Consider the following 121,896-nt stretch of genomic DNA (forward strand, 5'->3'; position numbering starts at 1 on the left):
TTTCTAAAGTATTCAGGGGAAACTTCCAGACTTTGACTGTCTAAACAAATTTATCAGGAAAAGATACCTATAGATCTCTTGCAGAAATTCAATTTAAAACAGTGACAGCAGTTAGTAAAATCTAGGAAAATTCACAAATGAAAAGAACTAATTTCATTCACAAATGAAAAGAAAGTTGTAGTTGCTTTCATTGTTATACTGTTCCTCTCCTGTTCTCTTCCAAATTGTTGTTTTACAACCAGCTAACAAACAGACAAAGCTGTACTCAAAAAGAAAATATGGGAAAGCAATAAAGATTTCAGTTCTTCATTTACTGACTGTCTTCCCTACTAACTATGACTCACCCTAAGATTATCAGAATACATAATAAATTCAAAATAACAAACTACTCTGGAATTATTAAATACTGTAGCCAACACAAATCATTGATTTTCAACACATTACAAAATTGTTTTTGTTGCTATTATTATTTTAGCAGTAGGTGAGAAAAACATTCAGATGAAATGATACATGTGCAAGAAAAATATTGTAACCTAACTTGAAATCAAATGCAACAAGTGAATGACAGAACCTATAGAAGAACTTATTGGAGAAAAAGAAGATAAATTAAAAAAATACAGCTAGTGACTTACATTAACTGTGTGACTTAGGTCATGTGAAAAATTTCTTTTTTGACAACAAATGAAATCATCTCCCTTGCTCAGTTCAACTATCATTGTTTGGCTCATAGCACACAAAAACACAGTACAAAATTAAAAATACTTACATAGTCATTTCTAAGTGGTTAGTTAAAAACAGACTTTAAAACTCTGCATAAACTTCCCTATCATGTGCTTTATGTATCTCATAGTTTCAAACATATCCATCCCAATTCTATTGGGAAAACATCCTGTTGTACCACTATTGTATGAAGGTTTATAGAACTGTGCTATAATGTCACAGGCTGTTGAACTACCCTCCCTTTGAAATCATTAGCATATGCTTAGTAAAGACGACACCACTTTTGGCACCATATTTCCATTAAGTGTAGGGCAGATTCAAGACCAAGTGGGTGATTGATGCCCTGTAACTGATAAAGGGTGACTGGCAGTAGTGACAGTGGGAGGAAATCCTTCCCTGAATTTTTTTCCCCAGACCTGAATGGATTTTAAGCTCTGTAGCACAGTTTCAGCTGACTTTTTTTTGTGGTAGTAGTATTTAGTGCTTATATTGCTTTTTTATTCTTTTTTTTTAATCAACAGATCTCAAAACATTTTACTTTTCTTTAGACACAGTATTTTACTTCAAACAAGACACTGAACATGTACACTCCCATGACTAACAGTGAAAATAAAGGCATACAGAGTGCAAGTGGATGGCTAATGAGTCAAGGAGCTGGAAAATTAACCCAATATCCTAGATTACAAGCCAGACCCCAACCATGGATAGTACTTTCCTATGTTAGCATTTTTCAATTCCATTTTCTTTTATGAAATCTACCTTTCCACAAAAGTAATTTGGAAGTTACAAGTAGTTAAAGTGACCTTTTTGCAAGTATTTGAGTATTGAAAGAGAGCATCAAATGTAGTAGGATGATATCTCAAGAGAGAGGTGTCAGGAAAAGAGCACAGCAATGTGGCTTTAATAAAAAGACAGGTAAAGGCAAAGGAAAACTTTTGGGGCTTGGAAGGCAATATTATTGGAAGCAGCGGATTAGTCACCTGTCATGTTTGCGAGGAGTTATTTATAGCTCTTTGTTTTCCACATGGTTTGCTATGGGACTTTGACAGAAAACATATGGTTTTCTATGTTTGGCAAGATGAGGAAGATGATAGACTGGGATTAAGAGCCAGACAAGGCTTCAGAGTTCCTATTTTGCCAAAGCAGTTAGCAGTTTTCCAGCTGTTTCTCTTCAAAAAACTTCCATTGAGTATCTTTACTAGTTTGTAACAGAATAAAATAAAAGGTTTTAATTTTGGATATATTATTCATAGACACTGAATGGCCATGAAATTTATCCAGTTACACATTGAACATTTACTTCGGATTTTTTCCTCAGAATTAATATGAGATTGGTCAGATTATCAGCAGGAAATCAGGATGACTCAAGTTCAGACTTGTCACAAATTCTCTAAAATTTGGACTTGTGTTTATCAACCGTTTAGTAGTCTCCATTCTTAAGGGACTGAGAGGATAAGCAGATGGTCTGCAAAGCAAAACTATAATATTTGAGGCTTGATGGGAGATGCGCATTTTGGCCAAGAGGCATGTACAGTCTTGCCTGCTATTTATTTCCTCTAATATTTAAGACACACATCCATCACTCAACAAATTGGCTGCAAAATAGTCATCGTATGCCTGTCCTAGGATGGAGTTTGTCATGTCATTAAACCTGCTGTAGAACAACAAAGGAACAGTCATTATTTGGATAATACAGAGCAAAGTGGTAGTTTGACATGTCTTTCAAATACAGATAATAGGCCTATTTCTGTTGCAGGATGGACTCAAGTTTAAATTAGAAAAGGTGAGGCAGAGACTGATACCTGAAAAGGCTTTTTCCCTGAGAGGTTTTTTAAGAGGCACAAAATCTTAAAGTCACCCACATCTGTCATGAAGGAGCTGCTTTTTCAGTCTGCTAAAAGGGGGGCTGGCCCTGCGAACAGGCGAGGAGATGGTCTCAATGCACTAATGGTTCTTTCCATCCAAATTTCCTGTGTGTGTCACAGCTGCTGGTCTGTGCAGCTGTCTCCTGGGGGTTTTTTTTTGCCTACCCCATCTCACGTTTATAAACTGCTTATCATTTTATGTTGCAGATCAGGGAGAGGAAGAGTAAGAAATACTATTCTGATTTCTGCAACATATTGATGCACAAAACCCCTCAACAAACCAAATATCTGTCCTGTTTGTTAGTAATTCAATAGTGAATACCAACACATTCTTACTCAGACAGGCTTTTACTCTTGGGCTTTAGATTTTCATTTGTTTTCATTTTGTTCTCCAGGCCCATATGCTCAGGGATTTATCCCCTGCCAAAGGCTTTAGAAGGCCTCACTCCTTGTGAACTCCAGTAAGCACCACTCTTCCCCCTGTAGAGATAATTTACAGGAAATGCATAAAAGATTACAAGCAGTTTCCCTACTTATTCATGGGGTTCAACAAATTTCAAATCAGATGTGGGGTGATGTGTCCTTTTAGTGATGGAACCTTACAGGAGCTGCCACCAGCATCCGGGTACAATGAATATATCCCCCTGGGGCATGGTGGGGACACTGGTTTTAGTCATGGGTGTCTTCCGGCAGACTGCAGCAAGTGCTATGACCCTCTGATTCCTTCAGCTTTCTCTCATTTCATTCAAGAGTTGTTAGTCAAATCCACTTCTCATCACCTAGAGTGAAGACAACAGCTTGAGACAAAAAGAAATGAATGATGAAAAGCCCATCCCGGCCACTCCAAAGCTCACACACCATGGCAGGTAGTGGATTGGCACTGGTTTGTAAGAGCATTGCTCCATAATTTTTAGTCCTCATACTGCCCACCCGTCTTGTGTTCATGTCATTCTCGTTTTCCCTTTCCATTCTTTGGGCAGATAGACCTCAGTTGCTGAGTGTTGCTTCAGTGTAAAATAACACGTGGTGCTTGTGGTGTGGGAAGGAAGCTGGCTGTGAGAGATAAAGGTTGAGGTTAAGAGCAGACTGACTGTTATGCTCCTGGGTCTTTGCTGCTCTTTGTATAACCTTGGTGTGGCTGAGTGATACAAATCAGCACTACCTTTTCTGATAAAATCCATCTACCAGAGGCAAGCAGCAGCCATACCTCCACATCTTTTTGTAGTTTATTACAGCCCTGGCATTCCAAAGGGTCCAGATGGGTCAAAGGTTAGTTTTCCATTATATTACTGAAAGAGAGCGACCAAGTTTGGTTGGGGCACAGAGACTTAGGAAAGAAACTGAAGAAAAAAATATATCAGAGGAGCTGCAAGAAACAAAAGCCTTTGGGGAAATTCCAAGATTGCCAAAGAAAAGAAGTCACTGAGAATGTTTGTGCAAAACCACCATCTTCTCCTTCCTTCTCACAAGAACTAGTGCAGACTCACTTTGAAAGAGAAAGAAAGAATCAAGAGAGCAAGAAGCATTTCACCCAGCTGTCCCACTCTGCAAAGCCCCACTGCTTTACTTCACCCAAACCAGCAGGCAGGCAGAAATGCAAAATCATGCCATTTGTGACCTACAGAAACGAAGCTCAATGTTTGCATGGGTGGGGGCGAGATACAGTCAAGCTTATCACCAACTGGAAAAAATGCAGAGCAGAAATGTTCTGGTTGCTTTATCTTACCCCCCCCATGCCCCCCCCCTCTTCATGCAACAAGCCTTAATTATTTTTCTTCCCAGGAAATGCAAATCCTAAATGAAGCCCAGCTTCATTGTACATAATCATAGAGACTGATGGTTTTGAAGGCTAGAGATTGAAACTAATAGTTCTGGACCAAAATCAATCTTTAACTCTTTAGTGGAAAACAATAATTAAAAATAAGACAGGAAGCATTGAAAAATGAGAGTTGATCTGAGCTGATCTCAAAGCGGTCCTTAACCCATCTTAAGAAAAATCTTCTACTTGATCTTCTGAAGTTTTATGCAGTAAGGAAAGTTCTTACATTCCTGAGAGCTATAGAATAAGCAAGTGTGGATTTACCAGGCAGGTCTATGGCAGCTGCAGTCTCTCCCTTTGCAATGTCCAGAGCAGAATGTTGGCCTTGGACAACCTTGTCCAACCATTCTGTCATCTGATTCAGACTCAAGCTGTCTGCTCAAAGGGAAAAAGTACTGTGAGCATCTGCATAACTGAAACCTGGGACAAGCATAATGTTAAATAAGGCTAAAACTGCTAAAAAATTTCACAAAGGAGGAAAACAAAAATCTGCTCTTTCTCTGAGGTCAGCTCTATCCCGAACATAGCTTTAGTTCTGTCACATAATCCTGACATAAGGAAGTTACTCCCTCTAAGAAAATTTGGTGGAACCAGAACGGAATTGGCATGTAGAAACCCTCTGTCATTCAAAATACACAATTTGCATATTTTAGATACTGATTTTATTAAAGCAAAGCTAAAGCATTTGCTTTAAGCAATAAATAAAGCTAATGATTTTTTTTTTTCCCTTAAGCTCTGATTACATCAAGAAAAGCCGAAAGTATTTTTCTGCACTGGTTTAGCTTCAAAAGTACTACTGATCCTATAAAATACTTTATAGATCATATGTAGCTCTGAAGAGGCTTAGATTATTTATTGGTAAAATATCTAGTAGTCTAAATGTTCCAACAATTGCAGTTGAAATCAAGAGAGATCAGGACCTTTGAAAATCAAGTCCTAAGTGTGTAAGATGAGAACAAACTGTTTCCCTTTCACACTGTAGAAACTGTAAACAGAGTCAGAGTTTGAATTTAAAAAAATTATGCTTCAATTAATGTAATAAAAATATGTTTTGACCTAAGGTTTAATTGAGAAATTCATGGACTAAGATGTATGTTAGCCTGAAAGTGATGAAACTGTGTTTAGAGCTTTCAGTCTTGCTTTCATTTTTCTCTTTTTCCATTGCTCCAATTCTTTTTTGGTCTCTCGGTTTTGTCAATTAATACGAACAAACAAACAAACTACAAAATAACCAAATAAACCTGAATCATATTTCACAAAATGTTCTAGCTTAGCAAAATTAGGTTATCAGGGGTTAAAAGAAGTTGCTGACTGCTGAAAATACAGTATAGATACAGAACAACCAAAGTGATCACCTTGCCAGTGAATTTAAGAGAACAAGTGAAGGGACAGAGTAAAGCATACAGAATAATTTTCAAATTAAAAAAAAATTAAACCAGATGGTTTTGAAGTAAGAAATGTGTGTTATAGAATGGCTACTGGAGAAATGATACTTCCTTTTGCTGTCAGTGAAGGCCTATAAATCTACGCATTTATGGTCCTTACCTGAGGCCTTCTATAATCTTGCTAACAAAAGCTGAAAGGAAAACTAGAGGAGCCAGCTCAAAGACTGTCCAGGCAGAGTCATAGGCAGGAGGGTTACCAGCAGCTTGGCATTTTGAAAAAATTCTCTCTGAAAAAATAGTAAGGAATAATTTATTAAAATGTAATCAAATGTAACTAACTTAGCCTCCTGCAGGACAGATTGTGTTCTTCAAAACGCTGATCATGACCACATTTTAAAGACTGCTTTCCATTTTCCACTTTCCAATCTGCACTCACATGATACAGTTTAATATAGGTTATACCTCTGTTCACAGAGGGAGTTTTTGCTAGCTTTAAGGGCAATTTTGTACCTACTTGGCTTGCGAAGGGCTGTGTTAAATCCAAACAATCAATGCTTTCTCCAATGAGAGGCATGGAAAAAGTCTTTCTGACTACAAGAATCTCTCAGCTTCCTAAGCACTTAAAAGTCACTAGTCCTGAACACTTTCTGGGTTCGTTTGCATAAAATGCACCCCTTTCCTTCTATTTCTTGCCTCACACATTAGATTATTTTCATACTGCATATTAGACCACTAATAAGGTACAAATTCCAGAGAGCATGATCTAGTCTAATAAGTACACAAAGTTTAAGAGGACTGAAAACCCCTGCTTTCCCTGATCATCTTGATAATGTGTGATTTTTCCTCTCAGAACTTGAATTTTTATCTCCAGAAGTTAATAATACTCTACTTTGGATAGGTTGTAAGGAAAAAATCAGTCTCAATAAATGTTAAGCTAGAAACACATTGAGACGAATCATCAGACCTCTGGAAAACATCTGGAAGCAAACTGAGTTGTAGTCAAAGTTGAATAAAGTAAATGAGGAAGAATTGGTGGAATAGTTTGTTTCTGAATGTTTGGTTTCCAGGACAGATTTTCACAGTAACAGGCACAATAAGGATCTCTTCCTTGCTCAGGACAGGCCATTTTTCACATTTACATGGCCAGGAGATGGATTCCCAGAAGTCAAACCTTCAGTACATGCACAATATTCCCAAAGGGATAGAATTCAATGCAGATCTCAAATTTGAGGGAGCTCATGATTTTTTTCGTGTGGGTGCAGAGTGGTAAGACATATCTTGGAGTTTAAGGATATGCTGATTTTTTCACACACAAAAAAATTCATTAAGACCTCCATGGAAAATCTGTGACAAGTGTGTAAAATGGGATGTTTTACTAGAAACAAACAGGATCAGCCATATATTTTACCTAGTCTGCCACTAAGAGAAAAGGATAACAGTAGTTTTTGGGAGAAGACACATGAACAGCACAGCAGTATGCTGCCCAGTAAACTTCACGATTTTATTAATATTTTTTAGAACTTTGAAAATACCCAACAGACAGAATAACCAGCAGGAAGAGAGAGATGTTAGATCAAAATTAAAATAAATGGATGTGTTAATATTGGTACTAGTCATGTTGCTAATCTCTGTGCACATTAGAAATGAAAATGTATTTCATGGCAGGTAAAAAGACACAGTTATGAGCTTTAGAAAAATTCCAAAATGTGTGCTGTTAAGAGAGTTAATGTAATGAGGGGAGTTACAAGACAAACTGAAGTTGCCTGCTGAATGACTGTGCAAAACAGAAACAATCTGTATAGAATGAGTTACTTCAAAAGGAAGTATTATGAAGTTTTCATCTCAGATTAAGCATTTTCAAAAGTAAGCTGTGCTGAAAGTTTATAACTCCATTCTAAAGCGATTTGGAGAACAGAAATCTGAACAGAAGGCTCCCCATAGTAACAGTAGCAGGTAAAATATTCAATTTCTTTTTGGTAGAACTGCATTTCCATTCACCATAGAGGAAGGGAAATTGAACTGTGACAGAGAAAGAAGACACTTAGGAGCTAGTGCTGAGACAAAGAGGTAAAGCATTTATCCACTCTGCTGAATAAGGTATTTGTCTGTAATCTACTTCCAGGCAAGATCACTTAAAGATTCTACATACACTTTTGCTGCTTTGGTAAAACCAAGCCAACTTCCTAGGGATATTTGTCTAATGTTCTGGTGACATTGTCTTCAAATCTACATTTACTCTCTGTGTAGGACTTTCAGCACTCTTACAATATAGCTCTTAATATTCTCCATCTTCCAGTAATGCTGAAGACCAGATTTCAGGAATCTGACTGCTTTTCTCATTTTCATTGGAGTTGTGGAAATAATTGACTTTTATTGACTGAATCAAAAAAGTAAAAGGAAAAAAAAAGGAAAGCTAGGGAATTCATTTTCACTCTAAATAATTTTTACGATTTTCTTACAAAAATGGAAATCCCCCAAGATTTAATTATGAGTTGAATGAAACATTTGTTTCAAACCAAAATTACATACTTTTTCTTTTCAAATTTTGTTAAATTTTGAAACAAGAAAAAATTCCAGCTTCCAAAAGCTTCAACTGTTGACAAAACAACTCGGAGAATTTAACAGAAATTTACAAATAGTTTGGTTTCCAGGACCTGTTTCTCAAATCTGCATTTATTGGACAAATAAAACATCTAGCAGAAAAATAATGCCTAGATCTAGCCTCAATTGCTAACATCACCTTCCATTCCTGATCCTCTCCTGCCTTTCTATTATTGCATTTCTTTTGCAGCAGCTTCTCTAATTCACAAATCCTGCTTTTTTAATTTAAAAGCCCCTACTAAAATTTTACTTGCCCATCATCCAGCATATAAACTTGCATTTTTTCCCCTTTGATTTTGCAGAACAAATTTTCAAGATTAATTTAGTACCCAAACACAACAAAAAAAACTTCTTAAATTTAAATTCTTTTTGCATGTTGTGTCTCTCTTGCCTCTTTTGCTTGTTGTGTAACATCCTGTTCTTCTCTCTCAGCCATTCCTAGTTCTATTCCATGTCCCACAGCACTCCCAAGGAATGCATTTCCTACTTAGTGCAGTTCATCGTGCTTCTCCTTTTATATGCAGAAGGCACCTCTGTTCTCTGAAGTGTTATGATACAGTCCTTTCTCTGCAACCATGAGAGTGAGAAGTATTTTTTCTTGTTTGATATGAAAAACATCCAAATCATAAGATATACATATAAATCTCCACCCTAAAACACCCGTTTCTTCCATGTTGCCAAGGAAATGAGTACATAGTTAATCATGATGAACAAAACACAGTCCTCTCCACCTTCTCTATTTCTATTTTTCAGTCTGTCAGCCCTCCAGACAAGAAGCTTCTTACTGCATTTCTGGACAGATTTTGGGAATGAAACAAAATAGTTAAGAAAAACTCTTCACATTCTGGTTAAGAACATCCTACTATAGGGGATTTAAGCTGCAATGACTGAGAAACACAGGACACGGTGACTGAGTTAGGCTATAGGCCTGAGAAACTGAAGCCAGGAATTGCACAGGCACCGAAAGGTCAGCAGATTTCTCATCTCTTTCTTTGTGTACCCTGCAGTGTTCTGTTAACATTTTGCAATAGGTTCAGCAGCTAAGTTTTTGGGGTGGGTGTAAGAGCGCACCACTTCCTGTGGTGGCCGTTGTGCTTCCTGTTTTCTCAAGGCTGATGGAGACGAGCTGGCGGGGCTGCTGATTTTGAAACAGGGGCAGCTGCATGATTATCTTGTGAGAGCTCAGAATGAATCACCATCCCATCCTTACAGAAAAATCCCAAATATTTCCAGAGTTGGAACTCTGGTGGCATTGGGCTACCTGCTCATGCATTAAGAGGGTGGGGAATGCCCAGAATGCCAAACAGTCAAAAATCAAGAGCCAGACCACAACAGATCATGAGATTAGTTCAAAAATCATACAACTTTTGGAAAATTCTTTTTTCTGCTCACTTAATATCCATTATTTGAGATACATCCCATTCTCTGCAATAAGAGCAAGAAATATTTTCTATTTTAATATTAAAAACACAAAGTATCACAAGACTTTGAATAAAACCACAAGTCAGTACCAGTAGATGGACAGGAAACACAGAACTACCTTTACACAGATTTTTGACCAATAAACATTCAAACCATTGGAGGGTTCAAGGATACGCTAAATTCAGTTTGTTTGTAAAAGGGAACCTTTTGGTAAAAGACAGGAAAGGAAGGGAAAATAAATTGACAACAAAAAAATCCTCTGATGTAGGATAAAAGATGCAGAATAAATCTATCCTGTTACAACTTTATCTGGTTATGATTATTAAAACTTTTGTATCAATATAAGACATTTTCCATAACTATTTACAAATAACTACAATATAAACAGGATTACAGAAGATGCTTCCCTGAGCAGGACACTCTCAAAACTGAAGTGAATATTTGAAGCACCCACTTGCAAGAACAAACCCCCCCCCCCCCAAAAAAAAAAAAAGCCGTTAAATTCATACTGTACTTTGAGCTCCAGACTCATATCAGCCCCTAGATTGTACAGAAATTTGAGGCTAACACCTGTTAGCTAACATATGCTAATAAAAATGCTTGTGAAATCTTGCATAAACAAGGCAGTGTGCATTTGCCATGCACAAAGCTCACTGAATTCAATACTAGGCATTCCTCTATGCTCTAAGTTATCCATCACAGCATTAGACTTCTTGGCAAACTAACTTGATTTTTTTTTAACCTGTTTCACTTCAGACCCAAGCTCCCCAGCCTGCTCCAGATAGTTTCATGATTAAAGCCTTAATTCATTGCTGTTATCTTCAGTGCCATGCCCAGAAGCAGCCCAGGTCTACATTTTGGAAACGAGACCTACACACAATGAAAAGGAGACAGTGAGAAAATAAGACCCTAGAAAATCTCTCTTAAGGTTGAAAGGAGCAGTGGTAAAAGGGAGAACTGGTGGGACCCTCCTGGGGAGATATGTGTGGTCACTCCTGACATTTGGAGACAGCCCAGAGAGGAACAGAGACTACTATTTAAATCAAATAGCTCTGTTACTCCTTGATCTTATTGTAAGTCTCATTCCTCAAAGTGATCGTATGTGCAACCCAACTGACTGTCAAATGTTTACATTGTGCTGGATGCATTTAACACACATATTAGAAAATGCTTTTATATTCCATTACCTGTATGCTAACACCTCTGCTTTTAGCCACCTCTTTGAACCACACGCTACATTGTCTAAAATAGTCACAAATATTTGCACATCATTTTCCACTTCCTAGACCTTCATACTCTCCTACTCTTGCCTGGTCCCCCATAATCTTAGACTGTGTTTTACATAAATATTCAATATGGATGAATGTCCCTTTGCTTTCTGAATTCTTGTCATGGGCCTGCCCTGAGTTTTCACGGAGAAGTGAATATGAAAGAGCTTGAGTTCCTCTCCCCACACTGCATTTGTTTCACTTTCTCCTCTTTCCACTCACTGATTTAATCTGAAGCTCTCTGAGCTCAAGTGTAGTGTTCCTGAGTTCCCAGTTCATAGGGTGAAGACATTGGCACTGCTGGAGGATGCAAGAAATGATGACACGCTGTTAGATATCTTCCTGATCTGGCTCAGTGGCTCTACTTTCAAGTAGTCCATTTCTTTACTCATTCTTTTCTGAAAATCTCATCAAGCCTGCTTAGCGGTATCTACACAGGGTTTTGCCTATAAAACACTACAATAAGAAAGGGCATATCCCAATTTCTGTACCATACCACTGAGCAAAACTCTTCTGAGAATCAGTCTATGGTGCATTATAAGATAACTTATTTATTTTTGCTTCCTGGCTTTAAAAGCAGAATGACTGCAGTCCCCAATCACGTGCGTCTTTGATGGTCTGGCATGCAGCTCAGTTTGCAGCAATAGGGAGCTAGCATGGTTCTTGCAGGGTAATTCCTTATAACCTCAACTGAGGCGTTCACAAACTGGAGAAGCAGTGTAGAGAGGTGCAGACCGGTCTTGGAACTTGAGAGGAAATGCAATGGTAAAAGGCATGGAGGGTGGTAAAATGGATGTGAATGGTGGTAAAAAAAAGACAAAACCTAGGGATATGTCATCTATGGATTTATCAGTGTCCATCGTTTTGGATGACATGACGAATGATACTAACTTTCCCAAAATGTTCAACCATGTTTTCTGGAACTGAGGATCAAATCACATCACTTTGCAGTTACTGATGTACAGCAGCAGCTCCAAAACTTCTGTGTGAGGAAGCAGGCCTTCACAGACCTGCGTGATAAACCTGCCCAGTCCTTTGGAACCACATACCATGAGTGACAGAGCCCATACTGACCAGAAAGGCAGGCTACTATCTGGAAACTGGCTACCCAAGACTGCTACAAGTCCGTGGCTAACCATCAAGTCAACTGTCAGACTGCTGGGTGGGGGCAAGGGGGTTGCAGTCTTGTTATGAAAGTTGTTTATCCACTGATTATCAGCAGCAAGAACATACATGAAATAACAGCAGGCTTTTACAGAAAGAGCCTCTAAAGTGCATTATGGTAACAGATAATGCATTGTGTCCATGGTTTGTCCTCCAGCAGAAGCCCGTGATTAAGTTAACTAAAAACAATCCTACTACTCTCTTCTTCAAGGCTTAATAAACACAGACGGATCAACACCAATGTGAACAGCACTAGCAAAGTGCAGGATGTGGGAGTTCTAGGGAAATCATGTATATGCAATGTTGGGCAATCTGGAACCTTATTCTTTCCCATAGAGATAATCAGCAGCAGCGTCCACTCCAGGCACTGCTACTCTGCAGTCTTGTCCTTTCACATAACATTGGTGTTTTCACTTCAGATGGTCAGGTGGTACAGGCATGAATACAAGCTTGAGCTTGTAGCTATCAGTTAGATAAATCTTAAGTCTGTTAAAGAGGAAAAGTTGCGGTGACAGAATTTCCCAGAATTTAACAAATTCATATCACTGCCTAAAAGAATATATTTGTGGGAAGTTGGAGGGCTGGGCTGGATGACAATTCAAAAAGAAGTAGTTAGGAATTCAGGGCCCAGTTCTCAGTTTCCGGTCACCGATATTCTCTGCTCAGGACCAAGACCATGTGTGACCAAAACCTAGAAGCTTTTTAGTTTTGATAAAATGGTATGCAATATGGAAGAACAAGAGCTTCTATTCTTACATAAGAGGCTCGTAAAAAGATAGTACTACTTTCAAAAAGAAAAATCCTTTTCTTCATCTTGTTTTCACTCTTGCTCTTCAGGTTCCTTTCCTAATCAAACTGGGAGAACAAGTATTATGCTCTCAACACTTGTAATAAGAAAATAGTAAAAAAACCAAAAGCCTTCCTAGCCTGGGTGAAACCTCTTTGACTCCCTTCTTTATAGAAGCTTCTATATATGAGCATAAGCATATGCTGGAGACAGATCCAACCAAAGCCACTACAAAACATTAAAGGAGTAGCAAAGCTCAGCAACAAACGGTTCCAAGGTATGTTTTCTGATTGTTTTATGAACAATTTTATACGTAATTTGAAGAAACTGGACCCAGGGGAAAAATTACTAAAGAAATACTTTGTGGAAATTCCTTGCATTTCCAGTCCAGTCAAATACAATAAACATTCTCCCCTGAAGTATATAGACAAAATCTAGAGATAAGTCATCTATGGACTTACCAATATCCAGAGAAGGAGACTCTCTGTTGTGAGGAAGAAAGAAAATTCCTCACCTGTGCAAGGTTGATGAACATAGATCATACTTGTGGTGCACGTGTACGTGTGAGAGGCCTTAATTTTTTTGTCCAATAATTGGTACTGAACAGGCTGTGTGCCCTTTATCCTTATACAGCCGGAAGAAAAATAAAGAAAAGGAGTACTTTGTCCTAATAACCATATGTTACACAACAAATCCAACACCTCATTGGTAAAAGGCATATAACAAATGTGAAGGAAGAAAGTGGCTTGAGGATCCATGTGCACAAAAATAGAAGAACCAGAAACCGCAGAAGTACATAATCACTTTAAAACCGCTCAGATGTTTTCTTCATATTGATTCCAAGTGGATTCCCTAATGACAAATTAGCAATTTCTGACTGCTACAAAGATGACCACGGGAGTCCTCACTACAGTTTCTAGAAGAGGTCTCCCCCAAATTTGACATCTAATCTGTCAATCAGGTCACAGAGTAACGTAATGCAAATGCAATACATCTAAGACAGGCTGAGAAAACAGTTTTAGCCTCAGTGGAGTGTGCTAAAATGCTAAAATAAGAGGAATGTCCTTCTGGCTGGCAGGATTTGTGAGGAAGTTGCCCTAAGATTGAGATAAATTATCTGAGGGAGATTTTTTTTGGTGTGCTATGAACTGTCACAAAGCATGTCTACCCTGAATAATACATTATTGTGCAGAGATCTTCAAACTGATGCCTGGGGGACGTATGTGACATACAGTGGCATGGCCAGATTCATGGGTGAGCTGAAGTTTCTTCTTAGTGCCTTACTATGTCAGTATACCAGTTTGACTGGAGGATCTTTAAGATACTACTGCACTCTGGAGTGTGGATAATCCTAGTGTGGCCCTCTAAACTATTTAGCGTTATTCTGAGAATAGAAGGCCCTCAATGTCTAAGGTATGTGTTTAGCATCATAACACATAGGAATAAAGCTCAGGAAAAAATCCCTGAGAGATTGTAAACTCACTGACATTTAAATTAGCAGCTATTTTAGTTACTCCTGTATGAGGCTTTATTGTCACAAGATCACCCTGTAAGGAGGATCTGCCAAGAGAGCTTATTTTTGGACAACTTGCCTTTTCTGAAGTGATAGCAACACTAAATAGTTTTTGATGAAAAGGTGGTAAATAAACACACTATCACAGATTTGACAAAATTTGACTCATCATGTCTTTGGGTTTCAAAAATGGCGATGGCTCTGTATAGGAAAGTAAACGTGAGTTAGATTTAAGAAAAATATAATGCCTTTTAAACTTACAAGGACTACAGGCTAATATATCTAGTTTCAAAAGTTAAGACTTGATTGTTTCAGGGATGTAACAAATAAAGATTTTGAAAATTAATCTGGGATGGACTAAGACTTTACTTGAAAAAAAAATGCTGAAAATGGTTTACATTTAATTTTGTTGAAACAGCATGGTAATGCCTTCCTGATTTGGGTTATTTTTTATATTTCAGGCAAGCATCTTTCATCAGTGATGTTCCCAACACCAAGCCACATGTAGTCCTTTGGGGTCAAGGTGAAAAATTTGTCCTTGTTTCTTTGAAAGCATATCTACACCATTTGGTGATGACTGACCATGAAGGTGTTAAGGATCTGTTCACTATTCTTGTCTCAGGAGTCATAGTTTTATGAGTAACTACAATAGCTGCATCCAGTTTTGATTGTTCTAAGAATGGATTGGATCAGGAGAATAAACAGAAAAATATTTAGGAAACTTTCTTTCCATGATAGCAGAAAGGCAGCTGGGAGTGATCCCAGGCTTGTGCACATTGCAAAATAGCTAAGTGTATTTGTTGAATGGAAAAGGACAAGTGTATTTTGTTAGATGGAAAGGACACAGTGTCTCTGTCCAAGCCTACACATACTGGCCATGAAGAAAAGTTTGGTCTCTTCTGACCTCATACAAAATGGGAATGGAAAGAAATGGGGAATGTTCTCTGAAGGAGATTCTGAAGAATACATATCCATTAGGCCATCCTTTCATCGTCAAGAGGTAACTTGTGAAAGGAAGTAATTTTAGTGTTGTCTCTCTTGAAGGTTTGCTGTCAATGTTTCAGCAAGAAAAAAAAAAAGAGCACTGCAGATCCCATTACCAACTCATAGCTGTTTGCTAAATATAAAGGGCTCTGGCACCAGAGCTGAAAACACCTTGGTATATACTGATATCTCAGGCACTACAAGCAAATGTGCTAATACATTTGGTGCCAAAAAGTCGATGATAAAGGGAAACAAATCATTATTACAAAGTTTGGGTGCTTAAACAACCCTTTGCAACTATGCTCAGCATTCTAGCTGCCGGGAAGTCATGGGATTCACGTGTTCTGTTACTGCCTTTTGCCTCCCACTTACAGAGGAGAGTTGGCTAGTGTTGTGACCCATACTGCAACAAAATAGGTTGATTGCAGGTTAAACATGTCCTCAGTTTATGCTCAAAGGTCATGCCCAGTTCTTCTTGGGCATGCCAATGGCAGCCCTTTTCTTAGGACTAGCACAGCTCCTGAAACAGATTATGACATCTTTATGTGGTTTTCATTTTGGTTCGTTGTGTTCAGATTCAGAGCAGTGAACATGCAAAGAGTCTCTGCCAGGTCCTTCTTTCCAAGAGTGAACTATACAGTGTAACGCAAAATGCAGTTAACCTGCAGAGCCTCTAAGGTCTTTCCCTCTGCAATGTTTTCTTCTTCCCAAAGTCTTCTGACTAGCTCTACAAAAAGTTAATCCCATCTCAACTAAAATACACAGAATCAAAGCTGTGATCCCAGAATGACACAAAATAAAGGAGACGCTAATCAAACGAGTTTTAATCATCAGCCTTTCTCATCTTATTCCTCTGCTTTCTGGGTTTATCTTTCAAGTTACTCTCCCTTTGATGCAGTGTATCTTCCATCACCTGGCTTAGCACTTGTAATAAGATATAACCTCACAGGAGGCTTGCCTTCTGGCTAGAGAACCTCTGATCAGCTAGACTTCCTTCCCAAAGGAAAGGAGTCAGTCTGTGCCCCAGTCCCCAACTGAGCTCTTCAAGAGCACCTTCCCATAGTCCTAACACCCAGTACAAGATGATGCAGTCAATAGTGCCTTAGATGATTTCCTGCTACTGATGGCTTGAGGATGAGAAGCAGTCTTTCACTTTTCATAGGACAAGAATAATAATCAAGTGAAATCCAGAGCCTGAAGTGGATGGGAACATCAGGAAACTATCTGTCTCAGGAGAACAGCTCAGCATATCGTGTAAAGGACTAAAATGGCAAAAGCTGTTCTAGTAAACTTCTACTTACTGGCATGCTATTGAGCAATAGTTTTGGTAACATGGTGTATATTCATACTTACATACATACATACATACACAGATTCTCACATGTATGCACAAAAACATAAAGAAGTCCCTTAGAATTGGGACGTGATTTGCAGGTGGTGTTCAGAAAAACATAAATATTGCAGGGCGCTCAGTTTGTGAGGTTACCACTGTTCTTCACAGCACCCTCAACAGCAACTTAAAGCCAAATCTATTTAAAAAGAGCAAAGGCAGAGAAGTGAAGTTGCCTTTGGTTGTGCTTTTTTTCTCTTTCCCGTTGTAGCTTCCTCTTTCTCTTCACCAGCTCAGCACTGCTGGCAGCTTTTTATAAACCACGATTCCTACTGCTGTCAGCTTGTTTGGAAACTACATGGTGAACTCAGTCCAGCAGCTACTGCTGTGGGTTTGTGTTTAATTGCAGACCGGATTTGCTTTAAATTCTGTACCCACCACCATAATTTTCAGTCCAAAACACTCAAAGAGCTCTGCATATTCAAAAATATTCTGTACAAAGTAGAATTCGGCACTAAATGTATGCAGTTTTGTAGTATAAGCTAAAAGTGGAAATGCATTCCTATAAATAAGTAGTAAAGAACTTCTGCACAATGCATACGGGAGTGATGCCCTCTGGAAGGTTAAACCATGGCAGGGCGGTCAGTAATCCTGGGTTAGTCTAGGTTGACAGTAATCTGCACTGAGCATGCAAAGTGATATCACGACCAGAACAGCTGTGAAGCAAAAAGCAATATTGAGAAGATCTTCATTTGTGGAGGAATCTTCTACAATACCTCAGACATCTTTAACACCAGAGACAGGGTGGATGGGTGAGTAGAGTGCTATCCAGAAAAATTATGATTATATGAATGATTAGAAATAAAACAATGAAAAAGCTTCACCTAGCCGTAGCATCAAGAAGAGATTACTAGGAAAGCAGGCAGAAGCAACAATGGCAACAAGTAGGTGCTGGACTGAGGAAATGCTGTGAGTTGGGATAGTAAGATAAACAGCACCAGCACTCCTGAAGTCTTTGTCCTCTGCCTGCTGCTCCAAAGGCAAACTTTGCCGTTGGTTTGGTGGAGAACTAGTTTGGGACAGATACATTATATTTCTTCTCACCATGGTAGAAATCCTACAGCCAGTTAGGGACTAGGGGATGATGGCAAGATCTTGGCTGGAGGCAAAGAGTACTCAGAAGAAAAGCGATACAAAGAAAATAAAATCAGAGGTTCCTCTAGGTCACAGAGTTGAAAAACATTTTTACTTGCAGATCTCTAAAATGCATCCATGTAGGTGCAAACATACATGCAAGTTACATGGTCAGTTTAAGCCCACTGATAACACAGTTACTTTTCCTTATTTTTCTCAGATCCCTCAGAAATACTCCATGGACTTGCAGAGGCCTACAAACCATGAGCTGAAAAGTCACTAAATAATGACTGGAAAATATAGGTCTAAACATAGTATTTGTAGTATTTTAGTTAAACTAAATTTCATTTCTGTATTGCTGAATTAAATGAAAACAACAACATTGGTAATAGCATGCTGCAACTGTAAACTACGTTAAATTTAGTCACTGTTTAAAATACACAATCCAGTATTTGAATTAAGTTTTAAATAAACAGCTAAGGCTTTGTATGTAGGTGAGGTCTGTGAATGAAGAGACCAAAAACTTGAACAAGCCCAGGGGCATAGGAGTGGGAATAGGTGACTGCAGAAGAGTTGAAGCAGAGCACATTTTATCAGCAGATTTACCTATATTTGCCCATGCTGTACGTAACTGCATGTAGTGTTTTAATAGAACTGTAACTATCTCAGCCCGTTGTGTTATCAGTCACAATGGGTCACAATGCTTACTAACAAGACCCCCTTCAACAGACAAAGCCATTGGGAAACTTTCCTCTTCTCAGCCAGCAGGAATCCTGCAATCTGGGGACAGAGTCAGCTGAGTTATAAATACTCAGCCATGGCTCTGTTTTGGTGTCTACTCCTCTGTCTCCTACCATCTCCTACTTAGAAAAGAACCATTTCCCTTTTCTTAATGACCACTGAAATCATTTAGGGAATTTCCAGCACACGGTGTACAGATTCTGATTCACTTTAACCCCAGAAAATGTTTAACTCCTTCTGGGAATTTTTGTGAATTGATCCTGTCCTACAAACTAAGATACCCCAAGTTCCTCTTTCCCTTTTTCCCTTTCAGGCATATACAAGCACTTAGCATCCAAAGCATTCTGCTCCTCTGCACCCCTCTGTCACTGCAGTGAAATCTTCTCAGTCATGAGACTTTAGGCACTCCACAATGTTAATTGGGTCAGATTTGTGGAAGTCTTCTAAAATGGGAAGATAACTTTTTTTTCTCATTTTCTGAGATACATATATACCTCTTAGCTTATTCTTCTCTAACAGTCTTTAAAATGTTTCACTGCTACCACTAACATGGTCAAAACAAAACCTCTCTGTTTTCCTTCCCTTCTACGCTATGCCAATCTACACAAGCAGGCTTTATCAAGGATGTGCAGCTTCCTCTTGTAGGACACCTGTAAGATCAATTTTTTTCACTTTCCTTTAATTGCCTAAACTCTCACCCACAAATGGCCTGAACTATGGCAGTCTCCTTCTCTCTGGCCTTCATGGCTCAGACTCTATTTTCCCTTTCTCTCCTTTCTCCAGTGTAAGGGCGGATCAAAATACTGTTCAAATGCTCTCTTTTATATTTCTCCACTATACTCCTCTCAATTACCATATCAAAAACAAATTTTGAAGTCCTTTTAAGACCCTTCACACAACTGATCCTCCCTAGTCTCTGTTTGTTTAATGTATAATATAATACAATAATGTAATCGTTTAGTGTTTGATGTAATACTTCTGGCACAACAAGAAGAGTTAAATACAGTTCAGTACAGTCAAATACTGGACTGTAGGTACAGAGAATTTCTTGTATTAAAAAAAAGATTGCAAAATTAGAAGACCAATAACCACAGTCGTGAGAACAACAGGGGGGAGGAAATAAGGTATCAATCCATATACTGTTAGCAGAACAAGTTTACAAAAAATATAGTACCAAAATACAGAGCAAAACAACTGCAACCAAACAAAAACTTATCAACTCCTTCAATGGGCCTGCAGTCTTTACATGGCTGATGTAGCATTTGTCAAAGCAGTAAGCAAACTGTGCTTCTAAAAAACTGAACAGCTTAAGATGGAGCTACTTATCTCTAGACTCTTAATTTCTTCTACAGAAGATTAGTGAAAGATGTCAGCTTTTTACCAATCCCTGGCACCTGAAGAAAACCACAGGCAAGAAAGCAAACATGAAGACTAAAGAATCTAACTGCATATGAATTATATAGTAAAGATGGTCTAAGGTTACAAAAGAATGAAACATAATAAATTCAAACACAATTTTTCTTATCAGTAACTGCTTCTGTTAGAAAAAAGTTTCTATAGATAATATACTACAGTGTGTCATAAACAAGTCGTACACACCTGTCCTAGTCATACACATAAAGCTGTGACATGAGGCTCGCATGCATGCTTCACCTCTTATACAGCCAAGTGTCTACTGTGAGGATGTATAAAGAGCACTGGCTTCTAATACTTCAGTTTCTCTGTTTTTGCAAAATTCCAGACACAAAATCCTTGTGAAAGTGGTGGCAGAGAACAGGAAGCACAGCTGTAAACCCACCAGCTACCTAAAGACACATTTATTTGTGAATAGTGTTTTTCTCTTTAGAATTCTGAGAAATTACAAAGAGATACAATTCTAATAAGATGCAATTCTAGAAAGTATTATTTACATTAGGACAGCAAGACTTCTTCCTAGATACAGCTGCACTCTCAAGAGAACTGTTGCCTAAATATCCAAATCAAGCTCCATACAGCAGAGGTATTTCTGACACAGCTTGGCGGAGGTCACTATGGACCCAGGGAAAGAATCATCTCTAATGGTGGGGGTAGATCAGCAATTTAGTTCAGAACATAAGTGCACTTCCAAAATTAATCTCCTGAACCTCTCCACTTACGGAACTTTAATTTGCACCACGTAGCAGTATTAGAGTGCATAAAATGTATTCTTCTCAGATGAAACTGAAGATGTGGCTCAGGACTCCAGCTGCAACTGGGAATTCATTCCATGGCATCAGACTACAGCCAGTCTGAAGTGATACTCCCTGAAGGAAATACAGGTTGGTTGTTGAGCCTTCAGCAACAATTTTTTTCTCTACAGATATGCTCTTATTGAGCCATATCTCAGACACACCTCATCCCTATAGTTTAATTTTGACTATTAAAGTATCTAATTTTGGGGGGGAAACCTGAATTGGACTGTAGGTTCAAGGCACAACTCTACGAAGGGATGTTAGACAATACTGCTTTAATCTTACTGGTGCTACTGACTGTACGTAGTATGTAGACTGGATGTAGTCTTCAAGAGTAGATGGTACTAGAGCTCTCTTGTTAATCTTCCATGTTAATTGCTTGAAATGGTACAAAAGTTTTGAGAGATTGTATGACTATAAATAAGCAGGAATATGTAAACTGAAAATCTGTTGCCTGCAGAATGCAGAAGATACTAAAAACTGATATAAAAATCTTAGTTATTTGAGCATGCCTTAAAGCCAAAACAAGTTTTCAAAATACAGTAAATAATAAAATGTAGCTGAGATGTAAACAGATATTGAAGCCATATAAATTGCCAAAGGGAGATTTTCTTGTTTGCTGAGTTCTGCTTTATGGACAGTTTAAAAGTTACTAATAAAATGAGAAATGAAGTGCTTTTCATTTCTGTACGTTGTTGAATATCATAATGGTTCTTAAAAAATCCATGAGGCTGTCTGGATTAGTACTGACTCAAATTACTCCTCTTCCTCCCAGTGAAAATGGTAATCTTCATTCTGATATGAATTTAGTCTGGTCTGTGCTTGAAAATCTTTGCCAATCTTTGAAGTTAGTTAAGAGTGTGATATTTTAATGACATTTGTATGACATTTCCCACTGGCAAAAGTCCTTGTAGAGATGCCATTACATAGAACTCAGGAACTCATGAAAGCTGGACTGTCAAAAGCACCTTTTTGCCACTAGGAACTGAATCAACTCTAGGAGGGGATGCCCATATAGTGAGGAAAAGTCCTTATTCAAATGTAGCCATGATAATAAACCTGTGGTATCACAAGGGAACATCAGTGAGTGATAACCTATGACAGTGAAAAGGAGAGCACGTATTTCAGTGGAGTCTACACTGAGACTGTTAAGGATCCTAAGGTGAAGCTCCACATGAGAAAAAGTGGTAACAAGTTCTTCTCAGCCAGTAACTTGCAGCAGTCATTTTCTGGCTCCTGCTCTCTCTTTATGGGAAAATGCAACAAAGATATTTCAACTCATACCTTCAACTCAGTAGCAGTATATGTAACAAAGAGTTAAATGCAGAGGATTGTGCTCTAGAGCTCCAGACCCCACAGGTTCCACAGTCAGAGAGACCCATAAGTTCTCTTAAGAGAAGAGGGCAAACTCCCCCGGCATGTTGTCTGAATGGATATTCAATGTTAAAGGATGGTCTACAAGACCCACAAGCCATATTACCTCTAGATAAAACAAGTTCAGTGGAAAACATAGCTCTGGGAAAAATATGGAACATATAAGGGAATCCCTTGCTTAGACGTCTGGTCTTACTGTTACAAGAAAAATCAGTAGCAGCATCTATGTAAACACCTGTTTCTGATTAAAAGACTTCAGAATGAGTGATGTTGTATGTGGTTTTAGCAGGGAGAAAAATTACCTTCCAAGCACCAAACAAGGTTTGAGGTAATGGGACCGCTCTGTGATGTGGCTGCGAGTTGAAACCCTTTTGCTTTGGTAGCTTGTGGTTAGAAATATCTTGAAGAATAAATGGGTAGAGGTAGGGGAAGAACTGTTTCAAAAAACTGCACACAGAAAGGTAATTCTTAGAGGGAAAATCTCTCAGATTAATATGAATGTTAAATGTTTTTAGAAACAATCTTTCAGAAACTTAATCTTTCAGCTCAGCAGGTTTTTTCTCTAGTTCTCCAAATTACAGAATTACAGAAATACAGAATGGTTAGGGTTGGAAGGGGACTCTGGAGATCATCTAGTCCAACCCTCTGCCACAGCAGGTTCACCTACAGCACGTTGCAAAGGGTCACGTCCAGGCGGGTTTTGAATATCTCTAGAGAAGGAGACTCCACAGCTTCCCTGGGCAGTCTGTTCGAATCATGGAGAAGGATCCCTGCCCTACTTCAAAAGCCTTTTTGAAGGTCAGATTACACTCTGTGAGTAGCAGCTCACATCATATGCCTCTGGAAGTTGGTTCTCTACTATACAATTGTTTGGTAATGTCATCTGTTTTCTGCATGTAAGTCATCTAATAAGGTACAGCAAGGATCTGGGCCAAAAGTATTGTCTCTAGTAGGCCTTCCTTTAGGAGTGAGAAGATTCTGTGATTACAAACATAGGACAAAACACCAGTTATGTGCAACAGTGAGAAAGTAATTTATGTTGAATTTTATCAAGATTGTTACTAGTGATGTCCCTATACAAATATGATAGAGTAAACAAGCATTTTATTTCGCTTTTAGCATTTCCATTTATGGAGATACTGTCCTTCCTAGGAAGCTTATTCAACTTCTGGACTTTCTGCTTGTCCTCATGCCTTATGGCATATTATTTGGTTCTAATTCATCATACAGAGAATTAATTTCATTATATTGATAACCTTGGTGTGCTTATGACTACTCATATGTTAAACATGGTTGATAACGTTGCTAATCTAGCATTCCCTGAGTGCAGTAAGGCTGGTGCAAAATATCTATCCTTATTAGGTAATTTCCTGTGCTAAGAAACAGTGCAGAAATATCCTCCACTGTATGAAATATAGTTGCATTCCACTTTAATAGAAGCCTCTCTGTGTAAAACACTACATTTTCAAACCTTCCAGTAGCTGCTTAAGCTATCTTTCAGTGTACGATGAATCAGATAGCATATCTTCTTTGTTCTGAACAGCCTTTTTAATAGACACACAATTTCCACAATTACATTTATCACCTATTATCCAGTTACTCACTTTAAGATTTGTGTATGCTATTGCTCACTCTCTTCTCCTCTGTTTGCACTGAATTTTATCATCGGGACAGCACTTTGCTTTTCTCCTTTTCCCCCACGTGGTTCTGATCACTTCCAGGTTGGTATCCAAAGCGAGACTTGAGAACCATCTCAGAGACAGAAGTGGACTGTTTAGCAGCTTGCTTGTTTCTAGGTTAAAGTGAAGATCTCATGGTACAAATAAAATAAGAATGAAATGCTTCTGTATCAACTGATGCTGGTGAAAATCAGTTTGGGGCTTCAAGAGTTAATCTCCCATCATGTTCTTGATCTTATCCCATTGCTAATATGGTTTGCTTGTTGAGTTCCTTAGGGTGGGGAATGAGAGGAACTTGTGAGTGGCCTCTGGTTTTACCAGTGTATGAGGGAGGAAGTCTGTAGGGGCTGAAATTCCCCCTCACACATAGACCCAGGTGAGTGGTGAACAGGCTGCTTTCAAAAGCAGAACCTGTGGCACATGGGCATAGATTGAAGGGAAACAACCCAGACAAAGAAACTTCACTTTTCCAAGAGGTTAGTAACTAACTGCAAAGCAAGAAGGCATTCTGCAGAATGAGCACGTTCTCCCCTTGTAGCAAGGCCCCACCCTCTACATCCTGCCCCGTGGCCCACTCACCCCTGGCCCTGACAGAACCTCAGTACGAAGGGCGTTTGTTCACTACAGCAAAATGCAAGTAAAACAGCGGGATAAAGAGAGAGGAGAACACCATGTGAGAAGAGCTAAAGCAAAATTTCTACAATAAATTTCAGCACCTGGCCAGGTGCAAGTCTACAAATCTCCTTCTCTACTCACTGTTAAAGGCACTCAGGATCTGAGAGAAGTCAAGTCATTGGAAGGGACATGTAATACTTTCTCCTTTTCTCCACTCACTTTCTCCTTGCAGGAGCTAGAAAAGAAAAGAAATCACAAGAAACAAATAAGAGGATTAAGTATCTTTCACTGAATCATTTTGCTCTGTTGCAAAGTTTATGAAGAAAGTCTCATGGGCTTAACTTCAGTGCTTTGTAGAAACATAAGACTGTGTATTTGAAACTGCATACTCTTTTTTTTCCTTTCTGCTAAGTATTGCCACCTAATTCCAACACAGGAGTATTGTTACACCAAGTCTATGCCATTGCACTGTCCTCACAGAAGTTGTCATGACTGTGTCTCTATGATATACCATTAAACCACAGAGCAGCACCATCGTTACTGTTCATCTACAGTGGGAAGCACATAGTCTTCCACAGAGCACTGCACCCATATGCTTGTTTATTGGTGGCAGGCCCAGGCTCTGGGTTGCTGATTATACAGTAAGCACCTGCCCATGGCAGATCTGGCTCAGGGCAGACTTCCTGTTACAGCGCCGCAGCTCCCTGAAATGAGATTTATGCAAACTGGCTAAAAGCTGTGATGTCACAGCGCACTGATAGACCCAAGGGCTATCTCCCTTCTACAGACATTTGATAAAATCAGGAACTTCACATACAACTCGGGAAGAAGTTCACCTCAGAACCTATTAGGGCAAACTATGAAAACTTGTTAGGGTCCTTCTCCTAACCTGAGATCCATCACTGCAAAGGGACTTCACAGAGTCCAAGGATCTCACTTTTTTTCTTTTTTTTTCCTTCTTTCTTTTTTTTTTGTTTCATGTGATTTTTTCAAGTCAGTTATTTTGGATGTTTGAAAACTGAATTAAGAAAAATTCACTCAGAAGTTGGCTGAATGTTGCAAGCTTGCAAAATGGAAGGATTTCCCCTCATTCCCCCTGTGAGTATACGGGGTTTATTCCTAATATGGATCATTGGGCTCAGTAGCAAAAGTCAAAGTAAACCAGGTTTTATTATTTGAGAATATCTCTGTTTTGGACTGTATTTGTAATGCCAGGAAGTTGGACTTAGGTCAATATATAAAGCTAGTGACAACATTGCAATGAATGGGAAATTAATATTTCCTCCCTAAACTTCTATCTGATTTTGATCTCCATTTGTTTTCACAGATTAAATGTATGGTATTTTTGTACCGTATGCATGTAGCAAGTCAGTAATTTTTTTTCTCCAGTGCTGGATTCGTGATATAAAGACGAATGTTTCCTCAGGTTGTAATTCTTAATAATCTGGAGTCTCTTGACAGAGTTTATGTATTTAACTGTCTATCAATCTGTGAGAGAAGAGTTGCTGAATGCTGATGTTACGTATTGCAGATTTTAGGGCTCTGTGCTCTTTACAATGATGGCATTGTAGTTTCTAACTTCAGCTTCTCTTGAACTGAGTTCTCTTGAATCCACTTGCTACGAAAAAGCAATTGGTGAATGAGGGGAAAAAACCCATAGCCCTTAATTGGGTCTTTCAATGTTTTCTCTAAAATACAAATTTTTCTGTATGCTTATGAGGCTATTTCTATCCTTTCTTTAACTCTGAAGCATTGTTACATTGCTGTAATTTACCGTATGGTGAGTTTGGAAATTATTATATATGAAGAACGTAATGTCACTAACCTATTTTTCAGAAACAAACCTTAATGGGAAATCTCTAAGTAGAATGGGTGAAAGAGGCCCTAACTAGATTTTATTAGGTTGGTAGAAGCTGAAGAGATGTCAGATAAGGTGTTCTACTTGGCTTTTTATGTGGTAGATGACTTACAGTAATTGCTATATGCATTCAGAAAACAGAAAGAGACAATGCAGAACCAAGAGTCCTTTTAACAAAACTTGTATCAATTTTTCTTTTTGTATTGTCCCATCTAATGAAGGCCAAATACATGTGTCCTTATCTTCCACCCAGAAAGGTGGCCCTTTGAATTCCTTTCATGTTTGGTACCCATGTTGACTGAAAAAATACGTTTTCTTTTCGGGAGACCCTTTATTCTAGCAGTTCATCATCAGTGTCCCTGAAATCCCCTATCTACCCAAAGGGTGAGAAGATCCTAAAAATCTTTTTTCTTTTTCTTTTTCTTAAATACACCGAGTTGCCCAGTGGATCTACTGTAAATGCATCAGGATAGAAATCTGAAAAGAAACTGAGAAAATGAAAAAAGTACACAGAGATTTCTAAATATGTTACTTGTAGTGCTTAAAAACAAATTTAAAAGAGACCCAAACCTTGTCCTCAACTATCCCAGAAACCCGCATCTCCATTTAAAAAAAATATATAATTGTTAATTTTCTGTCCACTCATTCACTCAGCCAAGTTTTCTGTACTCTTTTTTTTCAGTACTGAATTCCAGTGCATACATTGAATAAATGGAGTGAAAATCTAGCACAGTCTGGCCCATATTCTTATATGTGTTGCAGTTAATATTCTGGCTGAGCTCTTTTCAGACGAATGATACAACAGGCAGTGAAAATACAATTACGTCTTACAGGAGCACTTAACAGGGCACTTTGGGTTTTTTTTGAGTTTTATTTTTGTTATTAAAATGTCAAAAAATTAATAATTTTGTGGTTTGTACTTTCAAAATTGTTTTAAGTGCACTTTGAGCACTGCCAGTTAGGGCCCCACATGGCATAAATGTCTGTGCCTCCTGGGACTTTTTCAGAGGGGAGACATAAGCCTGTTTCTAGACAGGGGTTTCTGTGAAGCAGTACTTCCCTCCTCTGCCCCTCCCCTTTCAGTTGAGGGTGGATCAGTAACTGCCTTCCTCTTGACTATGCTAGGAAACTTACCCTTCATTTGGAAAATGTTGCTCAAATGGTTTAGGAGTACTGCATCTTTCTCTGAAGATTAGGAATTTTGTATGGAAAAGTTCTGCAAACTGGGCCCATGTCTTCCAGTGCATGATGGAATCTATTTGTGCTACTGGGTGAAAATGATTAAGTCGAACACCTTTGCCTAAAGAGGGCCCCAGTTATATGTGAATCCCTAAGAAACCCCCTGTAGAAATCACACCTTTGAATGGAAGTGTATTTGTATGAGAGAGAAAACGCCCCACAGAAGCACTCTGTTCCACATAACTGCATTGCCAGCATGGTCCAGTGAGGCTGGCCCAATGAGTGATCATGCTAATATTTTTACTCATCTTTTCTAAAATAGTTATACTGTATTTTTTTTCCAAGGAAATACGGTTCATCTTGGCCTTAAAACTTGTCTCAGCAGCACATCATTGGAAACTGTGTGGAATATTTCTGAATCACATGCCAGTGAATAGTTATGTCAGGATAACAAAAAAAAGATCAGCATTTACAACCACCTGGAATTATCTGACAAAGTCTTGGTGAATAACAAGAATTTTCAGATTGCTATTCAGTTGAGTTCCCTGTATCTCTCTTAACCAATGCCAACTAAGCTTTCTCCAAGTAGTTTTGTGGCTTTTCGCTTGATTTTCAGGGCAAAGAAGGAAGATGGAGGCAAGTCTCCATTTATCAAAATCTGTGACAGATAAAGTATTGTTTGTAGACTTCTTGCTTGAGGTGGAATATGGTTTTAGATAGCGTACTGCACCTCATGGAAAGTAGGAAAGGAGATATCAACTTCAGACCACAGCTATGAGTTGCTAACAAAGCTCTCTGTCACTCTTTTACAGGAAAACAATTGATAGAACAAATGGCCATTGACATCAGTTAAATATTAAATTGTAACATAAGCCATTCTTTGCTTTTTGTCAGGGGAAACAAAACAGTTCAGTGTCATGGAAGTGCTATTAGTAAGCAAGATGATGAAATGGGTGTGTGGGTGGGGAGGTTCCAGAGAAGGACGGGGCAAGTGGGTAAAGATCGGTACAAGAAGCAACAGTAGCACATGGTGAAACCTCCTCTCTCTAACTAGCGAAAAATATTTTAATAAAACTTTTTTGAAAAACAGAGAGCGATTAAAAACAGGTTCTTGGAAATAGTTTCTCTAATGAATAGAGGAAAATATCCCACCTTCCCATAGGATAAAGATAATCAGAGAGAATCCATACTGTACTGTCTCCTTTGACCACCATCTGATTAAGGTTATGATACGTAAATTTTTAAATATTTAATATAGGTCTTCGATATTAGTTACTGTACCCTTGAAGATCACACCAAGATGGAAAGTGGTGCCAATTCAAGTCGTTTGTGGGGATGGATTGGTCCAGGTTGCATGAGTTTACAAGAATACACACATACATATTTTATCAAATGGATCACTGAGCAGAAAAAAAATTCAAGGAAGAAAATTCCCACAATCCATAACAAAGACATTTTAAGTCCCAGACTTTCAAAACAGGATATGTAAAAAACCAATGATCTATGTAAAAGCAGACTGTTTTTTAGATCTTGAATATCTGCAACTCACACTGCAGTCAGCCAGATCTGTAAATGTTAAGGGAACCACTTTTTCAAGAGTCTGTTTAACACACCTTCCTTTAGCTCTGGTCATTGAACACACATCTGAGCTTGTAAAACTAGCTTTTGAATGGTAGAAATACTTCATTCTCAGCTCTCAGACTGTGAGACACTATTGCCTGTTACAGTATATTGGACTGAAATGGGGGAGTTAGGAAAATCTTAAGGAAGAAGAGACAACAAAGGAAGAACACAACTAGGAAAAGTCAAACATTCTTTCCCATGCCTAAAATACATACTCTTTATTTACTTTTGGACTGATGCTTGGCCTTCCTGCCAAGCTATACTTCTGTAAAGATATGAGTGATAGACTTTTTGTTGTAGCAGTGGAAATTTTATACATAGCAAATTAAGCCTCGATTGACAGGACACTGATTTCTTTGGAAATTTGTTTACTTTCGGCTAAATATTTATCAGTGCTACAACTTTGATGCATTTAGATTTGGAAAATTTTTATAATTTCAGTCTCTAGTATTTTAGTTGAAGGAAACAAAGATTTTTCTTTCAAACTACATACATTTATATGACTTTTTAAACCTCCTTTTCTCCCAGCTAGTATGATGTGCATTTTCCATTTGGATGTTGAGGTCTCTCACAAAATATGAATGCTTTCCTTTGAGTTAAGACAAATTAACAATTCTGAATATGAAGGCAAAAAATTCATACATTCTTCAGGTTGACATGATTTAACAGGAAGCACATATTTATGGAAAGGAAATAGAGGAGTAGGGTGAATTAATTTGCAAAGATAATGAAAAGTAGAAATTGCATTCAGAACTTTATCCTGAAGAAAGCAAAACACAGTCTCATTACTTTTTCTTGTCAGAGATCAGAGTACACTACAGGTCTAAGGAATGGGGATGAGTGAATGCATATAACCAGTCACAGTTAGAGAGAACACAAAGAAAATATGTAGAGGAAAACCAGAAGCATCAGAGAGAATCCATGCTGTACTGTGTCCTTTGACCACCCCTCTGAAATCTGGAAGATAGGTTATATTTCCCATTAAATCTCTGTGTAGTTGAAGGGCAATTCTGTTGGCATCATATTGATTTAGATTGAACATACATTCTGTGGAGACCAGAAATAAGACAAGTCCCTTCACTGGTACCCCTGCTATGGATACAATTAAATGATGATTTGCTCCTTTTACTTAGTCTTTCCCTTAGGTTGTCTTTATTGTGGGTTATCATCTCAAGATTTCCCCAAAACAATTATCCACCACCACAGATTATACTGGGAGCTAACAGCCAGGCAATGGGTTTGCTCCTGAGGCTTGAATATTTCACGGATCTGATGCCCAGTTAGTGTGTATTCTGGAAGTCATGACGTTTTAGGCATTTTTACCAGTGCATTATAATATGATATGCTAATACAGTACGCTGCTGCTACTAAGGATCTACCAAGCTCCAAGGTAATTTCTGAAAGTATTTTCTATTTTTTTGTGTTCTAACATCTTAATCCTCTGGGAATAAGTCTATTTTATTCTTGATCTAATTTCTTCAATGTCATCATAGAAATCACATCCCTAGAAAAGAACAATCTTTAAATCCCCAGATTCCAACAGAATGGACTGAATGAACTAACTACAAGAATTAAAGAGTAGAGCTATAAGCAATGGTAACTCTGATGCAGTTTTCACCAGAAAAAAATATTTTCCTTTTGCCAGCTGCTTGTCTACCATTTTAATGGTAGCTGCTGCCTTAGGTTTCATGTTCTTGAGTAGTCTAGAGAAGGAAGAAAAAGAGAAGCTCACCTGCATTTCTGGCATGCTGTCACCATAGCCTAAGCTTACAAAATGCTGGTGTTCCAAAAATGAGACAGATTTATGGAGGGAGATAAGGATTGGGGACATACAGATAGGCATATGAGCATATAAACATATGAACATAAAAAATATGTCCATCATGTAAGTTATCATGTTGTTTTAAATATTTGTTCTTTTCTTTAAAGTTAGTTATGCTGAAGTCATTAACAGAAGAAAAAAGTTTTTATTAGTACCTAAAAAATAATTTCCTTTCGGAACAAAAAGCAAGAAGGTGTTTGAGTTCTACATTGCTGTTGACACTATAAGAATTTGTTCAGATTGGAAGAAAACATTGTAATGAACTTAATTGGACAAAAGTTTAGCAAAGCCCTGTGAAGGATATTGCCCTGCTCTAATTCTTCATTCTGGAAAAAGACAAAACCAAATGTTAAATGAAGCAACAGAATTGTGCACAACTAATAATAAACAAACCACTTTTACTGAAACAACACAAGACATTAACACTGGAGTACTAGGCATGGGGAGGAAGGCAAGTGGGAAAATTACCCTATGTCACGTGTTTTAAGAAGATAGAGAGGACTTTAATTCTACAGCTAAGCATCCAATAGGTCACGACTCAATATCTGCCCCACATTTGGACTTTTTAAAGGTTTCCTGGCATGATGGCATCTTGGCTTGGGCCTGATGTCCAACACAGCTCTCTAAGTAGTATCCACAGAAAGTTGGATGGCAGCATATCAAGAACTTGTGTAATACCACAGGACAAGTTCTGCTACACAGACTGGGTCTAAGGAGATGGATTACTCTTTTTTTTTCTTTTTTTTTTTGCAAACCAGTGTTTGGTGTCAAGCATTTTATTCCTACTGATTCAACAAGAACTTAAAGCCTCCCTCTTCTTTTCCTAGGCAATATAAAATGTGTTGGCATCTCCCCTTCACTAACTATATGAATAATTTTGAAGGAATTTGTGTAAGCTCACAGTTCTAAAAATTCCTCTTCTCTTTACAGCCCTCTGAAGATATGGTACCCTATGAGTCAGACCTCTACCGACAGCCCCATGACTATTACCAATATCTCAACAGTGATGGAGAGAGTCATGGTGGTAAGTTAAAAAATATCTCCTTGGAGCATAATGTCTCATGGGATACCACAGGGAAGAGATTTAGGACATTCAGGAAAAGAACAAACATGTTGCTGTGATCTATAATGTATAGGCACATACTTTCAAATCAGAAACCAACAATATTTTATTCTGTTTAATGGCACTGTTCAAACCCAGCAACTGCAACACAATTTCTCTGAAACAGAATTTTAGAAAGCACTGAATGCTGCAAGGAGCTTCCAGGACATTCAGTGTGTTGCCAGGAAGGCGGGATCTCATCATCTCTATCCTTCATTATATTCACTGTGCTTTTACTTTCCTCTGCAGATCAAAAACACTCTGCTTGTTTCAAAACTCTTTGAGGACATGGACTTGCAATATTGTATTTCTCTTCTTGTGTTCCCATCTGCAATTCCTGTTTGACTTAGGCCTTAGATACTCTATTTGTGCCTTCATTTTAATTATGTTTCTTTGGTATTTGGCCTTTTTCAACTCCATATATTTCTCTCTTTCTTTTGATCTCTTTTGCATGCTGCCACACCTAGCTTTAACTTTCACTCTTCCTCTAGTACACACAAGTACTTCCTCTCTCTAAATCTATGTAAAACTTCCTTGTGGCTGTTTGTACGTAAACCTAGCTCAATATAAAAATACTGTATGATTATTTATTGCTTCAATTTATGTATGTGATTTCAAAGCTTTGGTGTCTTTATATTTTCATGTCATCTGAGCACTGGACTCTAAATCAATGCAGAAGGGAGAGTCTTTGTGAATTTTGTTGCCTGTGCAATACAACGGTCCAGCAACACCACCCTGAAATATCAGAGTCAATATTGACTCAGGAAGGAAAAGCACCGTTCTACTGTATCACTCGTGGCAGTCCCTTCAGATCCTGGAGTTTCCCTAGAAGACTCCCACTGATATAGCAACTAGACCCATCACTGCTTAATTTAAGATACCTAACAACTTCACAGCATAGCACTGTTCTATCTGTGGCAACGGAAGCTACCTTAAGGGACAGCAAGTTACAGAATAGGATTGTTCTGAGCATTTAACTGAAAAAGATTCCTACCTAAATTTGTTCCCTACATTGCATTCAAGAAACACCTGTGATATTTTTAATGCCTGGAGACAAAGAATTAATTCAGTTTTTGTAAGTTATCTCATGGCAGCTGCCAAGTCACATTGATCAAACCCAGCAAATTCCACATGGAAATTCAGGGTTTTTACATTATAACCTGTACCTGTTTACACACTCATAAAATAAGGATAACATTTATTATCTCAAGAGGCAATTGTGACAATTAAATAATAAATATAAAAGGTGCCATGTAGGAAAAAGCACTGGGAAATAAATTTTTTGTCATTAAATCTAGGCGACCTCAAGCAACAACATCCCTTTATCTTTCATAATATTATCATCCCATCATCTGGTTTACTGCCCATTTTTCTGTTGGAAGGCTGTTCCTAAGCTACACTGCTCAGATCATTAACACGTTTTCACTCACCATAATGAACACAACAAAAACTCAAAAGTCACCTATGTGGGTTATGGCCTAAGTAGTACCTAAACACCCACTTCGAACAGAAATTTGTCTCTTCCTAAACTTGTGTTGCACTTGTCCTAAAGACCCAAAACCACATTGTTTTATGTTTTAACTCTTACAGTAAGCGATTATGGAAGAGGCAACACAATCCTAGCTTGCACATTTCAATCAAATTTTTATTTATGAAAGCACCTGTAATGTAGTTGTTTGTGTCTAAATATATCATATGCCCTATGCTTTCCTGAATTGCTCACAGTCCAAAAAAGTAATGAACAACCAAAGAATACAAAGGGGAGTGAAAAATACAAATTAACACATTTTGCTTCTTTCCTATAAACATTGACAAACCCAACTTTGGCTTTCATTTTGTTAACATGACAGAAGTAGTGGGTCTTGAGAAGAGCCATGCAGAAAAGCAGGAAAGGGACATCACAAACTACTTTTAGAAATATGTACTAAGTGTTCAGAACCATGTGGCTAAAAGCACAATGATTGAAAAGTGGCGGGGAAAAGGAATAAATAAGTGAAAGCAGTGAAGTGAAAGAGCTGACAACGTGATTGGATAGGAAAAAAGAAGAAATAAGTAGGACAGAATTGTGAGAGAAGAGTTCAGCTTGGGGTGCCGTGAGATTGCTGGCAATACATAAAAAATAATTTTGCAGGTCTACTCAGTACCACTGTAGACCTCAAAGAAAAGCTACCAGATAAAGTAAATAGGTACTACAAGACAGAATAATACTTTGCTGATAAGGACTGTTGAAGAAATAGAAGGTCTTGCTCAAGTGTCAGACTACCTCTCTCACTGCTAGCAAATTAATTTTGTGAAAGGGAGATGGCAGTATCTTAATCTGTAGATCTCTGCTACATGCATTGCTGTCACTTTTCTAGAACATAATGCTGAAGGCAATACTTACTCCATGTTTGCGTGAGTAGCCAGTAAAGTATACACAATAGTGTGTCACTAATTTAATATGTAGATCATTGCCAATAAGTGAACACTAAATTTAACAAGCAAAAACACACCATAAAAATATTCATATGTTCATCACATGAATTGTTTGCACTTATTTTGTATGCTGTAGTTTAACTATTTTGTAAATACTGTAATAAACACAGAGAAACAGTCATGCAGGACAGAAGCTACTTCAAGTGATCAGGTATTAGTCCATCACCCTACCCTAAGCCTGTATGTTAGTAAGTCTGTAAATGTAATACAGTATGTTTTGTAACACTAATGCAATCTTAGTAGTTACAAAATTCCACTGCAGCTTTGTCTCTAGTTATTACTAAACATTATTGGTTTTGTAAAAAATCACTTTTTGTATGAAGCTGAATGCCGACCCTTGTTCAACTTTGTTGCTAGCCTCATGAAACTTACTAGATTTCATGATTTTGGATTTTATTTTCATCCCACCTCCTGGAGTAATATGATCATTTAAGAATCTCAGCTTCGATTTTGTTAGGATTTTAGCCCACACAGAAGTGGAGGAAAGTCCAAACACGTGAACCTTAGTCTTAAATGCTATATGGAAAATAGAAAGAACTCCAAACTTCATTTAAAAATCCCCTTGCTTCAAAGCCATTCTCATGATTTGCTGGGGCCTGACTCATAGATTTTTGAACATTTGGCATTATTAAAATCATGAAGTATGTGAAGTGAGATCTAATGACATCCTGCTGCCATTATAGATAAGAGTGCTGCGCTGCCTAGGAGCACAGCATTTCACTCAACAGAGAGCAGTTCTGTAGGGAATCAAGACATTCATTTTCCAGTGTCCTTCAATATTTTTCTCATTTTCTCTATGGGTTTTTTCTTGGCTTGTTTTTTCAGATGCGTGAAACACAGTGGGAACAACTAAGCTGTGCAATGAGGGCTGTGTAAGAAGCCCTCTCCTAGTTCAAAATGAGTTGGAAAATCTGCACAGCACAGAGCAGAACCACTAAGAGACACTAGCTCAGACCTCACAAGTACAGCCATGTCAACACAGTCGTCTCCTTAGACTGGGCAGAGCACTGTGCTGACAGAGCTGTCACGTTTCCGGTTCAAGAGCTGGCTCATGAATTTCTGCACGGTTTTGCACTGCATGATGCATTTATAATAAATACCTTCTTTAAGCCTATTTCATATTCTAACTGCTGGTTCTAACATTATTCATTTATTCAGGGGCAAAGCAATTTACATTGGTCAGAAGATGACTGAGAAAGTTCAGTTATGCTTTCTCACTTGCAGAGTGAGAATCTACCTCCATGGTGAATATTAACACAATGCCTTTAGGTCCTCTGTTGCTTCCCAACAGGCTAACATCCTCTCTGTCTTGGGAGGGTGTTCAGAATTCATGATTGTCCTTCCTCTAACCTTTCACTACATACAAGACCAAAACAAACACAATCTCCATGTCCCTGTAAGAGAGAATTTTTTTCACATCCTCTTTCACTTCACATAAAATTTCTCATAATGACTCCACTGGGTAGCTATAGATTGGCTTTTAATGATATTTTTCTTTACCCAAAGAATAGATACTTTCCGTTTCTAGAATTTTTCTCTCCTTTCTTTTTTCTTCTTTCCACGTTTACATTGTTGAGAAAAGAACAGAATTGCTATGCATTACTGACATAACACTAACAAAGAACATACGTAGAAGTAAATAGCTACTGATAACTCTAACAACTGCAGACACATATCTGGAATTTTTTTATATTTTCATGTGCAATAACTTAGCCAGGATGGGTAACTGCAGAGGCGCTTGTGGAGACAGAATTCAGAATTTATCTTTTAATGTAACTAAAACAATATTGTTTTTCTTAAGCATCACTGTGAAATTATAGATAATTTAGAAAGAAATAAGGACTTTTCCTCCTGTCACAACCTGAATATTTGGACATAAGTTTGTGTTGAAGTATTTTCTGATATAGATTTATTTTGTAATGTATTAGTATTATGTGGTCACTCTAAGTCCCTAAATGCTGTGCTATTACTCCTATTCTATTATAGTATTTTTACAGCAGCACCTAATTCCATAAAAAAAGAATTTAGTAATGACTAGGCTAAATATCACATAGTGATTAACATGTACATGCATAAATAGTGTTCCATAGGTTAACTTATTTGCCAAGAAAGAGTTTAAAAGAACAGATCTGGAGACAGCAGGAACCTTGTCATAGGCATAAAAACATGACTGCTGGTAAAAAAATATTTAAGAATCAAAAGTAGATCACTCAGAGCATGCACAAATACTCATGGCTATGCATGTTGGAAATGTACTGTGTTCTCTCTTGACCACCATAGTTACTACTAGTAAGACATTCCACAGCTGAAGACCTGCCATTGACAGCCTCAGAGACTTTTGCCTAGGCTTTGTCATCCTCACAATTCTGCATTGATCTCGTTTGCTGTAGTAGATTATCAAAGACAAGGGGTCTTTGAGAATATACATTGCCATCGGACAGAGGACTTTCTGCACAAGGAGCAGAGACAGATCATTCTAAGGAACAAGAGTATAGATTAGTCCTGCAATGTATTCTCAACAATTTATTATACAGGGCTGCCTGCTCGTGGTATATGGGGCTTCAATGGTTGGCTCTGCTTAGAGAAATCTGCAGTAATTTGACCCAGATAAAGCATGAGCTAGTGTGGCTCAGTCTTCCAACTAAACAAAAAAGTTTCAGATTCAAAGTGCCCAAAGCCTCCTACCAGGACACAGCCTTAGATGACCTGTGGATTTAAACTCACACACACTCTGTCCAATTTCCTGGGTTGAAGCAGATGTGAATGTAGAAGTACCTGGGCACTTTGCACCCATAAAAACCAGTTTTTTACCAGAGACAACAAAATTTTTTCTCTAGCACTACAACATGAAGAAGTGCTACTGTGCATTGTAATTATGACTTTGGGCTATAAAATCCATACATAGCCCACAGAAAGTGCTATACAACAAAGCAAAGAAATTACAAAGTAATGCAGCAGTTGCCTGGGCACTTTTATAAGCACCTTTCCATCCCTTTCAAATGCAGTGACATGGTTTATCCATGAATTAAAAAAGCAGGAAGGACAAAAAAGTAAACACTGGTGTGGTAAGTGGTCTGATAGAGCCTCCAAACAAATTTCCACAGGCCTGAGCCATAAAGGCAGCTAGAAGAGCTTACAGCTTCTCAGGTACAACTATGTTTGGTGTAAACATATCACTGAGTTCCCTCTAAAGGGAGCCACATTCAAAGTCACTATCCTGGATTTCAAATCCTCAATGCGATTAGACCTTTGTTTGAAAAATAAGTGGGGAAGCATGAGGAGATAGAAGCTGAGAGAAAGAATGAAACTAGTATTTAAGAAAAATATTCACAGCACATTAGTATCCAGATAATGTCATACACAATAACAACGTATTGCAGAACGAGACAATTGCTCCTCTATAAATTCAGTAAAACTACACTTGGAACAACTTATTCAGTTCTGTCCATCACATTATTGGAAGGATGTCAACAGCTGGGAGGGAGCTTGGAGAAGTGCACAAGTATGATTGGGGGGGTGAATATTCTGAGCTATATTGAAAGACTGAGAGCTAAATATATGCAGTTGGATTAAGTGATAATTAGGAGTAGACTGTACGCGTACATGATAGCAACCTGAAAACATGTGAAGGGTAGGACAGAAATGATTTATTATAATACAAGGGAAGAAAACTTGGAATAGTAAGATATAAATTAGAATTGCTACACTGAATATCATAAAGAAATTTTGGCCACACATAAAATGATGGAAGAAAAGTTAAACTATGGAAAATTAGTTCCTAGCTCAGTCAGAACAGAGGACATGAGGTTGACTTTGATTTTAAAAAACAAAGTGCATGCAAATATGTGCATAATTATGCCTGTAGCTACTGTATGTAAGAGAGAAACAGAATTTGCAATGCTTCACATTTCCTCTAGCAGATTTTAAATTTTGAGCAAATATGAAGTGCTAAAAATTTTGTAGGCTTATATTGAACTAAAAAAACAGAAATCTAAAACTGAGAATGATATGGAATTTAATTTCAAAAGTAAATAAACCAGGAAACAGGATAGTGGTTATCTGAGTACTTTTTGATGTTTCTGAAAAAAATCTAAATTATCACAGAAATTTCAAACATACTAAAGAGATAAAAAAGGTACAGAAAGAGTCTGCATCAGAATTTAGCCTCACTGTGAACAGTGTACACCACACTGCCACAACAGTTTATCCTTTTATTCTCTAGTATTGGTACTGAAAAACGTGTGACATACCAACACATGATTATAGGAAACATCTAGCAAAGTGCTGTGCCTTTTCTGCAGCATTCCTGAAATTTTGCTAGCAAAGTAAAATAAAGACTGAAGATAACTGCAGAATAATATGTAAATTTTCTCCATCTCCTCATTTCCATGCTGTGAGGAAGAGTGTAATGAGAATATGACAATATGCAAATCAGTAGAATTTGCTACCTCAAGAAGGAAAATGTAAGATTCTTACGGTCTCTTCTTGAGAAAGGTGCTAGCGTTAGTGTCTTTTGCATCTTGTGTTAAATTATCATTGAAATACATCTCTCCATCTGAGAGTATTCTCCTAATTAAAGTGGCCTAAGTATTACTTTCCAGCCACAGGCATTTATGAGATTAGGAAAAGAAACTTTACAGGGATCTATATAGATTGTCACCAAAGACGGACAGGTGAACAGGGATGGTGTGGACAGGGAGGAAAGAACAGTGACAGGAGTAGGAACCAATGAAGGACAGGTAAATGTCATGTTTATTAACCTTGTAATGATAGACAATCTATTTTTATTTTCTTTAGATCATTACTGGGAGTATCATCCACACCACATGCACAGTGAGTTTGAGACCTTTGGAGACAATCACTTCACAGAACTGCAGAGTGTACAGCCTCCCCAGCTGCAGCAGCTCTACAGGCACATGGAGATTGAACAAATGCATGTCTTGGATTCTGCAATCCCAACCACACACATCGGACTCAACCATCAGGTATGGTTACCAACACTTACTCAGAATTCAGCATGATAGTTAAGGGTAAGGAAAACAACGCATTAGGGAACGCATACTCTTATGTGAAAGAGGTTGCTGAAATGAATTACACAATTTCTTACTGCACAAGCACTTGATAGAAAACTCTTCATTCTCAGGACAAATGTGGTTTAAGCATTCTTTTTATCCAGATAATGAGGAGTCATGTTCCTCAAACTGTACCTAAAAAGATAATTGCATTTTGTGGAGGTTTTTGAAATTTCAAATTTCTTTTAATTTAGAATGAAAATCAACTGTTTTGAAATTCTGCAGAGTAACTGGAACTGAGAAGCTATGCATTGTGATAGCAAGGGTATCCATGGCTACTGGGAACTATTCTGAGCCTCAAAGTAGTAGGAAAGTTTTAAATATTTCCAAGCAACCCTGACAATTTTACATGTTCTGTACAAGAAATGCTAACAAAGACAAGTCACTGGTAATTTTACCACAGTGAAACAGGCTGAGGACAGCCTACTTGTGTTTTTACCTGAAAGTAAGTAAGCCATGAGCCAAAACACACTGTCTTGTCTCTGCTCAGATTTTACATGAAGCCAGTTATCTCCCTGTAAAAAAGATACTCCATTGTGCGTTGTGCAGTCACCAAAGTGCTAGTGAATTCTCATGAAAGCTGAAATTATAAGGGGTTCCATTGTACTGCAAAGGTACTAAGCAAAGTGTGTGTGGAGATCACTTTTAACTCTCGATCCTCTGAGAATATGCCCAAAGTTGTTACTGGGAGCAATAAGGAAGCTGGGTGATCTTGTGCTAAGGAGTTTCCCAAGGCAGGCAAGCTACATACAATGTGCTGAATACAAGACAGAGTAGGATTGAGGTCAGAGAAAAAAGTGTTTGCTGGTTGTAGTGCTGCATATAATGGTGCTATGGCTGAAGTTTTGTGAGAGGAAATGCATGCATGGAGTTGTCATTTTGGGCTTCTCTGTTCAAAGCAAACTGAAATTGTATACACATACTGTATTAATCAAAAACAAAGGCAAAAATCGAGTGAATAAGTTAACAGTGTCAACAGGAAACTGACTACAAGTCATCAAACTTCTCACCTACTGCTCAGAAAAAAAATCAGGAATAGAATATAAGATGTAGATACAAACAAAGAATTAGGAACAGAAAGTTACAAATATAAAAAATGCTTCATGGGACAGCAGTCTGTGGGGAGCTTCAAGTCGTTTCAGTTGCCCACTGCAACTGCTAATACATAATGACCAACCATTATCTCCAACCAAAGGCAAAGAACAAAAATTAGGCCTTTTATGGATGTGTTTGGAAGCACCACCAAAAAACAAAAGAAGGTGCTTCTGCATATCCCACTTCTTTCTACTCAGTTATCATCTTTCATTTCAGGATGAAAAGCAGAGAATTAATTTTGTTACAACTTTTGATTAAGAGCACTGTGCTCTCTCTGCCCCACCCCATACCAAGCTGCAGAAGATATTAGTAGGTAGAATTCACCACTACCCTCCTCTTCCTTACCGGCTGAGGATCTTTGGCTTTTTACTTTAACCTACAATAGCTCATGCAAGTGGTACTTGGCATGCTCTGAGGTTCGGACTCTGGCATGTCTCAGCCACAGTCCTAGGCAATACATACTATTATTCAAGACTTTTTCAAAGAAACAGAAGCAGGAAGCAAGCTTTAATTCTCTGCTGAATTTGCCAGTTACTAACTGCACCCATGCTTGTCATGCAATATCAGAGTTACAGTTTGCAAATAAAGGAAGAACAAGCAAAGAGCTTTCTCTAATTTTCTGTTGTTATCACATTATTCTGTGAAATCCATTTTAAGGCTCAAGCTGTTCTTGGACAAGATTTCTTTAAAAAGTTTGGTTAGCCTGCCAACAGGTGGTCTCACAAATACTAAACTGAGAAAAGAATAGTCATTCTGAAAGGAGAATGAAAGAAAAGGCTGGAAAACTGTGAAGAGCTTTAGAAAGAGGAAAATCACAAATGGATGCCACAGACCCTGAGATAACATCAGAATACGGAAAGTAGCTAGCAGTTTCTTACGCTTTCTCTCTCCAGAACTGTATTAGTAACCTGGCTCTTTCAAGCACACTAGCAGGTCCTCTGTGACTCTGTGTAAGACAACTGTGTGACACTGTATGTATTGACCTATGCGGAGTTTCAGGCACAAAGTAAGTGTAAGCGAAAATACAGTATACAGTAGACAGGGAAAGTGGGGACAGTCTGAGGGAAGCTTACTCAACTCCCCAGGCTGGCCTCTGCAACTCCCTTTGCTTGTGAGACACCATTCCCGCTCCCTCCTCCACAGCACTCTCCCACCGTCCCCCTCCAGCCCCAGAGGAGCTGTTTCCTTACTCCCACACCACCCCCCAATGCACTCCAGGTTTCCACAACCTTTTTCTCTGGAGGGGCACCAATCTGTGTTCCACTCCCCTGTACGACATTGTCCCACCTTCTCATTCCCCTTCCCCCATGGCACTGTCTCTCCCTTCCTCCCTACGCCTGAGGCCGCAGCTTTCTTAACAGTAAAAAGCTAAAGGTGACTCTGTGGTGAGGGCTGAAGTTTCGCTCTCGGGGATCTGACAGGAAGCTTACACACACTCTTACCCAATCCTGGCCTTCCTGCCAGATTGGCTCCAGCCAATCTGCCAACTCATTAACCGCCAGCTGCTGCACCCCAAAACCAGCCCTTTGCACACGCCTTATTGGGACATTTTAAGCTGGTGCAAAACTCATCTGAAAAGCACCACGCGGCAAATCCCGACATGGGGTGGGTGGTGTGACTCATGAAGTGAACACCCACTCCCCACTTCAGTGCCTAAGGTCTCCTGGAAAGGGAATCAGGCTCAAGACGTCCTTTCTTGGTGGAGGGAAGGAAGAACAGTTCAAAAGGAGCTCACCTTCCAGGACTATTGATCTGGCCCTTTTCATGAAAACCACATTCTATATGCTGCTGCATTTGGGGGATGTTGGTTGGTGTTTTTTTTAATGTAGGAATTGGGTTCTTACTCCCTGCCCCTCAGACTTATCTGTTTCTCATTCTTAAATAAGAAGCTGCGATAATTCATGGCAACTGGTCATGATCCCTAACAAACCAGACTGCAACTGAGAATTTACAGAGATGAGGTATATTCCACACTGCTCCTGAGAATACCTCTATATAGGGGCAAGAGAATTTAGCACAAAATTTGGCTTGCTAGCTTTGTAGATGAGAAATCCCCATTAATGGGGAATTTTCAGATAGCCGCTTAGGAAAAGAGAATGTGAGCCAATATGATGTATCCTTTATTTTAGTGCTAAGGCTATTCCCCTCCTCATGGGGGACATTCAGGACAGGAAGCTGACAGACCTGTGTAACCCCATGGCCAGAGCTGGATGCAGTCCTGTAGGGATTCAGTGCTGCCAGAAGGTACTATGCCTGAGAAAGGAAGAGGACAACAGAACCAAACCCAGTCAAAGCAGCCGTGCTAGGGCAGGATTGTTCAACTCTTTTAAATTTAAAAGAGTAGTTCCAGAGGTCTGTGTTAGAAAAAAAGTTGTTGTCAAAAGCAGTTTTACACTGGGGATAGGCGACAGGGATCAGAAACTCATTAGGAAGAATGCTAGCTTTGGGGAGGTATGGGGGAAGAGGGGCAATATCACTTGCATAGGATATAACACATAGGAAAGTTCTGACTTTCACAACCTTATTCCTCCTTCCCTGTTGTAAAGATGCATCTTTGCACATGTGTAAGTGTTGACTATTAGCTGGAAGTGTTTCTTAATTGCATAGTATTTATTATAAATGTCAACAACTAAGTCACTCAGTTACCCTAAACAATTTCATATACCTCTTACTTTCTCCCCGCTTTTCTCTGTAACTCTCTCCATGACATTTTCTTTTTCAATCTCAATGCCTCACTCTCTATCACTGCCTCCTCCCTCTACTACTCTTTTCTCCCAAAGGTGTCCTATTTGCCCCGTATGTGCCTACAGTACTCCTCTCCACCGCAGCCCAGTTCTGATGAGGAGGACATAGAGAGGCAGAGCCCCCCATTGGAGGTGTCAGATGGGGAGACTGATGGTGTGGACCCTGGGCCTGGAATTATGCATGGAGAAACAGGTCAGTGAACACAGAGGGACTATGTGCTGAGCAGCTGTCACATTACCATGATGATAATGAATAAAACTGTAGAACTGCTGTGCTAGTATTTTATCCCACTGCCAAAGCTTCACTTTCCCTGACTCCTTGCACTCTCCTGTCCCACGAATCTTTTGTTACCATAACTGTGTCTATATCTCAAATCTCATTTCTTCACATACTCCCACCTCCTCCTGCCTTGTCTATTCAGGCTTCCTGAATGGAAATGGCTTTAGCCTTTTCTACTCCAATTTCCATTAACAGATGGGAAAACCAAGTCAAGAAGGTCAGGAACTGATTTTTAAAAATATTTAGCTCTGTTTGCTCAGTACCTGAAAGTCAGGTTCTGTATAACCTGCCCGAATTAGCTTCAGATTAGTTCCAAATTAGCAATGTTTTTCAGTTATCTTCAAATTAGCAAATTAATTTCAAAACGAGGGTTTGGCCTGTGGAATTCCTTATTCTTGTTTTGTCTTCTTGGTACATCAATCCACATTATGTCCTCACAGTGTAACACTGTCTGTTGTTGTGAATGTTGCAAACTGAAGAAGTTAGGTGACTGACAAGCTGGCTGAAACAGTTATATAAATTATATATGTTCTGCTGTTTCACCATGAACTACATGCCAATACTAATGCTCCACTGCCTTTCTTGTCTGACTCTCATATAGGCAGCAAGAAAAAGATACGTCTGTATCAGTTCCTTCTGGACCTTCTTCGAAGTGGAGACATGAAGGACAGCATCTGGTGGGTGGACAAGGAAAAAGGTACTTTCCAGTTCTCCTCCAAACACAAAGAAGCATTGGCACATCGCTGGGGTATCCAGAAAGGCAATCGCAAGAAAATGACCTACCAGAAGATGGCACGGGCTTTGCGAAACTATGGCAAGACAGGAGAGGTCAAGAAAGTCAAGAAGAAGCTGACCTACCAGTTTAGTGGAGAGGTGATGGGAAGGGGGGTCACTGATAGGAAGCATTATCCTCACTGAGGCCATGGGACCCTAAGGAAGAAAAATATTAAGACCTCCTGGCTGGATATCAGCAGAGGAGATGGACGCATCTTTCTCTTTGCTTCCTGTGCCCCCTTCTCTACCTTTAAAGGGCCTTTACCGTCAGATATTTCTGGTACGAATTCCCTTCTTCAGCATCTGAGAATCCTAAACATGACAGATTTCTTTGCTTCCATCCTACAAGTTGGACAGAGTTGGGAAATTTAAACAATGTACAAACGTATTATTGTCAGGAAAGATTTTTTTGATTGTATTGTAACTAAAGAATACAGTTCATGAAGTTTTGCCTTCAAAGGTGGTGCTGTGTCATCCACAGTGACGCTGCATTAGCTTACAGCTTTCAATCTAGCATTAATACAGGCTCTGCCGCAGCTCTCAAAGCTAGAGAGAAGTTTGCAGATCTTGGAATGATACTCATTCTTTTAAATAGTAATAACATGTACATATTTAATAAAATTTGATATAATGAAGTTATGGTGTTTGCATAATAAATGATTACTTCACAAACAAATCTCATGTGCATTCAATTATGCAGATACAGTTCATGTGCAGTACCTGAACAAAATACACACTGGGTTAGAGGGCCTTATTCATCTGCAACTACTTTTTAATTTACTTAGAAACACCATCAATGCTGTCAAACTAAGTAACAAAGATAATAGGTGAGATACATTACTGTGAAAGAGACTACATTACTGAAGTCAATTTTAAAATATATATATATCTCTCTCATTATTTTTTCCTATGCAAATGAAGCCCTGCCAGCTGAATAATTTCTATTCATCTATACCAAGAATGGCATTTATAGCTCTATCAGGTTTAGAACCTAACAATTAACCATGTTCCTCTGTAGTTTCACTCATTTTCCTACTCCTGTTCTTTCCTCTTGTTTGCTTACCTCCACAGTGATATCTTGATTTTAGCTTATGAACCTTTCTGGGAAATAAGTTGCATTTAATCATGTCTTTGCAGAATTCCAGTACAAAAAGGTTTTCAAGGTTTTAACCTTGATTTTAGTCTCTACTGTAAAACAATTAATAGTAACTAATAACAACTGCATTGTATAGATTACAAAATGCAAAATAAAAGATAATTCAGCACCTGAGATGATACAATGGTAAAGTTACCCAGTACATCTAAACACAGAAAACAAAATCAAAGTCAACCAACACTAAGAAAATCAGCATTTTAACTTCTAACATTATTTTACATATCTCAACTGTGTTCAAGCATTCAAAATCAGGAAATATCATCATGACTCTTCCAAAATAGATGAGGTGAAATGAGACAGGTCTAGAATGAAGAGAAGTGTTTTGTTCAGTAATATTAAAATGTAGTAGAACATGCCAAATATAACAATTTGGAAGTAGTAACTAAGTAATGTAACTAACTAACAAAGTTTTTCAGAGCTTGCTCCTCATTGAAACCAGAAATAGTTGAAAGTGATGAGCTTCTTACAGACCTGAGTTCTCGAAATTGTATCTAAATGTAGTCAGTTTTTTCTACACTAACAATCTCACTGTGGAAGCGAAAAATCTGGTGACGTCACTGGGCTACAGTGTCTCCCTGAAGCCAAACAGAAAGAAACTCCTGCTTAAAAAAAATCACTATGTAGTACTTCCCAATTCTTCCCAGTTCATGAACACAGTAAATACATCAGTCAAGGCCAGAAATCAACTGAGAGTTAAAAGCAGGTGAGGGCTTCAGAACTTTCTCTATCCAAGGCAAGAATAATAAATAGAATTTATCTTTCAGTCTTATAAAAAAACTTGCAACCCAACTTTTAGTTACTGTTCTTTAAGGTTCGTGTATATTCTCCGAGTCAAATACTTTTTAATTTAATTAAGGTTAGGGTATGTCAAAGCCATAAAACAATTTAAGAAGAGATTTGGTTTCTAAAATTGTACTGTAAAGATATACTTCCTTGCACAATGTAATACACACTAAATTAAACTCATATAAACTCATCTGCATCCATATTGCAGTTGTAGGATGGAAGCTGAAGACACTGAAGATAGCTCTCAGAAGTCTGGAACAACACTCAACTCTGACATAATTAGGGTTTCTTCAATGCTGAGCTAGAAACTCAGAACTTTTCTGCTTGATACTTCTGATGATGACTCTCCACCACTGACTTGCTACTAGAAAGAGATAAAAGACATTTGCCCTCGTAAGACTTGCAGACTCGATATTCAAGAAAACTAGAGAATTAATTCCTCTCGTCATAAAAATATCTGTCACAAACACAGCTTGAAAAGCAGAACTGATCATTCTCTGACACTATAATTTAGAGGAGAAGGATCATTTCCTTTTGCAGGAAAACTATGATGACTGCAAAGAGCTAACTGGTGAGCTAATTGTGGAGATGTTTAGGATATCACAAAAGCCATTTCAAGCTTGTCAAAAAGCCTTCTTAGATCTGAGAGACCTAGCTTTCGCTTTTCCTAGTGAGTCTTTCACAGAAAACAATTACATTCTGGAGAAATAATACAAAATTAAAATAAACATTCAAACAGACACAAGAAGAACCTTTAAATGAGTGATATGAGTGCTGTGCATTACTATAAAATATTATTTCAGAGTAGCTACTTGTACTTGGATTGAAGAACTTGCATTTTGCACTGGTTTTGGCCACAAGTAATGTGGAAATGGAAATGGAAGAATCTGAGGAAAAATATTTCTGGGGACAGTATTATTTCTAATTAAAACATTTTAAAACTACTATTGAATATACTTTAACAAGCAGGTTTAAAATTTTCTTTATCTGCAAAGTTGAAATCTTTTTCTCTTCCTCTTGTTAATGCTTTGAAATACTGTTTCTAAAAATATTCACTCCCCATCTGTTTCTGGTTAGGTTTTTCATCTGTGGCATAAAGAGTCTGAATAATCATGTGTTGCAGCTGTGAAGGAGACCAAATGATGATGCTTCTCCACCACAGTACCGTTTGTATCTCATCCAAACTGGACTGAATAGTAGGCTGTCTAATCAAGCTAAATTATCGCCATTCAGTGGCACATGCAAGCAGAAGATCTTTGGCTGTTTTAGAGAAAAATACCAAAATTAATGTGACAACATTACTGGTTTAGAAAAATTACAGAGAAGCAAGCATTCTGTTTTCTCTGAAAGTGGCCAAGTACCAGACAGGCAGATGTGCTGGAAAAAGGTAGGTCGGGTCATTATCTGGAGACATGACCCATGATTAGCAGAAGTTTATTGGAACATTTTGCAGCCCACTGCTGTTAGAGATCATCAAGCTGGATATTCAACTCACATATGACCTTTGCAGCCTGCTTTAAAAAAAAACACCCAACTACCTTTATTAGCAGCTGACTAGTTCCTAATCAATTCTTGTGGAAAGGTATTATTCAGAAAACCATTGCTGAGCTAAATCCAAAATATTGAAATTCCTATAATATTTTAGACTCCTTCTAGCCGTACATCAGAAGTGTAGAAGGTAGAAAAATTGCACTGGCTGTACTGAGGGATAATCTGCTTATAATAATTTACAGAGATAGCATATATCTCTTAATTCTACCCAGTCAAAGAGAGTTTTAGACATTTCTGGATCTGAGCTGCTACTCACCTACATCAGACAGAACAGCAGTTAAAGGCTGGTTTTGCCTGACAGTCCACATTTATCGAATCCCCCAAACTTCCTGAAAAATACATATATACATATCCTAATATATTTACTGTTTTTTTGGTCTCCTCCTTCATTACATTTTATCTCCATAGCCTCATTTATAGATTCATACGCTGCCAGAGTCTTCTAATCTGTATTTGTCTTAATTTTTTATTACAACAGGGCTTATGCTCTGTACTTTCACAGGTTTTTTTTCCTCAGTAAACCTTCTGCCTCAGTTTACTTTTTCTATTTGCATCCCTTAATCTTTTTCTTTCTTCCATTCCTTTCCAGTTTTTTCCTCCCTCATTCAAATCTCTGCACAAGAAGTCACTTCATAATCATCAAGCTTAATTCAAACTATAATGCCAACTTCATAACAAGTACATATATCACATGACAGTTCAATTCAGATTATTTACTCTATTGCTCTAATTTTGCTTATACTCTAACTGCACATTGTAAATTCATAGCAGACATCACTCTGTGGGTACCAATTCCAAGAATTTGCATTTATTTCTAATTTATTTTGTGTGTTAACTTGCTATCTCAATACCTTTCCTTGTTCTAAGCAATACTCAAGCCAGATTTACATAATTTTGCATACTCATATACCTAAAACACTAAAAATGTAGAGCTTGTAATAAACAAAGCTACTGTAATGAACCCACTAATCTCATACTACAGTCAAGCAGACAAAGAGCTTTGCTCTTTGAACCAACTGTAACATAGCTAAAATTTCACTAAGTTTCACCTTTCCTCTCTAACAAATTTGCATGTTGCAATTCAGTTGGTTTAGTTGAGCCTGTGGTATTAGGGAGGTCTGTATATAACCCAAGTCACCAGAGTCCTATTGCAAGAGCTGGGGTATGTGAACTTCTTCCAAAGAACATGAAAACAGCAGCAGGCTGCAGATATTCTTTCTCATTTTCTCACTCATAACTCATCTGTGTCTTCTTTAGCCCCATTTATTTCTCTCACAACACCTCACATCACCACACAGGATCACAGAGTAACTTAGGTTGGAAGGGACCTCTGGACGTCACCTCATCCAACCCCCTACTCAAAGCAGGCCAATTAGATCAGGTTTCTGAGGTCAATTTTCTTTCCATTCTCTGTTTCTTTCCATTCTCTCCACTCATACAGCCACATCCCCCTTCTTCATGCCTTCAGTTCCCCACAGCGTTACTTTTTACTACTGGGGAGTCAAAGCAGTATGTGAGAATGAGCAGAGCAGTCTATGGACAGGAGGAGAATGAGGATGTGGTAGAGCAGATAAGGTTTAGCAGGAGGTGGTGGAGGAGAAGGAAGGGTGGGAGGAGGTGTTGGGGAGACCAAGGTTATGCAAAGGATTGGGGAAGCGGCTTTGTGGTAGGAAGGAATGCAGTTTCTGTGCTTTAAGGGCTCCCTCTGAGCTTTTGTTTTAACTCCGCAGCAGCAGAGCAGCAGTGCTCTTCATATGAGAAGCCCTTTGACCACTGACGCCTTTGTGCAGAATGCTCCAATGCCTCTGCCTTATGCAAAGTGAAGAATGTTTGGGTGCTGAGCTGGGCATTTGCATATACAAATCAGTTTGGGTTTCTTTTAGATTTAACTAACTAATTTTCTGAGTTTTGAGTGTTTGCTTTTAGAAAACATAATTCTAGAAGTCTTCTTTAGACATTCCCTCTTCCACTTTTTCTCACCCACCAACACTCTGTACTCTGTTCTGTTCTCAGCCAGTCCCAGCTATCCACTCCCAACTCTTCATTCAGCTTTTCTCCATCTCTAGACTCAGGCACCACATGCCTCCATATTTAATAGACCCCAGTTGCTTTATTCCCAATGTCAGGTTTCAGCTTTTGCCCGGCTAGTCTTATTTCTTCCTCTCAGACCAACGTTTCTCATGTGTGCCTCCAGTCATCTTCTCTTTATGCGAATGGTTCTCAGTTCCAATATATTTGTTCAGCCATTTATAGTTTTCCCATCCCACATCCTCTAACAGTTTCAGTCTTATCACCTGCTGACTCCCAGTTCTCTTCCCTCACTCCCATTTGTACCCCAGCTCCCCATTCAATATTCTTGTCCCTTGAGGATCCATTTCAAACCCCTCCCACAGCCTCTAGCCTCAATTTTCTTCTCCTCATCCGCACCCTTCAATCACATATATTTATTTCCTTGATTTCCTTGTCCCCCTCTACTTGGTGTGCTCACTTCTCTCTCTGAAGGTTCAATTCTTTGCTCCCCACAGCTCTTCCCTCCATTTTATATGCACCTGAGGGAGGTGCTATTTGGAACACAGGACATACATGCTGTTTGCTCTTATTTCAAGCATGTGGATTCAGCTGAAGCCCCAGAGCAGCCCAGAGACAAATGCAGAGAAAATTCTGCTGACCCCTACACTGGACACAACTGACACAGTCAAAACTTCTTCAGAGGATAAAATCTAGAAAGTTCTCACTGAGTATATGTAGACTGCATTTTTTTCTATGTCTAGAATATGGAGAAACTCAAGTTGGTTATCATGAAGCCAGTTGAAAGTACACCAGTTGAAAAGCAAGTTGAAAGTACACTGGTTGAAAGCAAGTTAACTGCCAAATGTCCAGAAAGATCCCAAATACGGGATGTAAAGTGTAGGGATACAAAATGGTTATGCAGAGGGAAGCTCAAATAAGCAGGAACAGTGTCACCCAGATCTTGCAAGCCCTTGTAAACTCAAGTTCTGTCAGTGAGGCCGAGTGCCTTTGCACTGTGTTGCAGAAGCACAAAGGAAACAGACTGCCTGGTTTCGTGGGGTGCAGCACTTCAGTGATGACTCCTGCTGGACCTATGCTCTGCCCTGAGCCAGCTCAGCTATCCCACCATTCACACCAGTAAATCTGCAGCCCCTGGAACCGAGAATTAATTATATTACCTTGTCTTCAGAAACTGCTCAATCACGGAGGAGGTGATATTTTCACAAAACAAAACTAAGAGGCAGAGAGATAAATAAACAATAAATCAAATGGCATGAAAGAAACTAGAAGCAAAAAAAAGGCCAAAGTAGAAAAGTAATATATAGATTTTCTGCCTGGATAGCTACATTTGGGTTAAGTCGTAACCATATGAAAACATAGCCTTTTGATAGGAAGTTGGATAGTCTTATTAGAAGGAGATGCTGCTAACTTTGTCTGTAAATAATAAATCCTCAGGTTTCTCTGCATAAGCCATGCTGCAACTACCCAAAATCAGGAAGATACATCACACGGCCTGTCATTGCAGGCCACCTATTACAGTCATTTTTTAACTTGACTTTAAATTACTTGATGAAAGCCACTTTCTGAGGCACAGAATAATAATTTCAGACTTGCGAGATAATTCCCCTGATCCCCTTTTCCCTCTCATTCACTTTTTTAGCAAAGCCCCAGAGACGTTTATTATATGTTGCTTCGCTATGCTTGTACATCAGTTTCATTTGAATATAGGATGAACCTTCACACACTTTCTAAAAAATTGTGTAGTGTTGCAGTGCATTGGTAAGCAGTTATAACAATCCACTACACATCTATTTTGTGCCTGTGTAGCCATTGCTATCATATATTTCATTTGCATCGCAGTTTTGTTATTAAAAGTGGCTACATATATAAATAAATATAATGCAGAAAATGCTAGAAAACAGTTTACTATTACAACAATGCTGCCACCTGGTAGCCAGAAGTGTAATAGCAGAGAAAACATGCCTTGAACATGCAGACACTATTTTAAATAACATTTAAAATCACAAAAGCTGCAAAGTTATAAATGGAATAGGATCATTTCCCTGCATCAGATTAAATCATTTTCATGGCTCCATTTCTTTGTGGGGAAGAAGCAACTCATACCCTCCCCAGTTTAAACTTGATTCTGAATCCTGGAAAGTATCCATGGAGAATAACCAGCTAAGGGACTGACTCACCACAGTACTTGAATTAAATATGTCAGATTTTGAGCACATGAGTAGCCAGAATTAAGTCTACATTTCAAGTTATTCACGTCCTCGAGGAGCTTGCTGAATTAAAACTATACCATTAAATGTCTACAGAAAGAATCAAATCTACAGTGAGAAAGATATGGAATAGATAAAAGAAATCCTGAGAAAAGAGATCCAAAGACATAAAATTTCAGGTGTTGTCATAGGTGGAAAATCTATTCGTGAAAAGGAAAATGCCACAACCACATTAAATAAGGAATATTTATTTAAATAGAGAAAAAAACACATATAAAGGCTGGGAAACAAATGCATTGGGAAAAAGTTCCCATGCACTTATGAGAGTCCGTAACTCTTCAAGTCTAAAGTAGTTTCTAAGTACCTGTGATAAATAAGTAGGAGAGAGTGCAAAACAGAATAAACTTATTTACATGATCCCAGCAAGCATCATTGGGATGAACTCCTGCACGCTGTACTCCCTATCTTAATAAAGAAATGCAGAGTATATTGTCTAGCTTTCCTTTCTAATATACAGTTCAAATGCTTCATCATCTTCCTATATATTTTTAGCGACCTATTATCCTAGCATATTAGATTTTTTAGATTAGCATCAACTTCTTCAAATTCCCTAGGAAATAATGGCTCATAGACAGTTTCTGGGATACTACCCTCAAACAACCCACCCTTAGAATTCTATCTAATGAATGACTGTATCTCCTTTGAGTGGCAACATGATTTAGATCATCCCATAAATTTCAAGAGAAACATATGAACGCAATTATTCTGCAAGACATGTGATGGCAGGATGAACTCCCCATTTGCCCTGGAGGAAGCAGAACCCTTCCATCGCCATCAAAGTGATGGAAGTGACCTCTTATAGACACATCGTCATCAGACACATGCCTGACAATTTTACAGACAAATACTTAATGGTAAGAAAGCAACAAGTAAAGGAAAATGCTTCCATATGTAACATCAGGTTTAAAAGTGTTTTAATGTAAATTTACACAGCTGTATTTTTTGTACTAAAAAATTGGAGATGACATGACAAAAGTATAGAAAAACACCAACATTCAGACACTGAATGGCAATTTCTGTTCTCCCAGAACGACGATATTCAAATTAAAAGTTGGAAAATTCAGGATCAATAATAGAATTCCTATTTTTACAATGTGTATTTCAACAGTGGAATCACCACTATTGGAAAGTATTGAGTCCAAGGAGTTAATGTCAGTTTAGAGAGAAATGAGTATTTAGGGGAATCAATAATATTGAGAGTTCCAAGAACTTAGAAGAAATATTTAAGATGTACTTAAGACAATATCTATTAGCATTCAGAATTAGTTCTGCATTAGATATGCATTATCCCATATTTAATTATTCCAAGGTTCTCAGTTCTTGCTTTGAAGCACCTCCTGCTGGACAGTCACAGAGAACAGATACACGCTTGGAGTACATGACACATACCACATGCCTGCTTTTTAAAGAGTTTGTGTAATAAGCATGTGTTTCTTTTAAACCCATACAAATGGGTTTCTTTCCACTTACGCTATTTTAGTTAATGGTAATAAAGGCCTATGGTGCTAACTGTAAAAAATCCGTCAGAACTGAACAACCTTTTGAATGTAAATCTAACAGAACATGTCAGCGTACTATGTATTTTATCAAATCGAGAACCTCAGAACATAGAATACAGTAAAATGTATTTCAGTAAAAATAATTATTTGCTAATAGGTGAGGGAGAAAGGATGAAGTAGCAAAACTAAATTCTCCAGACAAAATGATTCCTGAGGAAGATCAGTATATTCTGATGGCAATTACAAGAGGTTCATGTTTTAAGTACTGCAGAAGTGACTTCTAGTCAGCTAATTTTCTTTGTAAACATTATTTCAAGGACACATACTAGAGAGGCGACTAAGTTGAGAAGAAGCATGACTCTGATCACAGTCCACCTCTAGATAATCTACACCTATTTTTTTTCTTTCTCCATTATCAGTCTGTGGTAGCTTTGCCTCCTGTGGCCTCTGTTGTCTAAGGTTGCAGGGGGACAACTCTCTTCCCAGAAGGGATCAGGATGCAGTTCTAACCGTCTGTTGGTGATCAGCTCTGGAGAGAAGAGGGAGATAATGTCAGCTCTCTAACAGGGAGAAACATTTAAGAAAGGAATAATGATCTTCACTAGCCAAGTGACAGATTTTTCATACTGTGGGACCCAAGCCCTTTGAAAGGGTTCAAGCCAAAGCAAATAGCTGAGATTTCCTGCCTCCCAGTGAAATGCCTCAGGCACAGGACAGTAGGTCAAAAACGTACCATGCTAACTTGTGTTCCACTAGAAACAGAGGCAATGGAAAATGTACATAGGTCACATCCTGCTCATCTTCCTCACTCGTATGTAAAAAATTCCTTCAGAGGAAGGAGAGGAACTATTTGGCCCAAAATCAGGCGAGGCAGCAGCAGTCATTCCTGCATGTTCACATTTGTCCTATCAGTCTACCCAGACAGTCAGATGTGACAGACAGAAAGTACAGTGACTGGTGGGCTGCGTGCACACTCGTCAGTTCTGAGCTCCTGCCAAAAGCGGAAACCCTTTAGACTGAAGTTTTTACAGGCTAGTAAAACTGGAAAACCTGAAAACCATGGGGTTTTTTAAATTATTTTTTCAATACTAGCGGTAGCTAAAATGTGCTACATTCTTGGCCTACAGAGTTTCTCTGATAAAGCTCAAAACTCAAAATGAGACAGACAAAAGTGACAGGATATGGATATACCACCAAGTCAATAAAGGGATGATTGTCCACAGTTACTATTTTGCCATATGTTAAATATATGAATAAATAAGAAACAATGACTGGAGCATGAAAAGGCAATACCAGAGTAATTTTCTAGTGAGATTTCTCCTAGCTCTTCTCTAGATAATTAAGCAAAATTTAAACTTCTAGAGGTATCAAATAGAACTTTGGAACTATTTTTTAAATGGTACTTAAAAGAAAAAAAGAAAGACTGGCTAGTTTTCAAGAAATCTCTGCTGCGGATCAAGTGGGTGGATGAGGAGGGAGTACTGAAACTAATTAAGTAGTGTCATGCTTTCTAGTTGTGACTGCAAATGTCAGTAATGTATAAGTGTTGCTGAAAAAGAAAGTTCTTTCCTGAAGGTTTACATTTAGTTCTACAAATACAGTCTTTGGTAGAAGAGAAAAAAAAAAAGAAACAAGAAGGCGGCTCTCTCAGGTGCTGTTCAGTTCTGACCCAATTATAACAATAACAAAGACTGATATAGGTAGCAAGAATGCAAGCAGATACATACTTAGAATAAGTACAGAACCAGCATGTAGGCGATGTAACTATCAGATCTAGTTTGTTGAGTGTGCTATAAACATGGCAGTGTAGGAATTCTTAATGCAATACGTACTTGAAGCTGGAAAATGTACTGTACGCATGTGCAACATCAGATTGTGCTCTGGTTTGTACCAACAGATCAGTGGTATCCAGTCTTGGGTGGTTTGAGCTCTCTGGCTCCTGGAACTCGGCTATATTTATCCCAGCTGATGTAGCCTGTCAAGTGTGTCCAACTGCTGATAAGGTGCCGTGGCTGACAACAGTGGGGGATCAAGAAGGAGGAGTAGGATGGGGGCTTCCACTGAGTATTTCTTTAGGGGGGGTCTCAAAAACCCTGCAGTCTCATTCCTGTTTAGCTTGGACCCTGCTTTCTAGATACAACTGGGAGCTTCATCAGAAACAAAGTGAAGATGCCAGAGGCTGTAAAGAAAACAGGTAAGGATCATAACTGACAGACAAAACCTAAGAACAGCTTGACAGAGAAAAATGTAAGTAGCTTTTGTATGCTAGAGAAATGAGATGCCTCAGTGGAAAAAAAAAAATAGAGACAACATTTTATGAAGTTATAAATATAAGAGATGTTGAATGATCTTGCAGAGAAATCAATAACTAGGTTGGGCAACTCTCAGCCATAGAATTTTCTCAAAAGACTTTGGATGAGTAAAGAATAGAGGTGAAATGCATTTAATTCTCAGATTCTTTTCATTTCTCATTTCCTTTCCCAGACACCTTTAGGACTCTGAAAAAAAGCTTGTAGTCTCTCTCTTGGGCAGTTAGGCAGTATAAACCGCTCCTGGTTTTGTTTTGTTTTTTTCCCTGATACTTTCGAGGAAGTGTAAGCAGTAAACTTTGATGGTATTTGTTGTCAGTGAAATCTCTGTGAAAATGAAAGCAGATGGCACCTGGTTCAGAGCTTACTCTTTCTAGTTCTTCCAGCCAGTGACAGTAGAGCTCTAGGAAAAAAAAAGAAGACATTGTGCTATAAAGAATATATGCATACTTCACTCACCCTCCTCCATCCTTTCCCCTTGAGCCAGAAGATAACCAGCTGTTTTCAGAAAGCCAAGGTCACAGAGCCCATTGCAAGTCCTGCCCCACTAGAAAAACATCAGGAGAAGATTTCAGATTTAGGGAAGTTCTAATTTAAAATTGAGAAATAAAGAATTACTCAGAGGCTGCCCACATAGGAAAGAAGGGGAGGCCTAGGATGGGGTCTAAGGTGCAATTAATCTGTTTGTCTGAGAAGGGGGAAGAGAGCCTGGGAAGCAGAGGTAGGGAGAGTTTAGCTTCAGGACACCTGTGTGTGTGTAGAGGATGATGTCTCAGGAGCACTTTGTGTCCACAATTACATTTGGAAAAAAGTTGTCAAAAGCTGAAGTTATGATTGTTTGAAAAGTGTGCACATATGCAATACACAAGGCTGGAGAAAATTGCACTAAATCTGGGATTCTTCACTTTTATAGCTCTCACTTCACTGATGCCAGTGTATACCCAGAACTGCTACTACCTGAATGTACAGTACAAGGTGCATGCTTTTTTAATAACATGCAGTTTCCAGAGTTAGTCAATAATAAGCTGTTGATACTTATTAATGTAGGACTTTGTGCTTTGCAAAGGACTGAACAGGCATCAGATCTCCTGTTAGGTTTGTCAATGGGAAAATCTCCTGTGGTCACCACAACAAAAGAACTTGTTAAGAAGAACTTTCATTTTGGCCAAAATATTTGGAATCAGCCACTGCCAGAGGCAGAGCACAAATCCAGCCTGTATCTCCCATCAAGAACTGCAAAGCACTAAAGCGTAATTAACTCCAATAAGATTCTTTATGTTATGTTCCCTTTATATGATAACTCTAAAGCAACAGTGATGTCTCGAATCCTTCAATTTTGTCACAATTTTGAACATCATTTGATGTTCATAAAGATGTAGTTTCTGAAATCAGATGGAAGTAGAATCGTATATAAAAAAGTACATACCAGACCTTGAAATTGTAGAGAAAACCTTGAAAATATAAGCTATAAAGGTTCAGCAGTCACCCGAAAAAAAGAGACATTCTTAATTATATTCTATTTTTAAAGTCACATGATTTTTGAGATTTATTGAAATGTCTAATGCTTGTGATTGACAACGCTGGCAAAAAGAAATATGACAGAATAGGCAAAATTTGACAGTGTGATCACCTAGGCATTGTGACTTTTGATTTCTAATGGTTTAACTGCCTTTAAATTAACATTTTCGGTCTCTGTGGATGAGAGGTAGCTTCTCTGTTTGTGAAGATGTCCACCTTTGCTCACTAATGGTGAAGAGAAATTCTATTCCAGCTTATTTCTCCAGAGAAATCTAACAGGTGTCTAACATGACTACTCCTACCCAATTCTTACAAACAAACCAGCACAAACACTGTGATTATTGCAGCAGGAGGAGTAAAAGCTTTTATTACCCACTCCGACCAAGACAGAACCAGTCACATGTCCCATAACTTCTAAAGGGGATCTTTTCATTCTCCCAAGAGACATTAATCCCTTTGGTTTTCTATTTCATGTTGTTTATATAGTTCAAGCCATGTCAAGATGGGATAATGTTGAGCATAATCTCAGGAGGGCTGAGATTTCATACAAAGGGAAATGCTTCATGCCAGAGAATGATCAGAGATATTCTGCCTATACCTGCTGTTTCAATAAACCTTTTAACATGTTAAAAAAAAACTAACACCAAACAAAAAACCCACAAAACCTAAAACAGTGAAGTAGATTTTCCAATAGACATTCTTTTACTTTAAACTGTCCAACTAAAAATACTTCAGGATAAGGCACTGCCTTATTTGTTTACAGAATACCAAAAGAACTGTCATAACTTTCCAGAAAATCTATACACTCCCCAAGAGCAATAGGGTTTAGAAGACCTGTAGCAATTTACTGTCAGAGTAAACAATCAAACACTGAAAAGCATCACTTTTTGCAGGGTTCTGTTGAAGAAACGTTGTTCTTCTCCCTTTGATTTAAACATTTCATAGTTTATCTATCTCTGTTCAAAGCCTCACTTTTTGGAAAGTTTTGATCGCTTTTTTTTGTTGTGAAAATTCAGAAAGGTTAAAAAAAAACCCCAACCATTTCCCTAATAGTATTTTGTGACATTAAGAGGAAACAGCTGACCTTTTAAACACCAAATTTAGTAGATAAATGGGACTTAATGGGAAATGTGTGCATTACTATATTTGGAAAAGGAGAAGTCTGGTATTACCTTCTCTGAAAATCAGTCAATTTTTATTCATGTATTTTATAGATTGAGGAGTCTAGATTTTGCAGTTCAGATTATGAAATTTTATCAAAGGTTTATAAATAACCTGGCTTGTAAGTTCATACAGGCTTTTGGCATTAATAATAATAATCAATATTGCATAATGAAGAGTAGACTGTAGAATTTTAGTTTGAATATAACCTCATCATTTTACATTTGCAAGCACCTAATACAGTAAAGTACTGCTCCATGATAATGAACTTCTGTGCAATACAGTAATACAAAAAGAAATAATAATAATTCATAGAGATATATTTTCCTCTTTTGTAAGTTAAGATTCAAACCAAGCTGAAAATTATTATCCCTGTTTTACAGAAAGTATGATGGACGCATAGAGAGGTGACTGCTTAGTGAAACTATTCCTTGCCTGTTGCTCATGTTACAGGAATTTACAATCTCAGCTCCTTAAGTAGGCAAGGAATGATAAGATTGAGTAGTTTAACAGCTTTTGGATCACGGAATGATTAAGCTTGTAACTGCAAGAAAGCACTTAGGTTCTGACTGAGGAATGCATAGCATCTTTATATAGTTTCTCAGCAAGGAATTTACAAGCTCTGTTACTGAAGTCTGCTTATCCACAGTTTGGCTTTTAACTCAATGGAACAGCAAATGGTATAAAAGGAAAACTAGATGCCAGGTGTAAGTACTAAAGCAAAGATAAATTTTCAACATGAAGTCTTAACAAATTAAGGAATTCTAAAAGCTAATACTACTTTTGTAATATTAATTTAATACATTGGCCAAATACATATTTTAATACCAAATACACAGAATGCACAGTAATATAAGTCAGCTTTGTGGGAGAAAACCTGTGACTCTCTAATTACACTCATCACAGATTTCTGCTGGAATTTGTAGCATGTGCATTCAACCAGATACATTAGATTATCCTAAAACATTTATACTTTCAACAGTTTTTATTTCAGAAAGGCAGAAATACCATTTGAAGGCCTTATCTAACACATATTCTCCTTAAGTGCTTATCTCCCCACCTCCATATCACAAGTAATGAATGATGAAGACCTGAAGTCAGAGGCACCACTCGGAAAAGCAGGATGAAATAAAAAAAAAACACACAACAAGAGAATGGCTCTCCTCTATCACTCTATCTAGTTAAAATCACTCTTGTGGAATCCACATTTCTTTCTCACTTTCATTTAACATATTTCGCACATACTTTGAAATTCAGTGATTGTTAGTAAAAGGTTTTCCCTAATGCTTGTGATTTTTAACAAGCCAAATTATTTAGAGAATGTGTCTAGGAACTGAAATGATTCCAGTTATCTAAACATTATTTTAATATACGCCTTATCTCTATTTTTTCTGACAACAATCAAATAGGAATGTCTCTTCTAGCTTCTAATATTAGCTTTTATTCTTATTAGGGATACAACAGTACTTAGTAGCTACTTACCAACAATTCAATGCTGTACAAAGACAACAGAAAAACAGTCTCTGCCTCAAAACACTTACAAAATAAAAGCCCAGTAAATAGACTGGAAGAGAAGTTCAGGAAGAGAGCAAAGGAAACAATGATTAATTCAATAGGTAGTGATTTGGGTAGTAGCTTAGCCATTTTCTAGGTTTTTGCACCAGACAGTATGAAAAAGTTTTGAAGCAGAATAGTAAACTATGTTGATGGTGGGTGTTAGAAGGAGATGATTACTTCAAAGCAGGTCAGAAAGTAAGGGAGAAAGCAAGAAGGTGCTAGTATAAGATTTAATAAATGGCAGCAGTAGGAAGGCAGAACACTGAAAAGCAAAGGAAATTGTTTTTGAAACTTAAATTATTTCATTCTAGTTTATTTTGGCCAAAAGCAAATGTATTTTATATTTCTTCAGCCTCCTGATTGAAAGAATTATTAATAAATTGTCAAAATTGATCTGATCATGGCCTTCCAAATAGAGCTTTTTATTACTAATTAATGAAACTGTAACTCATGTAACATACATAACCGTATGGCTGATATGGACATCTTCAGGTGTTACAAGATTTTTAAAGGATGGGTGCTGCATGCAAGTTCCAGTAGCAGCAGCATTAGCCACTGAAAAGTTTTTTTGCAAGCCTTTTGCAGACCACATGCAGCCTGCTTCTTCTTCTACCCGGTGTAGAAATTTGCTGTTTTACATTACTCAGAAGTTATATGAAGTTCTTTGCATTATGGAAGCTAGAAGTGACTAGGAAGGTCTAGGATATGAGAAGTGAAGTGCTGAAAAATGGGTTAGTACAAAGTGGCTTTAGCCTAATTTTCTTTCATTAGCTCCATGTCCCTCTTCTCTCCCCATGTTAACTCTCCACAGCAATTCCAATTCCATCCCCACAACACACACATGCATGTGTGTGCACACACACACAGAGCACCTATTGCTCTCCTTCCCTTCAGTAATTCCTGTCATCATCAGCACTCATGCCTCTCTGCCATCTCTCCGGAATTGCTATGGTAAGTTAGTACTAATGTCACCTTTCTCTCCCTTTGTGCAGGGTGGGTTAGATTTACTGTGAAGCAGAGAGTTAACAAAGTGGGCAGCAGAGGACATGGGCAACTTGGTCATCAGGTGCTCCAGCCCAATGGCTCCGAAGGGCATGTTCAGCTGGAGTCTGGATAAACATGTGATAGTGCCTGCAATCTGTCAGTGCCTGACAGGCACAAGAGCTGTAAGACATTCCACAACATCACATGAGAGGTGTCACAGTCGTGGGGTTTTCCACAGCCTGATGGTGGTAGTCGTACCCAAGAGTGTTTTGAGTATGAGATGGATATATGGAACTCAGAGGGTAGAAGCCGAATGTTGAAGTGAGAGAGACTGCCAAATGGGGAATGTGTTTCTGATAAAAGCAGGCAAAAGTGAGGCTCTCAAGACAGACAAGAAGTTTTGAACAGTGGTGTTTAGCAACATTCCTATTGAGGATATAGCTGCATTAGATTGGTATAACTGCATGAGAAAAAAACCTGCTGTCGAACTTGGATTTATGTGTTACTTAAAATAGTAGCCACAATGAAGGAAAAGAGGAATAGCTGATCTCTCACTTCTCTTTCTTCTGTTAAGCAGTCCATTTTTCCCCCCAAAGCAAAAATGATGGCATTCTCTTCACATGCTTTTTCATCAGTCTCTCTTCTGCAACAATTTCCTGTAAAATCTCCAGCTGTACATCACTACTTTTCCTTTGCAAGTATGAACAGTGAAAGATGAAAGGGAAAACAGATGGATACATAGAGATGCTACTTTGGACACTGTCACCCACTGACTTGGAATCTCAAGTGCAGGAAAATGTCACTTAGAGTCTCCTTTACCTGTGAAAAAGTGGGTTCTCAACAACTGTTCTTTCAAGCCTTTATTCTCGTGGGAGAATTTGGGCTTTTCCAGTTCTATGATTTAGTGGAAGTATTCACAAGCATTTTAAGTTGGAACTGAAATGCGTCTTTTGGCAGGAAAGGGAGAAAGAAAAAAAAAGACAAGTAGACTTACTTGTAAACTTCTACATATGTATTTAGATTTCCCAAAAGTCAGAAATATTATGTGCTGGTGGAGATTTCTCACTGTGTGTGTAGTTCTGGCCAACTATCTGTTTTTGTTGAGTCATCTAAAGTAAATGTAAGAAACCTAATCATTTTGCAGGGTGTGCAGCAGATCAGAGAGTTACTTCCAAGCATGCATGTCTTGAAACCCTGCCATTTGTAGGCTGGAATTTTACAGGCCACATTGCTTTTAAGTAATTAATATATTTATAGATTTTTTTGTGGTTAAACAGAAGAGTGATGATGATAGCACTCAGAGACAAAAAACATGCCTCTTAGCTTCTTTATCTCTAGCATCACAGGGAGAGGAGCCAGATAGCAGGTATTTCAGAAGTGGGTCCCAGAGCTGACCTGGCTCCCCGCTGTGCAGTACCCTGGCCACCTTTACGTGTCTTTTCAATTCTGTACATCAAACCTGCTGACTACAATAACTCTTCTGCAATTATTCACGATACACTGCATCAAAGTATACCCTGCTATGTTATTTACTGAACTGAAACACTGTATCAAAAGATGTGCAGCTGATAACAGGCATTTGATTATTACACTATAGTATAGAGCCCTATATTCTAAACAGTACTATATTCTGTTTAAGAACAATTACACCACTTACAGGCCTGAGGTTAGAAAAAACTCAAATAAAGCATGCAGGGACATTCCACTCCCAGAGGAAATTTCACACACTTTTATCTTAATATGGAAGAAAAGCATACAGAAGAATACAACAGGGGCTTCATCAAGGCTACTATAGGCTTAGTGCAAACTAAAATTATTTTTTCATCAAATATATAAAATGTGTGGAAAAAAGAAAAAAGAAAGAGAAAAACGTAATGTAGCAGTTTTTATATAACAAAGAGAGGCAAAATACAATACATACTAAATTCTAAAAGTGTTTGTAATTGATACTTTAACTGATGTTTAAGCAGCTTTGAATCCTTGCAAAACAATGCAAGAAACATGAACTGTATTATGACTAAAGGCCATCAGATGAAATCTTTGCAGATGTAACTCCACAGAGGTCAATTAATTTATGCAGTCTGAGGACACGCTACAGGAATAGAGATTTTGTGCAATGAACAGATGGTATTGTTAGTAATGTACCATTTATGCTAACTAAAGAACGTGTTTGAACATGAGTATAAACTATTTCTTTTAAAATATTTCTATGCCATATTCCCTTCATTTTTATAAAGCTAATTATAACCATTGTTGTGGTGTTTGGAAGAGTTCTTCTTGCTGCCCGAGTAGAAAAGCCATGGACAATTTGCCACAGAGGTGACAGATATCATTAAATGTGATGGAATTACTAATATTTTATAAAAGCGTGATTATGCAGGGATAAGTCAATAAAAAGATGACATAATGATGCACAAAAACCATTAGTGTATAAATCAGAATGTTAATTACCGCTATTTTTATACATGAACATAGCTCATGGCAATTAGTAAAAAGATAACAGATTTCAGTAAGACCAAAACATGAGCATAATGAAAAACTTGATCCAAAATAAAGTTGAAGAAATTTAAATAAATAAATCGGGGTACAGAAATTAGTAAAATAAGTTACCTTATTAAAATCTGATCTTGAGAAAGATTAGGATACTCACAGACTAAAATCACGATAAATTGATTGCTTTCCAAATTCCTATCTACTGTGCTATTTTGATTACATATGAACGAAAACAGATCATTTGGTTTATGCTTGTTCACCCCATATATTAATAATTTAATTAATTGTCATTATAACCATCATTCTTGACACATCGAGGAAATATTTTTTATTAATTAGAGAACTAGTTGTTGTAGAGTGCTACGTAGGCAAGTACTTTAACTTTTAATGCTGAACTAAACATTTGAATGCACACAACAATTGATATTATTTTAACTGGGATAAAATTACAAAGGCCATCATAGGAACATGCATCCCTTTCCGCTAAAGCCTTGATCAGTCAAAACAGATGGACTAAAGATGAACCATTAATTTGTTGTGGTATATTAGGACACAGGTTACTGCACAAACTGCAATTTTGTTGTAGGAACAGATCCCGATCCTGTTTAACAACTGTATTAAGCAACTGTTAGGACAGAATTAATATTTCTAAATAAAACTGCATGGCAATGCAGAGAGCTTGCTATGTAAGAATATGTATCATACCATCTTGTCATAGATCAAAACATTCACTTATGAAAAATCAGAGCTCATTATGGGGGAAAGAAAGAGGAAGATGGACAGTGAGATGAGTTTGCTATCCATTCCATTTTGTTTCATAACAATATGGAGAAGATATGACATCTCAGTCAGAGACAGAACTTGAGAAACACAAAGACAATTCCACAACTTCTCTGTGGAAAGTGTTGTAATTTATATCTTGCATGGGCAGATGGGAGAGAAAGGAGACAGCTGTTGCAGCCACAACAGCTGACTACACCAGATATGCCACAATTGCAAAACAGATTTTAGTGAGCCCTCTCTCTTTTTTTAGTTTCTGCATTTACCAAGAAGCCGAAGACAACAGAGGTGACAGCCGGAAGCACAGCTGTGTTTGAAGCAGAGACAGAAAAAGCTGGCATCAAGGTGAAGTGGCAGCGAGCTGGCACAGAAATTACTGAAAGTGAGAAATATGTCATCAAGGCAGAAGGAAACAAGCATTCACTGACAATCAATAATGTAGGAAAAGAAGATGATGTGACATATGCTGTAATAGCTGGAAGTTCCAAGGTCAAATTTGAACTCAAAGTCAAGGAACCAGGTACAGCATTTCCTAAGCAATTCTAATTTCATCAGTGTTTCCAGTACCACATGCAAACTTCATGAATGAGGTCCATGGAAATTAGCCTAACTGAACACAGTAAAATTCCTCTATCAGCAATACGTCTATTTTTCCCAGTTATTTGAAGCTACTGATTAATATTAAGCTGAGGAATACATTTCCTGTGGCTGATACACCCATTTCCAGATGTCAGAAATCCACACAGTAGAGACGACAGAGGAGATCTCAATGTACATCTTTAGAATTCTCTGTCAAGCTTTTCAACTTAACTATTGAAAAGCAAAGCAAAGCTAGTCTAACCTAACCTGACCTAAACTAAGATGCCTGCATCTTAGGCTTGGTATTTTTTTAAATTTTATTTAAATACAAAATTGTAACAATCTACAAAAAATTTACAAGTTATACTGTAATCTTTTTAGAAGCTCATATGTTCCCAAAAACTGTCTCAAAATCACCTGCTAACAAGAATACATATTTCAAGAGGGACTTGATTACAAAGAGAACCCTTTGTATTATTTGTATATCACCTATCATTACTACCTCTGTACACATTAAAGGATCAGTTAGATGGGAAAATGAAAAACTTCCCCAGGCTTTTCCTGGGAAAAACTATAAAGAGCCAAATTCTCTAAAATTTTCTCAGGAAAAATGTCTGAAGATGCTGAAGATAGATGAAATCACTCATTTTTTGAAACATTTTGACCTTCTCGATCCCTTTTTTCCCCTCCAAAATGGTCTCCATTTACTACTACTGCTATTTTAATTTTCCCTTTTTATTTTGGTGAAAAGTCTTAACTCAGATTGTTTATGATGGCAGTGAGATCTTCTGGTCAGCTGAAACGATACTGGTGAATATTTAACAGAAGACAAGACATACTGTTCCAGATGAAAAGACACTGCATGACAGGTTATGAGGAAGGGGAAATCCTAGTATGGATTAGGACAATTTAACAGCTGTCAGAGCATATAAAAATATGATCCTGCTGAATATCTCATCCTGAAAGTAAATAGGTACATATTATACTAGTTATATCTTCCTCATTGTCTTTCAGGTTAGTTGCAGGTAAAGCCTGTCACAGGCAGACAGCCTATGAATAACAGAGTTACTGAATTTGGAAGTGTTATCATTACCTAAAAGCAATACACCTCTGGCAAGCACACGTTGGCGATGGAGATACCAGGATGCCAAAGGACAGACAATTTTCCTGTATATATTAGATACTGATGCCTCAAAATAAGCCTTTTCTAAACAGCTACCCATCCAAGTTATGGGAGCATCTACACTACATTAGTTAGACTAAGGTTTAGTTCTTTCCAGTAGAAATTTAGTTGAAATTTATTTGGGCAAGATCCAATGGGATAACTTCTAACAATAAAAGTGGTAGAATTTGAACTTCAGTATTAAAATAATACCAATTTAAAATCACACTGTTTTCTTTCAAGATACAAATACAGTTTAGGGTAAAAAGCATAAATTTTCTGAGAGCGGGCATGACTCATGTTCATATGTTCACAAATACTGTCTTGTTTTTCAGACCTTGCTAAGATTAGGTTGTTAAAGAGTAACTGGATTACCCACTATTATTTTCACAAACAACAATAATTTCAGTTCTTCATTATCAAAAAAATGGCACCCTAAACTGTCCAGACACAGCCACCTCCCTTTGTGACAGAGAAGCCCCTCAAATTAGTCATCACATGGCACAACAGGTCTAGAAATCTCTGGTGGAAAAGGCATTGCAAATAGCTGGGAAACTGCAGGTGGGACTTGAGTGAGAGGTTGGCAAGACCCTTTGGAAGTGAAAAAAAAATAAAAGTCCTTCTGCAACTGATCTGTTTCAAGAAATTCTACATCCTGCCATTTGCTCATTCCTACTCCCTTTTCATACATTTCTGTCTTCTCCATTGTGCCAAATGCATTTGCCTGAATTTGTCTGTAAGGTCATGGTTTAATTGAGAGGCCATAAACTTCCATGAACCAGGGGAAGAAATGATAGATGGATTTTTAAAATACCTTCTCCATATTGATTACGAGCAGTGTCTAGAGCTTTTCCCAAGCTGCACACAGCAATAGCATTTGGAACATTACATTCCAATAGCAGAGTTAAACAAAATCTCATGAATAAGCAAGTTGTTTACAAAAATAATAATTGTATCATTTTTCATTACCTTTTCTATTTAGACCACTGAAGTTAACATCAAATGATGGTGTTATTCATCAGCTGACAAGATTCTACACACCAAGGCTACAGAATTAAAAAACCTAGGCACCAGTTCTTTCCAAGCTCAGCAAAAGAGTCTCATCATCCAGCTTTAGTAGGCCCATTCTCCTTCCAGCACATCCTCTAAGTTCTAGAAAACCACAGCTAGTTTCTCTGCATTTCCTAACATACATTAAAAGCTGTTCTTTTGCAAAATTTCTTCAGAAAGGAAGTAGAAACATGACTTTCTTTAATCTTGGCTTACATTCATTTCCAGAAAAGAGTGAGACGGTCACTCCTGCTGAAGCTGCTCCAGCCCCAGCTGCCTCAGAGTCGCCTGCTCTGCCAGTAGAAAGCAGCCAAAACACAGAAGGTAACAGAGAACTAACACTGCCATCAAGTCTGGTTCATTAACAGAAGGGAAGAACAGGAACAAGGAATCCTTAGAGTCAGTGAGGTAGAGACAGTAGCTGAAAGCAGACCACTAGTGAAAAATGGCAGAAAATAAAGAATAAGGAATCTTAGAGAGAGAAGAAACAGATTGAGATATTTTGAAATTACTTAACAAATTCACTATATAGGCTGCAACAGAAGTTGATGCAGAAAGTTCTAACTAGTAATTCTGATGTTTATTTCAGTTGCATCTGCTGGGACTAGACCAGAAGAGCCTCTGGACCCTGTTGGTCTCTTTGTGACACGACCCCAGGATGGAGAAGTTAGTGTTGGTGAGTACAAAATGTGAGTCAAGTGATGTTTGTAAACTGTACCTGTTGCTTGACTATTTAGCTCTCCATGTACAGGATGACAGCAGTGATATAACAGATAAATTAAACACTATACATAATCTTATTTTAAACTGCTTCCCTTACAAGGTGGAAACATCACGTTCATAGCCAAAGTGGCAGGTGAGAGCCTGCTGAAGAAACCATCAGTGAAATGGTTCAAAGGAAAGTGGATGGACCTGGGAAGCAAAGTGGGGAAACATCTCCAGCTACATGACAGTTATGATCGAAATAAAAAGGTACAATTGGCAGAGTAAGGTTCTCAGTCTTCTAGATACTAGTATTTTATCTGGGGAAAATATAAACTAATATAAGAATGTGTTGATATTAAGGTACTCAAAGGTACACACAATGCTATACTTACGCATAGAAGGCTATGTTTTGACCATGCAGACAAGTGGCAAACACTGCATACAGACTCTTGCATACCTTATCTATGCTGAAATGAGAAAATGTCTGGAGGACTAGGGGAGCAGTTTTCCACTATCTACTGCAGTATTCCCTCCATCTTTCTCTCAAGTAATAGATACTTATTATATTTAAGAGAAAACAATAAATCAGACAGATATTTAAGTAAGGTCTGTCTTGGGTTTAATAGATCAAGCATTCAGCTATTAGTGTTGGCATTTATTGTTCTCTTGTATTGTCTAGACTACTTTAAATAGCTGAGTAAGTTCCATTTTTACCACAAATGCATTTAAAGGTAAACAAACAGGAATACAAGAGAGTCTGCACCATGACTTCTCATCCTGTGTGCTATGTGAAACACTACTACCTTCTCCTGGATGGAATAGAACAGACTTGCTCACATTAGCCACTCGTTTTGCTGCATTTTTAAATGTACTGTTTACATTCTGGGTAGAGGCTATATTTATTTACTGAAAGCTCTATTCCTGTTTTGAGTGTATAAGATGACTGCACACACCAGTACACCAGCATAGTTTGCTAATACAACATTGTATCCTCTGGAAGACCTGTACTAATACTCTTTAGCTGTTCCTACAGAATTGGGGAGGTATATGTAATTTTTATGACAGTAATGAGTTACATGCTCAGGAGGTTCTTAATTCTAAAAGTAGTCAGCGGCATATTTCATCCCTTGTCTATTATGCTGCATTCTCTCTCTGTTTCACCATTTATTTTTCTAACTTATGAATTGAGTTATTGGTGTCTGTCCTAGGTGTACACCTTTGAAATGGAAATCATAGAAGCAAACATGACTTTCGCAGGAGGGTACAGATGTGAAGTGTCTACCAAGGACAAGTTTGATAGTTCTAATTTCAACCTGACAGTCAATGGTAAGATGAATTCCTGCCACCTTGTTTCTTCCTTTTATTATTTTTTTCTCTTCCTGTATGCTCACCAACAATTCTTTCTGGTACATAGTGGCTACTAGACAAGCATAGATCTGAAGTATACACCTGAAGAGGTACAGGTACACTTACAGAGGCCCACAGATGAGGATTGGGATGGATGGGCAGAGATATAGAGCATTAGAAGTGACACTTGGATGTCACTCAAGTCAGAACTGTGATGCTCTTAAAGAAAGCACACAGAAAGATGCAAATTAGCCCAACTTTTCTCTGGCTTTATTCTGATTTCAGCTCCATTCTCTCATGATGTTTAATTCCACTAGAATAAAAGAGAGGTCCATTCTTACTTTGGCAAAAGCTCAGTAATAAAAAGGAATACTTGATAAGAAAAAAAAGGGGGGAAATGGAAAGATTTAGACACGTGACACTATTATAAATTCCTTTTTTCTCGATAAATTCAAGTCATGCAGAAGCACCTTGTGATATAAAATTGCTGTAAGATTAGATGACTTATTTTACACGATACATGGTGCCACCCTCACAAACGATATACTGAAAAGCTTATCAGCAATTGAAAAGGAAGTACATTTTCACATCAATTTCCCCCTAGTGTGGAAGAGTTTAGGTAAAAGAGTATAAGTATGGACCACCTGAGAGAGCTGAATGTTTGGACCATTTCCCGTTTCAGTGGTTCTGTTGAAGGGACTGCAACATTAATTTGCGTCCAGCAACCGATGAGCCTGTTATGCAAAGACAAAAGTTTATTGAAGGTACTCAATCAGCAGTGTTCATTTTTGAAGTTTTGCTAGTTGGCTGTAGGACTATGAGACTTAGAAGGTGTGACTGAAAACAGTTTTCCTCCCAGCAGTAACAGTACACCTATTCATACCAACAGAAATTTAGAAGAGAGTAATAAAGTTCTGTCTATGCAACATCTTCAATGGAGTTTCTGTACATGTCTACACATTTCTAGCAATTTACCTTTGCTTTCAGAGGATGGATTACAATTTATTATTAGTAATAATATTCAGTTGATATCCAGTGGTTTTCTCATCAGGGTTTAAATAACCTGTGAAGCCAGTATTGAAAATAAAATTTGCCAGCAGGAGAATTGACACACGAGATGAAACGGTTTGTCAAGCCACAGGTTATTATGAAGCATGAAACAGAATTCAGTTATACACGAAACACTGGATGTTGAAAGCTTAGGGAAGGCTACATGTTTAAAGATCATGCTTCAATCTTTCAGTGTGTAATTGATCACAATTTACAATACAAGAACTTTTGAAAAAAAAAGTCTTCAAAGGAAAAGCTTTAGAAATAGCACTGTATTTTTGCGTTATTTTGACTTGCTCTCCCGTTCTTGTTCATCACTTTTTGTCATATCAGAAGCACCACCAACTGGAGACTTGGACATTCGCGCTGCCTTCCGACGCACGTGAGTATGTACAGTAGAAACTTTGGTAGATCAGATTATACTTCCATGCGGGATTCATTACATTCCTAGACAAAACTAACTAAAAGCAAAGCTATTGTACAAACAAGCACAAAGGTAGGGGTGTCTACTAAGAAAATATTTCTATTAAGATAATATTTCTACTATTAAAATACTATACAACTCCTAGAAACCATCTAAGAGACTTTAGACTTTGTACTAGCATAACAATCATGTTTGTCTTCAGTTACGCAATTGATAATGTGCATAATTCTACCAAGAACTTCAGCACTTTTTTTCCAGACCTCTGAAGAGCACTCCAGACATAGACCAATAGAGAAGGAAAAGATTCTATGTAGTCTTGATTTGGTCTGGCTTGAGGAATTACATGTACCTTAATACAAACATTTGCTAAACAAAGAAGTGGAGTTTCGTGTGAGCTCTGTAAGCAGCATATCACTGGTAACATTAATACAAGCATTTTGATTCTATTTATTTTCATGTTCTATAATTATATTAATTGAATGAAGACAATAATACTGTAAGTGTCTGTGTAAAAACTCAAATATATGTAGGTCTTAGATATTAAAAACTTCAAGGTATTGCACTGGTGTTGAAAAGGCTATTCTCCCCATATCTGTAATACTGTCTGAATTGATATATGACTTAATGGAATAATGTCCCCTTCTATTAGTAAAATTTGCAAAATTGGCTGGTTATTTGTTGTATTTAGACATTAATAACGTGTTTTTTCACTGTTGAGTATTTCTTCTCCCTTTGTGTAATTCAGTTTCTGGTTTAGTTTTTATATATATTTGCAAAGTTACTAGACAAAGAATATTCCAACAGACATCTGTTTCTCTAGCATAGGACATAAATCATCTGTGGCAACTCCTTGAGTTTTTCCCTATAAGTGCTATTCTTATATGAGATTTCTTTTTTTAACATTCTATCACAAAGAACTAAAGAAGGCTTGCAGAATTTATCTACAGTCAAATCCAGCTATAGGTAGCTGATCAGCCTCGAGGTGATGCCTGTTAAATAGAGGACACTCAGTGCACAGCTGCATTGTGTTATTTCACTGCAGTGAAATTAGGCTTCAAGAGTTTCTCTTCTTGCTAGCAAAATTAAAAGAATTTAGAATCAGTTCAGAGTGAGCGCAGTGTGAGCAGCTTCAGGCTGTTCAGATTTAGTGTTTCTTCTGTAAGAATGGAGCCAAATTTTGAACTGAACTGTTTAAATCTGAAGTTTTGTCTTTGATACCCTCACTCAGGAGCCTGGCGGGAGGAGGGAGACGGATGACTTCAGCCTTTCTCAGGTAGCCACTGTCTGTGTCAACAGAGAAATTCAAGTCTAACAATGAACTGTCTCTCTCTGCTTAGGAAAAGAAAAAAAGGGAAAAAAACCCCACAGAACTAGCTGCAGCTTAAATTCCAAATAAATAATCATTAATAGTATGTAGTATTTATGAGATGAATACATACAAGTAAGTAATAACGTAAGATAAGTATAAATACTACAAAGAGTAGTTTGATTGTTCAGTGAGAGGCAGATTCATCTACAGAAAAGGCATGTGTTTGGCAAGTGGCATCTACTCACCATTGTTAGAAGAAAAAAAGTAACTTCAAATTATATGCATGTCTGCCCCATTTTACATGTTTTCCTCTCTACTGAGCACACCCTGACTAAAATTGCCACTGCTCACAGAAATGTACCAACACACATGTATATGAAAATCTCATGTTTCCTGGCACACTCGTTATCCTAGTATCATTAAATTTCCCACCCTATCACTTTTAGTCGCAATAGCTTCCACAATAATGAAAACAGGAACTCTGTGATTAGACTTAACTGTATGCATGTTAAAGTAATTATTAGGGTCTTATTCTTCAGAAAAGCTAAACACTGATTGCTGGGCTTTCCTGAAAATCTGATTTAAGTACCACCTGGGAAGCAATAAGGTAACTAGTTATTCTCCAAGCTGTAGATTTTGATCTCCTGAATATTTGATCACAAGAAGCCATTTTCAAATTTGGGATTATAATAGTGATTTTTATGTACATTTTATGCCCACAAACATTGAAAATCTTCTGAAAGTAGGGAACAAAGTGGCCAAAAATACACTTTTCTGTTTAAGCATTACATCCAGAAAATTATCCTTTCCAGTACTGTACCATCTTGAAAGTATTCACAAAAGTAAAAATGGTACTTTCTTAATAAAAATATCTCTTCTCACAACAGATTCAAAATTACACTGATTCAAAATTGTTACTTATTCTCACTAACCTTGCATTGTCAAGCAGCACAAGAAGTTTGGCACTCGTTTCTCTTCCATTTTATTAAGAGTACTGTTAAAATGCCCGTCATTTATCTGTTGAGACTGTTTTCTTACTTTTAAAAATATTTGTTCCTGCAGTATTGAGTTTTCCTGACATTCTGGTTTACACTTCTACAGACAGACTGATTTTCTCTGAAGTAACTAGCACTTTGTATTGACAGAGACAGCGTTATGGGCTACCACCACCACCAGTACAACTGAAAAGAATAATTTCTATGTATAAAGCAATAATCAAATGTGAGGTGTTGCTACTGGAGGAATCTGAATGCTGTGATACGTCACCACCAGATTCTTATACTCAAGACAACAGAGCTGTCAAGGAGCAGCTGAACATTGATGATGGGAGACCGACTGAGATTAAGAAAATCCATTTTTACTATCTAAACCCTGTCTGAATGCAAAAAAGACCTTTTTTTTTGCTAAGTTGAATAATTAATAGTCATGAAATTCAGTGTAACTTGCAATACTTTTATATCAAATCCCTGAAGTGATTTTTTAGGAGTTAAACCCAAAGAAGTAATTTTAGTGACTTTATGCTAAGTTTTCAGAGTAGATCTGTATTTCAAATGTTCAGAAGCACAGCTAAAACACATTTGATTCAGAACACCAAAAATAACACTGTGCATTCCATCTGAGTTCACCATATGTAACAGACAGAATTACACATCAACAAACTCCTGCTTGTTCCTTCTTGTTCTCACAAATCAATTCATCACAACATTGCTTGCCATAATGCTCATTGAACAACTGCATATTGAACCTCATCTCAGAATCAAAGTCAGATCACAGAATTCCTCCTTTAACTCTCCCAAGCACCAATGATGTGACACTTTTTTCAGTATAATGAATTCTGAAATCACAAAGAGCCTTAAGAAACAATTAAAGCTGGGATAATAGTAGAAAAAAATGTCATTTTAGATTGTAAAAAGTCCCACAAAAAGGTTGGTTAAATACTGCCCCACACTGTAAACAATAGCCACATTTCTGAAATTACAGCTTTCCAAAAGCACTAATGATTCTAAAGGAAATCTTCTGCAACATCTGTATGGTAATGAATACATTCCAGATCAATATGACCACCAAATTAATACCCTGTACAACTTTATCCATAATCAGTACAGAAAAAAATACAAGTTCATTAAATATATTTCTTAAACCTATATGAAGACCAATATGGACAAAGAGCCTAATTAAGTCACCTTCCATGTTAGTGCATGTTCTAAGTCATTCTAAACTCATCTACTACTCCCTACAAAAATATAACATCTACATAATGACACAGTCTCACAAGCTATTCGCATTTCCTTCTGAAACTAATTATGCTTTTCTGTTACTATACAGTACCGAGGGTCATGAAGAAGGTGGAGAGTTTAATTTTAGTGCCCTACTGAAAAAGAGGTGAGTAAAAATCCAGAGAAATAAAGTAACCAACTTCTGTTAAACAACTCTGAAAAGACTAGAAGTAGAATAGTGAAAGTTTCACTTTCAGAATCCTTGTAATTTTCCTAAAGCAGCTCTAACTGGGAAAAGGATGATGGGTAATTATGGCAACTTCCTCAAATACTCAGCATTTGCTGCATTTTTGCTAGGTTTATACTGGAGGAAAAAAAAAAAAAAAAAAAGAAAAAAAAAAGATTGCTCTTTCCCAAGATAGAAAAGGCTGGGACTAGGGTAATTACATGATTCCATCAGCACTTTTCATTAAAAAAACCCAAAACACAACAACAATTTACAATACCTGTCTATAATGCTGCCTTATAAAGAATTTTCTGTCCTAGATTTTCACAATACTTTGCATCAGAGAGCTGGGAGGACAAATCTCTTTATTAGATATTTAAATGTTACTATTACACTATACAACTGTATGTTATATATTATATAGCTATTTATCATATATATAAAGATATATTCTATGTTGTATAAATATTATATAAATATTTTTTACCCTCCCGATTCTAATTCTTATTTCTTGATTTTACTTACCCTTTTTTTGGTGGAATTTCCTCTGCCATTCTCACCCTTCCTTGCCACATCTGTTTTCATAACTTGTCTACTTATGTTTTTCTCTTTTTACCACCACCTTAATCTGGATGTTTTGGATTCCACTGTTGCCAACAGAGAGTAAGATTTCTATTTTATTTTATTATAAATGCATGGGTCAGACTGAATATAAGAACCATTTGGTTTGAAATAATGAATGCATCTTTATCTTTCTTAGGTGTAGAGCATGACAAAAATTAGAGAGTATGAAAGAAAATTATCAGCTGGCAATTTCTGAAACAGAAATGCTTTTAAACAATTAGTAGAAGTTAAGAGTGGACCATTCAATACAAATCAATGTATTTCTCTGAATGTCCTTTGGTTTTCACCATCACTTTATTTTATAAGTTTTAAATTGTCCTTGAATTTCCAGATTTTCTCAATAATCTGCTTCTTTAATTTCCTATTGTCATAGAAATTAAAATCAGGAAAATCATTTGCATAATACGCCTGCTGGTGCCTATCAAATATGCACTGAAGTTTTGCTCCATCCGTCCTTAAACATGTTAAGTGAACTTATTACTGAAGTCACTTACTCCATAAATGTACAGGCTTCTCTGTTACAAAACATTTCTTTTTAGTCCAAGTAAAGTTTCCACTGCTCATTGTCATCCCTCCAAGCATGCTTCTTTCAGTTTATGGCCCCTGGCTGCTCATTCTGTCTTTCCAGCACCTGAAGTTACTATAAACACTTGTTGCTAGACTAATTTTTTGCAAATCTAAACTTACTCGTTTTAAGTTTTCACCATCAACTACTTGGGTGAACGTTGTTGTGAATCTGTGGTCAGGCTCTGCTCAGGCATTGGTATCACTATTTATAAAAAGTGTTTTATCTTCACAAAAAGTACAGGATCATGTAGACATCTGAAGTAACTTGGTTACGGAAGGCAATAAAGCCACAATAGCCTCATGTTTCACTCAGGTTAACTCACCCAAATTTCAGTGAGGCAAACAAGGTCACATAGGTGTACAAAGCTGTATTATGCAATATGCAATGTATCCAACTAGAAGTGAATTCTGGCTTTGCAGTGACACTACAACCAGAACTCTCAGTGGGGCCAGCTAGACAAGACAGAAAGTACACCTATCAAACTTTCTATAGATGACATTGATATAAAAGTTTCTTGTTTTATCATGAACCCCAGAGAAGTCTGAAACAAGAAGTACATTAGAATTTTTTTGCAATTCTAAAGTAGGGAAAATATGCTTTCTGAATAATGGTAGTAATCAAAACTACAGGTTTGAGAGCTCAAATACAGTAGTTGTACGCACATTCTAATTTCTATAGAAAATGTAAGGCAAACAAGAATTGTTGATCTCTTCTTAAAATTTTCAAACAAATGGAGGCCAACATGAAAATATTTGCATAATTTCATAAAGCGACTCCAGCCGGAATTAAATACTATCAGCCCCTCTCCTAGTGCCTTTCCCTTCTGCTTTCATTATTAGTTTTGAGCAGTGATAGAACTCTCAAAAGTAGTAAAAATCTCCAGTATTTCCAGAAATGTTTAATTTGTGGATGTAACTATTCATTATTTGTTAGACTAGAAATATCATCCATTAAAAGAAGTTTATAAATTTCACTGCATTTTATCAGTGTTTTGGGCCTTTCTTGACATACAAGACTCTGTTTAGTGATTTAAGCATATTGATAAATTCACTGCTCCTAGTTGTTTTTCACAGCCACTTTAAAAGTAACTTGTGGATTCCTCAGGCTTTGCACACCACAGGTTGAAGAGCACTCCTATATTAATGAGAACTGATAGGCAAAAAACTCATCACGGAATGAAAGTTTTCTTCACTAAAATAGAATAGAAAAAGGGACCTCATGCTGAGGAACTTTCAAGAGCTATGCAGATTCAAATAGAATTGAAGATTACGCTTTTACCACTCCTGCTTTGTTCCACGTAATTTACAAGCTCCCCTCAATCCAGAGGAAATGAACATTCCCACTATAATAAAGAGAGCTTCATTTAATACTATATCTCCTATCGCTGTAATTTAATTAACTGGTGTTGACATACAGATGTCATGGGCCAAGGAGAGGTCATTGGAAAGAGGAAGGGAACAGCTGTCACAGAACTATTAAATGGGATAGTGAGCAGAGACCTTGAAGGAGGTGACAGCTGACAGGGTCCAGTCAGTTGACAGTAATGGGATAGGAAGGAACCATCTCTGGGATGTACAAAACTATTTTTAACCCCTCCACATGTGCTTAAAACATATCAGCTGCATATTCCATTTACAGCATGTTCACTAAGCTGCATCTTAATGCCCCCAAAATGCATAGTTAACCTATGAGGTGATCACTCTGAATAAAGATCCCCAACATCAGGGAGAGTAACATAAGGGTGGGAGAAACTTCGGGAGTCCAAGTGCTCTATTACTTTTCGTACACTGCTTAGTTCCTGTTGGTAGTGGAAGAGTACAGCCTAACTGTGGAAACTCTGCGTCTTTATGGGATCAAAGAGAATGTTTTGATAAATGCAAAATGGTGAAAAGGAGTACTGGGTTGGGGAAACCTTTGCTCAGAGGCAGAGAAAGAGATTTCTTTCTTTTCTTTTTCACAACTCAATTAAACACTATGCAAATTACAACCTTCAGCTCTTAGTACCATTTTGCATGCAACTTACAGGCCTTTGCCTGTAATTAGAAAATATTAGTGTTTCCAAGGAAGAGACTATACTTTTGCTTATGATCAAATTTCTTGTATTTCAGCTTCCATGCACCAAAACAGTATTGCCAGATATAACAATGGGATGACACTGAGTAATGGAAAAGCTAATGCAAAAATTAAGGAAGTCTTCTCAACAGTGAGATATATCAGACTGTAGAATTGCTTCCAAAGTGGAAGATTTTTCTCATGATGTATTTAAAAATAACTCACACAAAGTATTTTTGAAAATTCCATGAATAATCCTAGCCGCAAATTATCAGGTAAAGGGGTATATACAGATGAACCTATAAATAGGCAGGTAGACACAGAGACCACCAATAGTTTATATAATGCCTGAGGGAAAATAATAACATTTGAATCTGTTAAGTCTTATTTCCTATGATTTTATATTTTCTTTTGAGATATGCTTTGCTGCATAGAACATTAATTGTACTAGTACAAAGAACTTAGCACATATTACAAATACTATATATACCTATTTTTATATACTTCTTTGTCTATTCCAATTTATATGTATTTAGAAATATTTTAAAGTTGCTCATTGATATGATAAGGGCAACTAGCCCCAGAACCATTTATGTTAAAAAAATCCTTGGTCTATTTGACAAATCAGTTCAATCGTCCTGCCTCCTGCTACACAAAACTACAAACCATTTGTAGCTGCTTCAAACTAAATGACAGATATATAGAGAAGAGGAATCCTGACTAAATTTCTGGGTGATGTTGATGCACTGTTATGACAAAGCAAATACTCAGTAGGCTGCACTTATCGCAAAGAGTCCAAACTTCAGGTACATCTATCAATTCAATGAGGGCTAGTGAGGGCTTAGGGCTTAGTGAGCACTAAACCACTCCAAAGATATAAGATACTGCATGCCGTATTTCAGCCCAAACTCAGCTAAAATCTTCTTCTCTTGCTTCCCTTCTGTTCAAGAGCTACAAGGGTGCTGGAAATCCCAAGCCTGGACTGCAGTACTTTAATAAACACAGAGCTCTTGTTACAAGGAAGGCTTTTTTTTGGCAATGAAAGGAGTACCAGAAATGTTTGGTTATACCTGCTGTCTAGACTGACTACAGTCATGCTTTTTAAGTAGTACTATTTCTCACAGACTAAAGAGATGACTCTTTTCTTGAAAAAAAAAGGAAATATGCCCAATAATACTTGACTTTTCTCTGCATTACCTGCTGCATAACTTGTCTGCTTGTTGGGGTTTACCACTGAACGTGGCTTTACTATAAGGGTGTGTTCTGCTGCACTGGAATCTGCTTCGTCCTGGTGATATCAGAAACAACAGTCACAGGAGGTTCCTTTTCCTAAAGAAATTTTAAGAAAATGGTTACTTCTTTCATCCTTCTTGTTTACCAAAATGCAAACTATGACAGGCAACAATTCCATGACGACAGGGCAAAGCAGAGCTATTTGTTTCCTGTAAGGCTATCAGCCATAATTAGGAATAAGCAGAACTGCTTACACTTATAATATAAATTGCAGAGTGAACTGTACCAAGTGTAGGAGCGAGTTTAGTTTCAATAGGGTACAGCATTTTTCTTAAGCCTATTTCAGAGCTTTTGCATGAGCTCCTTCATCTCCCTGCTACTGAAGCACAGGCACGTTCTGCTAAAGGTGAGATTACATTCATGGCTCTTTTGTATTACACGATGCCCTCTTTCTTGCCATTGGGATGCTGCATCTTTTTCCAAATGGTTCTCTGCGTCATTCTGGAGTACAGCAGCTTCTTGCGCTCGGTAAATCGGTAAGGTTATGCCAATTTCTTTTTCTGTTTATGATCTTTTAAATAAAATATATGATGACAGAAAAAGAATGCCTTTCCCAAAGCCAGACAACCAAATTTTCACTTGGTTTTGCTAAACCAAACATTAATTCTTCCATAATCACTAGTTCTTTGGTTAAACTATAAAATAAGTAGTCCATTGTAAATACTGTCTTGTTTGCCACTACTCACCAGTCTATGCGTCTTCATGTTTTATAGATTACTGTAGCCAACAATTGTCTTTACAATAGATGATAAATATTTTAATACTCTGTGATTCATTTTAGTGAAGAGAAAAAAATGTCCTGAGTACAAAAGGACTTGTTTCTTATTAACATAAACCAACAGCCTTGTTTCTAAGGCGTTCTCAGGATATCAGTTCAGTTCCTTGCTTTGCCACATGTTTTGTGCATGACCACGACAGGAAAATAAGTCTCCTTGTGTTTCCATTACCCATCGTTAAAGGGAAGTTCATATTTATTTGATTTGGCTATTAGAAAGTAAACCCTTCACGACAGCAATAGGATTTTAATCACTGTATGTTTAAATATAAGTAAAACTAGTCACCAATTTTATTTCATTATTTTAGGTAATAATATAGTAAAAAGATAGACTGCTAAATTTTTTATTAAGAAATGGCTTCATCAAGCCAATATGTAGCTTGGCAAGCCTACGGCTGTTTTTAAATCCTCTCAGTAGTGGCATTCAGATACTCTAATCCCTTTCTGCAGAGCTGAAGCAAAATCTGAATCACAATCTGATGTTGATGTCTGGGAAATCCTGAGGAAAGCTCCTCCTTCTGAATACGAGAAAATTGCTTTTCAGTATGGTATCACAGATTTACGTGGGATGCTGAAACGTCTCAAACGCATAAAGAAGGAAGAGAAAAAAAGTACAGGTTGGCGAGCTGTATTCATTCCAAATATATGTGTTCATATCTGCTGCTTTGGGAGTTCTTCAAATATTAACATCAGCTGGACAGCAGCCAGATACAAGAGCATGTGAAAGAGGTGTTTCTTACTTCAATTGTTACACAGTCTTTACATGTGAAATGCTGATTACCAAAGATTAAAGCTATGCCCAAAGTTCTGAGCTACCTTGCTCTGAAACTCTGGATATTCTGAACCTGTTCATTTTACTAGTTTCTTCTGCTCTGCCGCTTATCTTTCCCTCAACATAAAACACCACCACCCCGCACTCCCCAAAACTGGTCAGTATATCAAGCATCAGTGATATATTCAAATAATTTAATTTCCATTGGGATGAGACATTGGGAATTGTTGAGCCTCTTCTAGTCTTGTGAAGTATTAATTACCTAATTTTAACTAATTTGCTTTAAAAGTGTGAAACGGAGAAGGCAAACTGCCATTCATTAGTATTGAGAAGACAGTATCATGTTCCTACATGGGCAGATGTAGCTGCAACTCTATTTAGGATGTGTTGAAGTATATATTCACGTCTGATTTAGAATATTCTACTTTGCTTATTTTCATTTATATCACATGCTTTTCCTCCTATGTTAAGGAAAAACGGAAAACAGAACAGGATGAAAAACAGACAGAAATGGTAAAAATGCAAACAGGGATGCAGAAAGTGGGGAAGGTTTAAGATTATGATAAACAACAGGAAAGGGAATAAAGATTTACTTTCCTGAGAGAGAATGTAAAAAAAAATGTTAAGTATAAAAATTATTAAGACTTTTTTTTTAATCATTCTTCATCATAGCATTCCTCAAGAAACTGGAACCAGCTTACCAAGTGGACAAAGGGCAAAAGATTAAATTAATGGTCGAAGTTGCCAACCCAGATGCTGATGTGAAATGGCTGAAGAATGGACAGGAGATCCAAGTGAGCGGCAGGTAAACTAGAAATATGGGAAATCCTAAAAAGTATGAGCTACAGCTTGGACAAAGTGGAAAAACTAGCTTTTCTTTGAAAGAAGGGAATAAATAGGGAGAAATAGGAGCTGAGAAAGAATCTACATAGTGCTTTGGCACAGGATCAGTTTACTGGTCTCATCACTTTTTCTTTTTCTTCCCTCTGCTCTATATATCTACACATGGAACTGGATGCCTACATCTACCTACTTAGCAAGTAAGTCCTCAGATTATATTCTGATCTTTATGTGTATATCCAGGGTTCAAAATTACTTTCTCATGGTATGGGATATACTTCAGTGTAGCTTGTTTGTGAAACCAATTCCCAGTGATTTTGTGCTGAAGCCATGACAAAGCGTTTTTAATGGTTTGTTGTATGGCTAGGTGTTAGAAAAGCATCCAACACCATTCACAGGAGTTTGTATGTCTCACACTTGTATGAAGATTTCTCCATAATTTCCTATGCTAGTTTTTCAAACACTACTGCTGTCCACTCCACCAGGACAGGGATATAGGGCTTGAGTCTTAACAAACCTTGCCACTGATGTCAGAAAAAAAGCAGGAACCTTTTTCTCTGCCAGGCAGGGGAAGACAGTGACTGGGTCAAAGAGAGTTACTCTCTGATAATTACATGTAGATTCTCTTTTCAGATATATTTTTGAGGCTGTTGGGAATAAGAGAATACTGACCATAAACCACTGCTCTCTGGCTGACGATGCAGCATATGAATGTGTGGTAGGGGAGGAGAAGAGCTTCACAGAATTATTCGTAAAAGGTGAGCAATGGTAGCAAAAAGAAAGAGATCTCCTAACATTTAGCATTGCATTACTGTTACCTTCTCTACTCTCAGATCAATCTCGTCAGAAAGGAAATTCTCAAACATATGAACAACTTCTGACATCTATTGAAATAGATATTTTTCTTACAGTTAAATGAAGGAAAATCTTCCCTATAGCTGGAACTAAGAAAGCACAGGAAACAGCACAGTAATAATTAACATCAATTCTTGTTTGGAAAGTGATTTATGTCATCCCAACAATAAGGTTAGAAACTTACTTTAAAAATTTGATTCCTCTCAAGACAAACATGTGCCTCAAGCTCTACAAGCTGATCAAGTAGTACAGAAAACTAATGCCTCCAGTTTAGAATTTCAGAACATATATGAAAACTGATTAATCCTGTGTTTGTATTCTGTCTCATGAAGCAAAAACCAAAAGGTCATTTGATAATATTGATAATGTGATACACATAGAGCATCACCATGGATTTGGCCAGGGGTTCTTCCTGGGGAGTGCAGCTTGGTGAAATCTCTCTCTGGTCTTCAGTCTTTCAGAACACTGTTTTAATAAAAGTCTCTTCATTTCCAGAACCTCCAATCTTGATCACTCACCCACTGGAGGACCAGATGGTGATGGTTGGAGAGAGAGTGGAGTTTGAGTGTGAAGTGTCTGAGGAAGGAGCTACTGTGAAATGGTAAGGGAATTAGAAAAGGGAAAAAAAAACCCAAACAACATGAAACCATATCCCTCCATGGGACATTCTAGGACCAGTGTTTATTGACAAGAGTTGTGGAACAAAAAAGAAGGTATCCTACATAACTGTTTTCAGGAAAAGACTGATCCTCCTCCTATATGTCAAACATTGAGGAGGAACTGAGAGGCCAGAATATGGCAGAAAACAAGTTAAGTACAGATATTTTATAGTGTCTCTAGAATTTCTTGTTCAGTGTTTACAGGATGCTACTGACTGGACCAAGCTGTTAGCTTTGAAGTTTTCTAAACACTTGACAGTAATGTCTAACTATTGCCCGGACTAATCAGATCTGTATTGTGATGAGTTTGCTGTACTTTGTGGAATCTTCTGGTCTTCTTAGCTGCAGTTAGGTTTGGTTTTTTTAAAAAAATATTTTTTCTAAGGCAAAAAGTTAATGTCTCTTGAGACAGAGAGTGAAGGTCATTGACTTATTTTAACATATCGTTGTGGTGATCCTGCAAAGCCAGTCATTATGAAATTGCAGCTAGCAGGATTAAGACGACAAACTTTTAGACCATAGAGTCCATTTTGTTGGGTGTTCCAGCTGAGCGGAAGCTGGAAGGTTCATGCTGCTTGGCCAGGCACAGCAGGCAGTGCTCACATACCAGGTCTTACGCACACTGTTCTCACTTCATTTCTCTACCAGATGAAATTCTCTTGTGCTTGTTAACAGCTTCAGGCACATGGTTATCAACTGTTCCCACAATGCCTATTATATTCCTGGAAAGTGCCAACCACTCATCTGTTCTCCCAAAGGAAGGAACTGATAATTTAAATAGATCCCAAGAGCTAGTACAGTGTATTAAAGCCACATGCACAGGCACACACATGCTATTGTTCAGGAACTGCTTACAGATGCCTGGTCATAAGAGATGGGGACAACCAGATCTGTCCCTCTCAGAGCACAGTGCAGCTGCCGTACTTTGATCCCATGCCTTTGAACAACTCCCATACATCTTGCAGAGCTGGTATCTGTGGGATGGGCATTTGGTGTGACAAGGGCAAACCACCAGCTGTCTCAGCCTGAAATGCAGCAAGTGGTCAGAGAAACTCTTCAAATCATAGCAACAGAAAACTGAGCAGTTAGACATTTACACTGTATTTTACTGGTTTTATTACGTGAGACTCAGTCAATGCTCTTTGGCAACAAAGGGAGCATTTTGGACAATGGAGAGAAGTGTTCAGGGAAAACATGAAACACAGTATGGAAAAAGAGTTCCAGTTTTATGGCTCATTAGGGAAATGCTCAACAGTTTAAGCCAAGTAACAGGCACTAACTCAGGGCACCTGTTATAGCTCTTGCACCCTTTAAACCTGGGATATGAAATCACGAGCACATGAACAAAGCAATTATGTGACTTGCACAAGACAGAAATAAGGTTACAGCCTCTTAGGCATGGCCATCAGACTAGGGCTTGGAGAATTCATTATGTGGGTCTCTTCATAGTAATCAGGAAAGAATGTTCTCTTGATGACCCGGAAAGGTCTCACATTATTATTATGCAGTACTATGGAATATTTATTTCTAAACTTCAGATGGTGGTGGAAATAATACAATTCTTGAAGAAAAAGATGTAATAAAATACACAGCTTTGACATGATTTTTCCATCTCTGAATGCTGGATGTATCAGCTCCAAATAAAAACAAACTATAGTAATGTAATAATAACAATAAATCTGTGTGTCGCCATTATCACATAGTACCTACATCAGTGATATCTCAGAAGACATTAACCAATTTATCATTAGAATCTAAAAAGGAAATAGGAAAGCATTTCCAGACAGAGAAAAAGAGGCATTGAGTGGCAAAGCTGAGAACAGATATTTGATCTTGCACATGTTCAGGACTTGAACAGACTAAACCATGGCTGACTTACCTATTATTGCACTAGTGAGGCTGGACCAGATGACTTATGGTGGTTTTTAAACCAACACTTCTATGGTTCTATAAAATCCTCTGCTTACACTTTAATATCAAATTATTCTCCCATTTCATTGCTCTACTTATCAAAGGCAAGCCAGTGATACTACCTTATATGAGGCTTTTCACTTTTCACTGCAACAGTGTATTATTTTAAGCCAAATGATATATGGGAGGTATTTCCTGAGGTTTACAGTTTTATCACTCTACTATTTGTCAGTACACTCCTCTGCATACTCTCTACTCATACACAGCATCAGCAATGTGCTAGTCAGTAAAACAAACACAAGTTAAATATACTATTCCCTTCCCAGGGATTTAAGACACTAGCCGTTGCAAATAGTCTATTTTATCATAGAATCATAGAATAGAATCATAGAATTGTTAAGGTTGGAAAAGACCTAAAAGATCATAAAGTCCAACCATCGACCCAATGCCACCATGCCCGCTAAACCATGTCCTGAAGCGCCACGTCTAGATGTTTTTTGAACACCTCCAGGGATGGTGACTCCACCACCTCCCTGGGCAGCCTGTTCCAATGCCTAATGACTCTTTCAGTGAAGAAATTCTTCCTAAGATGCAGCCTGAACCTCCCCTGGCGTAACTTGAGGTCATTTCCTCTCATCCTATCGCTGGTTACCTGGGAGAAGAGACCAACCCCCACCTCACCACAACCTCCTATCAGATAGTTGTAGAGGGCGATAAGGTCTCCCCTCAGCCTCCTCTTCTGCAAACTAAACAACCCCAGTTCCCTCAGCCGCTCCTCATAAGACTTGTGTTGCAGACCCTTCACCAGCTTTGTTGCCCTTCTTTGGACACGCTCCAGCAGCTCAATGTCCTTCTTGTAGTGAGAGGCCCAGAACTGAACACAGTATTCAAGGTGCGGCCTCACCAGTGCTGAGTACAGGGGAACAATCACTTCCCTCGTCCTGCTGGCCACACCATTTCTGATACAAGCCAGGATGCTGTTGGCCTTCTTGGATGCCTGGGCACTCTGCTGGCTCATATTCAGACAGCTGTCCACCAGCACCCCCAGGTCTTTTTCTGCCAGGTAGCTTTCCAGCCACTCAGCCCCAAGCTTGTAGTGTTGCACAGGGTTGTTGTGACTGAAGTGCAGGAGCCGGCACTTGGCCTTGTTGAACTTCATATAGTTAGCTTGGGCCAATCGATCCAGCCTGTCCAGATCTCTTTGCAGAGCTTTCCTACCCTCAGGCAGATCAACACTCACACCCAGCTTGGTGTCGTCTGCAAACTTACAGAGGGTGCACTCAATCCCCTCGTCCAGATCATCAATAAAGATATTAAACAGTATTGGCCCCAAGACTGAGCCCTGGGGGACACCACTGGTCACCAGCCGCCAACTGGATTTAACTCCATTCACTACCACTCTCTGGGCTCAGCTGTCTAGCCAGTTTTTTACCCAGTGAACAGTACTCTTGTCCAAGCCACAAGCTGCCAGATTCTCCAGGAGGATGCTGTGGGAGACTGTGTCAAAGGCTTTACTGAAGTCTAAGTAGACCACACTCACAGCCTTTCCCTCATCCACTAGGCGGGTCACCTGTTCATAGAAGGAGATCAGGTTGCTCAGGCAGGACCTGCCCTTCATGAACCCATGCTGGCTGGGCCCGATCCCGTGGTTGTCCTGGATATGCCATGTGATCGCACTCAGGATGTTCTGCTCCATCAGCTTCCCCGGCACTGAGGTCAGGATGACAGGCCTGTAGTTCCTGGGATCCTCCTTCCGGCCCTTCTTGTAGATGGGCGTCACATTGGCCAGCCTCCAGTCGTCTGGGACCTCCCTGGTTAGCCAGGACTGCTGGTAAATTTTCATTATTTAGACAAGATTGCAAGAGATCTCTTTCTTACCAATGGCCGAATAGAACATTCGGATAACTTTCACGAGCCATGTGTCAAAACACAACACAAAAAATAAATTTAAAAGTTCAACTTTGGAACACTAACCACAGTGTCTGTGCCTGGTTTTCCCACAGCAGCGCGTTGAACTTTCAGATTACAGTCCATTCTCAGCAGTTCAGCAAAGGTTTACGCATTCCATTGTAGCACTTCCTCCAGAACTAATCTGCACGAATGAGAATATCAGATTTAGGAGAGCATCTTACATGTGGCCTCAGATTCTTGCCACTCAGCAAGCAGAGGAAACATTATCCTGACATAACACTAAGCACTGTGTTTCATAAGGTTGTTATAGGCATCCTCTGTTTCCTCCTTTACTAGTGTTGTAGTCCTGTGACCTGGTAGGGAGGCCAGTGTTTTTCTAAACCAACTGTAAGTTCCAATAAACTGTGCTGTAAAGGACAGTTAGGAAGGAGTAACCTCTAGGTATTTTGAAATGCACGTGCAGAAGGTACATCTAAGTAATAAGCTGGAGGATTCCTGTCTCTGCTTAGAGTTTTGATCTCGTGATTTACTTCAGCAGACTCTAACAGGGGCAAAGGGTTTTCTTGCATACATCTGCCTAGAAATTAGAGCTATAGTATTTTAATGAGTCCCTAAGTAGCATTTCAATTTGCTATCCTGTAAGCTCGTTTGTTAAGCTGAATAGTCATTAGTAACAAATAAGGGAAGTAACACAAGACAGAAAGAAAATTCTTACACAAGACAGAAAGAAAATTCTTACTCTATTAAAAGCATAACATCTTTTCTGTTTCTTCTGCATGAGTAAGTATCAAAGAGAAAAACTTTTTCATTTACAGACTGCAGCAGTATTCAAGTAACATAATATAAATATATTCAAATAATAATGAAAAATATAAAATGCTACAAAAGCAGTAAGTTGAAGAAACTACAAGTTATTTTCTTGTAGCCTGTTTAGGTTATTTAGGATTATGAACAGGAAATCTTTAAAATGTTTTATGTATTTTTGTGTGACCTTGACTAAACAGCATGAATCCTCTCTGCTCGTTTCCCTTCATGACGACTGGAAATTACAATAATTAGATTTCCTCCCAGGGTGGATGGTGAAGCTTTATTTAGTAATGTCTTAAATATACTGTGGCATCCTTGTATGGAAAGGGCTACAAAATCCAAAATCCATCTTCATTTCAACCCATCCTAAAATATTCTTCTTTTACAGATGCCCACAAACCATGAATTTATAACAATTATAATTCACATACGGAAAATTAAGACTTTTAAGTAATTTCCCATCAAGTCCCATTTACCTTACGGCAGCTTTTAAGATAGTAAATTCCCTGTTGGTGAAGTGTATCTTCAGCCCTGTCTCTTCTACAACGTTTAACATACTTTCATGTTTATCTATAGCGTATACATAATAACAATCAAGTAATTCCTCGTGAGTGAACTCTCTTGAACCAGAACTCAAATAGCTATTGAAAATTAATGGTCAAGCTACAAGCATTCTGGTTCTGGTTCCACTAATATTTGTGCAATGGTCTGTTTTTTTGCTAACTTGAAATGCTACAAAGATTGGATTTATCTTGTGTCTTCCAACCTCTAGTAACATCGAGGTGACTCTTACTCTCCTCTTCCAACCATAGAAAAATGACTTAACACTGTTTGGCATTGCAGGGAGAAGGATGGAATTGAGCTGACACGGGAAGAAACATTCAAATATCGATTCAAGAAAGATGGAAAAAAGCAGTATCTAATTATTAATGAGTCAACCAGGGAGGATAGTGGACACTACACTGTGAAGACCAATGGTGGAGTATCAGTCGCTGAACTAATTGTACAAGGTAGGCACAGGTAATATTACAGAACCAGAGAAGCTGAAAAACAAAAACAGGCTGAAGATAACCTTCTCCAGGACAGTGCATGAGGGGTAGCATAATCCTCATGCGGGGGAAAAAGAAGACTTAATAAGGGGCATAAGGTTTGATAATAAAGGCCTCAAGGAGAACTCAGACCTGTGTGCCGGATGCAACAGATACTCTGATAATAACAGGTTCTTAGCTATCAGGCTAAAGCCCTGCAAGCTGTGGATTTCCCTTCATATTTCACCCTTCCACAAACAGCTTGCTCAGCCCTAGCCTTTTCCACTCAGTAAATCCACACCAACTGTTTACTTACAGAGCTATTCTGATATGTTGATGTGTGTATCGATTATTCCCACAATATCAGAGAAAAAGCTGGAAGTTTATCAGAGCATTGCAGACCTGACAGTGAAGGCACGTGATCAGGCAGTCTTCAAGTGTGAAGTTTCCGATGAAAATGTGAAAGGAATCTGGTTGAAAAATGGAAAGGAGATGGTCCCAGATGAAAGGATAAAGATCTCCCATATTGGCAGGTTGGTTTTGTTTCAGAAAGCACGTACAGGCTTGGGTATTGCATTACAATCCACAGGTACTATTATTTCAGGGGATAGGAATATAAAACAAGACTTTGTCCTGGGTCTAGCTAAAAGAAAAAAGTTAAAAACCTTCTCATATGCAATCAACATATAGTCACAGACTTGCTTTGGTATGCGTGCAGTCTTTCTGTGTTGGTACATTTTGCATGTATGGCATCAGTGGTATAGCAGCAGAATTCATTCTCAGTTTTCAATAGGATTTCATGTTTTCTTGGTATTCAAACAATCTAGAAAACACATTGTTGATAATGTTAAAATTAGCAGTACTGTGTAGACAGATTAAGATACCACATATGTACAAGTCCCTTCAGAAAAACTAGTGTTTATATTAACACATACAGTTCTGCAATTCTGTGCTCAAGTTTCTTAGCAGTCTAATTACTACTGGAAATGGAGACCAAGAAGATTCAGAAGATACATAAGCATTACATGTTAGGTAAAGTCTTCCTTGGTACTCCCTTTCTGTATTCTGTTTTGAATTTACAATAATACAGGGATGGAGCATCAATTTTTAGCTTGTTTTTCCAGAAATTATTGTAGTTACAATCTGATCAAATGAAACCAGTCAGGAGTGTTACAACTGCCCTTGTAATGGTAAAGGACTGGACTAAAGCAGAGAAACTGCTTCCTCTATTTAGACTAGACTATGCATCTACCTTGACAACAAAAATCCATTAATAGGCAACATGCTGACATGGATTTTCTTGAATACTGAAAGCAGAGCAATCTACAGCCCTGGTGGTTGTTGACTTGATGTTAGGGCAAGGGGAGAAGAAATAGTAATGTCTGTTAATATCCTATAGCCTGCACCTTGTCTCTTGAAATAGCCCTGTTTCTCCTGGAGAGGTAAGGTAAGCGAGTGGAATATATTTGTTCATGTTTCCAGAATGCATAAGCTAACTATTGAGGACGTAACACCAGCTGATGAGGCTGATTATTCCTTCATCCCTCAGGGATTTGCTTACAACCTCTCTGCCAAGCTTCAGTTTTTGGGTAAGTTATCTTAGAATATGTAATGGGAATTTCAGAGGGATAAAATGATGGCGGTAATCATAGTTATACCAGGAAAGAATGTGCAGAATCTCCTTCCTGGTAACTCAACATAGGCACATTGCTTTTCCCTGTTATTTTGTGTTATCATTATCACATGGTTTTACAGAGCCTGTTTTCCAGTTTATTGCATTAATCTGTTGATGTATATGCCTTATGAGGTTTTAATGATGAATAGTTTTAAAATTACTTTTTGGGTGCAAATGCTATGTGAATTCTGTTTTCTGATCTATTTCTCATACCCCCTCCCCCTCTTTTTTCCCCCAGAGGTCAAGATTGATTTTGTACCCAGAGAAGGTAAGAACAGCAGTTATTATTTATATGCAAGTAAACATGTTTTCAATAGCAAAGGAAGCAGTGTTTTTTCATTTTTTTTAATTTAATGGATGAATATTCACCTTTTTTTTTTCTCCATACAGAACACTCAAACTATATTTAAAACTTATTTTCTCTGCCCTTGCTATAGAACCTCCCAAAATTCACCTCGACTGTCTGGGCCAATCTCCTGACACTATTGTCGTGGTGGCTGGGAACAAACTGAGATTGGATGTTCCCATATCAGGAGATCCAACACCCACTGTCATCTGGCAGAAAGTAAACAAGGTAATGTGTAACCTGACAACATCTGAGGCAAGGAAGTCATAACAGGAAATTTATTTTCTTTCTCAAATCTTACTTTGATTTACAATTCTTAGTAACGAGTATTTTCATCTTCCTTTTATTTTTTTAAATCTCAAGAAAAAAATCAATGCTGCAATGCAGCAGTTTGGGATTTAGCTGTTCTTGTGAGTGTCATCCTGAACTGTTCTTTTTCTGAACTGTTGCCTGTTTTTCTATTCCAAAAGAAGGGGCTGAGTATGTATGAGCAGACAGATGTACGTGCGGTAGGATACCATACACTTCTATTCTCTTCCTACCTCAGAGAAAAAGAAATAAATGATGAGTCATCCCCATCACCTTCACCCGACAGGATGGACATGTTCTGAAGATGGCAGCTTCTTTTTTAATCTTTCTGAAGAATTCTACAGTCTGTGAAGAAAATGTCTTCTAAGCAGACCACTGGGGTAAAACTGTATTTGGTATAATGAAAATAGAGGACACTTGCTATTTGCCTTATCAAAGCAATTACAAAACATCAACGAAAGAATTTAGAAGCTAGACACAAAACGTTAAATGAGCTTCTATTCTGGCTGTCTCAGAACATCCCCAACCCTCACCATCTGTGGGTTCCTGAGCTATAACTAGCACAAAACACAGAAATACTTTGCATAATATTCTACAGGATCATTACACTTCCCATAGACATAGACAAAATAATATTGCCAATTCTACTGATTTCCCCAGTCTCATTTCTTCATGTGTCTGCTGTATTCTTTGTTCAGGTTAGCTTATTTAATAGTACTTAGGACTCTTTTCGGCAATGCAGAATTAGTATGGAAACAAACAAAAAAGCCATTTGTCTCTCTTTGGGGAACCAAGAGAAATTGTCTCTCTCATACACAAGTTTCTCTGATAAAACTATGATTGAGTATTGGACAACCCCTATACAGTGTTATTTCTAAGACATGAGGTCTCAACAGATGAGTAAAAGAAGCCAGTCTTGATTTGAAGGATGTATAACATATACTTACTAATGAAATCCTAAACAAACAGTAGCACAGCTTCAGAATACATTGTTTGATGTGTGTTACAGACCTGAGTATATTTCTGAATGTTAAAACATTTACACTGACTTAGTATCCCATAGTTACAGAAAGAAGTAATCCTTATTTTTGTAGTTAAACAAGATGAGTAACTAGTACCACAGGACTCAGACAGATTCACAAGTTACAATTCTACTGCAGGAATGTCATGCATCTTTGTTTGTTAAGCTGTAAATTTGGTTTTGCTGAGTTATCCTTTCCTTAATTCACTGCAGTCTGATACATCTATTTCCATTTCTGCTTTTTACTTTTGTATCAGTTGATTTCATTCCCAGGTCTGCTTGCTGCCTCGCTTTGCTCTTCGCTTTTCTCACACCTCCATATTCAGCCCCCCCAACAAACCTATGGACTCTTCTCCTCTGTCTTGCAGAACCAGCTTTACTGCTCTGCTCAGAAAGACTTAGCTGACTTTCTGTGGTTTCTTTGCTTATCTAGAAAAGCGACCTTGTTCGAAGCAATGATGATGCCATGAATCCCTCAGAAAACAGCAGTGATTTAAATACTGATAGTAAGGTAAGTTCATTATTATTTATGCAGACACACAAATATGCTTAGTGTTTTCCAAATAAAAGGTCATATTCAGAAGGAAATAAAATTAAAGTCCATAGATATTAAAACTGGTGAAGCAAATAGCACATCAGGCCCAACATCCTGCCTCGCAATGGTAATTACCAAACAATTTGAATGGGCACAAGAGATCTGGTGAGTGATTTTAGAGCAAGATGATGACTGAGGAAATCTCTTTCTAATCACCATCACATGGTGGCTGGATTACAAGGAATCAAAGCAGTTATTTGAAAATTCTGTTTAATATATTTGTGAATGTTTATTCATTTTTTTTCCCACTAACCTGTAAGCTTCAATAACAACTAGAGGAAAAAAAACTAGGACAAAATCTTACAGGATACAGCCAAAGATGACAATGGGTCAAGAGTGGACTAAGTATGTATATACAAAACAGTGAAAGAGGATTCATTTTTGCAACAAGTTTCCTTTTTGTCATAAATAACTTTCTTATTTCGACAGAGTCAAAAATATTTTACATTTATTATGCAACAATAAACCTTTCTCAGGGTTAGGATTCTGCTGTACTAACCACTATTCAGGCACATATGCTTTCTAATGGTTCCTGTTCTAAGTCTAAAGATATGCAGGCATGTAAAGAGAAGTGTGTTACAAATGTACATCAAAGCTGCGGTGATTATGTTTAGACCTTAGCTCAGAGAAGAGTAGAAGGTTATCCCATGTGACATTCTTGAGTGACAGAAATCACACTGATGCCATTAACAGTTACAAGAAACATGGTAAATTTTTTAGAGGAAAATTGTTCAAATCTATGTTATCTGATGCCAAATGTAAATACTGTTGATCAGGAATGTTTGCTCAACCATTTGAATTTCAATTTGCAAACCTTCCTGAGTTTACACAGTACCCAACTGTTATGCATGAAACTCTTTACATTGGTACTAGCAGCTATCCCAAGTAGGAACTGGTGGAAGTACTCAGTAACTTCTTTGAAACGTAACTGGGTATGTGCAACTAGCAATGACTCTTAACAACCTGCAGACTTTCAGAACCAATTTTCCCAAATGTTATTTATGTGAGCCGCTTAGTCTGTATTTTCTCTCTTCTACATACAAATAGAACCTGAAAAACGTTATAGCTTTTCAATAATTTTTACAATATTCAATGACTTGAAGATTTTCACCAGCTTACATACAGGCTCATCAGGCTGTCCCTGGCACAACTCAAAATGACTTTGTCTGTTACTTTCACTGCCCACAGCTTCTGTTTGAATCTGAAGGCAGAGTTCGTGTGGAGATGCATGAAGACCACTGTGTCTTCATCATCGAAGGAGCAGAAAAGGAGGACGAGGGAGTATACAGAGTTATAGTTAAGAATCCAGTGGGAGAAGATAAGGCTGATATCACAGTCAAAGTTATTGGTAAGTCAAGGAAGGAAACAACCAGAGCATGAAAGCGTCTTGGGTTCACTGAAACTCACCCTGCTCTAAAACTGAGGCAAGTTCTGGCTTTAGGTGTAGAAAAACAGGAAAGGATTACAAAGGCAGGTACACTATCAATAACAAAATTTGGCAGAAGTATTTTTCACAGGTAGTTGCCATCTATGTGAAAAGGTAGGAGAATAACTCCCCGTAGAAATTTGTGTATTTCCTTTTTATATATTTCCAGTTTCAGCTGACCTGTCATTTCATAGATGGCATTCTGTTCTGAAGTCTATGCTTCATGGCTGTCTGAGATAAGAAGAACTTATTGTCATTTTGTTGTGATTTGTGTTTTTAAGCAAAGATTACTTCACTCTATAAGCAGTAAATGGTTAATGGAATAAAGAGACATACTGTATCTGATATAAGATAAACAGATTGCCTCTATGAATCACAGAAGAGCTGGGGGGAATATGACTTTGAGTCAGTATTTTTTATAAAATTTTTCTTAATATTTGATGTGTTTATACCCTGCCACACATATGACAAAAGGTCAGGTTATAAGCAAACTTAGAAATGATAAAAGAAAATTACTTTCACCTACAGTATTAAAATTTAGAATTCACTGCTTAGGTGAATAATAAGCCTCTCTTCATCTTTTATAAATCCAAAATCAGGATATTTACTATAAATATCTCCAAAATAACAAAATATGAGAGACATGCAGCCATTGTATTCTATATGAAGTTTATTCTACAGAAAATAGGAAACCCTGGAGGAGCAAGCCTTTTCTTACAGAACAGAATTACCTTGTTACCTTGTATTTTTGAAAAAGTTGATTATGTCTGGGAAGAACAAGAGAGCTGAATAATCAATGGTATTTAAAGGAAAACCAACCTAACACAGAAGCATCAAAGAGCAGGATTCACTTTAGACTAATATAATACATTCTCGACTGTACCTACTGTTGCTATCTGACAAAGCTGTATCAATATGATACAGAAAAAATGTTAAAGAAAAATATTTCATTGACTTGTACACAGAAATTGAAACAGTAAGAACTCTCATTCATTCTCACACTTTCTTCAGATGTTCCTGACCCTCCAGAAGCTCCCAAGATCAGCAACATTGGAGAAGATTACTGTACTGTGCAGTGGCAACCCCCTAAATATGATGGTGGGCAACCAGTACTTGGTAAGAAGTGCTAAAATATAAAGCCCCCAGCAGCCTTGCCTATATTTTTTGCTGCTCCTTTAAAATGGCATACAAGAGTTCTCTATGTTTATTTACTCTAGGAAGGCTGACCCTCAGAAACTAACTACTTTAATAAACTAAACCTTCACACTGGTCTAGATTCTGGCCCTTCAATTTTAGGGAGAGAGTGCCCCCTACCCGTGCTATTTGAATCAGAGAAATATTTCTGCAAATAAGTTACCGAAGCACAAGGAGGTGGTACCAAAAATAGTTAAATCTAAACATTCTCACTCAAGACTGAAATTTTAGGTCCGTATACAGGCATTTGGGCTTACCTAGAAATACCAAAACACATCTGTGGCCACCTCAGCCATCAATGCCAGTAGTCCGCAATCTCAAGCACTCATGCAATACATGTTTCTTTTAGAAAACTACTCGTAATCCTACTTCATATACAACCACACACCATGGGTCACTAAACACTTTTCAATCATTTTAATGACCTTTAAATCTGTACTAAAAACTAAAGGCCACAGTTATCATGTGATACAGGAAATGAACAGAAGCAATCAAAAATATCACCGATACCATTTTAAGTTCCCTGCAGAGCACAGTGTTTTTTAGATAAAACTCCCTGTGATCCTCAGAAGGAAAAGAAAATAATTCAGGGTCTTGGCCACTTTTAGGGAAAAATCCCTCTGGACTCCAAATCTAGCAATTTGTTTAATAAAGATCACTGGAGTTTTAGTTTCTTTTCAAAAAAAAATACACTGAAAGCTATATGGACTCCCATGGGGATGCCAGGTCTAGAAGTGTTCTAAAATTCTTTTAACCTCTTGCATGGTATCTGGAAGGGAGGAGTTTGTATTTGCTTTTGGATATTTGGACTTCATTCACTTCCACAAGAACAGAGTAACCTCATTTAATTCAACAGACATCACCTGTACAGGAATAAACAAGATACTACTGGGCCAGTCCTTTGCAGTTTCATCTGTTCCGACAGGAAGCAAGCAAGAAGTTAACAATTTAAACTACTATGTGCAAAGATATATACTAATAGCTGTCCCGTTACCACAGACACCCTTGACAATGCAAAGCCCATGATTTGGTTTTGTAGAGTTTTCAGGACACATTTTGGAAATTTTTTTGTTTTGCTTTCACTGTCAAATTAATGATTTAATTAATGTTTCATTAACATCCCTTTACACTACATGAAGAGGCTTCTTCAGTTAGCATAACACCGTACTACTAATACAGCTAGAATAAAACACCTGGGGGGCAGGGAAGCCAAGATGCAGCACGATCCATTCAAAGCAAGCTTTAAAAGCAAGTTAAAAAGATGGGGGAAAAAGACATATGCATTTTTATCTGTCTTCATATTGTTACAGATGGCATTGTACGCAGTCTGCTACGGTCTTTATTAGACTATTAGCTATACTGAACAGATACAGAAAAGAAATTCACACCCCATCTTCACTGTTACACAAACCTTTCATGGGGCCTTGTGTACTTTTTGTATCACTAAAGCAGTATCTTTATCATACTTTCTGTACCTTTCAGGAAATAATCTGCTTTGCCACATATCACCAATAGTACCAGTATTGTCTTTTTACCTCCTTTTTACTTTTTTTTTTTAAAAAAAATTGCAATTCTGGTATGCCACAATGAAGAAGTGTCTCAGTTCTGACAGGAAACTATGCATATCTAAAATGGCAGAAAAACAGAAACTGAGTTGCTCAAACTTCTCTCAGTCTCACAGACCCTCGTGAAGAGAGAAAGAAGCAGGAAAGTGTCAAAGGAACCATAGGTTCTTTGCTTACAGCATTTAACCCTGTTTAAAAGGTACTGAAAACAAACATGCCAGGAGTAACTTTATACATTAACCCATCCTGACTTAGTCATTCTGAAAAACAGCATGGTAGTGTGGGAAAGGCTGTGGATGTTGAGGGGGCGAAGGAGATGGGCATACAGAATCCAGAATATAGCTACATCTAAGCTATACTACAGATTTGTTCTGCAGTTTCTGTAATCATACAGGTTCACTTTCCTTCCCAAAGGAACCAGAGCAAGAAAAATGGTGCATGGCCAGGACTCACTCCACTATAGGGCTGAAGCAGAGCTGGGATCTGCACTGTCTGTGAAGCACTCCGCAATTCCACCACTTAGCAACGGACACAGAGATCTAACACAAGTTCTTTGATAAGACATTTAAAAAAAAAAAAGAAAAAGGAAAGTGTCAAACTGTTCTTCCAACTAATTTTTTGCTTTGGGATTTATGCTGTTAATCAAGATTAGTTGCAGCAGAATATAAGAAAGAAATTAATTTTTTAACTCCGTGTCTCGTGTACATTTCAAGGCAATTTCTCCTTCACTGAAAGGGCTTTCTGTTGAACAGCTGTGTCTCATGCATTTCTCTGCCATTAGGAGTTAATGACTGCATTCCCACCAGAAAGGATTTACCATTTAAGCCAGCTCTCCTAGTATCTCTATTTTGCACACATCTAAATACCTTAATAGTAGTGTATAGCATGCAAAATGTGCTTAAAGCCTGATATCAGACACAGACAATTCTAAATAACTTCTACTCTGAAACATATAATTGTTCGGGTAAGAATGTCAATAGAAGGAAAGTAATAGAAAAAGAAACTGCAGGAAAATACCCAAACTTCACACAATTCAGTTATATGCAATAATTCTGAATCGCATTTGGCTTTTTTATGCCATTGGAAGAAAAAAAAAAAAAAAAGGTGATTTTTCTTTTTTCCTGCATGTAAGATAATAATTTGTGTTCTTTTACATGATAAGAGCTATCCTTTCCAGGCTATATTTTAGAGAGAAAGAAGAAGAAGAGCTATCGATGGATGAGACTGAACTTTGACCTTTTAAAAGAGCTAACCTATGAAGCCAAGCGAATGATCGAAGGAGTAGTTTATGAGATGCGGATTTATGCTGTGAATTCTATTGGCATGTCCCGGCCGAGCCCTGCCTCGCAACCCTTCATGCCAATTGGTGAGTCTTACCATGCTCTATATTATTTCTAGGACAAAATCAAGACAGGACAATTTTCACTTCCTCTCTTCAACTGCCCTTATACCTAAAAAGAATGTGTTAGGAAAGAGGCTATCAACCACCTCTATATTCTATATTTAATCAACCTTTTCCTTTGTAGTCTGCCTCTTCTCTATCTCTCATTCCCCTTCCTGAGAAGCACAGAGGTTCCAGTTTCATTAAATTGCTGATGAATTTTTAGTTGTTATAATTAGAAGTGTGAGAGTCAAGCTGGATCTGGAAAGGAGGAGAACTAATTGACAGAAATTTTCCTGTCCCTCTCAGCTTCTCCCATTCCCTTATGGGTGCAAATATCACAGTATCCCACCCAATACTCCCTTAATCCTGGTCCTCTCCACAGCTAAAAGGATAGCTGATTAAGAAAATATTTGAGGAATGATTTTCTATAAATAATCCATCCCAACACAGCAGTGCAGTGTCTCCTGCACTCCCTGAGCAAGGAGCAAACTAAAGGAGTCCTCAGGAAGCGTGCCTGCAAAACGCTTTAGAAAGAAGATCCACAAAAATACAAATAGCTGGAGATTAAAATGACTAGAGTTGCTAAATCTACGAATATCAGTGAAGGGGGACAGCCTGCTGAAGGAGATCATGTAAAAGCAGATGATGCAGTGAAGGGGTCAGAAGGAAAGGATGAACTGCAAGAAGAGTCTCTTAATTCTGGATTTCAAACACACAACGGCTGGTCTGCAACAAAAGAGGGCAAACGAAGACCATCAAGAGGAACTACTGAAAAAAAAGGTCCAAAGTTTTCATGGCATAGGCAGGGTTTTACTTGATTAAGGATAAAGTTCACACTTACTGCTTCACAGAAGAGGTTTGGGGTCTTGATCGTGTACTGTGTGGTTGTGTATGTTCCCAACTGCCTTTGTCTCCTGTGTGCTGTTCGCAGTCCTTGCTGCCATTTGAATATGAAAAATTTTGACACAGCTGCAGAAAGGAAACTGGGTGATATGTAACTTTTTTTGTTGTTGTTTTTACAATAACTTTGGGAACTAAGATCAATTTCCATCAGTTGCACAATTCATAAACCTGTATTTAACCTACTTTATATATGAAATATTTCTAATATTCAAAATCTGTTATGTATATTCACATTTCTTTAACATGACTGCTTTTATGCCATGTATACTAAATTTTATGTTCCAGCACTCTAAATGTTATTTTGAAAAAGTTATCTTTCTGTTTGCTTTTTGGAATCAATGATTTCACAGTAGCATTTGTGTGTATCCGAGATTCTCCAGTAAGGGCTTTTCTTGATTGTTTTTTAATTAGTAGACAACAATCATGCTTAAGAAGACTGAAATTAGCTAGTGGTCTTTCAGAACTATAGGTTTAAAAAGATCCATGACACTCCTGTTCTCAAAAGATATGAAATAGCTATATCTAACTGAAGTGAAAATTTTTCACCCCCAAAATATTTCTCAGGCGTTTCTCTATTACAAATGTGCAAGTAGGAATTCTGTTCTGTGTTTCTGTAAACATGTAGTCATAACTTTTGGTCACTTTCTCCACTGTTAGAGGAAACAGAGTGAAGTCAAATTTAGCCACTGATTAATTTTGTCCTCTGACTATGTGAATTTTGTCTAATTACAATCAGGATGTAAGTACAGCATACAAATTGTACGCATTTTTATTCCTAAACTTTTCTGCAGACTTCTGCTGACAATTTGACTCCCTTCTACAACTCTTTTTTTCATTGGCTTTTACTCTTAAGGGAGCATATATGAATAGGAACTACTACCTCAACCTCTCGTTCCCATCTCTGTTATGGGAATTATGCTGCACTTCTATTACATGAAGTATTACGTATTACATTTTACAACTGAGGTTCAGCTAAATTTATTTTATTAAAACAAATATTGGTATATAATTCAGCTGCTAATCACTCATTCTATAGCCTTTGAATTCTCACAGTTATATTGCTATTTCTCAGAATTTACTTCTATGTATTTCCTTATAGCTCCTCCAAGTGAACCAACGCACTTTACAGTGGAAGATGTTTCTGACAGCACTGTTGCCCTGAAGTGGAGGCCCCCTGAGCGGATTGGAGCCGGGGGATTAGATGGTTATATTGTGGAATACTGCAAAGATGGATGTAAGTAAGCTCAAGTAACAGGCAGCAGCAACTGAACATTATTAAAATACTACAATTGCAACAGCTTCACTGCAATAGCCCAATAAATTAACCATATCCAGTATCATCAAACTCTAATCTATGACTAACACCTTACCAACCATCACCAGAGTTACCGTGAGATGACTGTAAAACCATGAAAGTCACACCAACCATAATGTCACCTTCACAATCATCATGAACTTTTAATATAGAAAAGTACTACACAAATACCAGTGCTGTTCTATAGTCACTACTATACTTCTGTAGCATTCACAAATTGCGTATTCGTTAAAACCAATATAATAACGGGACTGTAACAACATCAAAGTTTAAAGTAAATGTTACCTTATCTCATTTAATACTTGTGGTCTGATAATAAAGAGTATAACTGCACCATATCTACAACACTCAATTTACTGTGATGCTACAACATAACATTTATGTCATAAAAATCAAATAACAAATTTATAATCACTTCAATAATGAATTTTTCTCTGACAGTAAGCCCAATTGCCATATAACCTAAACTAGGGTTTTTACAGGGTATCATTTATCCAGAAATAATTTACAGTCTTTAATGAGATATTGTCATGGAATTACCAGAATCCCTATTGTCATTGTTTTAGAAGAATGATTTTATCAGTCATATTTCTGTACCATTAGAATAACAAATGAATCGCTGAGAATTCTGTTCTGCAGTGTGAATTGAGAAGTTAATAATAAATTCCAACAGTTATGTGTGCTATTATTGTTTTCAGCATATGTTGCTCTCAGCAGTCCATTTGGACACCCACAGGAGATATACTTATTCCAAGAAAAAGTTAAATTAAGGCTTCACTTTCTTGCCAAAACTACTTGCAAAATTTTCTCCCCTTCCTTTGCTAATGAAAATAAACATAGAGAAGACCCACATTTCTAAGCTCTGTAAAACAGAATGCCAAAGGAACTACACAAAGATTATTCCCTTACCCTTAGCTTTTTTGAATAAACCAAGTGTACACATCCTTAACTGCATCTACATGCAGAGTTCTTTTTCCAGCTGAGTTTATTCCCTTTTAAGTGTGGTATTGCATGTTAAATTTATTTTACCCTAACACAAATTTACTTTCAATTGTAGACAAGGCATCTGTTTGGAAAAATAATATATTATTACAATATGCAAATCCTGTACTTGCAGCTACAGAATGGATTCCAGCTCTTCCTGGCCTAACCGAGCGCACATCTGCACTGATTAAAGACCTGGTCACAGGGGACAAACTTCATTTCCGTATAAAGGCTATAAACTTGGCTGGTGAGAGTGGAGCAGCAATAATCAGAGATCCCATTACTGTTCAAGAGATCCTGCGTGAGTATCTAGACTGAATGAATCTTATTCATCTATTTGCTCTGGTCAAGATTCTAATCATGTACACATGTAGGAAAAACTCTGGGATTGACAAACCTATGCCTTCTTCTGAGAATAACACCCAAACAGCTCTTTCACTTTGACTAGGCACCCAATATTGCCTGATGGAGAACATGGCTATGTTGTCCAGGTCTTATATTTCTAAAGCACAGCCCTTAAAAAAAAAAATCCTACTTCTTACTTTCAAAATATGGACATTTCACCTCTTGTAATGGCAGTGTCAGCATTTAAGAGATACATTTAATATTTAGCTTGCTGCTGAAAAAGCTGTTATATTACTGCAAAATGACCGCGTTGGCTACAGCAAGAGAGCTATTTAAATAAAAGCAGTTATCTGTACTTGAATGTCCTAGGTTATTAATTAACATCCCGTGTATCACCCAACAGCAGTAGATTATAATTCATTTGACTGGAGTCCAAAAGATATCAAGAGATGTTAATAGTGGATTCTTCAATCCCTGACTCACACAAAGTGTCTGCCAGAGTCTCACTGACAGTAAAATGACTCGGTGTAAATGAAACAAAAGTTGTAATGCATCTCAAAACCAAATGGACATGAAGACAGATACTCCAACTGTATGTTAAGAAATTATTTCTGTAAATTACTAGGAAAAGAATAAGGAACACATGGAGAACATAGAAAGCTTTCCAGTGAGGTAGAGGAAAGCAGGGACTAGATGAAAAACCATGTACTAAGATTCTCCTTTTGTTAGTGAAAAGTAAGCTGCTACGATGAGACTCCGATCCTTCCACCTCAAAGAAAGAACTATAACTGAATGACTGTAGAAAGGTTAAGGTAATCCATTGATTGTTTTGTTTTCTGAGTAAGTCCACGAGTATCTCCAAATGGCAATTTACAAGGAGCTGCAGTATGAATTCAGGAATAGATTAATCATAGTCTACAATCACTCTTTTACTCCAATACACCCTTTGTCCCATCCCTTCTACTGAACTGATAAAGTTCTCCAAAGAAACAAAGTCCACATAGAAGGCTCACATTAAACAGAAGTCACCCAAATCTGGCATTTCAGATGAGACACAGTTTCACAAATCCTGCTGCCACTGCAACCTTCTCAGATGTAAATATATAACTGAGATTTGCTACTAAATTTTTATTCAGTAGTCAAATACATTTGAAAGTACTTCAAGAATTAACTAATCCCTAACTGTATAAACAGTGTTTGCACAATTTTCTTATGCTTACAAGTATCCAAGCCTCTCCTCTTTGGTGTTTTGTCTTATTTGTGCTAAAAAGTAATATGTCAAATTATCAAAAGCTTTGTATTTAACGGACTAATGCTTAACTGCAGAGCGTCCCAAAATCTGGTTGCCACGCCATCTCAGACAAACTCTGGTGAAGAAAGTGGGTGAGACAATCAATATTGTGATCCCTTTTCAGGTATGTATCAGTTTCTATTTTGTCATGGTTATTTATCTTTACTTACCTAAAGTAGTTTCCCTTATGCAAGTTCCCATTGCTTCACTGCTTTAGTAGTATTACATAAAGTATGGCTGATTATTTAAAAAACTCTCTCAAACATTAAAGAAAGGAAAAAAAAAATCACTCTTCTTTCAGTCACAATTTTTTTTAGAGTCAGTTTCTTCCATAATCCCTCCTTTTGGGGGAGAAGAAAAAGTTAAGTGCTGTAAGTGCGTGCAAGCTCGTTCTTGCTTATTGACCATAGGATGCATCTTAAAGAGAGACGTACAAAAAAGTGTAAGAATTCAACCAATTACTCTTCTGGAGCCAAGGTACATGATGTTACTGGGCAACTTCTTTGCCAAAAATGTGTATGTTCATTTCTGAAAAGCTGACTACAAAAATTAGAGTTTGTACATAAACAGAATACCACAATTGGCCCTATATAGAATCTGTGTGTATATGAAGAATAGTTTGAGTATTACTGTGGATGAGCTCAAGGTGTAAAACACACAGCACGGCAAGGATAATCAAGAGCGCATGCATGTAACTACATGTGCCGCTATGGCATATACAAAATTGCTAAAATATACACACAGACTGACCTAACCAGTTACCCTGTCTTTGCATTTTCTACAGCTGTATAATCAACTGTAAAACACCACATGCATTTTTTCAGATACAAGGCTATAATATCAACACGGTGCAAGAATTAGTGTGAAAGGAAAAGGTTTTCTGAGTGAGAAATACGAACAGAAATTGTAAATTGCAGATTCTGACTCTGAGAGATATCCTCAGTAATAATAGATCATAGAATCATAGAATGGTTTGAGTTGGAAGGGACCTTAAAGATCATATAGTTCCAACCCCTCTGCCACGGGCAGGGACACCTTTCCTCTAGACCAGGTTGCTCAAAGCCTCATCCTACCTGGCCTTAAACACTGCCAGGGAGGGGGCATCCACAGCTTCTCTAAGCAACTTGTTCCTATGTCTCACCACCCTCACAGTAAAGAGTTTCTTCCTAATATCTAATCTAAATCTACCCTCTTTCAGATTGAAACCATCACCCCTCGTCTTATCACTACTTGCCCTTGTAAAAAGCCCCTCTCCAGCTTTCCTGTAGGCCCCCTTCAGGTACTGGAAGGCTGCTATGAGGTCTCCCCAGATATATCATTTAATGTAGTCCTCACAACTTGAAGAAACTAAAATTTCTCTGCTGTCCAGGGTTGACATTTGTGAAAATGTAATCATTGTTATTAGTGAAGAGTTTGGAAATTTTCGTGTAAAAGATGCTGGAGATATAAAAAACATTTTTTCGTCAGGGGAGACACATATGCATACATTACCTGTATTCTTTTGTTTGGGCAATACCAGCAGGAAAAAAAAAAAAATATATAAGAGCAAAATATATGTAAAATAAAATACACGTCTTTTGCCCTGTGGTTACTGGGTTACATGAAAAGTTACTTTTTCACAAAGATATATCTAATCAGTAAACAGTTGCAAACCAATACATGGAGTAACTGCCTTGAATTGCATGCTTGCACTACTTCAACATAATCACATGCTTATTTTTTTCTTTCACATTTCTTATCTTCAAAATTGCTAAAATGGACCCTTCACTGAGGTCTAGCCACATGCAAAATTCAAGATTTTATAACTGATATTTCTGAGTTATATAAGTCTTAAAAAATTAAATAAACAGATATTTCTGCTGCTTTGATGTCCAAGTTGAAGAAAATTTGCACAAAATTGACAAGCTGTCCCATAAGCAGAGGAACTGATAAAGTTTGGCATTTTATAAATGTGTGTCTTATGTTCCCTATATCATCATCTTCCCAGCATAATAACCCACCTCTTTTGCTTAGAGCAGCCTCACTGCAATATTCCCAGCGATTTGCCAGTTCTTTGCCCTACTCCCCCAGGTAGTCCTAGCTGACATGTCCTCAGTTCCCCAGGCCAAAGAAAGTACATGTAGCAACTAATCCAGAGCTTCACTTACCCTGCCTGATCACTCAGCTGTTGCCAAACAAAATGGATGAAGACCAAGTCTTCCCTGACTTTTCCTCAGTGGGGACACTAACTGAGGTTTCGGTATTTCACTCTGTCATCAGTTTTCACAAAACTGTACTAAGCTAATCTTAGGGATTCACAGTGCACTGTCAAATTTAGCTGAAATGAACCAACTGATTCAAAAGTCATTTGAGTAGCTGACTGACAGACAAATTATGTGTTGGTATAAATTCTTGTCTCCTAAAAGGTAAGGCTAATAAAAAAATGCTAAAATCTATCAACACCAAATTTTAGCCTGAGAACTAAAAACCAGAGGATTTTAATTCAAGACGTATTTTTTGAGTGAATTGAATTTGTAATAGTGTTGAATTGCAGCTATAGCTTCATTTCTTAATATCACAAAAGCTATTTAGAATATGAAAACTGAGGGTCTTTCAAAAAAAAACAAAGCAAAAAGAACATTTCACTTTACATTTTGAAAAAGTTTAAAGCACTGGCCATTTCTATTGAAGAAAAAGACTCTAAGTAGATATGATTGCAATCTTCAAATTACAAAAAGGATATAGGAGAAAATACATAAATACTGGAATTACTGTGAACCCTGAGCTAGGGAACACAAGAAGGCAGAATATTATCTAACTAAAGTATAAGATAGATAGTGTCTTCTACTATTTACAGTTTCTGTGCAACCCTGCCAGTGACCTCTGTGGTCACTACTATGTCATTTAACACTGAAATTCTATTAAATACCTTGCCAAGTTATCCTGGGCTAAATGCTATTTGCAAATCTATTCAAATCTTTAGATTAAAATGTACAGAAAGCAACAAGTACCACATTATTACTTACCCTTTTTCTGTTGAGTGCATTAAGCAAGTGGGACATTCTGCTGAAAGGAAGGGAATCAACACATTCTTGTTTCAAAATTAACTACATAGGCACATGATTGAAGGGATATTACACACTATTAATGGATAAAATTCACAGTATCACTAAGCAGTCTTCTTGCCCATCATATATGTGTGAATATAAACATCTAAAACAATTTAAATTCATTCTTCCCTGGCAGTAAACTCCCTGAAGTGCTATTTACCCACTCTGTCACTCACTGATCTCTCTCAGATTACCTATTACACATTGCAGAAATCCAATCCTCTGAGATATGTATTAGGAACATGCTTTCTATTTGTTTATGCTTTTCACAGTCTATAAATATAAGAGTATATGAAAACGAACACTTTGAACACTTGCAATCTTTCACTGGCACTCAAAGCACCTCAAAAAATAAGGTGCTGTGAGTGAACATATCTGATCAACCACACTAGAACACCAACAGTAGCAAAGCTTGACTTATAGTCAAGATATTTCTTATGATAAAGATAATGTTATGGTTTCTCATGCCCATTTTTGCCAAGATATTTAGGGCCAGCTCCTCAATTCACCTCATTACTCAATCCATCAAGAACTATTAAATCTTGTAATCAGTCTGAAAACCTAGCCAAGTATTTGTCTTGACAAATTAAGAAATTTAAATAAAATTTCCATATAATTATACCATTTTAAGTAGATTGCTTTTATTTTGAAAGCATTCCCCTAGCCAAAATTTTCAACCAGAATCCTCATATCATTTTAAAATACACATATATGTGGAAAGTAAAATACAGTCAATTCTTGTCAAGTCAAGTACTTGACAAAAGAACCCCCATAAACATCCTTTTACTTGTTCAAGAATTTCTACTGTACCTTCTAGCTGAAGAAAGGAAGTTATGTCTTCCTCTAACAGGTTTTAGTAAGGGTTCTATGAAACGAGAAGAGGGTGAAGGTACACTAGAACTGGACAAAATAATCTTGTATCTAATATTTTGGAGCTACACACCTGAGGTGACTATACTCCTTGGCAGAAAGCAGTAACAAAATCAGTTACCAGATGCAGAAAATGGAAGATCCAAAACCATTGCTCATTGAAGGTTTATTATCAGCCCTGATTTAAAATAAATTACAATACATCTGATGATTTAGATGCTAGAGAAAAGAGCATCTATTAAAGACTAGCAATTTCTAGGTGTTTTAGAAGCCCTTGAAGTGTAATTTTGGACAGATCTTGGCCTGACTCCTATAAAAGTTTTTTTCTAATAACACAGAAAAATAAAATGATGCTGCATAGACTTTCTGAGTACCAGAAAAAATACCAGACAAACCTGAAACAAAGGTACAGCAAAGCACAAAGATTTATTTTTATTCTGCCTACCTTTAGGCACCTAAACCAAGAGTCTGAGTATCCTAATCTCCCTCGGAGATTTCTCTCCTCAGGAGAGAAAGATACAGTCTTACAGAGTATGTTCCAGACACCCAGTGAATTGAGCAGGCTTCTAGAGGTGCTTTCTCTGCTGTTTACTAGAGGTGGAGGTCAGTATTTGTCATAACTTCAGTGCCTTAGACTTCAGATCCAGGGCAGCCTAAGCAGATCTGACTGCTGGCTTGGATGGTCTCACTTTCCCTCCTCACCCATTTGAGCTACCCCAGCATTCATCTAGCTCTGTGCTGCACTGTTTCACCACGCTAATCTGGCAGAAATTTAAAAAAAACCCCATCGAGTTATTTTCTGCTAGATTGACTATAAATACAGTTAATAAATAAGATATGGCCATTTTTTTGTTTTCTTGGGGTTCTTGGTCTGGAGCTGTACTGTGGAAGTAGTACATGAACAACTTTTGAAGAACTAGATATTATCTACCATTTTCCTGGAAATGGCCAAGTGACAGTGATGTAAACCACAGATATCTTACTGATTCCACAACGTCATCTTCCATGGGTGTAGCAACACTGACTGCTTAGGTTGACAGTCACCAAAACAATTTTTGCAATGCGGAAAGAATTATACAGCAAGTTTCACATCCCAAGACTTCAAGATTATAACAATTTTTCAAAAGATCTTAAAAATACCTAGGGATAGAGAATCAAATGTTTTAAGAAAGGAAGGAGAAGGGGGAAAAAACCTAATAAACTCCTCAGATTTTAAAGATGTTGCTTAATAATAATCAGAGGGGCAGATCAACTGTTGGCTTCACAGATGCTTGGGAAAGACTACCAGACTAACACAAGTATATTTTTTCTGGATTTGTTCTCAATAAAATTTCAGTCTCTAACTATAACTGAACGGCATCCTCAGGGCATGGTGCCACTAAACCACATAGATGGGAGCAAATATTTGTCTGCAAGAGAACAGAAATTTGAAAGTATTTAGAAGGCTTACTATCTCAACTCTGCGTATTGAATTAGGCTTTCTAGACTTACAGATGACTAAAAAACAGAAAAATGAAAAATGCAAATATATTATAGCCTAAAAAAAAACCACATCCTTTTTTTTTTTCTCTCTTCAGGGTAAACCAAGACCCAAAATCACTTGGGTGAAAGATGGTCAAACTCTAGACTCCAAAGATGTGGGAATTCGGAACAGCAACACAGACACAATCCTTTTCATCAGAAAGGCAGAGCTTCACCACTCAGGAGCATATGAAGTCACTCTTCAGATAGAAAACATGACTGATAAAGTCACAATAACGATGCAAATCATAGGTAAGAACCTGGCAACATTAAAATTAAGCATATTGTACAAAACAAAATAGTGGCCATACTGAGGCAATCTGAAGATCCAACTACCTCAGAATCCCTTCTCTAACAATGGTTGATAGCAGATGACTAGGATAAAGCTCAGAGAAAGGCTGGCATGTCACTTTATTTTCCTAGTATATTTTCCCAGCTTGAAATGATCTGTGTCCTAGAGACTTTTGGAGGCTGAGGGATTATCTGCGTGTCCCGTTGCTCTTGAGGGACTTTTTCTTGCATGATTTTATCCATTCATTTTTTAAAATCCATGTCTAGTTTCAGAATCCAAATATCCTTTTGTACAGAATTTCAGTTTAAGCGCGTACAATTACCTATTTGGTTTTAGTCTCTCTCCTGATAATCTCATTTGATGTCCATACCGTTTTGTATCAGAAAAAACATGAACAATCATTTATTCACCTTTTCCATGCTACTCGTGATTTTTTAGCCTCAGTCACATTCTCCTTAGTTAACTTTCTCAAGTTTGAGTCTGTCTGTTTATTTTCAAAAAGATGCCATTGCATATCTTTGATCATCTTTATCACCCTTCCTTCTACCACTTTGAGAGTGATAGAAAGAATTTGAGATTTCTGGTGTTCTTGGGAATGGCCATATTGTCCTCAAGGAAAGAAATAGAAATCCTGGAATGGATATACTCTTATTGGGTTTCTTCAGCAGATAAAGACAATGAAGATAAAATCATTGCACTAATATACCTCTGCTGTTCCAAGAATTAGAAATTACAACAAGACACGGTCCTGTGAATTTGGCAAATTCACATTTAATGCCTTACTCTGTTAAGAGAATCTAGTTAGCTTAAGGCTTAGTGGAGGCTTACTCTCTATGATACAATTTCTAGTCTCTTCTAGTGTCATTTTAAAGGAATGCACTGCCAAAGCTTCAGTAACTTCCCTTGGGATTTTGTGAGAGATATTCTGAGATCTTGCCTACTCAGATTTCATTAATGTTCAGTCAGAACTCTTCTATTTCTCATCATTACAGCTCTATGTAACATTCCCGATAATTGTTTTTATTTCTCTTTCCCCACGCTTTCACACTGTCATCCCAAATTTCCTCAAATATATCAATACATTTTTAAAATATGTACTTTGGCACAAAAAGAGTATTTAAACATAACTCCTAATGCTTTGGAATTAAAGATATAATGCTGACTGTATTCTGCTTAAAGTCTTATCAAATAATGTTGGCAGAATGGGTACGTGGTGATGCCAACAGCAAACAAGAAAGGCATAACAAATTGGAGCAAATATGTCTTTATACCACCAGTTGCTCCTGCTCGAGAGGATGGCTGCAGCTCTGCAACAGCAAAATAAGTAAATGGCAGCTAAAACAAAGTAATCCCAACGGACTTAGATAAAGGGGAGTAGTGCACCCTACACATCTAAACACCTTTCTAAAACTGGTTAGTGACTCTAGATTCTAGCACATTGCTCTTATAGCATAGTACCAAGTATCTTCCATTCATTGTTTGGTATTGTGGAAAGACATAAAAATACACACATGCACCCATTGTCAAAGAGTTATTTCGTATAGAAAATGGATGTCTGAAAAAAAGCAGCTACTCTTATCACACAGATTAATACATGTCAGAATTGGAGGATAGGTATTAAACTTCTTAGCTTGCTCAACTGAGAGGGAATAAATTTCATTTAATTCCTGGCCAAGAAGAGAAAGGGCTTGTAACATTCGCAGATATTTCTGCAACCAGGACATCTACTCCAATTCTTGATTCTACCACTCTTTCATCAGAACTACCTTTTTTCAATTCTGTCAACAGCACTTTTTGCTCTCCAGATTTTATATTCTCTCAGCAGGAGAGAAATACAGATGATTCAGGCACTCTCTCTATACTACTAGCAATGCTTTAGGTGCTATAGAATGGCAAGCTGAAAAGCCAACTCAGCTTTCAGAGGTACAATAAATCAATCAGTGATCTTTTGAGGTGTCTCTTCATCAGCTAACTTCCCTTGGCAAATGTCTACTTCATGAAGGAGTAATGCTTGTATCTTCAGCCCTTTTTTGGAGTAAGGCAAGAACGCAGGTAACCAAAAGCTCTGCTGCTACTAGTCACCTGTCAGTTCCAAACAGGAAGAAACGCTTTTTTACTGCCATCACCTGCCCTTATTGCCAAAACAATTGTTGCAGTTTACTCTAGAGACCTACAAAATATGTACTTTTGCTATGGGAATACAGTATATTTCAAATACTAGTAGAAAGATCTCAGATAATGAAAACATCTCCAATCTCTGAAAAATATGGTTCCCTCAACTTTTTTCCCCCCTCTACATGAATCAATAAATGATGCCTTCCATTATGGCTTCTATTGACCAAAGCAAACCTCAGTTCCATATTTTTAATTTTTTAAAGTGGAATTATTTATTGTTCTCATTATTTATTATTTGAACATGTAAATTATCATTTTTTTGAAAGACAATTCACACTTTATGTCTTCATCCCACTCTATAAAATTCAGCAATATGCAAAAATCCTCAGATGAGCTTGTGCTAAGGGCAGCAGATATTTCCCCAGAATATAAATCCCCACTCTAACACAGTGTCCTACAGAGGAAAATAATTTGCTACAGATGCAACACTAGGCTTAACTTTTCCCATCCTCTGTTACCATCTACAGGTGTGGTGGTTAGTACTGAGAAAGGAATATTCTACAATTCTACAAAGGAATTTTGAATAGATATTCTAGCAAATTGCATTATCCCAGCAAACCACAAAGATCAAGAATATAAAAATCTATTTAGGAAATTTATACATCTCTACCTTTTGTAAGATTGTCCTTTACAAAGCCTTACAAGTATTGAGGCTTTCAGTACACTTTTTCTTTATTCCATCTATTACACCATGAGTAGATGTAATAATTTATTAAAAATTAAAAAGGCATTATTTAATACATCATTGAGTTATCACATTAATCTAATAGCAGGTTAAGGCTTCAAATGTTTTTCTGTTCTTAATAAAGACAATTTCATTGTTCCCCCCAAAAATCATATCTATATCTACATACATAAACACATACATGCACCTAAGACTGTATTTTTCTTCCATTTATCAACCTCTTCCTATAGTATTTAAACCAACTACCATCACCAAGATCCCCACAGTTTTTGACAAAGCATTGTGTAAGTATCCCTTTAAAAAAGAACGACTGTTGTGTAGAAATATCTGAACATAAGCACGCAGGAAAAATAGTTGTAAAACTAGGCATATACTGTGGAAGGTTATAACAGTAGGTAGACTTGAAAATAATTAACAAATTGCTAAACATCATATCTGTCTACTATTACATTATAATACGCTTATTCAGGGCTTGTAGAGCTTTGCCCACTGAGAGTGTTGCGTTTTTCATACCCACACAGGTATTCAGATGTAGTATCCAAAATTCTTCTCTTCAAACCAAAACAGATGAATTGATTTCTGTATAATGAAGATACGCATCTAGAAATATATCCAGATTTATTTAAGTTGTGATTCAAGATAATAAGAAATACATTTGCACATCTTCATAAGCAATGTTGTTCATTTGACAACACATTACCATTCCCTACTTCAGAAACAGGGAAGAAAAAGAAAGAAGGCTTTACCTGAAGTTGGTAGCTGTTGAGAAACACAGAAAATGGCAGCTTTTTTTCTGAAATGTTAGTGTAAGAGGGGAAGGAAGAGGACGACAGAATGAGAGCAATGCGTTCCATATTCCTTATTGAACTTCATGCAGTGTGCTAGTTGGCTCCAGTGTTTAGCAATTTGAAGGAGGACAAAAAGGGTTAAAGCTAATTATAAAGCAGTCTTTGATTCCAAATTATGCCAGTGAAAAGAAAATTAGCACATTATGCTTTGATATAGAAAGTCACAGTTCCCCTAATAACAGTAAAAGGCTCGTCTATTACTGGTTTGCATATCCTCCTTTAACGAATTAAAGCAATCTGTAATTACATTCCTTTGTGCTTTGCTCATCTCAAACCTACATCCATCAGATTCTTACTGTTTTCTTAATTTTTCCAGCTTAGCTACAAAAAGGGGAGACAGTTTCCATTCAGCTGTCTAGAATGATCCCGAACTATCCTTCACTTATCACAAGACCATCTACCCAGGCCTAATGATCATCTCCCCGACAGGCCCTGTAACTGTGAGCAACAATCTAACATATCAAAAAGGGGAGCTAGCATCTTCAAGTTAAAACAGACAGGAATATTACTTAATAAATCTAATTTAAATGTTACAGCATTTGACTAAACAACATCGGTATAAATATGAATTATCCTCAAAAGAAGGAAAAAAGAAAATTAGTATAATTTTATAATATATATTATTCTATATATTTCCAGATATCTTAAAATGGACATAGACTTCTCTACCTCTTTGAGAGTTTGTTCTTTTTCTAGTTGTTACAGAGAAATGTCACTAGTAGGCAAGCTAACAAGCACTGAGGTAACAGGAAAGAGTCAGGTATATTCCCAAATGGCCAGCCTTCCCTAGCCAAGAGGAATATATACCCCGTGGCCTTTATTGTTTATATTACTCTCAGTGTACCTAAAAGGCTGAGAAATTGCACTGAAGTAACAAAGCAAGTAATGAAACTCTAGTAAAAGTTAATCACACCCATCCAAACACCACAAACTACTTATTCCATTTTAAAGAAGAGTTTGCCTGATTCCTATGTTACTAATTCTACTGTGTTGTCTGTTTCTCAGATTTCAGGCCTCTCAGAAGAGTATTAAGAGAGTATTTGAAAATTTCCCAACTTTCCTGTTTACAGTTTCAGCTTCACATAAATGAAGTGTATTTCTATGGAACAATTATAGATTGCTCTCAAGTTCTATTTTTTCCCTGCATGGGAGGAAACGACAAAACTCTTAGATCTTGAACAAAAAGTAAGGGTTTCTTTTCATATCTCCTCTGCAGACAAGCCTGGTCCTCCTCAGAATATAAAGCTTGTAGATGTTTGGGGATTTAATGCAGCCCTGGAGTGGACACCTCCACAGGATGATGGCAATGCACAGATCTTGGGCTACACAGTCCAGAAAGCTGACAAAAAGACAATGGTAAGAGATTACACTGGGTCAGTGACTTTGTATGGAGTTTAAACTACTACCTGCTCTGGGAACAGAGAGGCTTGAAGAAAACAGATGAATTCATGACTCTCAGTTGTGTGTCCAAGGTGCCCTATAGCATATCAGTGGCAGTTAAACATTGAAGAATAGAATATAAAAAGAACCAAAAGGCTAAGTATAGAGCTGTACAAAATGCCCAGAAGAAAATGGAAAAAGAGAGACCGAGCCTGTCCCATCACTGGTGGTGACTGGACAGATAGCTCTAGTCAGAAGGTGGAATTATATATTTTTTATTTGGAATTATATTTTTCATAAATGCAGAAAAAAATGAAGGGGAGGGAGGAAGAGTTAGACTTGAACTCAGATGCTGGGCATACTAGGGTATATACTGGGAGAAGTTATGTACGCCAATCAAACTGAAAAACATCTTTCTCATGGAAGTCCCCATCAAGTAGTCATGTTCTGAGGACATATCCTGTATCCAGTTCCCTAGATATGAGTAGAGCTAAAATGTAAAGAGGTTTTTTTTTTTCCTCAAAATGCAAGTATTTCTACATCTGTCACACCAGCCAGAAAATAAAAGTAAGAAAACAGATCAGCTGATCTTCACGGGAAGCAACATAATATTCATATTGCAGGCTAGTGTTAAATATCTGTCTACCTGTCTTTTCCTTGTAGCAAGAAGGATCTCTCCATACCAAAACTAGCACCATGTCTGACCTCTCATAGCATCTTTCTAAACAGTATAGTCTTGTTACAGGAATGGTATACTGTTTTTGATCACTATCGTCGCACAAACTGTGTAGTGTCAGACCTGATTATGGGAAATGAGTATTTTTTTCGAATCTTCAGTGAAAATTTGTGTGGATTGAGTGAAACTGCTGCAACCACCAAAAAACCTGCCTATATCCAAAAAACAGGTAACATATTCTTCAAAACAAAGATCACAAAAGCCACTAAGTACCAGAAATAATACACTGGTAAATTGAAAATACAGTATTAGTAGATGCACCACTAGGAGTATTTTCATTACCGAGTAACTAGCACTTATAACTTATTTTAGCATCAAGATCCCTTATCTAGGCAGATCTCCTGTACTAACATGGACATCTGTTCAAAAATATTTAATCACACAGGCTTCCTAAACTATATTAAGAAAATAATACAACTGGGGGGTTATATTTATGTTCTGGAGTTAAAAGTTTAAGATGTCTGTGGTGAAGACTTCCCCTGCAGACATATGGCTTTCATATTTTTAACAGAAGCTGAAAACCCATGATTGCCAAGACCTTCTACTTTAACTAAAGCATTAAACATGAGATGTGTTTTAGAATGAACTGTATTTAAAGATTTGTTATATCTTAAGTGCCATAGCTTTGAACCTTCTCTAAATCATAAAGGCAAATTAAATGACAAATAGATTGTACACAAGTCAACAGAATTGAAAACACATTTCTTATTATTTTGTTTCTTTGAATTGCAGGCACCACTTATAAGCCACCTAGTTACAAAGAACATGACTTCTCCGAACCTCCTAAATTCACTCACCCTTTAGTAAACCGTTCTGTGATTGCAGGATACAACACCACACTCAGCTGTGCTGTAAGAGGAATCCCCAAGGTACAGATTACATTAACTGTCATTGATATTGTTGCAACAAGCCAAGATGCTGCCTTAGAATTCACAGAATCACAGAATGTTAGGGATTGGAAGGGACCTCGAAAGATCATCTAGTCCAATCCCCCTGCCGGAGCAGGATTACCTAGATCATGTCACACAGGAACGTGTCCAGGCGGGTTTTGAATGTCTCCAGAGAAGGAGACTCCACAATCTCTCTGGGCAGCCTGTTCCAGTGTTCAGTTACCCTCACTGTAAAGAAGTTTTTCCTCATATTTATGTGGACCCTCCTGTGTTCCAGCTTGCACCCATTGCCCCTTGTCCTGTCAAGGGATGTCACTGAGAAGAGCCTGGCTCCATCCTCATGACACTTGCCCTTTCCATATTTATAAACATTAATGAGGTCACCCCTCAGTCTCCTCTTCTCTAAGCTAAAGAGACCCAGCTCCCTCAGCCTCTCCTCATAAGGGAGATGTTCCACTCCCTTAATCATCTTCGTGGCTCTGCGCTGGACTCTCTCTAGCAGTTCCCTGTCCTTCTTGAACTGAGGGGCCCAGAACTGGACACAATACTCCAGATGCGGCCTCACCAGGGCAGATTAGAGGGGGAGGAGAACCTCTCTTGACCTGCTAACCACACCCCTTCTAATACACCCCAGGATGCCACTGGCCTTCTTGGCCACAAGGGCACACTGCTGGCTCATGGTCATCCTGCTGTCCACTACGACCCCCAGGTCCCTTTCCCCTATGCTGCTCTCCAACAGGTCTGTCCCCAACTTGTACGCATACATGGGGTTGTTCTTGCCCAGATGCAGGACTCTACACTTGCCCTTGTTATATTTCATTAAATTTCTCCCTGCCCACTCTCCAGCCTGTCCAGGTCTCTCTGAATGGCAGCACAGCCTTCTGGTGTGTCAGCCACTCCTCCCAGTTTTGTGTCATCAGCGAACTTGCTGACAGTGCACTCTATTCCCTCATCCAAGTCATTAATGAATATATTGAATAGAACTGGTCCCAGTACCGACCCTTGAGGGACTCCACTAGACACAGGCCTCCAACTGGACTCTGTCCCATTGACCACCACTCTCTGGCTTCTTTCCTTCAGCCAGTTCACAATCCACCTCACTACCCAATCATACAGACCACACTTCCTCAGTTTAGCTGCAAGGATGCTGTTCATGCCAGTTCAGTGTGACTGGAGTGTAACGTGACTATATTAAGAAAAAGTAAAGGTCACCCAATTATCTCCCACCTCACTCATAATTGATGCTTAACCAGAATGCATGGGCCAGTGTTTGTGTGGTTGTGCACAGAACCAGTGGGGCAATACAGTAAAGGAGAGAAAGGAAAGGATGGTCAATGCTTATGGTAACACCATGCTATTGAAAATGTACCATGTGTACATAAAATCTACTCACTGAAGAAGGTAAACAACAAAAACCAAAAGTATCTTCTCACAATGTATATTTTGTTCTTTTCAGTCTTTCAAGAAAACAGCAGTTAATGTAATATTCTGTTCCATTAACCTAAACGATACATAGGAACACCAGTTTTTCTGTTATGTCAATACATCCACATAACTTCTTGAGAGTCTGAGTTATTTTGCAAAATTAACTAGAATAAGACCTGCTGTCATGTGTGAAGTTTTGGGGCTTTTTTTTTTTTTAATCTCACAGGAATATTTTCTCAGTCTAAATATATTTGTTGAAGTCTCTTCAAAGAGTACAAAAAGATGTACTTTTTTGATAGTCACGAACAAGCAGTAAAAACCGTGTCAGCTAGGAGCTAAATTTAGGTTTCTCAAAAAAGGGAAATAGGTTTTTTGTCTGCAGTGAAGGAATTTACCATATTATGACATAATCTTGTCATAAATTTAAATTAATACAATCAAAAAAAAATGTAGTACCCTTTTCCCTTCCCCTTCTGGCTGCTGATTTCTAGCTCCTCTTCTTTCCTTATGCCTGCGCAAGGATCTGATAGCTACAAAGCAAAACATGTAAGATAATTGCTCAAAGTTCAAATTAACTCAAGAAAAAAAAAAAAGATAGTTTTAATGCAATCATTTGCTGCAGTTCATTGGATGAAGAAGGAGGTCCAGACAAGACTCAAATATAAAATGGAAGCATACCCATGTAAATAGCTGCAAAAGGACATCACAGAAGAAATACCAGCAACTGCAGGCAAAATCCGTCCTCCTGTAGCTGCCTCAGTTTAGATTCATCATGAAATGACAGTGTTAGTAATTATATTCCCTCTTGGTTAAGTGACCTTTTTGTGCATCTGTATCCACTTCATTCTGTTGCCATGGTTTTAAGAAGATGCTAAGAAAAACTTCACATTTTACAGTGGTTAAATACAGTAGTCACAGGTTTTTGAATGTGAGCATGCGATCTCTTCCTTCCACATTAGCCTGAAGGATGCAAATAGTCCTCATCCCTCAGTACACCTAATACTCTTCAAGCAGATTTTCCAGATAAGTTTCTTGCATTGCTCAAATTAACCTTAGCAAAAAGTTTCTGTACCTAGTGCAGAACTCTGCAACAGGTCTTTTTTCACAGTGAGTAGCTTACGTTGATAGAGCTTTCCAATTCTGAATAACTGTAGATTATCAAGCATAGCTCAGATATGATCTATATGGCATGAAAAAGTTACCACTTCAAGCAGAGCCAATATTCATGCCCCAGTAGCAGTGCTGAAATAAAAGACATATACCCAGAAAGACAAAGAGGATATAGAAAAAGAAGCAAAAATATTTGAGGCATGGAAAAATCCAGCTGATATCTTTAAAGAAAATTAATCATGGCAACTGGGATGCATTGAGTTACCTATTACAGGTCAAAGACACAAGTGATTCAGTAGATTTGAATGCACTCTATAAAACAGTGCAGTAGTTTTATTTTTTTATGGGTGAAGAAACAGAATATATTAATTCTGAAAGTGAAACAGATGAATGCAGAGCTTGGTCTTCTACTCTTTAAAGCTTACGTGTTCACTATAACAAACAAAAATTTAAAATAAAATAAACAAAAGCAGTTCACTTTATATCATATTTTTCATTTTCAGAATTTCATTTATAAAAATTAAAGGCACATTTTCAGGTACCAGAAACAAAATACAAGGGCTTGAATTGGTACAGAGCCAACTGCTTTATTGCTCAGAGATGCCAACAGGAACTTTATTTTGAAATTCCTGAAGCTGTTAAAGATATGCTAAATGGATTGGAAAATCCTTTCCCAGCCCAAACCTTGGCATTCCAAGGTGGCCACCCAACATCTGTGGACCTTTTGACACTTCTGCTCTAATAATCTGTGTGGATTAATTCCCCTTCTGTAAGATACTTGAAGCATTCAAATATATTTTAATAAGCACAATTAAATAACTCCTGAAGGAATGAATTGGTAGCCCATTTGTAGGGCTTTTTAAAAATTGCAATAAAATAGGGTACAGACGTACATTCTCTACATGCTATTTGAGAGTTAAAGAAAATATTGAACATTTGAATTATTAGTTTCATAAGTTTGTGTGGAATGAGTAGAGGTTCCTTGAAAAATTATTAGCACTGATGTGTAATATATAGCCCTCATAACGCATAAACCTTTGATGGCTAAATTAAAGCTGTAAGATCAGCCTTAAGTCTTCCATTTTCTACCTTCTACTTTAAAATTCTTTCTTTGTGTTCTTTAGCCAAAGATATTCTGGTACAAAAACAAAATGGATCTCTCTGGGGATGCCAAATACCGCATGTTCAGTAAACAGGGTGTGTTGACTCTGGAGATCCGGAAACCCACTCCATTTGATGGTGGCTGTTATACCTGTAAGGCTGTTAATGAGTGTGGTGAAGCTGAAATAGAGTGCAGACTGGACGTCAGAGGTAATCAGATAAATCTTATGGATAACACTAATACTGCAATGAAGAAAGAGTAACGATAGCTAAAAAAAGAAAAAAAAAAAATCACAGTTGCCCTTTATCTAACCCTGACTTCTTTGTTGGTATGCAAAAAGCTTGTTAATTACATGCACCAGCAAGATTCTGTTTTTCATTCTAAATTGTTATGATAGAATTAGGTTACTTGCTAGGTAATATGGGTCTGAAAGTGGACAATTATTACGCTTCTGACTTAATATTTCTAGAAAAGATACTTAGCACCGGAAAGGAGGTCTATCTACAAACAGTGCATTGTGGATAATTTTATTATCCTCTGTGCCATGCTCTGTAATTGAAAGTTTTAAATTAAGTCATTAGCCATTAGACATATGTAACGGGTAGCGCATGCTACATCACAAACATTTTTCAAACATTGATAATTTGTTTGTCAAAAGGGCCGGTAAAAACAGTTGTATGTTTGTAACACAGTAAGAAATACTGACTAAATATTTTTGGTAAAGCTGCTACTAACGTTTCTATTTGTCGATACAAACCTCTAGAGCACCACTTTAAATGCTCATCAAAACCAGAAAAAGCTGTGAAAGTGACCTCCATAACAGTTGTTGATGGAGATCCATCTTCAGCACAGCAAGCCTGAAGGTATTTCTTCACAGCACAGAGTACAACATTTTACTCAGCAATAAGTCAGGAACATGTACACAGTACACCTTGCAGTGCTGGGCACCCATATCCTCATTGGGGTCTTGGCAGCAAGCAATTTAGCTGCATTAGTACGATGATGAACTCAGACTACGAAGTCTGAAATGTCTAGCTAATGCATGCAGCAGCTTATTAAGACATGCTACTTTCAGTTCAATGGCTAGCTCAAGTATTTCTGTTCAGTGCTACATTGTACAATATAGACATGGCTCAAAGCTTAATATTGTCATCTCCTGAAGCTTGCTTTAGGAACATCAAATCTCCTTGGAATCATCAGATAAAAGCAACTACTATAAAGCTTCCATATTTCACCTTCAGCACCAAGTCTCAATTTAAAATTAGCATCCTTTAATGTCCATTAATATCTTAATTTTTTTCTTCATTCTCCAGCACCTCAGTAAAACTCTGAATCTGAATTCATCTGAAAGTCAAGGTATGAATCAAAATAATTCAGACGGATAAAGGGGAAATAGCTGTTTGGTTAAATATAATATTAAACAGTCATTAGATATTCATGTTGGAGACTTTATGGAATTTTTATAATGTTGGAGGGGGTGTGCCTGTTTTGATTTCTCTTTGTTTTTTTCAATAATCATACTAAGATCACATTCCTGCAAGGTAATTTATTTGGTTCACCTTAAAGTCAGGATTTCATGAGTCTCAACATTTAATACACTGTGCCAGTGTAAAAATCTGTAAGAATAACAGAATACTTTGTTGATTTTTTTTCTTAACTTACTACAAGCACTCCCTCTAGGAGACTGTTATTTATTAATACAGAGCTAACTAGTATCAATAATCCATGTGCATTACTTTAACCAAGCAAGCAGAGTTAAAATTGCAGTGCATCTAGAAGTGTAATGTACATTTTAGACTTTTAAAAAATGAAATAGCTATAATAAAAAATCAGGTAATGTATTTGACAAGAAATCCTTCTCCCCATTCTCTGTCTCAGCATTGGAACGGAACGTGAAAAGAAGAAAATTGAAGAAATTAACGAAGGATAATTTAAGTTACATTTAGGAGTCCTGCTCATCTTAAAAGTAATCTATTATATGTGTACTAGGAAGCAGCAGTGTCTTGTAGCGTCCTGCTTACCCAGCGTATTTTCAGACTACATTTCCTCTTTTCATGCATCTGTTTTAGCTACATTGCCCCCATCTCCATGTGAAGAAATTGAGGGAAATAAAGATAAAACTTTCCCCTCATTACATACATAAGATATGTCCGAAAAAAACCCCAATATTACAATTACATGCAAACTCAGTCCATTCCTAATGCCTGAAAAAAACATAAATTCCCCACTTCTATGGTTCTCTCCATTTTTTTCCTCTCAGAATTCTGACATTCTTCATAAGAAACAAGTAGCTCAGAATAATGAAACACTAAAAAATTATTTGTAATATTTAATCATCTTTAATTAAACTGATCGCTACACAATAGAAAGTAACTTTCCTTCCTATTGCTATTATGTCAGGTGCTTGAAATATCCATGTCTGTGCTCCTGAGCAGATCTCTGCAGAACCACATCTGAAACACGTCATTGGGGAATCTCTGGCTAAAGCTACTGTTCTGCTTTTTAAAGAAAATAGTCTCTTTGATAATTA

The 121,896-nt window shown here is 37.6% G+C and overlaps 2 protein-coding genes across 2 annotated transcripts; both read left to right on the forward strand.

The window, feature by feature from the left end:
* The first annotated feature begins 25,488 nt into the window (after positions 1-25,488).
* Positions 25,489-45,202, forward strand: SPI1 (Spi-1 proto-oncogene). The gene is made up of 5 exons (XM_068399445.1): positions 25,489-25,709; positions 32,024-32,117; positions 39,468-39,655; positions 43,618-43,774; positions 44,463-45,202. The coding sequence occupies exons 1-5, from the start codon at positions 25,665-25,667 to the stop codon at positions 44,777-44,779; spliced, it is 801 nt and encodes a 266-aa protein (XP_068255546.1). The 5' UTR covers positions 25,489-25,664; the 3' UTR covers positions 44,780-45,202.
* Positions 45,203-56,094: 10,892 nt separating this feature from the next.
* Positions 56,095-121,291, forward strand: MYBPC3 (myosin binding protein C3). Its single transcript, XM_068398109.1, has 35 exons — positions 56,095-56,119; positions 64,981-65,247; positions 67,747-67,842; positions 68,108-68,194; positions 68,342-68,490; positions 69,432-69,549; positions 70,954-71,002; positions 72,273-72,317; positions 74,679-74,735; positions 75,456-75,458; positions 79,785-79,808; positions 80,558-80,724; positions 81,552-81,684; positions 81,917-81,919; positions 82,353-82,477; positions 83,070-83,175; positions 88,706-88,872; positions 89,258-89,423; positions 90,373-90,479; positions 90,804-90,833; positions 91,003-91,139; positions 92,675-92,752; positions 94,025-94,184; positions 95,274-95,378; positions 98,199-98,387; positions 100,408-100,542; positions 101,741-101,908; positions 103,279-103,367; positions 108,780-108,975; positions 113,940-114,079; positions 114,849-115,008; positions 115,572-115,708; positions 119,389-119,575; positions 120,680-120,722; positions 121,245-121,291. Exons 1-34 carry the CDS (start codon positions 56,095-56,097, stop codon positions 120,688-120,690), a joined length of 3,816 nt encoding a protein of 1,271 aa, XP_068254210.1. The 3' UTR covers positions 120,691-120,722; positions 121,245-121,291.
* Positions 121,292-121,896: the final 605 nt, after the last annotated feature.

The sequence above is a fragment of the Nyctibius grandis genome, chromosome 4 (assembly GCF_013368605.1).
Source record: "Nyctibius grandis isolate bNycGra1 chromosome 4, bNycGra1.pri, whole genome shotgun sequence".
Lineage (NCBI taxonomy): Eukaryota > Metazoa > Chordata > Aves > Nyctibiiformes > Nyctibiidae > Nyctibius > Nyctibius grandis.

Coding starts and splice junctions, on each gene's coding strand:
- SPI1 (XM_068399445.1), top strand. CDS start 25,665: ATGTTGCAAGCTTGCAAAATGGAAGGATTTCCCCTCATTCCCCCT. Junction 39,656..43,617: donor ACATCGGACTCAACCATCAG/GTATGGTTACCA, acceptor TTTCTCCCAAAG/GTGTCCTATTTGCCCCGTAT. Junction 43,775..44,462: donor AATTATGCATGGAGAAACAG/GTCAGTGAACAC, acceptor ACTCTCATATAG/GCAGCAAGAAAAAGATACGT.
- MYBPC3 (XM_068398109.1), top strand. CDS start 56,095: ATGCCAGAGGCTGTAAAGAAAACAG. Junction 68,491..69,431: donor GTTATGATCGAAATAAAAAG/GTACAATTGGCA, acceptor TGTCTGTCCTAG/GTGTACACCTTTGAAATGGA. Junction 83,176..88,705: donor GAAGGAGCTACTGTGAAATG/GTAAGGGAATTA, acceptor TTGGCATTGCAG/GGAGAAGGATGGAATTGAGC.